This window comes from Myxine glutinosa, chromosome 2 (assembly GCF_964187855.1).
Source record: "Myxine glutinosa chromosome 2, kmMyxGlut1.1, whole genome shotgun sequence".
Classification (NCBI taxonomy): Eukaryota; Metazoa; Chordata; class Myxini; order Myxiniformes; family Myxinidae; genus Myxine; species Myxine glutinosa.
In genome coordinates this window covers 30362684-30506541 of record NC_136262.1, presented here as the reverse complement: position 1 = coordinate 30506541, position 143858 = coordinate 30362684, and the positions used below count along the sequence as shown (strand labels likewise).

General features: G+C 44.8%; 5 protein-coding genes across 13 annotated transcripts; 3 read left to right on the top strand and 2 right to left on the bottom strand.

Moving 5' to 3' along the window:
* Window positions 1-3000: 3000 nt before the first annotated feature.
* Window positions 3001-21333, top strand: DNAJC27 (DnaJ heat shock protein family (Hsp40) member C27). Of its 2 annotated transcripts, none has more exons than XM_068109362.2 (8): window positions 3001-3293; window positions 4496-4599; window positions 6805-6887; window positions 7994-8063; window positions 8420-8584; window positions 11185-11307; window positions 11613-11761; window positions 19542-21333. In XM_068109362.2, the coding sequence occupies exons 2-8, from the start codon at window positions 4537-4539 to the stop codon at window positions 19672-19674; spliced, it is 786 nt and encodes a 261-aa protein (XP_067965463.1). In that variant the 5' UTR covers window positions 3001-3293; window positions 4496-4536; the 3' UTR covers window positions 19675-21333. The 2 variants fall into 2 exon arrangements, with proteins under 2 accessions (XP_067965463.1, XP_067965460.1); XM_068109359.2 differs by having other exon boundaries at window positions 3007-3293; window positions 19539-21329.
* A 13915-nt stretch (window positions 21334-35248) lies between these two features.
* LOC137421929 (F-box only protein 16) lies at window positions 35249-51189 on the bottom strand. Of its 4 annotated transcripts, none has more exons than XM_078773063.1 (10): window positions 50310-51189; window positions 50118-50193; window positions 47007-47203; window positions 46768-46803; window positions 46341-46547; window positions 43114-43278; window positions 42469-42659; window positions 41665-41767; window positions 37127-37316; window positions 35249-35541 (listed from the first exon to the last, which is right to left on the bottom strand). In XM_078773063.1, exons 2-10 carry the CDS (start codon window positions 50125-50127, stop codon window positions 35531-35533), a joined length of 1110 nt encoding a protein of 369 aa, XP_078629189.1. In that variant the 5' UTR covers window positions 50128-50193; window positions 50310-51189; the 3' UTR covers window positions 35249-35530. The 4 variants fall into 4 exon arrangements, with proteins under 4 accessions (XP_078629189.1, XP_067964622.1, XP_067964620.1 ...); XM_068108521.2 differs by having other exon boundaries at window positions 43093-43278; window positions 50310-51174; XM_068108519.2 differs by having other exon boundaries at window positions 37131-37316; window positions 43093-43278; window positions 50310-51174.
* Window positions 51190-51197: 8 nt separating this feature from the next.
* On the top strand, window positions 51198-98249 carry LOC137421928 (frizzled-3-like). 2 transcript variants are annotated; one of them, XM_068108517.2, is made up of 8 exons: window positions 51198-51414; window positions 51874-52489; window positions 85795-85991; window positions 88633-89107; window positions 91230-91796; window positions 92292-92437; window positions 92950-93165; window positions 93281-98249. In XM_068108517.2, the coding sequence occupies exons 2-8, from the start codon at window positions 52304-52306 to the stop codon at window positions 94239-94241; spliced, it is 2748 nt and encodes a 915-aa protein (XP_067964618.2). In that variant the 5' UTR covers window positions 51198-51414; window positions 51874-52303; the 3' UTR covers window positions 94242-98249. The 2 variants fall into 2 exon arrangements, with proteins under 2 accessions (XP_067964618.2, XP_067964619.2); XM_068108518.2 differs by lacking the exon at window positions 51198-51414 and having other exon boundaries at window positions 51659-52489.
* LOC137421930 (putative CENPB DNA-binding domain-containing protein 1) lies at window positions 80448-106587 on the bottom strand. 4 transcript variants are annotated; one of them, XM_068108527.2, is made up of 3 exons: window positions 105373-106587; window positions 97170-97284; window positions 80448-80471 (listed from the first exon to the last, which is right to left on the bottom strand). In XM_068108527.2, the coding sequence occupies exon 1, from the start codon at window positions 106483-106485 to the stop codon at window positions 105487-105489; it is 999 nt and encodes a 332-aa protein (XP_067964628.2). In that variant the 5' UTR covers window positions 106486-106587; the 3' UTR covers window positions 80448-80471; window positions 97170-97284; window positions 105373-105486. The 4 variants fall into 4 exon arrangements, with proteins under 4 accessions (XP_067964628.2, XP_078629190.1, XP_067964625.2 ...); XM_078773064.1 differs by lacking the exon at window positions 80448-80471 and adding an exon at window positions 91944-93129; XM_068108524.2 differs by lacking the exon at window positions 80448-80471 and adding an exon at window positions 91944-93129 and having other exon boundaries at window positions 105388-106587.
* Window positions 106588-109867: 3280 nt separating this feature from the next.
* LOC137421931 (uncharacterized) lies at window positions 109868-140283 on the top strand. Its single transcript, XM_068108528.2, has 5 exons — window positions 109868-109950; window positions 124738-124837; window positions 125291-125608; window positions 133191-133307; window positions 136405-140283. The coding sequence occupies exons 2-5, from the start codon at window positions 124779-124781 to the stop codon at window positions 138959-138961; spliced, it is 3051 nt and encodes a 1016-aa protein (XP_067964629.2). The 5' UTR covers window positions 109868-109950; window positions 124738-124778; the 3' UTR covers window positions 138962-140283.
* The last annotated feature ends 3575 nt before the right edge of the window (window positions 140284-143858 follow it).

The window sequence follows — 143858 nt, the reverse complement described above, 5'->3', positions numbered from 1 at the left end:
GTTTAGTGTGCAGCAATACCTTTGATACAGTGCCCCCTGTAGATTAGAACAGAAATTTGTGATTGGTTCAGGGTGCCGCAATGCCTTTGATGCAGTGCCCCCTGTAGATTAGAACAGAAATTTGTGAGTGGTTCAGGGTGCAGCAATGCCTTTGATGCAGTGCCCCCTGTAGATTAGAGCAGAAATTTGTGAGTGGTTCAGGGTGCAGCAATGCCTTTGATGCAGTGCCCCCTGTAGATTAGAGCAGGAATTTGTGAGTGGTCCTGGGTGCAGCAATGCTTTTGATGCAGTATCCCCTGTAGATTAGAGCAGGAATTTGTGAGTGGTCCTGGGTGCAGCAATGCTTTTGATGCAGTATCCCCTGTAGATTAGAGCAGGAATTTGTGAGTGGTTCAGGGTGCAGCAATGCCTTTGATGCAGTGCCCCCTGTAGATTAGAACAGGAATTTGTTTGTTGGTTCAGGGTGCAGCAACGCCTTTGATGCAGTGCCCCCTCTATATTAGAGCAGAAAGCTGTGAGTGGTTCAGGGTACAGCAATGCCTTTGATGCAGTGCCCCCTGTAGATTAGAGCAGGAATTTGTGTGTTGTTCAGGGTGCAGCAATGCCTTTCATGCAGTGCTCTCTGTAGATTAGAACAGAAATTTGTTCGTGGTGCAGGGTGCAGCAATGCCTTTGATGCAGTGCCACCTGTAGATTAGAACAGAAATTTGTGAGTGCTTCATGGTGCAGCAATGCCTTTGATGCAGTGCCCCCTGTAGATTAGAACAAAAATTTGGGAGTGGTTCAGGGTGCAGCAATGCCTTTGATGCAGTGCCCCCTGTGGATTAGAGCAGGAATTTGTGAGTAGTTCAGGGTGCAGCAATGTCTTTGATGCAGTGCCCCCTGTAGATTAGAACAGAAATTTGTGAGTGGTTCAGGGTGCAGCAATGCCTTTGATGCAGTGCCCCCTTAAGATGAGAACATAAATTTGTGAGTGGTTCAGGGTTCAGGAATGCCTTTGATGCAGTGCCCCCTGTGGATTAGAGCAGGAATTTGTGAGTGGTTCAGGGTGCAGCAATGCCTTTGATGCATTGCCCCCTGTAGATTAGAGCAGGAATTTGTGAGTGGTTCAGAGTGCAGCAATGCCTTGGATGCAGTTCCCCCTGTAGATTAGAGCAGGAATTTGTGAGTGGTTCAGGGTGCAGCAATGCCTTTGATGCAGTGCCCCCTGTAGATTAGAACAGGAATTTGGGTGTTGGTTCAGGGTGCAGCAATGCCTTTGATGCAGTACCCCCTGTAGATTAGAGCAGGAATTTGTGAGTGAATCAGAGTTCAGCAATGCCTTTGATGCAGTGCCCCCTGTAGATTAGAGCAGGAATTTGTGAGTGGTTCAGGGTGCAGCAATGCCTTTGATGCAGTGCCCCCTGTGGATTAGAGCAGGAATTTGTGAGTGGTTCAGGGTGCAGCAATGCCTTTGATGCAGTGCCCCCTGTAGATTAGAGCAGGAATTTGTGGGTGGTTCAGGGTGCAGCAATGCCTTTTATGCAGTGCCCCCTGTATATTAGAGCAGAAAGCTGTGAGTGGTTCAGGGTGCAGCAATGCCTTTGATGCAGTGCCCACAGAAAAATGATGCAACCAGCAGCCGGGTGGCTGCACACGAACCACCACCACCACTTGATTTGGCAAGAGAAGCATAGATCTGCATAGAAGGTGAGTAGTTGCCATATTGCCAGCATCTCCCCTCCATGGGTAAAATGTGTCGATGTACAAGAAGGCAACAATGTCTTCATCTTCACCAAATGCCAGCTGTGTTATGTTTGTACAACCAAATACTCTGCAGTTTCCACGACTATGAGTACACTCAATGTCACGTGCTTCTTGCATGTGCACCTCAAGCTGCTGCAGTCGGTTTGACAGTTGCACCTGTTGACCCGCAGCAACTCATCAGGAGCAGGAGCTACGTCTGTCTGGAGAGGAACAAAGCCCTCGTCGCTCTTCTGCCATCACCATTCTTTTGGAAGGAGACCACTCATGAACTTGAAGGTGCACAGATTGTGGTACCTGCTGCTGATTATGTAGGTGGCATTAAGCTCTGTAGTTGAACGTGAGACGTGCTGGAAGCCATCTTCTCACAGAACCGCTTATGCCACAGAGAGTCTCGCTTTTCGCTGGATTTTTAGTTTGTAGACAAATAGAGGATCACCAAGGCTTTCCCTCCTGCAGCTACAACATAATCAGTAGAAGATGTGCATCAAACACAAGGCTACAGTCCTGGTCAGGTCGCCACTCCGACTCAGGAAGTCAGGGCAGGAATTTGGAAGCTGTTCAGGGTGCCAGCAATAGCTCTCCTACTCTTCACGAAAAACACCATGGAATCTTTAACATTGCCAATGAATACCAGCAGATAGGATTCCAAGTTTAACGTCCATCCAATTGACAACACACACATTAATGAATCACCGTGCCTGAGAAACACCTGGATGACTGTTTATAGTTCAGGTGGGATTCAAACCCAGGCTAGACAGGTTGGAGGCGAGTGTGCGTACCTCTAGCTAGTTGGTTCTTCATTCTGAAAGTGAACTCAAGACTCATCAATATAGCCTATCACATGCATGTCATGAGTTTTCCTTAATCATCAACCTGGAGAAAACACTTCATCTCTAAGAAGTTGTTCACAAGTTTAGTGAACTGGATCCACTGTAAGCAGAAGCAGAAGCAGAAGATGCAAATGCCTGCACTGGCAAGTCTGCAACCACATTCGGTGACCTAACCAAGGGTTAAATGAACACAACTTTAAAATGTAAGTAGAACAGGTTTGCATCCTGAGCACCTTGCTATATAGCAGGGAAACATGGAGCAACAATATGGCTTCCAGGATATGAAACCGAATAGCTTCCATCTCCGCTGCCAATGTGCCACATTCTTGGAATCACTTAGTACAAAGAGGTTCCTAATTCAGTGGTTTTATACGTAAGGCCAATATGTCAAGCATCTACGGTATTCTCAAGCAGCTGTACCTGTTCGTCCACTGGTTATGTCATATATATATACACAGAACGGAGGTCGTCTCGTCTCCCTAAGCATTTACTTTATGGGCACGTGTAGCTGACGAAAGAGACGAATTGGGCGACCCAAGTTGTGATTCAAAAATACCCGCACGAGAGAGGTACACCTGTCGGCATTGAGCGGCTTCACTGTATCGACAACTGCAAAGGAAAGACACTGGAGGTATGAGAAAGCAGAAAGTTCAGTGAAAGTGCCTGTCCCAGACTCCCAGCGCGAAGATAAGGGAACGTGTAGGAAGCAGCATGCCCGTGAGTATCCAATTACAATTTATATCTGTAACACTTGCAAATATAGTTCGTCATTCCAGGTTTGGACTAATAAGCTACTTCCGGGAGATGCAACAGGGCCTAAACAGTCAACTATGGTGCATGACCATATTGTTTTACACACGGGCGGTTGTCGATAGTTAACCAACAAGCTGGACACATTGGAAAGTTTGTCCTCGTTATGGCAAGCAGCCAGAGGCCCCGCAGAGACTGCGGATAGAATTACAGGCTGAGTGAACATGTCAAGAGTAGTTTTGCACTGTATGCTGTCTCCTTCTCCGTATTCATCTTTCCTGTTTCTGTGTTTATCTTTCAAACTCCGTTTCTTAATGATTATTCACCATTGTTCCATGTTGCACCATTGTTCCATCATTGTTCCATTGTTGCACCATTGTTCCATGTTGCACCATTGTTCCATTGTTGCACCATTGTTCCATTGTTGCATGTTACACCATTGTTCCATTGTTGCACCATTGTTCCATTGTTGCATGTTGCACCATGGTTCCATTGTTGCACCATTGTTCCATTGTTGCATGTTGCACCATGGTTCCATTGTTGCACCATTATTCCATTGTTGCATGTAGCACCATTGTTCCATTGTTGCATGTTGCACCATTGTTCCATTGTTGCACCATTGTTCCATTGTTGCATGTTACACCAGTGTTCCATTGTTGCACCATTGTTCCATTGTTGCATGTTGCACCATGGTTCCATTGTTGCACCATTATTCCATTGTTGCATGTTGCACCATTGTTCCATTGTTGCATGTTGCACCATTGTTCCATTGTTGCACCATGGTTCCATTGTTGCACCATGGTTCCATTGTTGCACCATGGTTCCATTGTTGCACCATTGTTCCATTGTTGCATGTTGCACCATTGTTCCATTGTTGCACCATTGTTCCATTATATTCCATTGTTGCATGCACTGCGTCTGTTGCATGCACTGTCTCCCTATACTGGCTCTTAAAAATTTCTGTTTAATAGTCTGGACTTATCTCCGAGCACACCCAAGTTTCTTGTCTTAACTTTTTTAATCTTTCTCTGTAGTTTGTCTGCAAGCTCTGCATTTTTCAGCAGATTTTATCTTAATTAAGAAGCTTGAGAGCAGAAAACTGTCAAGGGTTAGAAAACAATTACTACATATACTCAGTACATACTTGTAGAATCTGTCTCACCCTGCAGCTGTTCATGTATTGAGTGACACCAGGTGAACATTTCTGTCCATGGCTTCAACCCACTCAGTATCGGTGAAGCTTATCAGCCTGGGGAACTCCAGAGTGGGCAAGGTAAGAATGGAAGAACAAGTGGGGGATTGGGGAAAGGAATGAGGGGATGGGGGGAGATATGAATGTACATGCTGATAACCTGAATTATAAACAGAGGAAAGTTAGCAAAATAACAACCCTAGGTATACTGAGGGGTGGACGTGATATTAGAAATTAACGCAAGGAAAAAACTAGAACACCACTCAATGGAGCACATACTCCCGCCGTGGGTGGCCGCTGCTGAGCCATATCTTCCAATGGTAAATAAAATCCTTCAAAAAATTCCTGGATCCGGAATAATATCCTGAGGTTCACCAAAAACTAATCAATTCTTCCTTATCCCAAGGGCAATCATCCCACCAACTTTCATCCAAATCCGTTCAGAACTTTTCCAGATATCTTGTTCACAAACACACGAACACACACACGGACGGACACGATCGAATGCATTACTCCCTAGCGGGAGTAATAAATTAAGGGACAAGTTTTTATTCTTTGAATTTGATAGTGACGATTTACTCCTCTGATAAAATTGTAACCAAACTTTAGGGATGTAAACTGGGAGTGAAGGGAAAAGGGGACATGTATACACTTCCATTTTAAAATGTGTATAACAGTGGGAAAAATTGTTCAGAACAGTTTTCATTCACAGGAAACTTTGTTAAATCACTTAATGTCGGACCCCGACATTCGCGGTCCCAACATTTGCGGACCCTGCATATTTGTGGTTGATAAAATACGACCTGCTTCTACATTTGCAGCCCTGTGCTTCACATATTTGCGGTTTGTCATGTCCGCATTCACGTTTTTTCTGATCTGCTTCTACATTTGTGGCCCTGTGCTTCATGAATTCACGGTTGTCCACGGACATATTCACGTTTTTGTCTGACCTGCTTCTACATTTGTGGCCCTGTGCTTCCCGTATTCGCGGTTTTTCATGGGCATATTCACGTTTTTGTCTGACCTGCTTCTACATTTGTAGCCCTGTGCTTCCCGTATTCGCGGTTTTTCATGGGCATATTCACGTTTTTGTCTGACCTGCTTCTACATTCGTGGCCCTGTGCTTCACATATTCGCGGTTTTTCATGGGCATATTCACGTTTTTGTCTGACCTGCTTCTACATTCGCAGTCCTGTGCTTCGTGTATTCGTGGTTTTTTGCGGCCGTATTCCTGTTTTTTTTCTGGTCTAAATTTACATTCGCAGTCCTGTGCTTCATGTATATTTGTGGTTTTTTGCGGCCATCATCACGTTTTTTCTGATCTACTTCTACATTCGCAGCCCTGTGCTTCATGTATTTGTGGTTTTTTTTTACAGCCATAATCACGTTTTTTCTGATCTACATCTACATTCGCAGCCCTGTGCTTGTATTCATGGTTTTTTGCAGTTGTAATCACGTTTTTTCTGATCTACTTCTACATTCGCAGCCCTGTGCTTCATGTATTTGTGGATTTTTGCGGCCATAATCACGTTTTTTCTGATCTACTTCTACATTCGCAGCCCTGTGCTTCATGTATTTGTGGATTTTTGCGGTCGTAATCACGTTTTTTCTGATTTACCTCTACATTCGCAGCCCTGTGCTTCATGTATTTGTGGTTTTTTGCGGCCATAATCACGTTTTTTTTGATCTACATCTACATTCGCAGCCCTGTGCTTCGTGTATTCATGGTTTTTTGCAGTCGTAATAACGTTTTTTCTGATCTACTTCTACATTCGCGGCCCTGTGCTCCGTGTATTCGTGGTTTTCACGGGCTATTCACGTTTTTTCTGACCTGCTTCGACATTTGCAGCGCTGAGCTGCGTGGTGTTTCGCCGGCATATTCACAGTTTTTCCCAGGATTTTTGATTCTCCCTTATTAATCACGAACTTTTGGGAACCTATCCCCCATGTTCTCATTGAAACAATGCCCCCACATTTGCAGATTCGACATTCACAGCATTTTCCAGGAACCTATCCCCCGCAAATGCCGGGGTCCAACAACATCATATATTTTGTATTGTTAAATGAATTATTTTGTGGATTCCATGTTTTATGTTCCCTCATAGTCCATGATGAGAAGTTTGCTCTGCATTAACTTTTTATTGCAGATTGTTAAAATTGTACATGAGCTCCAGATAGGCTTTCACTGCAGAAACGATTTTACTTTGAATGAGTACATGTTGGTGCTACATGTTGGTGGTATGTGTGTACAGAGCATGAGTACATGTTGGTGGTATGTGTGTACAGAGCAGTTTGATCAAGCGGTACTGTGAGAAGAGATTTCTATCCAAGTACATTGCCACGATTGGCATTGACTACGGCCTGACAAGGTGGGTATTTAATACATTTTTTGAGGTTTCGATGATAGAATTCTTCTGATACACGATAAACCAGGAGTATCAGGCTGCAATTCTGTTAAAAGTCATTCTACATCCAAGCCTAACATTGCCTATCAGCAAACAATATTACACTGAACTTTGGCATGAACTTGCAAACAATTGTTTTTCAGAGACTATTGTGCGTTCCTCTAAATCGAAGTTATCCTGCTAGCCCCCTTTAAAGTAGAATAAGTCAAAATGATGTGAACCCAAACTAATTTTATCTTCGTTCCCTCATTAGCCTCACCAGCATTGGGAGTAAACAAAACATGTCTAGATAGCATGTTAACAAAGACAAACTTTACATGAGTACATGAATTCCCAAGAGCGGTCGATGTCACGCCATCACAAATCCCCACCATTCGCTCCTAAAGCAAAGTTGAAAGATGGCAAAATGTTCCACCAGGAATGACTCTAATTTTGGGAATTAAAAAAAAAATCTTTTTTTTGACCCTTGTGGTTCTAGATCCCCACCCCGGGGCATGAATCGGGGGTCAAATCAAAAACAATCGTTACATATTTAATTCATCCCCCAATATTGATTGCCCAACAATTTTTATTTTAAAAATATTTTAAAATGTGCCCGTAATTGCATTTTCTGTTATTTGACCTTTGACCGCCCCGCTCCAGAGGTCCAGCCGGGGCGGGGCCAAAACCGACGATGCTTTTGCATCTTCTTGCCATGTGGTGATCATAACTACCAAGTTTGGTGAATTTCTGCGCAACCGTCTAGCTGGAGATAGCATGACGGATGGACGGACAGACAGAGCTGATCACAAAATCATCCTGTTTAAAAAAAAAAAAAGTGTGGGGATAATAAATAATTATCAAAGAATCGCTGAAAATTTGTTTGTTCAATTAGATGGCTAGGTAGATCCATGGTAATATGCTTAGCCATAAACTGTTCCAGCCTCAGTTTGATCTTTTTGACAAAATTTATTGATACTTCCTCTTTTGGTGTGATGGATATTGGGTGGCGCTGCATAACAGAATTCACTGCGCAAGTTCTTTCACGGCATTGCTGTTATCTTCTCATCGTTGCAGTATTTTTCATGCAGGGTGCATTTGAAGGATGCGGAACTGAAAGTGAATATTTTTGACACATCTGGAAATCCTCTCTTTTATGAAGTAAGAAAAATAAGCACGAGAATTTGAAAATGACTTTTTAATCACAGTGTTAATTAATTTGTTAATTGATGGATAAAATCCGTTTGAACCTGAGATTGTCATGATCATTGTACCTGACATGTAAATGATATGCCTTTGTTTTATGGTTAGTTTTGGACATACACTAACAGACATATAACCCTTGTAGCAGCAGGATGAGTGAGGTGCTTAATTTCTGATCAAACCATTAATCCAATAAAATGCATCCAAGTTGCACTTCCATTGAGAGAACAAGTGATTAGTCAATTATCCAACTATAACATGCAAATATCAAATGCCACCAGACCCATGAGATTCTGTGTTGGGTGTCTTGACAGATACGGAACGAATTCTACAATGACAACCAGGGAGCCCTGCTAGTGTATGATGCGGGCAGCCGAGATACCTTTGAGGCCCTGGATGACTGGCTCTCTGAGATGAGCCGTTGCCTCATGCCCCGTGGATCACTGAACTCTGTCGTTTGTGCAGTTTGTGCCAATAAGGTAGGTCTGACATTGCTGGCTTGGTGGCAGGATGAACACCTTCTACACTAGCTTTTACTTTATAAAGAAAATATTTTGACACATGGGGGTTCTACTGCAATCAATATTTTTGACATATTTTGTCAATTGTTTTGTCAAATTTGACATATTTTGAAATCAATATTTTCTACTGCAATATTATTTTGAAAATCAAAAATACTTTGACACAAAACACATATAATGCTCCACTGCAATCCTGTAAAGTAGGCATGGGAACCCTCCGGCCTACAGGCCTGCTATGGCCCGCTACGTGTTTTGATCCAGCCCACGTGATGATATTTTGTTCAGTATTTTATGTAGTGATTATGTAGGAAGGCTGGCAGGATAACATGGATGTATGCAGGTCTGCCTGAGCTGTCCAGCCTGGGTTTGAATCTCGTCCCAGCTATAAACTGCCATTTCACATGCAGGATGATTCATCCTCAGATGGATGTTAAATTGGGTGTCCCGTTTGCTAGCTTTGATTATATAGTGGACGTTATAGACACCATGGTGTCCTTCGCATAGAGAAGTTGATCTTCGACACCGGCATCCTGTCCAAATTACAATTTTCTACACTTGCAGTCAAGTGTCATGCATCCGAGGGGAGACCCATCCAGATTGTAACCCCCAGCGGCCTAGCCAATTAAATCATGAAAGTGAACAGCTGTATCTCGGAGCTCGCTGAGACTTTCCGAAAAGAAGTGGGATCAATAATGGGAATACAAAGTATGCAGGGTTGACATAATTTTTTAACTTTGACCTAATTTAAGGTCATGACCTAATTATAGACGTTAAAAAAAAAATTCATCAGAACTCGACTCCGGTTTGTCTGATCAGAATTAAATTGCCCTTTAAATAAATTAAATAGCCTAGAGCAAGGTGCATTTACACTTAATTTCCATCATACCCCTCCAGGTTAAAGGTCAAGGTAAAATGGCGGTCTGAAAAATAACATGTTTTTTTGTTGTCGTTCAATTTTGCCAATGTGAAATCTCACAGGCCGCTTGGCCTTCCAAGATGCATCGTCATAGTGGAACTGCACTGAGGTTGTGCACCTGATATTTGATTTGTGTGCTTGACCTACTTTTTTCACTATTGCAGTTATTGCATTTTTCACTTCACATACATGAAGAGAAGCAGGAAATAGAAATGCAACTTCAAAGTATTTCACAGTAATTTATGTGGAGACAGCCATGTCTTCTCCACGATTGACTGAAACACTTAACCGACATCACGTGCTTTACCACCATGAGCTATGGACAAGAAATGGCTTCCTCCACAAAAATTACTGAGAAATTAATGAAAGTTGTATTTGTTCATTAATGGTGGACATGTTTTACATGCATAATGATACAAATGAAAACTTTGATAGGGATCAGTATCAGTGCTGTCAGTTTTTTGTGTCAGTTTTGTCAGTTTTTTTGTGTCCGTTTTTTGTGTCAGTTTTTTTGTGTCAGTTTTGTCAGTTTTTTGTGTCAGTTTTTTGTGTCAGTTTTGTCAGTTTTTTGTGTCAGTTTTTTGTGTCAGTTTTTTGTGTCAATTTTTTGTCAGTTTTGTCAGTTTTTTTGTGTCAGTTTTGTCAGTTTTTTTGTGTCAGTTTTTTGTGTCAGTTTTTAGTGTCAGTTTTGTCAGTTTTGTCAGTTTTTTGTGTCAGTTTTGTCAGTTTTTTGTGTCAGTTTTTAGTGTCAGTTTTTGTGTGTCCGTTTTTACGTGTCAGTATTAAGTGTCTTTTTGTGTGTCGGTTTTTATGTCAGTTTTGTGTCCGTTTTTATGTGTCAGTATTAAGTGTCAGTTTTTGTGTGTCCGTTTTTATGTGTCAGTTTGTGTGTGTCCGTTTTTATGTGTTTTTGTGTGTCCGTTTTTATGTCAGTTTTTGTGTGTCCGTTTTTATGTGTCAGTTTTTGTGTGTCAGTTTTTAGTGTCAGTTTTTGTGTGTCCGTTTTTATGTGTCAGTATTAAGTGTCAGTTTTTGTGTGTCCGTTTTTATGTCAGTATTAAGTGTCAGTATTTGTGTGTCCGTTTTTATGTGTCAGTATTAAGTGTCAGTTTTTGTGTGCCAGTTTTTAGTGTCATTTTTTCTGTGTCAGTTTTTAGTGTCAGTTTTTCTGTGTCAGTTTTTAGTGTCAGTTTTTCTGTGTCAGTTTTTAGTGTCAGTTTTTCTGTGTCAGTTTTTAGTGTCAGAGTTTGAAATTAGTTTTATGTTTTATTTAAATCCTAAATGCAACCACCCAGGAATGACATTTCAAAGTGCCAAAAAATTACAGAAACCCATTTGTTGGAAATGAAGTCAAATGCCAACCCGGAGGACCTTAATTGGTGCTGTATTTGACTTTCCCTATACACGTTTTGTACCACATTGTTGTCGCAGATCATCAGTGAATTAGTCCTTACTTTACAAAAAACTGTGTGAAACTTCAGGTTGTTGTTATGCAGTCCATATAATGTTTTCTAGGATTTTACCGAATCTGAATCCAGTAACTGCATGACCATACAATACAGACTTTACCTGCACATGAAATATAGCCCCGGATTTCGTGTTTCACTCACCTTGGAACGCATATATCTATCTGGGTGTGCAGGTGGAACCAGGAAGGCTACGAGTAGTAAGTGAGAGTGAGGGCAGGTCGTGGGCTGTGAGTCATGGCTGCCTATACTTTGAGACTTCAGCCCAAACTGGGCAGGGTGTTGTTGATATGTTTGAGGTAAAATAATGGACAGTTTAATTGATTATAAACTGATAACTTGTAGTTGGGTATATTTGTATCCATAAATATGTGAATACATAAATATTGTGAATATGTGAATAAATATGTAGGTGAAACAGCCTGCTTAATGATTACTCCAAAGTAGATCAGGTTCATGTAATCTTCCATTCAATGATGTGAAAGTGAGCGTATGTTAAAATGGATCACCTCATAAATTAATGATTGGGAAAAAGTACTTTGCATTATGTACATTGTGGGAACTCTGAAACCTGAGCTCGGTCGAGGATATGTGATCTCTGCAGTCCTTGCTGGCAGCGATGGTGGGAAGAGGAGAGGGCGATGGGTGTCGGACATCTCGGAGAGGTAGGAAAGACCAAGCCGAGGCAGTGATGAGGATCCGTGGTTGCCGTGACGCCTGGGACACACTGGGTTTGCGACCTGGAACAACCCGGTAAGTTGTACCCCAAGTTGGATATTTCCTGTCCAGTTATTACCTCTGCCACCCAAGGTGAACGAAGGTTTTATGTTTTCATCCTTATCTGCTTGTTACTTACAAAATCGAAGATTTGCAAGTATTTTTTGGTCTGGTCTGTTATTCTGTCTATCTGTCTGTTTGTTTGTATCTCAATCACCTACAGGTCACATTTTATGCTGATCTTCACGAAGCTTCATCACATGGTAGAGGTAGTGACAAGCTGCAAGCCTGTTTTTTTTGAGGGCGATAAATCAAAAGGTCAAATTTCAAGGTCACACAAATCGTCAATTTTCAACCCTATTCACTTGATATTGTCGTGTCCCCGGGGTTAAGACCCCAAGAGGATGAATGGCCGAAACGAGCTTTACTCAGAGGCGTATACCCAACTTGGCAGTAGTGGCATGCGCGGGAAGGTTCGAAGTCTTACCTGATCGGTAACACACGCAGGGGTTAATCCAAACCCATAAACACAAAGACGGGAGAGCAAAATCCACAATACAAGGAAAGTAGAATTCGACAAAAAATGATTTAATGAAAACAAATGCAAGTAACAATGAAAGGTGAGGTAAAAACTAAAATTCCTAATTGAGACGTCTCCACTCAGACTCGTATGCAAACAAGGGGAAAACAAAAGTAAAAGAAAATAAATAATGGCCTTTTGTATAGTGCCGGCACTTATCTCTCTGAACGAGATCGTGGAATGAAATGGCGGTTCAAGGTGGCCTGAAACCTCTCGCGTGGGAAGCGCTCCAACAATGGCGTGCAGTCGCTCTCCGCAGTGCCACGTACGCGAGGCAATCCGGGCGGCACTCCAACTTCGCTCCCCACTCGGTCCGAAGCGCCAAGAGCCCCACAAACTGTCGCTCCCACCTTCTCCTCATGGTCAAAACAGTCAAGAAGGCTAGCACTGCATTCCTCAGCACCAGCGCACCAAACCAGAACAGCCGCAGCCGAGCGACCCGAAGCACAACTCAAACCGTCCGCCACGTAGCCAGAACCAGACGACCGAGAGACCAAGATGGTGAGACGCGTCCCTTTCTCCTTCAGCTCTCGAATCTCCCACGCTGACATCACACTCTCTCTAATCACCGAGCTCTACTCAATCATCCCATCGCGCCGCCATAAATCACGAGGGCCAGGGCGTGGCCTCCTCATTACGAGTATGTTCAGATGACGTCGAAGGCTGTCAGGCGGGGCTTGTATGCCGATTGGCAAATGTGCTGGGTGTTGGTTAGCCCCGGCAGTGTTGTGAGCGAATGAGTCCATTTACAGTGCGATCGTTGTAGTTGTAATGGCGGCCCTTTTTGATGCAATAACAACGAAGGGAAAAATCACAGGGCAATTACACACTGGGGCTTATCCTTAAGCCCTACCTAATTAGCATGGTCCACCCCTCGTATGGAGACACATATACGATCTTACCCAGACATTCAACACTACTTAGATACATCTAGGTGGGTTCTTCTTCTTAGCGACACTCGGAGCATCCTAATTTATACAATTCTATACTTCATTAAGGTATTTCATCCATACCCCAAAAACATAACAATATATTGTAGCGGCTGCCGCTGGGGTTACACAATCGCCTTGCACCTATCAAGGACGCGGAGCGATCACCAGGCCGGGCTCGTCCAGGACGCCCGGGCAGGCCCGCGCTCGACTTGCCAGGCCTCGGTCGGGACGCCCGGGCAGGCTCGCCCTCGGCTTGCCAGGCCGCAGCCGGCCCGCGGGGCCACGCCCCCTGGCGCCAGGCCTGGGCAAACCCCCTGGCGGAATAGATATATATTGCCGACCGTAAAACGTTTTTCCCAGAGTGCCTGAGTGTTTGATTCTAATAAAGCAGCTCAGATGAATTCAAGCTTTTTGTCGCGTCCATTCTTTCGATCGACGTGGGAGCCACAGCTCCCTCATTGGTGACCTACCGACATGGACACGGCAGTCGCCCTTAAACTGCCTACCTTCTGGGAGGCTCACGCGGCGGTTTGGTTCGCACAAGCGGAGTCCCTGTTCGCCCTGCGGGGCATCACGGCGGACGACACCCGCTTCCACCACGTGGTCGCTGCGCTCGGTTCAGCCACCGCAGCCCGCGCCCTGAGCCTCCTCGAGAGCCCGCCAGCCGCGGACAAATACGGCGCGATTAAGAAGCTTCTCCTCGATGCTTTCGCCCTCCCAGCGGCGGAACGCGCACGGCGCCTGCTCGATTTGCCGGAGCTCGGCGACACGCGCCCTTCCGAGCGAATGGACTACATGCTTTCGCTGCTCGGCGAGCACTCTCCGGCATTCCTGTTCCGGGAGCTGTTCCTCCGTCAGCTGCCTAACCCGGTACGCCTCGCCCTGGCAAGCACGACGATCACAGATCCCCGGGCCCTTGCCAGAGAAGCCGACAAAATCTCCGCCGCGGGACAGCGCATCGCAGCGGCGACATGGGACCCGCCGCCGCCTGATGCACCATCCATGGCGCCCGAGCACCCGGCGCGTTCGACGGCCGAACTGCCGACGCAATTGGCGGCCGCTATACCGAGCCGACCACGTTCAGCACGACGTCCGAAGCCTCCACCCGACCAAGCGTGGTGTTCCTATCATGCCAGGTTCGGACAGAAGGCCCGGACATGCCGACCCCCGTGCACCTTCGGCGGGTCGGGAAACGGCCAGGCCGGCGTTCATTACCTGCCATGAGCGCCGGCCACAGTCACACGGGCAACTTACTGTTCATCACGGATAAAGCGTCCGGACGGCGCTTCCTGTGCGACACCGGCGCCCAAGTGAGCGTCATGCCCGCCTCTGACCAGGACAGGCAATCCGCGGTTTGCGGCCCCTCCTTGGTTGCGGCCAACGGATCGACTATCCGCACCTTCGGCCCGCGCAACGTCACCCTCTGCTTCGGCGGCCAACGCTTCGCTTGGACGTTTGTAACCGCCAACGTGCCCATGGCTCTGCTCGGCGCCGACTTCCTCTGCGCACACGGACTGCTGGTGGACGTCCAACGGCGTCGTTTAATCAACGCTGAAACCTTCAGCTCCCTGGTATGCACATTGAGCAGCTCCGCGCCGACCGAGCTGGCATGCACCGTCCCGGCGGCGAACGAGTTTGCTCGCCTGCTCGCGGAGTTCCCGGCCCTCACGCGGCCGACGTTTTCGGCCGTCGCAGTACGGCATGGGATCGAGCACCACATACCAACCACGGGCCCGCCGGTCTACGCCAGGGCCCGCCGCCTCGACCCAGCCAAGCTTGCCGTTGCGAAGGCCGAATTCGACGCGTTGGAGCACCTCGGCATCGTGCGGCGCTCCGATAGCGCGTGGGCCTCGCCACTGCACATCGTGCCAAAGCCGGGGGGTGGATGGCGCCCGTGTGGCGACTACCGCCGTCTTAATGATGCTACAACACCCGACAGGTACCCGATCCCGCATATCCAAGACTTCTCCGCCCGTCTGGCGGGACGGGTCATTTTTTCAAAAATTGATCTCATACGGCGATATCACCAGGTACCTGTCAGGGCGGCCGACGTCCCTAAAACGGCAGTCATCACGCCGTTCGGCTTATTCGAATTCTTGCGGATGCCGTTTGGTCTCAAGAACGCGGCTCAGGCGTTCCAGCGCTTGATGGACGGCGTGCTGCGTGACCTGCCGTTCCTTTTCGTTTACCTGGACGACATCCTCGTCGCCAGCACGTCCCGGGCCGAGCACCTCCTCCACCTCCGAACACTGTTCGGGCGCCTCAGCGAGCACGGCCTCATCGTCAACCCGGCCAAATGCCACTTCGGCACGACGGCCGTTGATTTTTTGGGCCACCACATCACCAAGAACGGGGCTGTGCCGCTGCCAACCAAGGTCGAGGCCATCACCACTTTCCCGCGTCCCCGCACCATAAAGGCCCTGCAGGAATTCCTGGGAATGGTGAATTTTTATCACCGCTTCGTGCCCCGCGCTGCTCAACTCATGCGGCCCCTCTACGAAGCCCTCCGGGGCAAGCCGGCCAAGCACGACATCGCCTGGTCCGCAGCAATGGATGCGGCCTTCCAAAGCTCAAAGCGGGCCCTCGCCGACGCAACACTGCTCGCTCACCCGGTGCTCAACGCTCCCATCGCCCTCACCACGGATGCCTCCGACTACGCGGTGGGCGCCGTACATGAGCAATGGGTGAACGGGGTTTGGCAGCCACTCGCTTTTTTCAGCCGGCAGCTCCGGCCGAACGAGCTCAAATACAGCACGTTTGACCGGGAGCTCCTCGGTCTACACCTGGCCGTCCGCCATTTCCGCCACCTCCTGGAGGGCCGACCTTTCACGGCGTTCGTCGACCACAAGCCGTTGGTTTACGCCATGGCCAAGGTCACAGAGCCATGGTCGGCCCGCCAACAGCACCACCTCTCCGCCGTGTCGGAGTTTACCACGGACATCCGGCACGTCGCCGGCAAAAACAACGCCGTGGCCGACTGTCTTTCCCGGGCCAGCGCGAACGCGGTCCACCTGGGCGTGGATTTTGCGCTCATGGCGGCGGACCAAACCACCGACACCACGGTGCAAGCCCTCCGGGCGGCGGACACGGGCCTCCGCCTGGCCGACATCCCCTGCGCGGACACTGTCCTGCTCTGCGACGTCTCCCAAGGCCGGCCTCGCCCCATCGTGCCCGTCACCTGGCAACGCCGCATCTTCGCCTCCCTCCACGGCCTTTCCCACCCGGGCCGGAAAGCTTCCCAGAAGCTGGTGTCGGCGCGTTTCGTCTGGCACGGCCTTCGTCGGGACGTCCGCGATTGGACCAGCGCCTGCACCGCCTGCCAACGGGCCAAGGTCCACCGACACACCCAGGCCCCGCTGGCACCTTTCACCGTGCCCGAACGACGTTTCGACCACGTCAACGTGGATCTGGTGGGCCCCCTTCCCCCATCACGAGGGTTCACACACCTGCTCACCATGGTGGACAGGACCACCAGGTGGCCGGAGGCCGTTCCCCTCGTCTCCACCACCACCGCCGACGTGGCGCAGGCCTTCATCGCCACCTGGGTCGCCCGCTTCGGCGCACCGGCGGACATCTCGTCAGACCGCGGACCACAGTTCACCTCCGAGCTGTGGGGCGCGGTCGCCCGCAACCTGGGGGTCAAGTTCCACCGTACTACGGCCTACCACCCCCAAGCAAACGGGTTGTGCGAGCGATTCCACCGCTCCATGAAGGCCGCGCTCATGGCCGGCCTTCAAGACGGCGGTTGGGCCGACCGGCTGCCGTGGGTCCTTTTGGGCCTTCGCACGGCCCCCAAGGAGGACCTCCAGGCATCCACCGCCGAGCTGGTCTATGGCCAGGTGCTACGCGTCCCGGGCGAATTCGTGCCCGACGCTACCAGCCCCTGGTCCGCAGCTCGCCAGCGCTCGGACCTCCAGGAGGCCGCCCGACGGTTTGCCCCCGTGCCGACATCCCACCACGGTGACCCCCAGTCCTACGTCCCCCCAGCACTCCGCACCGCGGAGTATGTTTTTGTGCGTCACGACGCACATCGGCGGCCACTCCAGCCGCCGTACGACGGGCCCTTCCGGGTGCTGCGACGGGACGACAAGTCGTTCGTCATCGACATCGGCGGCAGGTCGGACCGGATTGCAGTGGACCGCCTCAAGCCGGCGCACGTGGACGTCGACCACCCACCACGGGTGGCCCTCCCGCCGCGGCGAGGCCGCCCCCCGTCCACGGTGCCCCCCACTCGACCGCCCACCACCTCACCGGACCCCCTCCCACGACCCACCAGGGGTCGCTTCGGCCGGGTCATCAGGACCCCCCTCAAGTTGACCCTGCCGGTGCAAGTCGATTCTGGGGGGACGTGTGTAGCGGCTGCCGCTGGGGTTACACAATCGCCTTGCACCTATCAAGGACGCGGAGCGATCACCAGGCCGGGCTCGTCCAGGACGCCCGGGCAGGCCCGCGCTCGACTTGCCAGGCCTCGGTCGGGACGCCCGGGCAGGCTCGCCCTCGGCTTGCCAGGCCGCAGCCGGCCACGCCCCCTGGCGCCAGGCCTGGGCAAACCCCCTGGCGGAATAGATATATATTGCCGACCGTAAAACGTTTTTCCCAGAGTGCCTGAGTGTTTGATTCTAATAAAGCAGCTCAGATGAATTCAAGCTTTTTGTCGCGTCCATTCTTTCGATCGACGTGGGAGCCACAGCTCCCTCAATATATAATATATACATTATACATGGACTATATATTTATTTATTGAGTCGGCCGGTACTCAACTCTGGTCCAAAATGCATTGAGGGGCTTGTTGGCAATTGCCGCCGGTGTAGCCACTCGTGCGGGAAGCGCTCCAACAATGGCGCCAAAACTCCGTGTTGAAAACGCCCAGGCGCGAAGCAAACAGTCAAACCGCCCTTCCTCGTTTCCACCGCCATGCGCAATGTGACTCCAGCTCTCCCGAAAAGCACCACAGTCCAACAACACCCCCTCCTCCAATGTTGCAAAAGTTCCACAAAGTTCCGAAACGTCTCCTCACAAGCGCACACAAGACGAAAGCGACCGCCCAAGACAAAGGCCAAACCGAGAGAGAGTGACTCTTCTTCCTCCTGCCCGAACCTTCTCGCTCTGACGTCACACTCTGTCCAATGCCCGAGCTTCGTCGAATCACCTCATGTCTCCACGACCAATGACGAAGCTCGGGGCGTGGCCCGCCGGTTACGAACCTTTGGAGGCAGGGTTTAGTTGTCGATCGCGAATGTTCGGGCTTCTGTCGGCAATTATGCCGGTTATGGTTGGTTAATGGACGGTTGTTATTGTTGTTTTTGTACGAGAGTTTTTATGGCCGGCCTTGTTATAATAATTGTAAAAACATAGGGGAAAAACACTGAGGGCAATCACATACTGGGGGAGAACTAATCCTAACCCCTATCTAACTACCATAGCTTCACCCCTCTTGTGAAGACACGTTTACAACTTAAGCTCCAGTTTCCCTACTTAATACATAGAGATGTATTTTTCTTTTTTTTTCCAGGTTCTGCTCTTCTTGGTTAGTCGTATAGCAAAAAGTCCCACGTGAAAGAGAAAAGTCCCACGATGCAAAGAGAAAACGGTGTCCGTGGCAACATTTTCATCCCCATTATAATGAAATGGGACATTTTTGTGATTATATTAGTGTCAAAGCTCAGGAATTTTTCTAAGAATTCAAAGGCCAGCCAAAACATGTAAAACACCTATTAGGCCAAAATTAGAAAATGTACCAACCAAATTTGTTCTGCACAACATTCCATCGTGTAAAACACTTGAAAGGTCAAACTTTCCAATTACCAAATTGCTGTTTCCATGGCAACAATTGTTTGTTTGGATTTCGCAAGTATTGTGCTAAGCACATCTTTCCTGTTTCTCTGTTTGCCTGCCTGTGAGCAGGATGTCTCATAAAGTTATTGACGGATAGGAACTTGGTGGACACTGGACAGATGGGGTGTGTGACAAAGACAAATTAATTCGATTTTGATGAACATCCGGATCCGGATACATTAATTATTTTGAAGTGATTCTTCTCCATTGAAAGATGGGGCCAAAAGCAATATACTGCATAGCATGATATTTCAAAAAGTTGGTGGATGAGTTCGGTAGGTGACAAGAACAAGCTGATTAGATTTTGTTTCAGGTCCGGATGCAGATCCGGCCTATCAGTGATATATAAAATGTAACTGTTCAGTCCTTGCGGAGGTAATGCGCTCTACCGAGTGCCGTTCTAGTTCAAACTTTGTATTAGCTATTCCACCAATCCCTTCCCTTGCATTTCCTGCTGTGTTGGTAGCAGGGAGGAGATCACACGAGCGTATCACCGGCTCGCCATATTACTACACCCGGACAAAAGCTCAGCACCTGGCTGTGAAGAAGCTTTCAAGGCTATCCTGCATGCCCGGAACCAGCTCTTGTACACCACACGCTGAAGCTGCACTCCATTTCACGTTTGCTTGAGATTCACTAAAATGCTCTGTGGACTTTTTTCAGTAATGGAGGGAACGAGCAGAAAGACAGAAGAGATGTATAGAGGTCAGCAATCTTTTCAGGTTTTTGGAAAAAATAAAGACACTCCAAACTCAACATACAGTGGCCACTCTTGAAGGACAATCTGCCTCCCTACCCATGTAATCGTCACGTGTTAAATTGATATGAATACACCAGTAAAAACATAAAAACTTTCTGCTGATTGTAAAGTTTCCCAAATATTTAACTTGTCAATTTTGTTGTCCCATGATTACGTACGTACAAAAATAAAACATTTCAAACAGCAAAATAAGACCTTTATTACAATAAATTGATATACTGTATATATACCGTATATGCATATTGGCAGCAAGTCTTGTGATACCATATGTGTTTTGGACTATTCACCCTAAATAATTCTGAATATGATTCCAACTCTGCACCTCCTCCTACTTTCCTCCACTTTCAGAAACTTTTCTGTTGAATAAAAACGAAATGGACTGACAAGTGACATTTCAACAATGTTGTCATACTCCCCCCCAAACTCCTCCCACAATCACCTTTACTAGACAAAATAAGCATTGTAATGCTGAAAGTTTAATTATTGCCACCTTATTCTACAGGCAATACATTACTCTATCGACATGGTCACAATTCTGTCAATGCACAACCCTCTAATGAATCATCTTTTTATCATACCGGATTGGGAAGCATTCATTCTCAGTGCAATGAAGTTTAGATGAGTTTGTGCCATCGGTTGATACCAATATTTTCCACTTTAATTTCAATCTTGTGTCACATTTGTGTGCCAGAAGTAAAATCGCATTCAGCTCAGTGGAAGTGATTTCCCGGCTCTAAATTCCAAATGAATAAAATACCAACAAAGTTCGAAGGTCCACGTTAAAACGCCACAATATCAGCATTGAACAGAAATTAGGAATTGCTACAGGATTATTCAGGACTGACTTAATTTTGCTGCTTTGAGGTGCAGATTGTTCCCCTATTGCTGGGATAATAAAGAGTCAAGCATATTGAGAGTTGAGAGAATAGAAAAGCATAAAACTTGAAGTTGCAGTGATATTAGACTTTAGAACATGGCTTTTCATTGGATGAAGGCTGACCGGTCTGTAGTTTATAAGGCACCTGTTTTGTGCCCTTTTGTGAATAGGTGTTAATTTTGAAACTTTGCACAAGCAGGGCCAGCAGCCATAATAAGGGACGGATTTTAACATCTAAAAGTTGATCAAAAACTTCCAGTAAAAGGGTTTCTTTGCATGCATTTACACGGATTTAGGCAGCTGAGGAACATGATTTTTACAGTTAAAAAGGTACTGTACTTTGAACTCAAGCTGTAGTGGGCGGAGCCTGTGAAAGACACAGAAGTGACAGAAGCACCCACTGCACGTGTCAGCCTATCACTTGGGAATCAATCCATGGATGTGTTTCTGGCTCAGTGGCTTTAACCCTACGATGCATTTGGGAACGATACCCCTACTCTTCCATTCGGGGGTCCTTTATGCCCTCAGGTTATGCTGTTTTTTTGTTTCGCTATAACTTTGTTATAAAAACGTGTTTACCCATGATCTTTCAAATGTGCTTTGAATAAAGGGTAATACATAGTCCTGTGTGAGTGTTTTGGTTTTTATTTTTAGGGTCAGAGAGAATGTATTGTTAAAATTTTACCCCATTAATGCATTTGGGGGTCTTTTTGGACCGGTTTCGTATTTAGGTTATTGTTGGTAGAAACAAACCAATAAGATGTAAATTTCTTTATTGCTGTTTTATTTTGGATGTATTCTTTTTTAAAAATCATTATTATTTAATTATTACATTCCCACTCCCCATCCCCCTTTTATATAGCATCGCTGGATATGTGTGTGTGATGTGTTCTGATGTATCTTCCACACCCTTTGACCAACAGGGCTCAAACTTGGCATGAAGAATGTTTGCTTCCCCAGAATAGTTTTGCAATTCGACCCCACCCGGCCACCCCTCCGTCTTGAATGTATGGGTGGTGGGGTAGGTAAAGAAACCCCCGAAAACACAGACGTATTTCCAAGACATGCATTTTCAAAAAAATCAATACAAAACATTTTCAACAGTAAATTTATTCTTATTTCTTAGTAATGGCATGGCATTCTTATGGATGGCATTTGTTGCACAAAAGCAGGCTGTGCCCCTTGCACACATGCTGTGAGCATTTTTGGCATGTAGTGGAGATTTTTCTGTCCTGTTTTGGTCAGTAAGTGCACCTTTTCCTTTTTTTGGCACCACCTTTGGACGTCTCGGCTGTTGGGCACCAAATGCCAAAAATCTCCATGGAATATTTGCCGCTGCTTGGAAGTAAAGGGTTGTTATTCAGCCTGTCTTCCATATGAGGCATTACCATTTCCACAACAAGTTCTTTGAGGAACAAGCTGCGTTTATTGGATACCTTTGGATGGAATTCTGGATGTTGTGATGAAAACAGCAGAAACGCATTCAAGCAGGCAACATTCAGGACGTTATACCACAGTGCTATGGGCCACCTCCTGGTTTGTCATTTGCATGAATATGTGCGAACCATTTGGTCCATGGTATCCACGTCGCCTTTGGTGCTGTTATAGTAGCCGATTATTTCGGGCTTTTTTTCCTGCTCGCTCATTCCATGATCGCCTTGTCATGGTGTAGTTTGCTAAGCAAAATTACGGCTTTGTTGGGTCTTGGCACATGCAGTGTATTCAGAAAGTATTCAGACCCCTTCACATTTTCCACATTTTGTTATGTTGCAGCCTATGCTGAAATCGTTTAAATCCATTTTTTCCCTCATCAATCTACACTCAATACCCCATAATGACAAAGAGAAAACAGGATTTTAGAAAGTTTTGCAAATTTATTAAAAAGAAAAAACTGAAATATCACATTGACATAAGTATTCATACCCTTTGCTATGACACTTGAAATTTAGCTCAGGTGCCTCCCATTTCTCTTGATCATCTTTGAGATGTTTCCACACCTTGATTGGAGTCCACCTGTGGTAAATTCAATTGATTGGACATGATTTTGAAAGGCACACACCTGTCTATAAAAGGACTCACAGCTGACAATGCATATCAGAGCAAAAACCAAGCCATGAGGTCGAAGGAACTGCCTGCAGAGCTCAGAGGCAGGATTGTGTCAAGGCACAGGTCTGGGAAAGCCTACAAAAAAAATTCTGCTGCATTGAAGGTTCCCAAAGCACAGTGGCCTCCATAATTCTTAAATGGAAGAAATTTGGAACAACCAGGACTCTTCCTAGAGCTGGCCGCCCGGCCAAACTGAGCAATCGGGGGAGAAGGGCCTTGGTAATAGAGATGACCAAAAACCCGATGGTCACTCTGGCTGAGCTCCAGAGATCCTGTGTGGAGATGGGAGAAACGTCCAGAAGGACAACCATCACTGCAACACTCCACCGATCTGGGCTTTATGGCAGAGTGGCCAGATGGGAAGCCTCTCCTCAGTGAACGACACATGGAAGCCCACAGAATCTTGTTTCTCACAGTCTGAGAGTCCTTTGGGTGCTTTTTTTGCAAATTCCAAGTGGGCTTTCATGTGTCTTTTGAAACAACTCTGCAGGCAGTTCTTTCGACCTCATGGCTTGGTTTTTGCTCTGATATGCATTGTCAGCTATGAGACCTCACATAGACAGGTGTGTGCCTTTCCAAATCATGTCCAATCAATTGAATTTACCACAGGTGGACTCCAATCAAGGTGTAGAAACATCTCAAAGATGATCAAGAGAAATGGGAGGCATCTGAGCTAAATTTCAGGTGTCATAGCAAAGAGTCTGAATACTTATGTCAATGTGATATTTCAGTTTTTTATTTTTAATAAATTTGCAAAACTTTCTAAAATCCTGTTTTCTCTTTGTCATTATGGGGTATTGAGTGTAGATTGATGAGGGAAAAAATGAATTTAAACGATTTCAGCACAAGGCTGCAACATAACAAAATGTGAAAAAAGTGAAGGGGTCTGAATACTTTCTGAATGCACTGTTGCTCACCATAGTTGGATTTTCAGTGGATCCAAATTCGCTGCTGTGACGCACTCTGTCATTTCTGGCTGCCATCAGTGCAGGGATATCGGCCTTATTTTTCTTAAGTGTTCCCACAAGCGTCAGAGGTTTCTCCAGCAGTGTCCGAGCAAGTGGAACACTCGTAAAGAAATTGTCCATGGTGATATTTCGTCCTGAACCCCTCAATGGACCACAAAATGTCTGTACGACATTTGATCCTCGGTTTTTTTGCACGGCTTTCCCAGACTGTCTACCTGTGTATGCCATGCCATCCACAGCATACGAGATCTTTGCATCACAAGCCCAAAATATCTTGATGCCATATTTTGCCGGTTTGCTTGGCATGTATTGGATAAATTTACAACGGCCTCTGAATGGTACCAGTTGCTCACCCACAGTGATGCCACATAACACAATTGTGTCAACTAGTGCCCAATGACACTCGATAGCAGACTAGGCCGACTGAGCTGGTAATATAAATTCAGCACACGAACAATGTTTCAATTGTGTAAAGCATATGTGCAAAATTCCGATGGATAAAACAAGATGAACTGTTGGATTATATTTTTATACTTACAGGCAATGTTTTTGAAGGCTCACAAACATGGATTGCAAGAGATTGACAAGGACTGCAAAATGGCAGGCTAACTTGTCACCACTTCCTGTTAGGTTGCGACTTGTGATATCACAACCTGTTATACACAATGTCAAACTGGTCCAAAAATACCCACGAATGCATTCATGGGGATAAAATTTTAAAAATAAATTCCCCCGAGCCTGAAAGAAAAAACCCCCAAAACACACATACAGGAACATGTATTTATTACCCTTCATTCGAAGCAAATGTGAAAGATCATGGGTAAAAACGTTTTTATAACAAAGTTATAGCGAAACAAAAATCATGCTTGGCCCGGGTCCAAAAAGACCCATGATGCATTCATTCATGGTGGTAAAATATAAAAAAATACATTCTCCCCAACCCTGAGAATAAAAAAACCAAAACACTCACAAAGTAATATGTATTACCCTTTATTCAAAGCACGTATGAAAGATCATGGGTAAAAACGTTTTTATAACAAAGTTATCGCAAAAACAAAATCATTCCCCAAGGCAATATGATGGGATAAAAATTTAAGCAATAAATTTTCCCCCAATCCTGAACAGAAAAAAACACACACCCACAGGGGCATGCACTTACGATTATAAAAGACCCCAACCACCCCAACCACTGACTGTTTCAGCTGCTACCGTCTGGCAAGCGGTATCGCAGCCTCAAGGCCCGAACTAACAGGCTAAGAGTTTTTTTCATCAGGCAACCAGGCTCATGAACAATGAACACTGTCACTGACTGATTGCCGGTGACCTGTTGCCTGTCTGACTGCTACACACTACTTATATTTATATTACTGCCGCTGTTATCACTTTATTATCACTGTTCATCACTTTATTATTACTGCTACTTATTATTATTATTATTGCTGCTATTTACCATTATTATTCTCTACTTACTATTATTATTCTTATGTTATTGTCGCTGTTGTCACTTTATTAATGAAAAACTGCTATTTATTATTATTAGAGCTGCTACTTCTGCTATTAGAGCTGCTGCTGCTATAATATAAAAGCTGCTGCTATTAGAGCTGCTACTCTTTATTCTTATTATATAATATTGTTATTATTGTTGCTATTTTTTATTCTATATTGTTATTTTATTTATTGTTACTGCTAAGTCGAGGAGCCAATACTTAAGAATTTTACTGCCTTATATTTGTATGGGACATGTAATAATAAAGCCTCTTGAATCTTGAACTACCCTTCATTGAAAGCACATGTGAAAGGTCATGCAAATATAAGTTATTATAACAAAGTTATAGCGAAACAAAAATCATGCTTGGCCTGGGTCCAAAAAGACCCACAAATGCATTAATGGGGTTAACATTTTAAAAATACATTCTCCCCAACCCTGAAAAAAAAAAACACGCTCACAGAAATATGTATTACCCCTTATTTGAAGCATATATGAAAGATCATGGGTGTAAACATTTTTATAACGAAGTTATCGCAAAAACAAAATTATGCCGGCACAAAAAGACCCCCGGATGCATCCTAGGGGAATGCATCAGCATGGAGATTATTACCCTCAAGAGTTAGCTGGAAATCTGTACCATATGGCATTACAATCTAATACACTCTCTAAAAAAAAACTTTAAAAAAACTGAACATGCAAAATTGATAATGTAATATTTATCTCCACCACCGAAGGTGTTGCGGAGGTTATGTTTTCACTCCTGTCTGTTCATATGTCTGTCGGTGAAACAGGATATCTCAAAAAGTTGTGGACAGATTCGGACAAAATTCGGCGGAGAGGTTTGGTATGTGACAAGGACAAAATAATTCGATTTTGGTGAAGTTCCAGATCCAGCTACTATAATTTTAAAGTGATTCTTCACCATTGAGCGATAGGGCCAAAAACTATATGTACCGGTAGCAGAATATCTCAGAGTTGTGGATGGATTCAGCCTAAACTTGGTGGACAGATTGGATGTGTGACAAGGAAGAATCGATTCGATTTTGGTGAAGATCCGAATACAGATCCAGATACGAGAAATTTTAAATTTTTTAAAGCAAGTCTTCACCATTGAGTGATTGGGCCGAAAACGATATATAGCATGATATGATACTCCAAAAGGTTGTGGCCAGATTATGACAAAACTAGGTGGATGAGTTGGTTTGGCAACAAGAACAAGCCAATACGTTTTTGGTTCAGATCCGGATCCAGATCTGGCCTACCAATGGGATACAAAGCGTAAACTGTTCAGCGCCATTCCAGTGTCGAAGGATTGTTCTAGCGTTCATTCCAAGTGAGTGTTTCAAATACGGGATGTGCAGAACACCTGATTAGTCAGGTTCACTATGTTAACAAATATAATTTCGTTCAAATTTTTTGGAGATTAGCAAAACTATACATTTTTGGAATATTCAGAGCATGAGGAATCCAAAAATTAATGTTTACATTTGCGTAGACACCTTTGCGAAAATGACACTCAGGACAGTGATGAAGATAGTCAGGTTCACTATGTTAACAAATATAATTTCGTTCAAAATTTTTGGAGATTAGCAAAACGATACATTTTTGGAATCTTCAGAGCATGGAGAATCTGAAAATCAATGTTGGCATTTGCACAGACACCTGCATGGCCGCCATTTTGGATTTTCAAAATGGCCGCCATAAAATACATATTTTGCGCGATCTCGGCTTCTAGTCAACCTAGAAACTTGATTAAATTTGCTAATCCCATGTTTTCTGGGTCAAGGAATCCAATAAAGTCCTCAAAATAGTGCTCAGGATTATAGAAAAGCAACAAACAAAGGTAATTGAAAACCATTGTCTTTATATTTGTGATATAACTGTATTACATAATACATGATATTGCAAGTCCTTTGAAGTTATAGGTTGTTATAGGAAGTTATAGGTAGTATCAGATTGAACTATAAGTCCTATACACAGGATCTACGAGGTCTATACCGTTCAGGAATATGCTTTTACAGATCTTCATCACTGTCCTGAGTGTCATTTTCGCAAAGGTGTCTACGCAAATGTAAACATTAATTTTTGGATTCCTCATGCTCTGAATATTCCAAAAATGTATAGTTTTGCTAATCTCCAAAAAATTTGAACGAAAAAACATAGTGAACCTGACTAGATTGCAAGTTTCCACATAAACTAATTTCCTCATGCTATAATCATTCAGGACGTTATATTGTTTGTTTTGATCCCTCGCCTTGTTATAATGTTTGATTTGATCCCTTGCTTTGTTCCTTTGGTTTTGATCCCTCGCTTTGTTATAATGTTTGATTTTATCCCTTGCTTTGTTATAATGTTTGATTTGATCCCTTGCTTTGTTATAATGTTTGATTTGATCCCTTGCTTTGTTATAATGTTTGATTTGATCCCTTGCTTTGTTATAATGTTTGATTTGATCCCTTGCTTTGTTATAATGTTTGATTTGATCCCTTGCTTTGTTATAATGTTTGATTTGATCCCTCGCTTTGTTATAATGTTTGATTTGATCCCTTGCTTTGTTATAATGTTTGATTTGATCCCTTGCTTTGTTATAATGTTTGATTTGATCCCTTGCTTTGTTATAATGTTTGATTTGATCCCTTGCTTTGTTATAATATTTTATTTGATCCCTTGCTTTGTTATAATGTTTGATTTGATCCCTTACTTTGTTATAATGTTTGATTTGATCCCTTGCTTTGTTATAATGTTTGATTTGATCCCTTGCTTTGTTCCTTTGGTTTTGATCCCTCACTTTGTTATAATGTTTGATTTGATCCCTTGCTTTGTTATAATGTTTGATTTGATCCCTTGCTTTGTTATAATGTTTGATTTGATCCCTTGCTTTGTTATAATGTTTGATTTGATCCCTTGCTTTGTTATAATGTTTGATTTGATCCCTTGCTTTGTTATAATGTTTGATTTGATCCCTTGCTTTGTTATAATGTTTGATTTGATCCCTTGCTTTGTTATAATGTTTGATTTGATCCCTTGCTTTGTTATAATGTTTGATTTGATCCCTTGCTTTGTTATAATGTTTGATTTGATCCCTCGCTTTGTTATAATGTTTGATTTGATCCCTTGCTTTGTTATAATGTTTGATTTGATCCCTTGCTTTGTTATAATGTTTGATTTGATCCCTTGCTTTGTTATAATGTTTGATTTGATCCCTTGCTTTGTTATAATATTTTATTTGATCCCTTGCTTTGTTATAATGTTTGATTTGATCCCTTACTTTGTTATAATGTTTGATTTGATCCCTTGCTTTGTTATAATGTTTGATTTGATCCCTTGCTTTGTTATAATGTTTGATTTGATCCCTTGCTTTGTTATAATGTTTGATTTGATCCCTTACTTTGTTATAATCTTTGTTTTGATCCCTTGCTTTGTTATAATGTTTGTTTTGATCCCTTGCTTTGTTATAATGTTTGATTTGATCCCTTGCTTTGTTATAATGTTTGATTTGATCCCTTACTTTGTTATAATCTTTGTTTTGATCCCTTGCTTTGTTATAATGTTTGTTTTGATCCCTTGCTTTGTTATAATGTTTGTTTTGATCCCTTGCTTTGTTATAATGTTTGTTTTGATCCCTTGCTTTGTTATAATGTTTGTTTTGATCCCTTGCTTTGTTATAATGTTTGATTTGATCCCTTGCTTTGTTATAATGTTTGATTTGATCCCTTGCTTTGTTATAATGTTTGCATTGATCCTTTGCTTTGTTATAATGTTTTATTTGATCCCTTGCTTTGTTATTATGTTTGATTTGATCCCTTGCTTTGTTATAATGTTTTATTTGATCCCTTGCTTTGCTATAATGTTTTATTTGATCCCTTGCTTTGTTAATATGTTTGATTTGATCCCTTGCTTTGTTATAATGTTTGTTTTGATCCCTTGCTTTGTTAAATGTTTGATTTGATCCCTTGCCTTGTTATAATGTTTGATTTTATCCCTTGCTTTGTTATAATGTTTGATTTGATCCCTTACTTTGTTATAATGTTTGTTTTGATCCCTTGCTTTGTTATAATGTTTGATTTGATCCCTTGCTTTGTTATAATGTTTGATTTGATCCCTTACTTTGTTATAATGTTTGATTTGATCCCTTGCTTTGTTATAATGTTTGATTTGATCCCTTACTTTGTTATAATGTTTGATTTGATCCCTTGCTTTGTTATAATGTTTGATTTGATCCCTTGCTTTGTTATAATGTTTGATTTGATCCCTTGCTTTGTTATAATATTTTATTTGATCCCTTGCTTTGTTATAATGTTTGATTTGATCCCTTGCTTTGTTATAATGTTTGATTTGATCCCTTACTTTGTTATAATCTTTGTTTTGATCCCTTGCTTTGTTATAATGTTTGTTTTGATCCCTTGCTTTGTTATAATGTTTGATTTGATCCCTTGCTTTGTTATAATGTTTGATTTGATCCCTTACTTTGTTATAATGTTTGTTTTGATCCCTTGCTTTGTTATAATGTTTGTTTTGATCCCTTGCTTTGTTATAATGTTTGTTTTGATCCCTTGCTTTGTTATAATGTTTGTTTTGATCCCTTGCTTTGTTATAATGTTTGTTTTGATCCCTTGCTTTGTTATAATGTTTGATTTGATCCCTTGCTTTGTTATAATGTTTGATTTGATCCCTTGCTTTGTTATATTATTTTATTTGATCCCTTGCTTTGTTATAATGTTTGATTTGATCCCTTGCTTTGTTATAATGTTTGATTTGATCCCTTGCTTTGTTATAATGTTTGTTTTGATCCCTTGCTTTGTTATAATGTTTGTTTTGATCCCTTGCTTTGTTATAATGTTTGATTTGATCCCTTGCTTTGTTATAATGTTTGATTTGATCCCTTGCTTTGTTATGTTTGATTTGATCCCTTGCTTTGTTATAATGTTTTATTTGATCCCTTCCTTTGTTATAATGTTTGATTTGATCACTTGCTTTGTTATAATGTTTGATTTGATCCCTTGCTTTGTTATAATGTTTTATTTGATCCCTTGCTTTGTTATAATGTTTTATTTGATCCCTTGCTTTGTTATAATGTTTTATTTGATCCCTTGCTTTGTTATAATGTTTTATTTGATCCTTCGCTTTGTTATAATGTTTGATTGATCCCTTGCTTTGTTAGAATGTTTGTTTTGATCCCTTGCTTTATTATAATGTTTTATTTGATCCCTCGCTTTGTTATAATGTTTTATTTGATCCCTCACTTTGTTATAATGTTTTATTTGATCCCTTGCTTTGTTATAATGTTTTATTTGATGCCTTGTTTTGTTATAATGTTGTATTTCATCCCTTGCTTTGTTATAATGTTTTATTTGATCCCTTGCTTTGTTATGTTTTCTTTGATCCCTTGCTTTGTTCTGTTTGATTTGATCCCTTGCTTTGTTGTAATGTTTGATTTGATCCCTTGCTTTGTTATAATGTTTTATTTGATCACTTGCTTTGTTATAATGTTTTATTTGATCCCTTGCTTTGTTACAATGTTTTATTTGATCCCTTGCTTTGTTATAATGTTTTATTTGATCCCTCACTTTGTTATAATGTTTGATTGATCCCTTGCTTTGTTATAATGTTTGTTTTGATCCCTTGCTTTGTTATAATGTTTTATTTGATCCCTCACTTTGTTATAATGTTTGATTGATCCCTTGCTTTGTTATAATGTTTGATTTGATCCCTTGCTTTGTTATAATGTTTGATTTGATCCCTTGCTTTGTTATAATGTTTTATTTGATCCCTTGCTTTGTTAATATGTTTGATTTGATCCCTTGCTTTGTTATAATGTTTGTTTTGATCCCTTGCTTTGTTAAATGTTTGATTTGATCCCTTGCCTTGTTATAATGTTTGATTTTATCCCTTGCTTTGTTATAATGTTTGATTTGATCCCTTACTTTGTTATAATGTTTGTTTTGATCCCTTGCTTTGTTATAATGTTTGATTTGATCCCTTGCTTTGTTATAATGTTTGATTTGATCCCTTACTTTGTTATAATGTTTGATTTGATCCCTTGCTTTGTTATAATGTTTGATTTGATCCCTTACTTTGTTATAATGTTTGATTTGATCCCTTGCTTTGTTATAATGTTTGATTTGATCCCTTGCTTTGTTATAATGTTTGATTTGATCCCTTGCTTTGTTATAATATTTTATTTGATCCCTTGCTTTGTTATAATGTTTGATTTGATCCCTTGCTTTGTTATAATGTTTGATTTGATCCCTTACTTTGTTATAATCTTTGTTTTGATCCCTTGCTTTGTTATAATGTTTGTTTTGATCCCTTGCTTTGTTATAATGTTTGATTTGATCCCTTGCTTTGTTATAATGTTTGATTTGATCCCTTACTTTGTTATAATGTTTGTTTTGATCCCTTGCTTTGTTATAATGTTTGTTTTGATCCCTTGCTTTGTTATAATGTTTGTTTTGATCCCTTGCTTTGTTATAATGTTTGTTTTGATCCCTTGCTTTGTTATAATGTTTGTTTTGATCCCTTGCTTTGTTATAATGTTTGATTTGATCCCTTGCTTTGTTATAATGTTTGATTTGATCCCTTGCTTTGTTATATTATTTTATTTGATCCCTTGCTTTGTTATAATGTTTGATTTGATCCCTTGCTTTGTTATAATGTTTGATTTGATCCCTTGCTTTGTTATAATGTTTGTTTTGATCCCTTGCTTTGTTATAATGTTTGTTTTGATCCCTTGCTTTGTTATAATGTTTGATTTGATCCCTTGCTTTGTTATAATGTTTGATTTGATCCCTTGCTTTGTTATGTTTGATTTGATCCCTTGCTTTGTTATAATGTTTTATTTGATCCCTTCCTTTGTTATAATGTTTGATTTGATCACTTGCTTTGTTATAATGTTTGATTTGATCCCTTGCTTTGTTATAATGTTTTATTTGATCCCTTGCTTTGTTATAATGTTTTATTTGATCCCTTGCTTTGTTATAATGTTTTATTTGATCCCTTGCTTTGTTATAATGTTTTATTTGATCCTTCGCTTTGTTATAATGTTTGATTGATCCCTTGCTTTGTTAGAATGTTTGTTTTGATCCCTTGCTTTATTATAATGTTTTATTTGATCCCTCGCTTTGTTATAATGTTTTATTTGATCCCTCACTTTGTTATAATGTTTTATTTGATCCCTTGCTTTGTTATAATGTTTTATTTGATGCCTTGTTTTGTTATAATGTTGTATTTCATCCCTTGCTTTGTTATAATGTTTTATTTGATCCCTTGCTTTGTTATGTTTTCTTTGATCCCTTGCTTTGTTCTGTTTGATTTGATCCCTTGCTTTGTTGTAATGTTTGATTTGATCCCTTGCTTTGTTATAATGTTTTATTTGATCACTTGCTTTGTTATAATGTTTTATTTGATCCCTTGCTTTGTTACAATGTTTTATTTGATTCCTTGCTTTGTTATAATGTTTTATTTGATCCCTCACTTTGTTATAATGTTTGATTGATCCCTTGCTTTGTTATAATGTTTGTTTTGATCCCTTGCTTTGTTATAATGTTTTATTTGATCCCTCACTTTGTTATAATGTTTGATTGATCCCTTGCTTTGTTATAATGTTTGATTTGATCCCTTGCTTTGTTATAATGTTTGATTTGATCCCTTGCTTTGTTATAATGTTTGATTTGATCCCTTGCTTTGTTATAATGTTTGATTTGATCCCTTGCTTTGTTATAATGTTTGATTTGATCCCTTGCTTTGTTATAATGTTTGATTTGATCCCTTGCTTTGTTATAATGTTTGATTTGATCCCTTGCTTTGTTATAATGTCTGATTTGATCCCTTGCTTTGTTATAATGTTTGATTTTTCTATTTCTTAAAAGGCATTGTCATAAGATGCACAGTGGACCCCAATTATTGTACGACCATGTATTTTGGCCACAAAGGTTAGAATGTGTGTGTTAGGTTGACCACGTGCTCCAGCCTGTGTGTGTTCGTACGACAGTTTGTGTCCACACTTTTCAAAGCGCAAATTGAGTAAACGCACCAGAACTACTTACCACACCGCTGCAAACGGGCTTGTCGAACAGTTGCATCAACAACTTAAGTCTTCACTCAGTGCACGAGCAGACTCGCATTGCTGGATGGAAAACTTACCGGAAGTGCTTTTGGGCATTTGTGCCATGGTGAAAGCTGATCTGGGTTGCAGCTTCGCTGAATTCGTTTTTCCATCAACACTTCGCCTTCCTGGACAATTTGCTGCCCCGACTAATATTCACACCAGTTTGAACCCGAGCAATTATGTGGGCAGACTACGAAGGACAATGAGCGAGTTACATCACACCCCCACTAGAGTTCAACAGAGTTCTACACAACTGCACAAATATATTTAGTCTTGTACCCATGTTTTTGTATGTGACAACACTGCCAGGGCTTCTCTCCAGCCTCCCTACCATAGCTCCTTCCAAATCATTACCAGGAAGGACAAGAACTTCATCCTAGATTTCAATGAAAAGTCCGAAACTGTCAGTTTAGACAAACTCAAGATCTCAAAGTCACATGGATCGAGAGCCTGATACTACTCATACTACTACTACAACTCATACTACTACTACTACTACTACAACTCATCCTACTACTACTACTACTACAACTCATACTACTACTACTACTACTACTACGACAACTCATACTACTACTACTACTACTACTACTACTACTACTACTCATACTACTACTACTACTACTCATACTACTACTACTACTACTACTACTCATACTACTACTACAACTCATACTACTACTACTACTACTACTACAGAACAAACTCCAGCTACATCGACCCCCACTGTTCCCGTGAGCCTACACACAACAGCACTGAGTTCAGCCCAATAGATTTCTGCATTAACCTCTTTGCCACCAACAACTGCATCAACCGTGAGGAAAACCCGTTCCAGCAGACGTGTCCATCAGCCGAAGAAATTTGTGCAAGTATTTTAATTGGAGCTGAGGTCTCCATAATTATTGATCGTTTCTCTTTGGTCATCAATCTAGAGAGGAGCTAGTGTAGCGACGAGTGTAATTTTCTTTACATTTCCTAATATCAGAAATCGGGTCATGATCAAAAAGAGTAAAAAAACACAAAAAAAACACCTTTAGAGGCCATTTTTCCCCGCAAAGCGGGGGTTGGCCTTTTTCGGGGACCGTGGTTGTTGTTGTTTTTCGGTCCCCTTTTTGAAGCAATGTTTTACGGCCGGATGCCCTTCCTGACGCCAACCCTTTTTGCCGCCTTTAACGACAAACAGGGAATTACCAGTGAACTGGTGCTCAATTAGCCGACCTCGGAAGGATGACAGGCTGAGTCAACCCCCCTGGCGTTAATTCAGCGATCGAGAGGATTCAAACCCAGGATCCTAGGATCCTAAGCTGGCACCCTAACCGCTAGCCCAACAACAACATCAAAAAGAGTGTCGTGTGAATATTATTGGTCAATCAGTGGAGTGTTTCCTGGTGTTGGCTGAGCAGTTAGGGTGCTGGCTTGGGATCCTGGGCTCGAATCCCGGTCGATCGCTGAATTAACGCCAGGGGGGTTGACTCAGCCTGTCATCCTTCCGAGGTCGGCAAATTGAGTACCAGTTCACTGGGATGACCCCCGATTTAGAATAGGTACACCGTATCCCTGCGCTTCGTAACAGGCGACTAAAGGTTGGCGTCAGGAAGGGCATCCGGCCATAAAAACATTGCCTCAAACAGGGAACCATGATTGTCGTGGGCCCCGCAAGGCTAACCCCTGCTCTAGCGAGGGAAATGGCCTTAAAACGATCATTCATTCATTCATTCAATCAGTAGCGTGCTTTCAGATAGCCAATGGGTGCCAGGACCTCATGTAATAGACGCTGGGAGCTCGTTTCAGGACACATACAGCTCGAGGTGCTATTTTCTGTCCAATCCTCTCTCATTTACATTTCCCAAGTCACTCAACACGTCAATATTTAATCGTGACTTTTATTCTACACCATCAAAACAAGAGTGATGTGGATTTCCGTTTGCTTGGTTCAACAAGCACGACGACAACGGAGGAGCGCTCTCTTCTTTTTGTATTCGATGCCATGTTAAGGCCGCGGTGGCACCAATGAATCCTTCCCTCTTCACCATTAACAACTGGAGAGACGAGGCGAAGGATTTTTGATCAACCGGACTTCATTTAAAACACGTCGTTGTGCTTTAACCGTGAGTGAGTTTTCTTTTTGTTCTGGTTGAAAGATCATCATCATCACCAACACACTGAAAGGGAACATCACCACACCAGGTTTCATCTCTGACCTTCATTTGTCTGGTTTGTTTTTTAAAATTGTTTTTGGGAATGAACAAAATCATAATCTCCACCAGTAGTGATGTGAAATTCAAGGCAACAATATTTAAAACAAACGGAAATTATATTCTCCCATGCCGACACCCTATATAAGCAAGCACCTTCCCTATCAATTTTTTGGGGAAACCACATTTCCAAGCTGGCCTCCAAAGCCAGTCTCCGACTGGGCATCCTCCGTCGTGCGAAGTCCTTCCTTGGCACACCTGAGCTCCTCACCACATACAAGGCTTTCATCCGCAGCTCAATGGAGTACTGCTCTCCCTTCTGGGCCGGTGCTCCTGCCTCACACCTAGCCCGGCTTCCCGCTGTTGAAACCAAAGCTTTCAGAATCATTGGAATCTCCGGTGATGACGCTATCTCCGAGGGCCTTTCACTCACTCACCGCAGGCAGGTTGGTGGTCTTTCCGTCTTCTACCGACTCCTCTCTGGCCTTGCTCCCCCAGCTCTCTCTGGGCTCTGTCCTCCAAATATTCCTACAGGTTGCACAAGATCTGCCAGTAACCCTCTTCTGGTGAAATTGCCAAAATCCTTCACTCCTTCATTCCTCTTTTCTCCCGTCTCTGGAACAAACTCCCCCACTCCCTTCAATCCCACTCCTCCCTCCAGGTCTTTGAAACAGCTGTTCACCACCATCTCTTATCTTCCCCCATCCAAAACCTTGATCTTTTTTACCCCCATTAATTCACCCCAGATCCACTTTTTTGAAATTCCGACTTCTTTCCTTTCCTCTTTCCTGCCTCCTCCCCCCAAGCCCTCTCCCTCCCACAGATCTCCCGATGTCCCTGCTCTCAAATGTTGTACGTGTGCTTCCCTCTCTCTCCCCCATCTTGTCTCCCACTCCCTTTATCTTATGTTTTATGTGTCAGTTTATCTTTTTGTGATTAATGTTAGCTCTTACACGAGCCTCGATCTTGTATACAAAAAAAAAAATTCCCGCTGTTCCACATTCTCTCTTCTTCTCCATAATAATTGTTATCACTCCAGCAGTATGGATAACTCGAAAGGTTAAGTCAACACATTTTTAATAGTTTTTCTTTGTCTCATAACAACAGATTGCAATTGCACTGTTTTACAACTTAAACCTCGTCTAAAAACAGGACATTATAAACAACTTTAATTTTAAAAGCAATATTTGAATACTTTTGAGAACTAAATTCAAATTCAAATTCAAATAGTTTGAGAACTATTTGAATCCGTTCCTTTACCCCTATCTACTTCCAAACGTATTTCACTCCTCTTCCCACTCATCCCACACTCCCCGAACCATCTCCCTCTCCTCTCTGTCTCCATTCCTTTTCTCAACTTAGCCATCTACCTTGTCGAAATCCTGTCCTTTCTGTTAATTATATCCACCCCAACTCACCGCCCACCCTCACCTATCTCCCTCTATCTCTCCAAATTATTTCCATCTTTGGCAGAATGGTACTGCATTTTATTAAAATCTAATTGTCATGCAATAATTCAATTCTGTCACAGTTGCACAAGCATGAGGCTCACCTGCCTGGCTTTTTCTGGTTGCGGCCACCTTTTGGATGGGTCCAGGGTGGATCCCAGCATTGTTGTCGATGTGAGCCATTGCGGCTGCAGCAGCTTCTTCATTCCAGGCCTGACCATGCTGTCCCGCCCAGCTTGGACGCACATCACCAATCCTCACTGCACCTGGCCTCCCAATGATCGGAGTTCCTGCCTGCTGTCAACATAGCTCTGTTACAACACTGAGTTTATATACTAACCTGATAAATATATACAGAGACAACCGCATATAATAATCTCTTTAAGTCTGTCTATTCTCTTCAGGCAGACCATCTGTGCTGCCAAAGCTGTCTAATAGCAAGGATAATACAATAATATTAGTTACCTTACAATGAATTTCCACACAAGAGGAAGTCATATTGAGCCCATCAAAGCCTGCACTATCAATTCACCTTATGGTTGTTTGTCCATGCTCTATCCTATTCAGGATGCTGCTATTAGGGCATCAATTTGGACTTTGCTCCACGATGCTGCTATAACGACAAGGATTTGGACTTTGCTCCAGGATGCTGCTATAACGACAAGGATTTGGACTTTGCTCCAGGATGCTGCTATTAGGGCATCAATTTGGACTTTGCTCCAGGATGCTGCTATTAGGGCATCAATTTGGACTTTGCTCCACGATGCTGCTATAACGACAAGGATTTGGACTTTGCTCCAGGATGCTGCTATAACGACAAGGATTTGGACTTTGCTCCAGCATGCTGCAATTAGGGCATCAATTTGGACTTTGCTCCAGGATGCTGCTATTAGGGCATCAATTTGGACTTTGCTCCACGATGCTGCTATAACGACAAGGATTTGGACTTTGCTCCAGGATGCTGCTATAACGACAAGGATTTGGACTTTGCTCCAGCATGCTGCAATTAGGGCATCAATTTGGACTTTGCTCCAGGATGCTGCTATTAGGGCATCAATTTGGACTTTGCTCCAGGATGCTGCTATAACGACAAGGATTTGGACTTTGCTCCAGGATGCTGCTATTAGGGCATCAATTTGGAATTTGCTCCAGGATGCTGCTATTAGGGCATCAATTTGGACTTTGCTCCAGGATGCTGCTATAACGACAAGGATTTGGACTTTGCTCCAGGATGCTGCTATAACGACAAGGATTTGGACTTTGCTCCACGATGCTGCTATAACGACAAGGATTTGGACTTTGCTCCAGCATGCTGCTATATTGCTATAACGACAAGGATTTGGACTTTGCTCCAGGATGCTGCTATTAGGGCATCAATTTGGACTTTGCTCCAGGATGCTGCTATAACGACAAGGATTTGGACTTTGCTCCAGGATGCTACTATATTGCTACAACGACAAGGATTTCGACTTTGCTCCAGGATGCTGCTATTAGGGCATCAATTTGGACTTTGCTCCAGGGTGCTGCTATTAGGGCATCAATTTGGACTTTGCTCCAGGGTGCTGCTATTAGGGCATCAATTTGGAATTTGCTCCAGGGTGCTGCTATTTGGGCATCAATTTGGACTTTGCTCCAGGGTGCTGCTATTAGGGCATCAATTTGGAATTTGCTCCAGGATGCTGCTATTAGGGCATCAATTTGGACTTTGCTCCAGGATGCTGCTATTAGGGCATCAATTTGGAATTTGCTCCAGGGTGCTGCTATTAGGGCATCAATTTGGACTTTGCTCCAGGGTGCTGCTATTAGGGCATCAATTTGGACTTTGCTCCGGGATGCTGCTATTAGGGCATCAATTTGGAATTTGCTCCAGGGTGCTGCTATTAGGGCATCAATTTGGCCTTTGCTCCAAGGTGCTGCTATTAGGGCATCAATTTGGAATTTGCTCCAGGATGCTGCTATTAGGGCATCAATTTGGACTTTGCTCCAGGGTGCTGCTATTAGGGCATCAATTTGGACTTTGCTCCAGGATGCTGCTATTAGGGCATCAATTTGGCCTTTGCTCCAAGGTGCTGCTATTAGGGCATCAATTTGGACTTTGCTCCAGGATGCTGCTATTAGGGCATCAATTTGGCCTTTGCTCCAAGGTGCTGCTATTAGGGCATCAATTTGGACTTTGCTCCAGGATGCTGCTATTAGGGCATCAATTTGGAATTTGCTCCAGGATGCTGCTATTAGGGCATCAATTTGGACTTTGCTCCAGGATGCTGCTATTAGGGCATCAATTTGGACTTTGCTCCAGGATGCTGCTATTAGGGCATCAATTTGGCCTTTGCTCCAAGGTGCTGCTATTAGGGCATCAATTTGGACTTTGCTCCAGGATGCTGCTATTAGGGCATCAATTTGGCCTTTGCTCCAAAGTGCTGCTATTAGGGCATCAATTTGGACTTTGCTCCAGGATGCTGCTATTAGGGCATCAATTTGGAATTTGCTCCAGGATGCTGCTATTAGGGCATCAATTTGGACTTTGCTCCAGGATGCTGCTATTAGGGCATCAATTTGGACTTTGCTCCAGGATTCTGCTATTAGGGCATCAATTTGGACTTTGCTCCGGGATGCTGCTATTAGGGCATCAATTTGGACTTTGCTCCAGGATGCTGCTATTAGGGCATCAATTTGGACTTTGCTCCAGGATGCTGCTATTAGGGCATCAATTTGGACTTTGCTCCAGGATTCTGCTATTAGGGCATCAATTTGGACTTTGCTCCAGGATTCTGCTATTAGGGCATCAATTTGGACTTTGCTCCAGGATGCTGCTATTAGGGCATCAATTTGGACTTTGCTCCAGGATTCTGCTATTAGGGCATCAATTTGGACTTTGCTCCAGGATTCTGCTATTAGGGCATCAATTTGGACTTTGCTCCAGGATGCTGCTATTAGGGCATCAATTTGGACTTTGCTCCAGGATGCTGCTATTAGGGCATCAATTTGGAATTTGCTCCAGGATGCTGCTATTAGGGCATCAATTTGGACTTTGCTCCAGGATGCTGCTATTAGGGCATCAATTTGGACTTTGCTCCAGGATTCTGCTATTAGGGCATCAATTTGGCCTTTGCTCCAAGGTGCTGCTTATAATTCGCTTCCTCTTCATCAAAAGGCACTGTGGAATCTTTAACATCTCCTGGCTAATGCTAACAGATGGGATATCCTGATTACTGCACATCAGATGGACAGTGCACTTATGATGTATCACTATGCCTGTGAATCACCAATCTGACAGTATATAGTCAGGCCAAGAATAATACATAGACGAGACAGCTTCAAGGTAAGTGTGCTACTTTTTTGGTACACAAAGTCGAGGCTCATGAAAGAGCTCAAACACAGAATGGATCAGAACACAACGGAAGAAGTATGACATAATGGAAAGGGAGGCATGGGGGACGGACCAGTATCAAGTAGTGCAACACAACAGAGGAAGCCTTTGTGGAAGAATGGGCATGATGAAGAATGAGATCAAGGGGAACGGGAGGAGGACAAACAGAATAAAAAAGCTGTATACAAGCTCAAACACAACTAGATATCTGTGATCACAAAGCTATCACTAAGGCTAAGCCTCCCCTTACCCTTCCACCCCTTCCCGCCACCCCTCTGCGACTTACCTTTGGTCTGTGATCCAATGATGGCCACATCTTTTTTAGGAACACCATATGACTTTGAACTTCAACATTTAGGAATAGACGGTAAATAAAGAAAATGTTTCCCCATCCCCAATTTATCCATAAAACTAAACATCATGAAAATCAGAGGAAAATAATTTAAGTTATGATCAAAAATGTGTTTTTGGTAAATTCAGTCACAATCTGAAAAAATAGGTCAAAAAATAGGTCATGAAGCAAATATCAGGTGCACAACTTCAGTGCAGGTCCATTATTATGATGCAAGAACATCTTGGAAGGCCAAGCGGTCTTTGAGATTCCGCATTGGCAAAATTGAACAATGACCAAAAATGCATTATTGTTTTCAGACTGCCATTTGACCTTTTTACGTGCCTTGTTCTCAGCTATCTGTAGAGGGCAATTTCGTTCTGATCGGACAAACCTTCGTCAAATCTTTGTGAAAAATGTGAAACAAAATGTCCATTATTTGGTCATGAACTTAAAATTAGGTCAAGGTCAAAAAATTAGGTCAACGCGCATACTTTGCATTACCATTGTTGAGGCAAAATTTCATTCCGAAAGTCCTTGGAAAATGGCAGACAAAAGGAGAAAAACCTTCGTGGTGGTTTAATACTCTTAGGGTTTTAATCTTAGGGTTTCATGTGACTAGGTTGAAGTTCAGTTCACAATTCTGCAAAGGCACGGCTTTTGAAATGGCGTCCATTCTCACTCGTTAAAATATCTGGAATGCCATGCTCTGAGAACACCATCCGCAGGATATAAATTACGTCCTTGCTAATGTCGCCTGTTGGAGGTCTTCGAACTATCAGGATTATAGAGTAAACATTGGCAAGTAAGAGGTAGTCAATTTGCCCTACATACAATATACTTACGACTTTACGAGAATATGACCAAAAGCCTCCCCCCCACCTCTACCACCATTCTTGAGTGTTAGAAGATTGTTAAAAAAATTATCCCACAAATTTGACCTTGTGGAGTGGCTGGGTGGCCAGGATCCTCACTGTCGTTTTCTTTAGGTGTAAGGATTGCTTGGGATCGAGGATCACCGATACTGGACCATGCTGCCAATGTCTGCGGCAATGAAATAAACATGGCATACAAAACATAATCAAACCAGGCCCATTGATCACTTCTGCTGTCACTTATAATGGCAGGTGCAATTACTTTAAATCTGGCCACCATATCAACACTGTCTACCTGGAGAAGGTTGTAAACAGGATGCGATTATTTAAACCATCACACCTTTACTGCAGCTCAATCCCATTAAACGAATCAATCAGCAATTACTCGTATAAAACCTTACATTTTTCACCTTAATAACTCCAATTACATAAAGTTCAGAGGGACATTAAGCTGGGTGGCCCATCTCTGACCATTCATGGGTGGACATTAAATTTTTTATGAACTGCCTCAAAGGTAAGCTATTATGTTCCAGTAAACTGGCCAACTTCCTGCCTCAATGTACAAGAGCACTGTATCAACTCTGAAGCTATGCCTTAGTAATTATGCCACCAGCATGCCAAATTCATTAGTAAATTCCAGTAAAACCTGCATTTCTTAGAAGAGGAAGAATAATTATTAATATATAAATTATGATTCATATATGCATAGGATGAAGTTTCTATTTTGGTAGAAAAATGGCTGGAGTACTTCAAATACTCATTCTTGCGCAATTGACATTTGCAGCCAGATGAACAAATCCTTGCTCTTCCATGAGTGTCGCTTTTGTGGAGATGAAAAAAAATTCAAAAGGAGTACTCCTGAACACTTACAAGTCTTTTGGGGGTCCGGTGATGTCGACGTTATCCAGGTAGTTGTAGCGCAGGATATCCATGGGATACTTATCCGAATCTCTCCATGGCGGCTGAATTGTCCGTACTTTTGCAGAACTACACCTTGCGCTTTTGTCCTTCATTCGGTGGCTAAGTGCACACTGTAGCCCCACGCCATCACTCATTGGTGTCTGAACACAACAAGGCAATGTAAGTAAATAAGTAATGCAATATATTCACTACATGACATCATCATTTAAATAATTTAACAGCTGTCACTCAGTTGCCATAGGTAACAATTGTGCTCATTACACATGGTACCCAGTTATTTTGAAAAAAGTACTAAAGGGATTTGTCAATTTTAATGCCATAAATAAATTAATGTATTGAATTAATGGTGTAATAAAGTTACCACTATTCTTTTTTTTTGGAGAAATCTCTTGGATAATTTGCTTTTCCTTCTAGTAGTGTAGCCTGGAGTATGAAGTGTGGAAAGCATTCTGAGAACATTACAGTTATATCATTTGAGTAACGCCATAGCATGGCATTGCTTGGAAAACTCAAATCTGACATATGGCCCAGTCTAGGGTGAGGAAACACTGCACACAGCAATGTAATCATCACATAAGGTGGTGTGAAAAGTACAGTGGGACGTGTGCACTTCAGTTGTGTGACAGTGTGCACGTAGTGTTGCTTCCAGACGCCGCACTCGAAGGGCGATGGGGAGAATGGCAGCATCCAACCAAAGCGTACGCATTTGGGTAACCACAACTGGTCAAGTTCGACAAGCTCTCTCCAATGCCAACTCACCTGGAATGGGAAACAAAATAGGAACCACAATTGACATTCATTCCCTATGATGTTAAAAAAAAAAAAAACTTGTTTATTCGGGTACAAAGCAACTTGACGATGTACAATAGCACATCTTTTCCCCAAATTGCAGAAGGAGATTTATAGAAATTTGATTCTAAATTAAAATTCTGAGAATTTATGCAAGTTAGAGTCAACCCCTGAGGCCAACCTGAGGCCAAGTCAAGGTCCTAAATGTGATGCCAAACAAAAAAAAAAAAACTCTTTTGCATTTCTCGTGAAATCTGATGAATGTATCATAATATATTTCATAAAACAAAATAAGAATCACATCAGATCTCATTGGAGATACAAATTAAACTAGAACAACATTCGGTAGAGTGCATACATCCGCCAGGTTGAACAGGTTACGTTTTTTATATTCCATTGATAGGCCGGATCTGTGTTTCGACTTTAAACAAAATCTAATCGCTTGTTCATGTCACTTAACCAACTCATCCACCAAGTTTTGTCTGAATCCGTCCACAAGTTTTTGAGATATCGTGCTAATGTATATATCGGTTTTAGATTTATCTCTCAATGGTGAAGAATCACTTAAAAATTCTCGTATCCAGATCCGGATCTTCCTAATCAACTCTTCCTTGTCACACACCCAGCCTGTCCACCAAATTTCATCTGAATCCGACCACAAGTTTTTGAGATATCATCCTATATATCGGTTTTAGCCCTATCTCTCAATGGTGAAGAATCACTTAAAAATTATTGTATCCGCATCTACACCAAAATACAATCAACTCTTCCTTGTCACACACCCAGCCTGTCACGAAATTTAATCTGAATCTGACCACAATTTTGTGAGACATCCTGTTCACAAACAGACAGACAAACAAACAGACAGGGGTGAAAACATAACCTCCATCCACCTTTGGTGGTGGAGGTAATGATATAGGATGAAAGCATGCAAGAAAGATTGCTACAGGATGATATACAGGGTGATTCACATACGACGTACTATTTTGTTTTTGAATAACTCTTTGTTGCGTGAACCGATTTACTTGTAATTTGCAGCACTTATAGACAACTGTTCCCCATTTATTATGTGAAAATTTCATTTAAAAATAATTAATTGATACAAATTTAGTTATTGGTCTCGATATGGCGGCCGTCATTTTTGATGATGGGAAACAGCCCGACCTCTTGCCATGACATGAAATGTCGATTAACATGTCGATTAAATTGTTCTTAAACGTTGATAATTATGTAACCAGTCTTAGAGTCAGCTTTAGACTTTTTAGCAGAATAATGTAAAGAAAAAATCAGCAACAATGGCAAGTTACAACAGTCAGGAGCGTGCGAATCCTGCAACCTGGTATGAGGCCACAAAAAGCTTAATCGAAGTGAAACGACGTCTTTGGATGGAGTTTGGTCGAAGCTGGGTGCTGCCAAGCAATGTCCAAAGTGTACACGACTCGACCAAGAGACTTGCTGGAACTCAAGCACCGCATCAGGAACGCCTTCTGGGAGATCACTGATGAAATGCGGCAGAAAACCATGCTCGAATGCAAGCAGAGACTGTTCCGAGTGATCGAAAATGACGGCCGCCATATCGAGACCCATAACTAAATTTGTATCAATTATTTTTTAATGAAATTTTCACATAATAAATGGGGAACATTTGTTTATAAGTGCTGCAAATTACAAGTAAATCGGTTCACGCAACACAGAGTTATTCAAAAACAAAATAGTACGTCGTATGTGAATCACCCTGTAGTTGATTCGTTGATCCAAAATTCGTTGATCCACAACTCGACTCACCTGGCAAAGTTTTACTCTCACCCAATTATTTTGGTTACTTTTTCTCTTGCCTGAGGAATTGGATTTCTTATAGTTGCCATATTCTTTCTCCCTCCAGTCCATTTCCTGTGCAGCCAACCATCTCCAGTAATTGGTTAAGCATATATTTTCCGCTGTTCTTTTCTTTATATTTTATCGATGACAAGTGTTTTTAAAAGGGTAGTCAAAGCTTACAGATTCAAATTAAAGAAGGGATACCGTACATGGTGCGATTGCTCAAATTTGACGGAGTGCGATGGTTGAGAGAAAAGTATGGATTATGGAAAGAATAATCTCCAATACATATGGCTAAAACTGCCACAATCATGATCAATAATTTACACAGAGAGAGAGCATAACTATTAGGAGCATGAAACTCTGACAATTTCTTGCCCATGTTGGGAAAGAGCAGAGATGAATAAAGATAAAAGAAAGCGAGAGGTAATACATGTAAGCAGAAGTCTGATTGGCTTGAGAATACTTGTACAGCAATAACAGGGCAATGATGCATACACAGGATATCAAAATGTTTTTTTTTTAAAGAAAGCAAGACTAATGGAAGAGTTAGATGAGAAAATGCGAGAGACTAATGCACCAACAATAGGTCAGACAGATAAGAGGCACAAACAAACAAGGACAGTTAAACAGGTAGGATAACAAGCATTCTGAGTATTGCGCTGCAATACATGTCACCTACCGGCAGTCTGTCGTCCGGAAAACTGTTGGGGAAATTACCAAAGTTAAAAGTGCCATAACTTTGTTAAAAATGATCGAAACGTCGTGAAGTTCGAACTTGACCTGTAACTTATCATGAGGAAACCATGTACCAAGTTTGAAATCATTAGCATTAAGAGTTCAGAAAAAAAGTCCGGAAAGCTGTTCTTTGCGTGAGGGATGGACAGACTGACAGACTGACAGACTGACGGACGGACAGACTGACACATACGGAGGGACGGAGTGCAAACCTATAGTCCCCTCTGGTGTACACCAGTAGGGGACTAATAAGAGAGTACTGAGATAAGTACAATGATGATGAGATGAGGGGAACACAAACAGGGAGGACAGCAGATTAAAAAAGTTCCAAGTGAACAAAGGTGCAAAGTTACAACTCAGTGCAGTAAGAATTTCATTTTTAATAAACTCCAAACCATAATTTTCAGCCATTAGATTATCCAGTTCTTTCATCTGAAGCTAAGAGGATATAATGAAGCTAAGAGCAAAAAACAGGCCTGAGCAGCACGACAGAGACTGCGGGGATCAAGGAAGGACATGATGTAGAGTGAGAGAAGCCGAGGTAAGCAGCAGGTAAAGTCCAAACAACGCTCAGGTAGATGTGAGCGCAGCACAGCCTCGCAGCGCCTCCACGTTCTTTCACTGCTTCTTGAGAGCAGCTCAAGCAGGACATCCTGCCGCTGTGTCTCCGTCCAACAGTCAAACTTGGGAAAGAGGACGTGGGACAGCTTAATATTAACTCGTGCTAGTTTGTGATCTCAACTACAATGTGGTGATGGCAATAATAGTGGTTGTTCAAAGGTTAATGATGTGCTGGTTATGAAGATGACGATGTTGGTGATATCCTCATAGTTGTGATCATTTGCTGGTGGTGAAGTGATCATTATTGTAATATTGTAATCACTGATGTCACCCTTCACTCACCCATTTTAACAGAAGCTCCTTCCGTTCCAAAAAAACCTTCACATGCGTAAAATATAAAATAAATTACAATGCATCCTCAACGGTAACCTTCGTTTATGATTCGCTCTGAAGGATCAAGGATGTCCTTTAAATCATACGGAATCAAAATGCCATGGCTGACCTTAAACTGTAATTTGTTTCATTATCCTTAAAAAGTTGTGATGCACTTTTCAACATCATCGTGTGGTTGCCAAACCTACATTGCTCACTGTTTGACGCCGAGGACTCTGTCCATGTGAGCGGTGCTGGTTCATCGGTGTCCATGTACGTGAGGTTGTCTGCAGCTCCACGCCATTCATCGGTTTAGCAGCAGCCATGATCTTCCACTGATCGGCTCTTTTAACTTCACCCTTTGACCTCACTTTGACTTTTGACCTTAACACATCACTGCCAGTGCCTGAGTCAACAAAGGGTATGTGTTGGAACCTGCAAATCTCACTCAGGAAGTTGATTCTTGAAAAATGTAAACAAACATGTCACAAACAAATTTTAGGTTAAAATTCACCTTTAATAATTCGAGACATCTCCAGCATTCTTGTAAAGCTTATCTTTTTGAGAAAAAGGTACGTATTTTGAACACTTTTCTCACATATTTACAATCTAATAGAAAATGCCGATACAAAAGATACCAATCATACACACAGTTTGTGATTTGTATAATTACCCTGTCTGTCTGTTTGTTTGTGAACATAACATCTCAAAACGTTGCGGATGGATTCAGACAAATTTTAGTGGAGAGGTTTGGTATGTGACGGAAGAAATTATTAGATTTTGGGGAAGATCCAGATCTGTATCTGAATCCGAGAACGTTTAAGTGATTCTTCACCATTGAGAGACAGGACCAAAAACGAGATATAGCACGACATCTCAAAAAGTTAGGGATGGATTCAGATGAAAATTGGTGGATAGGTTGGGTGTGTGACAATGAAGAATTGATTGAATCATGTTGCAGATTCGAATCCGGATCCAGATGAAATAATTTTTTAAGTGATTCTTCACCATTGAGTGATGGGGCTAAAACCCATATATAGTAGGATATCTCAAAAAGTTATGGACAGATTCGGACAAAACTTGGTGGACAGTTTAGGTCTGTGACAAGGATGAATCGATTCCATTTTGATGAAAATCCGAGTCCAAAATCCGAGTCTGGATTGGGATACGAGAATTTTTAAAGTGATTCTTCACCATTTGAGAGATAGTTCCACGATCGATAATAATATATATATAGCATGATATTTTAAAGAGTTGTGGACAACTTATGACAAAACTTAGTGGATGAGTTGGGTGGATGCGAAGAACAAGCTGATTAGCTTTTGGTTCAGGTCTGGATCCCGATCTGGCCTATCAGTGGGATACAAAATGTAAATTGTTCAGCCGGGCGGACGTGTCCTCCTCACAAGTAGCTCGGCTTCATGCTGTAGAAACCAAGGTTTTCAGAATCATTGATATCTCCCGCGATGAAGCTGATTCTAAGGGCCTTTCACTCTCTCACCCCAGCCAGGTTGGTGGTCTTTCTGTCTTCTACCGACTCCTCTCCGGCCTAGCTCCCCCAGCTCTATCTGCGCTCTGTCCCCCAAGTATTCCTGCAGGAAGCACAAGATCTGCCAGTAACCCTCTTATGGTTAAACTGCTAAAATCAAGAATCTCTGCTCACCTTCACTCTTTCATTCCTCTTTTTTCCCGCCTCTGGAACAAACTACCACACTCCCTTCAATCCCACCCCTCCCTCCAGGTCTTCAAAGCAGCTGTTCACCACCATCTCTTATCGTCCCCATCCAAAACCTTGATAGTTTCTACCCCCGTTAAAACACCCCAAATCCACCTTTTTCAAAATTCAGTTTTTCTTGTCATGAACTTGTGCACATCTGATAATGTCATAAGGAATAGATATCTACAACATGAAAGCTAATTGCTACCAACTCAAATGAAACGATCACAACACTCAACAATTACTTTGGAAGTGTCTTCACAAAGGAGGACCTCAGTCATTTGCCTGCGATGACCCTGCAACACAACGGGCTATGTCTGGTTATTAACGTCACAAGAGCAACAGTTGTTGAGAAGAACCTGAAGAGGCTTAACAACAATAAGTCAGTTGGTCCTGGTGGTCTTCATCCTCGTCTACTGAAAGAAACATTCAGATCTATAGCAGCACCCATAGCAGTGATAGCCATTGGAGGAAGGAGCTCGGTCTGAAGCGTAAAAGACAGCGAATATCACACCAATCTTTAGGAAGAGGAGTCGACAGAAGGATGAAATCTACAGAAGGATCAACTCGAAGCCTCACTTCACTATTTTTAATCCCTTTCACCGGAGGGGACTATAGGTTTGCTCTCCATATGTCTGTCTGTCTGTCCGTACCACCTGTGGTTTTCCAGACTTTCCACCCTTACCCTATAACATATTCAACTGAAATGTGGTACGTGGCTCTATTAGGATACGCAACAGAACAAGTTCGAGTTTCAGGGCATTTTGTCAATTTTTCACAGAGTTATGCCCTTTTTGGGCTCAGAAAATATCACATCGACAGGGGACATGCATTGCAAAGCAATTCTCCCTCGTGCTTATGGTGTATTCCGATTTTCTTTAGATAATTAAACTTTCAGTCTTTTTTCTTCTTTCTTTGATGATATAATCACGTCTAATTTGGCATGCTGTCACACAACTACTTGTGACATGTGCGGTAAATGGTTGAGGAAGAGTATCTCAATCCATTGGTTTAAAATTTATTTCGGTTTTAGACAAACGCTGGTGGGGATGGATGGATCCTTCATGGATGTACATGGTCAAGTTTTGCTGAGGCAGAGACTGGGAAGAGACTGCAGGAAACTACCTCAAATGCTGTAACATGATGATGATGATGATGATGATGATGATGATGATGATGACGACAGATTAGAGTGAGGTTTTCACCTCCGTTTGTTTGTCTGTGAACAGGACATGTCAAAAAGGTATGGACGGATTCGGATGAAATCTGGTGGACATGGTGCGTGTGTGACAAGGAAGAATCGATTCGATTTTGGTGAAGCTCCGAATGTGGATCGGGATCTGAGAATTTTAAAAGTGATTCTTCACCATTGAGTGATGAGTTCAAAAACGATATCTCATATGTAGCATGGTATTTCAAAAAGTTATGGATGGATTATGACAAAACTTGGTGGATGAGTTGGGTAGGTGACAATAATAAGCCAATTAGATTTGGGTTCAGGTGCGAATCCAGATCCGGCCTATCAGTGATCAGCGGGATACAAAAGGTAAACTGTTCACCCTGGTGGAGGCATATGCTCTCCACCAGGTGTCGTTCTACTTACCCTCTATCATCTCACTCTTCTCAGAACCAAGATGTCTGATTTCAAAAAAGGATAAATATCAAGGTTGGCTGTAGTCCTGGAAAGGGCGGAAGGCAAGGAGGGAGAGAATGAAAGGAAGGGGTGAGTGACGTCATACATATTGATATATGGATGCTAAATCGATGGAAATAATGGAGAAAGACAGCACAGTACCTTGGAACAGCATCCACAAGGAGCAAGGGGTAATGATCACGCAGGTGTGTAAGAGTTCACCTCAAAGGAACGATGTAGGGTAGGGGTGAAACGGAAGACTATTGTCGAGGATGTAGGAAGGACAGATCTGGTAATATCGAGCACGATGGAGGAGGAAAGACTCATTTGAATGAAGAAATGCAGAACTGTAGCCGTTTCCATGGGAACGGAACGCGCCACACTCGAGAGAAAGAAAGGTGAGCCAGTGGGAGGGACGGAGAATATGGGAACGAAGAAGAAGAAGAAGATGGAGAAGAGGAAGAAGACGAGCGAGTGAGGTAAAAACTGAGGGATTTCGTGATGAAACTAGAAAAACTGAGCAGATACTGAGCACAACCCTTCATGGAGCTGACAGAGCTCATTAAAATTTCAAGAAGAAGAAGAGAAGCGAAGAGGAAGAAGAGCGAGTGAGGTAAAAACTGAGAGATTTCGTGATGAAAATAGAAAAACTGAGCAGATAATGAGCAGAACCCTTCATAGAGCTGACAGAGTTCATTAAAATTTCAAGGGATAGAAATAAGAGTGGGGGAAGCGAAGAGGGTAATGAAGTGTGGGGAAGGAAAAATAAACAGATGAATGGGAAAAGAATACGAGTCTCTGCAAGTGCGAATAACGGGCGGGATTTAATGAGGTCTACGCTGAGGGGAAGATGGCGAGGGGAGGGAGGGGTCGGGTGAGGAGAATCCCCGGAGAGAAGGAGCAGAACACGAGAGAGCGAGGAAGGAGGAGTGAGTGAGTGTCGAGAGGGAGATATAAATAAAGCGAATACATTGGGTGGGGGATATTAGAGACGGCGGGAAGAAGGGGGTGATGCTGAGGCGATGATGATGATGATGATGATGATGATGCTGAAGAAGAAGAAGCAACAAGGCGCTGAAGGCAAAGACAGTTCGCGCTCTCCTGTCCGTCTCTCGTTCCCGTTGTGTCTGCCATTGTTAAACCGTATGTCCGAGCCTCATTTCGTCGCGCTCTTAGTCTGTCTGTACCGCTCATGTCCGAACCTCGACGTCGCACTGGACCGTCCGAAGAGCCGATAAGAAAGACCCGTTGAATGTTGATCGATCAGGTATCGACGTGTAGATCTCTCTCTCTTTCCGTTTCCTTTCTTTGTTTATTTGAACTCGCTTTTTAACCACGTGTCATCATTATTTTTATCCTCCATCCTCTTACTCACCTTTTTATCGACCTTATGTCTGTGTGTTTTCATGTTTATCCAATTACACGTCTCTGATGGACGGCTGCCGGTTGTTGATTTAAGCTTTTTCACCCCACGTGACCTGCACCGCGCTTTTCTCGAATACTATTAATTTGTCTCCTTCTCTTATTACGTTGAAAAGATCAAATGAATGCCCGACATGCAAGGTGGGGTTGAGGTGAAGGTGATTGTCCACATATTGTCACTGTGTACAACCCTCCAAGTCATAATGGATGGTACAATGTGCCTCGTTATTTACTAAATGTCCCCTGTAGTATGTGAGAGACATATATGTCGGTCTAATAAATGCCTTTCTGTCCTTTCTCACAGGACAATGTGCCGAGGTGCTCACCTGTGTTATACAAGTGAAAGTAGGAAGAGATGGACCTCCTGAAGATCTTTCTGACTTTTTTTTGGAAAAGAACAGCACGTGATGAACTAATAGATACAAATGTGGGTAAAAAGACAGATCTCTCCAAAAAAAACATTGCAATAATTTCCCGAGGGGCCACTGTTCAGGTATGGACAGGTGTGCAGCCATAACATGGCGTGACACCGAGAAAAGGATCTCTTTAGCATTTATAAAGAGCGTAACAAAAGACCATTAGAGACGATGCCTTGGTTAACCTAATGGCCCAGGAAGCCATGAAGAACCCACCGACAGGCCTCCGTGGCTCAGCAAGTCACCGCACACAGCTCGGATGACGGACCTGTCACTTGCAGGTTGAAACGCTCGTTTTGTGGATCTGATTCGTCGACGATGGCACCGCAGTGGTTGCTCCTCGCCTGCTTCGTGTCCATTGCCGGCACGGCTTTCGCTGCTCATAATTTGTTCACGTGTGAGCCGGTGCGGCTACGCATGTGCCAAGACCTGTCCTACAACATGACCTTCATGCCAAACGTGCTGGGACACTACGACCAGGAGACTGCCGCCCGCGCCATGGAGGTAAAGCTGTCATATTACCAGTATCTTTCAGCTTTGACGATGCAGTTGCACATGTTTAGCCAACAGAGGGGAAACCTTATAGCACTTTGTTTTAGATGAGCGCTACGTCATCTCGCCCTTCTGAACAGTGGACTGAGACCATCATAGATTGCATTTTGTCTGCAATGCGGGCACAAGCCTGGTGTTGGCTTAGCGGTTAGGGTGCCGGCTTGGGATCCTAGGATCCTGGGTTTGAATCCCGGTCGATCGCTCAATTAACGCCAGGGGGGTTGACTCAGCCTGTCATCCTTTGGCAAATTGAGTACCAGCTCACTGGTAATTCCCTGTGTGGCGCAAAAGGCGACTAACAGGGTTGGCGGCAGGAAGGGCATCCGGCCGCAAAGCATCGCTACAAGAAGTGGACCACGGTGCCCGAAAAAGGCCAACCCCCGCTTTGCAGGGAAAATGGCCTCTAAAGGTGGTTCTACAATTCGGGCACTACAGGTTTTGCCACAATGGGGTTTCAGACAAAGGCCAAATAGCTCCGTGGTTTGTATATTGTAAACACCAAGCTAAGATTGTATACGATTATCACTGATTGTGAAATGCATTTTGGGTATCGATACAATGCACTAAATGTCGAGTTCATACACCGAGTTCTCGGCGCGTCGGGAGACATTGCGACAGTACACTCCTGCGTTGGTCACCCAATGCAACAATCAATTTTGATATATATTACTGAAAGTTGGTACTATAACACTGAAGCAAATTACTTTAATTATTTAATTTATGTGAAGAACGTGTTGGAAGGTTTAAACTTGACATTGCAATTCTTCTTTTTTTGTATGCAGCACAAGGCTGCAGGGTAGCATCATTGGCTGAGGATGCAACAGTGCCCTTTGCTGGTTAGGGGAGGAATTTGGCCAAGGTGCCGGCGAAGGACACCGTGGGATCTGTAACGTCCACCAATGAATGCTGGCAGGCGAGATGGCCAGTTTAACGTCCATCCGAGGGACGGCACTCACACATTGATGAATAACCCTGCCTGTGAAACACTGTGATGACAGTTTGTAGCTGGGTCAGGATTCAAACCTAGGCTAGATTTTTTTTTTTGTTTTTTTTTGTACACAAGTTCTAGGCTCGTGAAAGAGCTAAAATTAATCGCACAGAAAGACAAACCGACACATAAAACATATAACATGGGGAGCGGCAGGAGATTCCAATGATTCTGAAAGCTTTGGTTTCAACAGCGTGAAGCCGAGCTAGGTGTGAGGCAGGAGCACCGGCCCAGAGGGGAGAGCAGTACTCCATTGAGTTGCGGATGAAAGCCTTGTATGTGGTGAGGAGCTCAGGTGTGCCGAGGAAGGACTTCGCACGACGGAGGATGCCCAGTCGGCGACTGGCTTTGGAGGTCAGCTTGGAAATGTGGTTTTCCCAAGAAAGATTATGGCAGATAGTGAGACCCAAAAGCTTAAGTGACAGAACTTCTTGGAGAGGATTGTTGAGAAAGTGGATGGGAGGGTTGTCTAGTCGATCTTTTCGGAGAGACATCGTAAGAGTGTGAGATTTGTCAGGATTGAAAGACATGTTCCACTTGTTTGACCAGTCTGTGATTTTGTCCAGCTTAGGGATGAGTGTGTGTACCTCTTTGCCACCCTGTCAGCCCGATCTTCCTTCATGAGAAGTTGAAAAACCTCTTTTGTTTAACATGCTTATAGGCACTGGTTGACTGCTGACACTGACAGATGTGCATTTGTATTGACATTAACACCTGAGGGTTATTTACATAAACGACTTCAAAAAGATAATATATTTTTCCTACTCTGGATATGATACTGTTGCGAATATGGAATTTGGCCTCCATATCCGCTTGTAAATATTCCCCTATTTTCTCCAATACTCCCCAACTTTCCCCGATCCCCCATTCCCTAGTCCCATTGCATGTAAATAACAATCAGTAGAGCCGACCTTCCCCTTATTCCCCCATTAAATGTCGTGCCCAGGTCCACCGCACCACACGTAGACAACTTTCGGACATCTTCCTAGTTATTCTTATTCTATGTCAGTTAAGGCCTCGTCTCCATTAATTATGACTCTTCGTTGCACCAGAATGTGATTATATGGCATCAGTAGTGAGTTTAGGACCTTTCCCATACCTCCTTCCATCTTCTTCCCCAACAATTACAACAACAACAGAGGAGATGGCGGCGGAGCGGGGGAGGATGCGTCCTCACACCGGCTCGATTAGCGCCATAGACCATGCGCTCCACGGGGTTACCACGAAGGGGCTCCTTGTCAGCTCCTCGTCAAGGGCGGAGCCTGGTAAACCCCCCGCACGCACCCAATGAGAAGCAACGTGCCGATTCCACGAGGCGGAGCTAACGAGCCGAGGGCGTGTCACTCCCCGCCGGATATACGCGGCCCCGCGCCGGATGTGACGTCAGATGCGCCCCCAGCTGGAGAAAGAACGTTGCCTGCGATCGCGGAGAGGAAGAGAACCCGCCTGTGAAAGAACGTTACCTCCGAGCGCTGAAACCTCCCGCATCTCTGGACCGGACCGGGTCGATTCTAACCTTTGAGCACAGGTGCACCTGGAGCCATCGACAACCGCTTTCCTGCCATCAACCCCCGTGTGAGTCAGCTTTGTCCCGTTTATCTGTCGTCTGTTGGGAATAATATAAGATTGTGTCTAAGTGCCTGTCTTCCTATGATGCACCTCTCGTCCCTGTAATCTAACCTTTCCGTACGAATATAATCTCCTCCGGAGGTCTTGAGAATTGAAACATTGGTGTCGTATTGTGTTATTGTAATCCAGCCGGGTGTCTTCTTTTCCTTATTGAGCCAGCATCGCGCGACTAGTCAACGTTCGGGCACAATCGGGTAACTTGTGCAGACGTGGTCATACCATAAAACCGCTCGGTAAATAACATCCAAGCCACGTCTGTAACAATTGGTAGTCAGGAGGTGGGATTCGAACCTGGGACTAAATTTATTTAGCCCAAATTTTGGACACCAATTGTGTTAGTACAGTAACAATTGGTGTCGAGGAGTGGAATTCGAACCCGGGACTAAATTAGTTAGGCCCAAATTTTGGGAGGGAAAATCGAGCCGGAGCGCGTACGGCGCTCGACCGAATCGATTCGGAGCGCGGTCCCGCGGTTACTGCGCTCGACGAAATTATAACGAAAAAAAAAAAAAATTTGGATTTGTTTTACGAAACTCGAATTTTGCAAGTCGCGCTATGGCGGATCAAGACGGCTGGGGTCCGGTAGGGGAGAGTGAAGCAGGGTCGGTCCAGGACCAAATTGAGGGACATGAGGGACATGAGGAGAGCGAAACAGCGGGGGTAGCAGACGCGCGAAATGGCGCCTCGCACATAGCTACGGCGGCCGCACCCGCTGCACAAGTGGGAGGGATGGCCCAGATGCAGGTCCTCATGGAGCAATTTATGGCGCAAATGCAGGCGTCCCTCAAACTGCAGAGTAACCAATTGGGGAACCGGATGGATGCTCAGAGTGAGCAAATGAGGGTTAATAGTGAGCGATTGGAGGGCCAAATGGGGGTAATGGGAAACCAAATGGGGGTAATGAGGGACGAAGCGAGGGGTACCAGTGAGAAGTTAGACAATAATTTTGAGGGGTTAGACAACGGGATAAAAGAAGTGAAAAATGGGTTAATGGGGGTAGAAAATAGAATGGCTGCCCAGGAGAATCAGATAGAGGGAGTGAAAAATGGGTTAGAGGGGTTAGAAAACAGTATGGAAGGCAAATTGAGGGACATGAGGGACCAAGCGGAAAGGGAAGTTAAACAAATGGAGCAGCAGATAGAGGGGGTCAGAATGGGGGTAGAAACCAAACTGGATGCTCACAGGGAGGAAATGGAGCAGATGAGGGTGGCATCTGGGCAGGAGATGCAAGTGATGGGAGAGGAGATCAGAGGAGGAGTGAGTGAGGAGGTCGGAGGAGTGCGCGAGGAGGTGAGGCACTGTAAGGAGCACATGGAGAAGGAGGTGAGAAAGGGGACTGTAAAGTTACAAGGGGGCATAGAGGACCTGACGCAAGAGGTGGAGCAGCTGACGGTGGGACAGACGGAGTTAGTGGAGCAGGTTCAAAGGAACACTGCGGTATTAGGAGGGTTAAAAGCGACACAAAACGACATAAAAAACGACTTGATAGCGACAAAGAGGGAATGTCAGATGGTACGTGAGGGACTGACAACGAAAATGGACAAGGTGGTAGAGGTAATGGAGGTTAAAGAGCGGGAGGTGCGGGAGCACATAGAAAAAAATAAAGTGGAGTTAGAGGAAGAACTTAAAGGGGCGCACGAAGAGATGAAGGAGATGAAGCACAAATTAGAAGAAGTGGAAGAAGGGGTGAGCGAAATTAAGAAGCGACGGAGAGAGGATAACAAAGAGATAAAGGAGGAAGTAAAAGAATTGGTCCAAAGTCTGTGTTTGGATCGTGATGATGTGCTCATTAACCGGATGAGGGATTCGCAGGTGATGGAGGAGAAGCGAAGAGGAAGAGGACCCGGTGTAAGTGGTGACCAATATGGTCGTGCGTATGATGCGCCAGGGGATTTAAGAAGCTTGGGGATTGGTTTGGATCCGGGTGTTCGTGAAAGGCCGTTGGTGAGGTGTGTGACAGGTCTGGTGTGCGAAAGAGGAGGTGTGCGAGAAAGTCCGACTCTGGGGTGTGTGAGGAAAAAGTGTGTGCCAAGGAGTGAGGGTGCTGGCGAGAGTGAGTCGGTCGTAGCGCGTGTGCGAGGGGGCACATGGAAGCGCGGGGTGGTGAGTGTTACAGAGGGTGTGACGGGAGAGTGTGCGCAAGAGTGTGCGCGAGAAAGGTGTGTGACGGACAGGTGCATGGGGAAAGAGTGCGCTGTCAGAAGTAAGGAAGAGTGTCCACCTGTGGTGAGTGTTACAGAGGGTGTAATGGGAGAGTGTGCGCGAGAAAGGTGTGTGACGGACAGGTGCATGAGGAAAGAGTGCGCTGTCAGAAGTAAGGAAGAGTGTCCACCTGTGGTGAGTGTTACAGAGGGTGTAATGGGAGAGTGTGCGCGAGAAAGGTGTGTGACGGACAGGTGCATGAGGAAAGAGTGCGCTGTCAGAAGTAAGGAAGAGTGTCCACCTGTGGTGAGTGTTACAGAGGGTGTAATGGGAGAGTGTGCGTGAGAAAGGTGTGTGACGGACAGGTGCATGAGGAAAGAGTGCGCTGTCAGAAGTAAGGAAGAGTGTCCACCTGTGGTGAGTGTTACAGAGGGTGTAATGGGAGAGTGTGCGCGAGAAAGGTGTGTGACGGACAGGTGCATGAGGAAAGAGTGCGCTGTCAAGAGTAAGGATGAGTGCGTTGTCAAGAGTGGTGGTGAGAGTATTGAGAGTGACAAGGAGAGTGAGTTAGTTGTGACAGGTGAGCGAGGATGTACACCTGGGATGGAAGGATGCACACCTGGAATGGTAGAGCGTGAGTGGGAATGCACGCTGGAATTAGTGGTGAGGCACGTGGTTGGGTGTGCGAATGAGAGCACACCTGTGATTGTCACAGAGGAGGTGACTGAGGAGGGGGCGCGAAGAGGTGTTTTGGTGAGGTGTGCGACCAACGAATGTGTGCCAAAGTGTTCGGTGGTCAGGTGTGTGACCAAGGCTGTGAGTGGAATGGGTGTACCTGGGTGTGTAAGGAAAGGTACGAGGAGCATGGGCACGGCTGGATGTGTGAGCAAGGAACGGGCTGCGGGGTGTAAGCGTCCAGGTGAAGCATCGACGTTAGATGGGGTAGAGTTGAGAACGACTTATAGCCGAATCGGGCCCTCGGTGCGTGCTGGGCCTCGCTTTGAACGGCCGCGTCCGTGCTCCACTAGGCGGAGCGGGCGGCCCGATAGAAAGGGTCGTCATGGCGACCACGTTTTGTTGAGACGTGCCGGCAGGTCGAGATCGGGACATTGGATGGTTCCACGCCGAGGTGATGCGTGGGATCTCGGCCCGGGTAAGCCCCCGTCCCTGCACCGAGTGCCGGACGCATCCAGCCGCTGGCACAAAACAACCAGCATCCACTGCTTGGCTTTACGAAGCCGGGCTTTGGACAGGGATTGGCGCACCAAGAGGTATTAGTGAGTAGACTGGGTGATGAGGTTAGTGTATTAGACCCAAAATTAGAGAAAAACAAAATTTGATGATTGGCAAAGGATTGGCAGTGATGATTGGTAATGGTACAGTGATTGGCAGGTGATTGGCAAATTTTTAATTTGTTGAAATTTGATGTGCAAAATTGGTAGTGAGAGACCCCCGATGTGGTGGGATGGCAAATCCACCATCCTTCCCATGTGGTGGGGCAAAGGAGCAATAGCTTATGGGGTGTATGGCAGTGAAAACTAGCCCGGGTGGGTTAGGATATTGTGTGTAGGGATCTAGAAGATGACATTAGGTAACGTTAAGATTAGTTAGTGACTGATACCTGTAGTGGGGACGCAGGTAGATTAGTGTGGATGATAATGACGTGGGAGCGCAATAGTTTAAAGGGACGACTGGGAAGCGCAAGTTTCAGAAGGGAGTAGTTAGCTGAGATGATGCCGTGTGTGTGAGGATGGAACAGGTGTGATTGCACAGGTGTGCAATTGGACAGGTGTGTGGAGCAGTGTATGAGTAGTGAGTGTGTGGATCAGCGCGAATGCGCTTGGGGAGAGAAGGGTGCAGGTGGCACCAGGTGTGAGAGCACAGGTGTGCAAGTACAGGTGTGTGGAGAGAGTTGGAGTAAGTGGTACGGAGTGGTGTGCATGGTGCGAAGGTGTGGATGGGGGAAGAGTGGACCCCTCTCACGAGTACCCGGGGCGGGTAGTGTAAGTGTTAGGTAGAGGGTACAGGTAAATTGTGGTTGGATATTGGCATTTGTGGTGCGGTGGCAGAATGGTGTTGTGGATGGGTGCATTAGTGTTGTGGAAATGGCTGGGCGTGTAGCCTGTTAGTGCGTGTGTGAAGAATCAGCTCTTCGTTTGCAAAAGAAGTCCACAAATAGCCTGAAAAATGACGCAGTTTATTAAAAACCAACTTATACAGATCCGGAGGAGGCCAAGACATCTATAGCAAGAGCCAGTCTCATGCCACGTCAAGCCTTCCTGAAAACGCATTGATTCTCATTCACTTATATACGAATACGATTATCAGAAAATCTCCGAGAGAACGAAGCGACTGGCGAGAGTCCCTCCCACCGTTATCATTCGGGGGAGTCAGCCCTTCCTTATCATTTGGACCAATTGTTTCTCTGGGCTCCGAGAAAACAGAAATATAACTCACAAAGAGGAGAGTGTATGCTTAGCCAAACAAACCCATATATTTTATGGGTTTGTGTACATGAGTAATCCAAAGCATGTTTATACAGAGTCATGCGTTGCTGAGATTAAAACAAAATATATATGGTTAACGATCATGTCATTCTACTAGCATTACGCAAAAACAAGCGCATGTGGGCGTGGTTTTACGACCAGCCTCGAAAAAAGCACACGTATACAATTTGTTCAGCATGACCTCAGCGAGCCTTTTCTCATCCAAAACTAAAACGAAGCAAAAACCCTTTATTAACTTTATGAAATAGCATTTTTAAACATCATATAAATCATAACACATTAGCACCCAACGTCTATAACTGAACTTTAGGCAATAACAAATCTACTACTTGACATTCCTTCCTCTTGTCTCGTCGAGACAAAGTATCTTAAGAGACAACGTGCCACATCGGGTTTTATTGAAAAATAATTGTGTAATGCGGGTATTGAAAAAATAATTGTGTAATGCGGGTATCTCCCAAGGGCATATCGTGCGCCCAAAGCGCCTCGCCCGTGCATTTGGCGAACGTGTCGTGTGGTGCGTGCTCGGAGCCTGAGGGCTCAGAACATGAAAGTCCATTAACGTTTCGGATCCACAACGAAGGTGTCTGGTCCAGATGAGGTTCTGCTCCGCCAGAGGGCCCATCACCTCCCCTGCGGAACTTGCTCCCACCCTTTGCAGACCCAGTCCTTGCAGATCTTCGAGGTTAATCAACGATCATGCCCATGAGGTCCCTCACGTGCTGCTGTTCTGGGGAATACATAATATTGTCAGTATCTTGTGTCTCAATTTCCTGGTCAGGGTACAGAGCGTAAAAATCCGATTCACTTGAAGCATTTGAACTTAATACATATGAAGCAAAGAGAGGAACTTCCTTTATGTCAAAGTCTCCCTTGGGCGCCTGGTCGGCTTGCGGGTCTAGGATATCCACGTCGGGTCCCTCGACCGCCAGACCCAGTGTCGCAATCAGATCCATAGTTGGGTCAGAAGGGGGCGTGCAGCTGTCAGCTTGTAATACATAAGCAGCGTTAGCCAGTACACGCAAGGGGTTTATAGCACAAGTATCACAGTCATCACATACACCGTTACAGGCAGCAGCCAGTTCCCACATGGGATCCACACAAGTATCACAGTCATTACAAAATTCAATGCAATTTTCTGGAGCGCCGGTCGCAACTGCCTTGTTGAAGGACCCGTTCAGGTCGACGGCCTCTGTGGTCAGAGCCATAGTTGTTGTCGGCGGCTTCTTCACTTTCCATCCTGTAAAATACTTTCTCATACAGAGGAGGACTAGAGATTTCATTAGTGCCCCCCAAATTACTACCCCGATTATCACAGCCAGTGCGGTCAATAACCACTTCACTATGGTGCCCGTCCATCCCTGGAACCAGTCAGTGAGCCAGCTAAATGTATAAGAATTTTCACGCGCGATCCGATCGATCGTCAGGGCGTGGCTAGTTTCCCTTAGTCTCACTATTGCGGCTGACACTCCTTCAGATGGATCGGGTATGTAAGTGCAACATTTTCCCTCTATAATTCCGCATACCCCTCCTTTCTCTGCCAGGAGCATGTCCAAAGCCACCCGATTCTGCATCACCATTGTACGCATGTGAATTACCGTGTCCAATAGTATGTCATGAGCCGTAGCGGTGTCGTTTGCCACCTTTTCTAGGGCCAAAGCCAATTTGTCTATCCGGAAACTATCCATGACTGTGCCCGCTCCTGGGAAGAAGAAACCAAACACCTTTTCCCATAGACTCCCGTGTAGTTTAGTGGTTCCATCTTCGTTCATGACTGACCTCTTATAACGCCTGTCCAAGGACTTTGGGTCTAGCTCATCCAGTATCTCAACGTCAGGAAGGACTGAACCCAGATAACATGTGCCCCCCCAATTATTTGGTAAATAGGGGTAAGCCTTGTCGCCGCATATAAACATTGTCCCATGGGGTGGGACCAGGTGGGTGGATAAGCACTGGAGTCCCTTTACCACCCCATTAATCCTACTAACCCCCCTAGAGAATGTTATAGCCGTTATGTTGTGGTTGTGTTTATCTTGCAGTACTATTCGTAATGTAATCCCCGAGCTCCCTTGTCCCAGCTTCCCGGGGAGAGTGTAGGCGCATTCTGATTCTCCCATACGCAAGTGGCCGGAACCCTGGAGGCAGACCCTCCCTTTCTGTGGTTTGACCCAGACGGGGGCAGGCCTCTCGGCCACATGGGCAATCATTGACGGGCGATAATTAAATTGTCGATTGCAACTCTTGCCGTTGTCAACCCCTTCTCTTTCCAGCGTGGTGACTAAACATGGGGAATCGATAGGTTGTGAGCAGAGGTCATTGAGGGACAGAGGTAGCACTATCATGTGTATTCCTGTGGTGCCTGCTTGGGGAAAGTGCATGCACGACCAGCAGTGTGTCCTATTTTGAATTGTTGCCACCTCCCTGGCCACTTTCCAATATGTGTTTTCCCCCCTCTTTGGGGCCTTATCCTGGGGTTGTGGCGTGAGTATGTATTCGATGCATGGTATGTAGTTCCTTTCGCCACCGGCCGCGCCAGGGGTCCAGACGCTGCACCGGACCTGCATAGTCATGCCTTTCTCTAGGCGCGTGCGTGTTTGTAGCTTAAAATCAGGGGTTCCCCATTGGTATCCTGGTTGGGCCAAGGTCTTAATGCTAGCTTGCCCGTCTTCCCGGAACTCTCGTTGCTTTTGTAGTACCATGCCAACGCGTCCAGGCCCTGCCGACAGTGCTAGCCAATTTATGTTCACCCAATTTGTGTGCAGGGCTTTCTGTTCGAAACATGGTAGTGATACTCTTTGTCCCCATGTTACGGTGAGGTGTCGGGTTTCGTTTTCGCATCTATTGGAATCGGAGTTTCCCCTAGCTGCTGTCGCCATCAATAGTATTGTACCTATGATTAGGCCCATCCTTACTGTGGTTTCTGTGGTGTAGTGTCTGGTGCTTGTATGGCCAACTTACAGTGCGTGGCGTGGATCCACGAGGTCTTGCCCTCGCAAAAGACTGCCGTTGGTGTAGTCAGCAACGCCTGGACTGGTCCCTTCCACCTTGGTTCCAAGGCGTTCTTGCAGGTGAAGTGCTCCACGAACACCTGGTCTTTTTCCTCTGGTGGAACACCTGGTCCACAAGTCTCCTGGGAACGCCTGGTCCACAGGTCTCCAATTCATAGATTCAATTCATTCAATTCATAGTTTCATAGAACACCTTTTCTCCAATTTCCTAATCCACTTTTTTTCAAGTGGATCCAATTTTATCCAATATTCAATTTTTAAATTCAATCCCATTTAATCCAGTCCAATTCAAATTAAATTCAATCCTTCTCTCAGCATCCCATTACCTGTTTCCAACATCAATAAAAATAAAATTATAAAATTAATAAAAAATCAATCATCTCAACTCTCAAATCGAATCAAAAAATAAAAATAAACGAAAATTACTTCAGCGAGAGTTTCAACTAGAATTAACACAAACAAACCACCATTAACCTCCATTAACACAAACAACCACCATTAACCTCCATTAATACAAACAAACCACCATTAACCTCCATGAACCTCCCCCTATTATTTATTTATTTTCACGAATAAACAAATAATAGAAATAACCTGGTCTACTTCCAATTTCAATTCTGGTCAGTTCTGGTGTCTGGTCACACACAATGTTTTCCTCACCCACTGTGATTCGCTCACAATAGATTCTCACTGTTATGTCTGAAATTAAGCTACCCTACTGGGTATTCGTGAAGGGGGTCCATCTTTCCCAACCCCTTCCTTCACACCAGCCACTTCACGTTGTCCACCATACTCACTGAATTGTCATCAATTCTGAAATTCGTCTCATGAAAACACATCCCAGAGTCTAGTGTAACAGCCAGACAAACACATAGACATGCTGAAGACCCCAGGGTACCCATCAAACTAGCTTGTCCCCAGATCAACAACACAGCGAAACATGTAATTTTACTAAAATAATCACTTACTCATAACTAGCTGGATAACTAGCATAACTAGCTCAACACCTGGAACTCATAACTAATACTCATACCACTAATTACTCATAATAACTCATAATTACTTCTGTAATTACTCATGCCAATACTTACTCAAAATAATGTAATATCCCAATCTTCACCCTTTATGCAAATCGAAGCACCCCGGACAACCCACAACCAATATCAACCACTGTAGCCGCCTTCCCCTCCAGGCAGCCACACGCAGCCACATACATCTCCATCCACGTCACACAAGACAACAGCCAACGAGTGTGTCCACCACACAGAAACCTTTGGCAATGCAACAACCGAACTCCCAGACAACCAACAACAAAACCCAATCCATCTCCATGGCTCATCAAGCAGTTCCAACTTAATCCAGCTTCACATACCGATTTCCCCAAAAACTCGTGAAACTTCACCCCCATTCTGGAAAAACCCTGGACTAAACCCTGACACCCTAAATAACTTCAGACCCATCTCCAATCTACCCTTTCTGTCAAAAGTTTTGGAACGTGCTGTGGCCACTCAACTCAAACATCACCACTCTGCCAATAACCTGTATGAAACATCCCAATCCGGATTCTGCTCCAGCCACAGTACTGAAACTGCTCTCCTCAAAATCACCAGCGACCTTTTCTCTCCTCTGATGCTGGCAACCTCAACATTTTCATCCTCCTCACCTCAACGCCTCCTTTGACATCATCAATCACGCCATCCTCCTCACCCTGTTTAGACCAGCTTGTGCCTATTAAACCCAAATTAGTTCACCCCCAAGCCTACAAGGACCACCTACAGCACTGCAAAGATGTCCTCTACTCCACCTACTACCCTCAAATTATCCACTCTGGCTCCGGAATCCCAAAAGCACTCTTCTCTACAATAAACAAACTAAATAAACAAACTTTACAACGTGAACAAACTCCTCAGCGCCCTGGATACCGCCACCTGTCATTCAGAGTAGACAACAGCATCTCCTTTCTGGCTTTCAGCATCTCCTTTCTCCTTTCTGGCATCCAAATGAAATTCTGGCTTCAAATCAACTTCCTCGAACTTAACTATGATAAATCTAAATTAATCTTCGTTTGCCCACAACCACTCACCAAATTCACCCATAACTTTGCCCCCCAAAAAACAAGTCACATTCTTTGTATATTGCCAACATTGTTCATCGTTTAAGTATCATCCAGAACTAAATTTTTATAAACCATCAACTTGTAGATGCATTTATTTATATCCCATTAACCCAAGAACTCTCAATTGCTTGGTTATATTTTAGTAATGTCATATATCCATATTTCTTTTCCAAATTGTTCCTGATATACACATTAATCCCATCTGTCTTTGTTTCCAGATGAACTCAAATCAGGAAATCAACACAAATCCTTATTACCTCCAATCAATTCAAAATTAAATCAAACAATTCAAAACCAGATCGGATCAGCGATCAAAAATCACTTTTCCAATCAACAATTCATTCAAAGACCAAGCTTAAAAACACAACTCTCATCTTACTGTGACAAATAAGCAACCAACCTACTTCACACTAAACAAATAACTTTTCATCACCCCTTTCTTCTCCACCGCCTCTTACACTTAAACAGATCATAATTACTCACTCATACACTGTTGCCCATCACCCAGTTGCCCCAGACCCAAACACAGGTTTGAAATCCCAGTAGGTTGTTCTTCAATCCCAACCATCATGTGATCCCAACATCTCTCCATTTATTTCGTTCCTCATGGGGTTGGTGTTTTATGGCCTTTACCTCTTACCCAATCACACTGCACATTATTCCCCGTCCTTGATGGATAATTTTACATTTTGTGACTCACAGCTCCTGCCTCCATGGAACAATGACGCCTGAGCACTCAATTAGCCCTCCCAGTACCAAAGACTTACAATCAGACCGACAGACAAACAAATAACAGAGGCCTGTCGCCAGCCCCAGCACAGGACATCACCTTTCCGGGCAGGTACGATATAATCCACAGCATCGAAATGCCAATTTCTATCCGGAGCCTCGCAAAGCCAAAATCCATGCATGCGTGCTCCATCATGCAACCCGATCTGTACTCGGTGCGCCCGGCGCCCCCTATAATCAGTGAGTTATAATAACCACAATATCTCTGGCACCCAACTCGTGATACCACAATTTAATCCACGTTACTTGCATCTCTTCATCCTCCCAAATGTCCTCCATTTAACGTGACTCAAATCCATCTCAAATCCCCACAGCTCGATCGAACACGTCACTGTACTCGACCCGGTTAAATTAAATTCCAAGCGTACTGTACCTGACTGACGCTTCCACAACAACAAAAAACTCGATATTCTCTGTCCACTAATTATGTACATGATTTTGGTTTTACCCACAATATAATGTCCCGATATTCTCCAGATTTAAGTCCTATATATCCTGTCGTTAAAGCAACACCCTGTAGACTGACTCCGCCTGTCGTTCTTCCAAGGTTAGTGAATTACCTCTGACCTTTCTCCCTTACAAATCTCGAACAAAGGTCAACTAAACTTTAAAAAGTCAAACTTCGAATTGGGGTAACCAGCGTTTTATTTTTCCGCAAATAATACAAGTCCGGCGTCATTCCCTGCAAGAACCACATCCAGACAGACAAATGACCCTTATTGAGGCTCTACATCGCAAAATGCTAGCTCCTACGAATCCAACAACCGTCACAATCCGTTCAGGGACTTCCGTACGTGCTCTACAATGCAGCACCTCTCTACCTGGTGCACACCTTTCGCACATCCTTCCTCGTTCGCACAACGCTTCATCAACACACCTCCTCGCGCCCACACCTTGGCACAAGCCACACCACATACCGACAGTTGAAACCTCAACCGTCCTCCTTCCTCGGATCAGCGTTCTGTTGAAAACGTGACATTTCTGTTCAAATTATTGAATTTCCAAATACTCTCCCTGCAGCGCCCGTGAGGCAGCTTGTCCCACATTATCTGCCTCCAGACCCATATGCGTTTTAATAACTTAACCTTATCAGCATACTAAATCTGTGTCCGCATCGATCAACACAAATGCATCGATGCATCTTCCAGCCGCCACTCCGCACTGTACCTTACTGTACGAACAAGACTTCCTGTTGGAACTTGGCTCCGGAAATTAATTACTCTGTCTTGAAATCGTTTATTTTAGCCATCTTAAATAAATCCATCCATCTATCCATCTTATAAATCCATCTTAAATAAAAATCCATCTTATAAGTAACGTATTCGTCCTGTGACATTGCCTGGCATATATGTCGCAGCCGGCCACTATTCCGACATGGCTCGTCTGACATGAACGTCCGACATCCAGCAAAGTCGAAATGACCCACAATGCATTTGGGCACACATCCTCCTCTGAGAGTGGGCGAGTTATCGCCAGCACTCTGAGCAAATCTCATACAGCACACCCGTGACTCGCGGCTCGCTCGGCTCCTGTCTGAACACCCAATATCCCTCTACCCAAACTTCCACGGAGCCGCACGGCGGAAACACAGGTTTGTACCACACTTTAGTTAAACGAACATTGCCAGGATTCTCGGATAGACGTTTAATTTCACAACACACATGACAAAAATCCGATTTAAATTCAGAGATCGCCGATCGACCTGGCACAACCATCTCAACGCGACGACGCCACACCGCCCCCCGTCTTGGCGCGCACCCTCGTGCCTCCACACGAATCCCAACACTCCCTGCACGCCGCTCTATTCGCGTTCGCGGCGGGGTTTACCTCGCGTTGGGACATGCAGTCGGCTGTCATAACAAAGTGCGAAAAGCTGTCATAACAAATCTGCGACCTGACATGTGAGCTGTCAGAACATTGAGCTGTCAGAACTCATCCCTAGCTAACAGGATCTCCGACGCTTGACCTCTCTGACCCAAAATGCACTATATGACACCAATTCCAAAGGTGAGCTGCCTCAGCGATACATCCCACACATACAATACACAATATCTGCCATTGAATGAACTCTTCGATTCAAGTAAAACACACATATTGATTCGAATTCTGCAACCATCTCCAAGAAACCGCTTCATATCAACAGTAGATCGACAAGGGCACTCCGGGTGCTTTCCTGACCCGATTTATATCAATTCGCTTCCCAAACAACTCCCAAACAGATGAAAATCCGGACTCAGTTCAGGACCTCGCCTGTTCTCTCGGATAGACGTTAAAATGGACATTCCCGGCCTGAATTTCCCCCAAGTCGAGCAGATCGCTTACAAAGTTTCACACCGAAACCCTCTGCTTTGCACATGACACACAGACAAACACATTGGCCAGACACACACGTCAATTAACATCCCAATATACATTCATTCCTCATTCATATACGAGTGAGTCTCCCATTCTTCACGCGAAACTCAGATCGACTCAAATCATGCCTTTCTCCAGCCACTCCCAAACAATCTTTGCTCATTCATGTTACGTCTCTCATTCAAGGAAAAGGATTTTTGGGACGGGTTGGACGGGGGTTGGTTGAGGTGAAAAAAAGGGAAGGCAGGGCGGGGTGTTGGGGTGTTGCCTAGAGCCCTGGGACTGAGCTCAGGTCTTGGGGGGGGTGGGGGGTGTTGCCTAGAGCCCCGGGACTGAGCTCAGGTCTTGGGGGGTTGGGGGGTCTTGGTCTGGTATCTGGTCCAGCGGCATCACTCGCTGTTTTACTTGTTTAACTACCTCCTTAATTGTTTTGTCCTGAACTTTGCTTCCTGAACTTGCTTCCTTTGGCTCTGAAGCTTCAAATTCCTACAATGCAGCTCCTGCTTCAATTTTCAATATTTCAAAACCTAACCTGTCCTTCTCACCCTGTGGCCACCTGGCCCATTTCCTGTGAGCTTATTTATTTTCTCTTGTCCACCAGATCCTGGCCTGCTTTATCTGGACCTCTTGTCTAGAACTTAGTCTAGAGCTTCCTGGCTTGACCTCGTAGTTGTCACTACCTTCTTGTCAAACCTACCTGGTACCTACGCATTTCACCCTTCCTGGCCATGTCCCTTTGGCCGTCTAAGTTAACCACAGCCCTCCTTCCCTGGCATGCAATGGCATACCCCATCTTGTCTCTGGGCTGTTCCTTCCTGGAAAGTTCTCGGCCTGGCTCGACCTATATGGCTGTCCGACCTCACTTTCCCCCCTTCCCTTGTACCGAACGTTATCTTCACCGATATCCTGCGCAAATCCTTTTACTGGCCATGTTCCTATGGCCTTCTATGTTCCTATGGCTTTCTATCTAAGTTTAGCCACAGCCCTTCGTTCCCTGGCATGCAATGGCATACCCCATCTTGTCTCTGGGCTGTTCCTTCCTGGAAAAATCTCGGCCTGGCTCGACCTATATGGCTGTCCGACCTCACTTTCCCCCCTTCCCTTGTACTAACTGTAACTTTAAGCTTACTGTTAAGTCCTTACTTGTATCCTTACTTGTTTATCCTGGCTTTAACAAAGCTACGTCATTCTGAGGCCTAAATGAGCCTTTACTTACAATTTCTGTTCGAGTGCAGACAGCGCGGAAGACAAGGAGACTGAACCCGCTCGAAGGAGGAAGGTACGAATTTGGAATAATAGCCCTCTGATATAAAACAACTCCCACCTTTAATCAAATCAACGTGCCGGCGCCGGCCTCAGGTCAGCCTTCCTCCTGTCCCTCGGGCTCCGTTTCCCGTCCTCCGCGTCTGTTGACACCCCACTCCTGGTACCATCTGTGAAGAATCAGCTCTTCGTTTGCAAAAGAAGTCCACAAATAGCCTGAAAAATGACGCAGTTTATTAAAAACCAACTTATACAGATCCGGAGGAGGCCAAGACATCTATAGCAAGAGCCAGTCTCATGCCACGTCAAGCCTTCCTGAAAACGCATTGATTCTCATTCACTTATATACGAATACGATTATCAGAAAATCTCCGAGAGAACGAAGCGACTGGCGAGAGTCCCTCCCACCGTTATCATTCGGGGGAGTCAGCCCTTCCTTATCATTTGGACCAATTGTTTCTCTGGGCTCCGAGAAAACAGAAATATAACTCACAAAGAGGAGAGTGTATGCTTAGCCAAACAAACCCATATATTTTATGGGTTTGTGTACATGAGTAATCCAAAGCATGTTTATACAGAGTCATGCGTTGCTGAGATTAAAACAAAATATATATGGTTAACGATCATGTCATTCTACTAGCATTACGCAAAAACAAGCGCATGTGGGCGTGGTTTTACGACCAGCCTCGAAAAAAGCACACGTATACAATTTGTTCAGCATGACCTCAGCGAGCCTTTTCTCATCCAAAACTAAAACGAAGCAAAAACCCTTTATTAACTTTATGAAATAGCATTTTTAAACATCATATAAATCATAACACATTAGCACCCAACGTCTATAACTGAACTTTAGGCAATAACAAATCTACTACTTGACACGTGTAGTTGGTTGGGCACTCCACCACTGTGAGGATGTCGGCCAGGTGAGGCCGCAGGTGGGCTCTGGGAGCCGGTAGAGTTGTGGATGGGGCCCGAGGATCCGGAGGATGGACCCGGGTAGCCCAGTGCCAGAGAGGGCACCGAGTGGGGAGAGTGCCAGAGGGCCTTCCCCTGGTAGTTAGGTTAGGGTAAGGAGCAGGTAAGCTCGGAGGCAACTGCAGTGGTGGAGGTGTGCAGGTGGGTAGACCCACTGGGAGAGGTACACGTCGCAGCCCAGAAATTGTACGAGGGCACCGGGAGATGAATCGGGGGAGTGAGACCCCAAATTGAAGAGCACCACAGTTTGGCCAATGGGAATTGGTTTTTAGAACCCATAGTGTAAGAGGGCCAATGGTTTGGCCGGAGAAAGACCCCGGGTAGTGTAAAGTTGTTAAAGTCATTTAGGAGATAGTTAGGATTGATGAACCTGTCGCACCATACGCAGCCACTTACCTGTGGTGATGATGATGACTCCACACCTGTGTTTTCTTTGGTTGTGTTGCAGAAATGAGAATTGCTGTGAGGATTTGTGAGACGCATCACGACGTGGATGAGACATTGGGGTGATTCCATCTCTCCCTCCCTAGGAGGGACTGATGATGAATTGGTAATGGCAAATTTTGATGTTGAGTTGAAAATGGCAAATTTTGATGAGAGTTGAAAATGGCAAATTTGATTGGTTAGGAGGGAGAGAAGACGAATTTGGTTTATGGGAGGAACGGGGAAGACAGTAGGGATGTTTGTCGATTTGTAAAGTAGATGTTTATGGGTAGTGTTGTGTTTTGTGGATACAGTAAGGGGTAAGGGAGGGGCCATGTAGGTTACCTGGTGGGGGGGGGGGCGTACGATAGGAACGTACCTGTCTCACCTGGTTCCCATGTGCCCCCAGTGTGCATCATCTTGTATTGCGTGCACTTTTGCGCCCTTACCACCTTACTCACTTGTCTGCTTCTTTTGTCTCCCACCTCCGAGGATCTGGCTTTGGGGTAGAGAGAGAGGAGAGAGAGGTGCTGGCTGCGCAGTTGTGGGCCTGCACTTTCGCTGTTTGCTGCCGGGATCGATACACCATATGGACCGCCATGTTTGTGGCCACCCACAATGGACCGCAGTTCGTTTGCGGCCAAGCACCACCCGGGGATGGACCTATGGGTCAACGTGGCACCTATGCCATAAAGGTGAACCACTGTTAATTAACACCACTGAAGGCCACACGAAGAGCAAGAGACACCTGCAGGGTTAGGGGTTGTCGAATTTATTTTTATTCCAATGAACAATGGTGACTGCACCGATTGGTGGTGGGGTGGTGCTTTTGATGCTGGGAAAGGGTGCTCTGTATGTTATTAAAGGCCGTCGGCCACAGAGCACTCGTGGGTTGGTGTATCGATGCTGGCAAGCGCGCTCTCTCTATGCATAACATCTGCATGTGTTCCTCCAAAAACAGGTCCTGGATCGTAGTGTAGATATCAGCGTAATCTTGTAAATAATGCTCCCTACCGGCTGTATGTTTAGTTTGAGAATTCTTTCCGGATTCGGTTATCCTGTGGGTGTGTTTCTGTGAGGAGAAGGGTGCAACGTCGCAGGGGGACATATTTACTCATTTGTGAATATCTGTAAAACTGTCGCACTCAGGGTAGAGTTAATAGTAGAGGGAACTACATTGCGTGCCACACTAAAGTAGGTAAAAATTTATCGGGTCGGGACGCCCCGAGGGTAGAGAAGGGTGCAATGTTGCGAATATGGAATTTGGCCTCCATATCCGCTTGTAAATATTCCCCTATTTTCTCCAATACTCCCCAACTTTCCCCGATCCCCCATTCCCTAGTCCCATTGCATGTAAATAACAATCAGTAGAGCCGACCTTCCCCTTATTCCCCCATTAAATGTCGTGCCCAGGTCCACCGCACCACACGTAGACAACTTTCGGACATCTTCCTAGTTATTCTTATTCTATGTCAGTTAAGGCCTCGTCTCCATTAATTATGACTCTTCGTTGCACCAGAATGTGATTATATGGCATCAGTAGTGAGTTTAGGACCTTTCCCATACCTCCTTCCATCTTCTTCCCCAACAATTACAACAACAACAGAGGAGATGGCGGCGGAGCGGGGGAGGATGCGTCCTCACACCGGCTCGATTAGCGCCATAGACCATGCGCTCCACGGGGTTACCACGAAGGGGCTCCTTGTCAGCTCCTCGTCAAGGGCGGAGCCTGGTAAACCCCCCGCACGCACCCAATGAGAAGCAACGTGCCGATTCCACGAGGCGGAGCTAACGAGCCGAGGGCGTGTCACTCCCCGCCGGATATACGCGGCCCCGCGCCGGATGTGACGTCAGATGCGCCCCCAGCTGGAGAAAGAACGTTGCCTGCGATCGCGGAGAGGAAGAGAACCCGCCTGTGAAAGAACGTTACCTCCGAGCGCTGAAACCTCCCGCATCTCTGGACCGGACCGGGTCGATTCTAACCTTTGAGCACAGGTGCACCTGGAGCCATCGACAACCGCTTTCCTGCCATCAACCCCCGTGTGAGTCAGCTTTGTCCCGTTTATCTGTCGTCTGTTGGGAATAATATAAGATTGTGTCTAAGTGCCTGTCTTCCTATGATGCACCTCTCGTCCCTGTAATCTAACCTTTCCGTACGAATATAATCTCCTCCGGAGGTCTTGAGAATTGAAACATTGGTGTCGTATTGTGTTATTGTAATCCAGCCGGGTGTCTTCTTTTCCTTATTGAGCCAGCATCGCGCGACTAGTCAACGTTCGGGCACAATCGGGTAACTTGTGCAGACGTGGTCATACCATAAAACCGCTCGGTAAATAACATCCAAGCCACGTCTGTAACAATACTTTCACGAATATATATATAGTCCATGAATAAGGAATCCAAGAGGAGATGCTTTAAAAGTAAAAAAAATAATCAACAGGGATAGATAAATTTTAGAGAAGAGTGAAACTCTGGAACCATTTAGTTTGTTTCAATGAGAAAAAAAGTTAGTATGACAAGTACAGGTGGATTAATCATTTTTTTCTATCACCACCTTGATAACAATTATAATTTCACGGATTATCGTCTTTCCTTCTTTTCTCACCCTGTATATCTCATTCCCAACTAAATCAACTTTAACAAACTAATCGACAACTTTAACTTTAACCTGTATCGTATTACTAATTAATTGTTTATACTCTTGTAAATACACTTGGTCTACCTTTTCCACCTGCTTATTGACGTCAGAAAAGACGTGTTCTCTGGAGAATGGCCGGGACTGTGAGGATCTCATCAACTGGTTGAAAAAGTCTTCATATGAAAGTGGAGAGTAGGTGCAAGTTGCGTTGATATATTTACAGACAGGATGTATGAGACAAGACGTCCCACTTCCAGGATACCAACAGTCCACAAGATGATGACGTTTAGAAGACCTGGTCAGTTTGTCAATTCTATACAATGTGGTCAATGTCTCCATTTATGGTACCTTGGAAAAATTTGAAAAAGTAGGCCATTGTGTGGCAATACCCTGACCAAATTCTAAATTCCTGCTCTACTCTAGGCCAGGAGTGATGCCAACCAGCAATGAAATGTTTTTGTTTTTTTTGTATACAGAATCGAGGCTCGTGAAAGAGCTAACATTTATTTCACAAACAAAACAAACAGACAAACAAAATATATAAAAAGAGGGAGCGGTAGACAAGATGGGGAGAGAAGGGGAAGCACACAAACACAACATTTGAGAGCATGGACATCGGCAGATGTGTGGGAGGGAGAGGGCTTGGGGGGAGGAGGCGTGGAAGGGGGGCAGGGGAGGGTGGGAGAAGTATAAAACACAAGGACACCAAGGACTTCCAGGACAGAAGTTGGTATTTCAAAAAAGTGGATTTGGGGTGAAATTAACGGGGGTAGAAAAGATCAAGGTTTTGGATGGGGGAAGATAAGAGATGGTGGTGAACAGCTGTTTTAAAGACCTGGAGGGTGGAGTGGGATTGAAGAGAGTGAGGGAGTTTGTGAGTGAGTGAGTTGTGGCCTACATACACTATACATCCCTCCCCGTCCTTCAAACAAAGTTTATTTACGAGTACAATCGACTTAAATTGTACATTATTCTACCCACTCTGCTTTTATAATGGAATTTAAGACGCAGCAGAAGATGAAAGAGTTAAATGCAAAGAAGGAAGGAATCACATTTTAGCCTATCGGACATTCAGACTTTGCCGGGACTGCCTACCAAATATATTTTTGGTCCATTTATAGATTTATTCCAAAACTAGCGGATATACCTTACCTGGCAAGGATGGGTGATGGGATGAAATAGCATTTGATAGGACAAAGGGCTGCAGAATAACAACAACAATCCCGTGAAAAAAACAACAACAATCTACTTGAGAAAAGTCTACTTTCAACTAGACTGAATGGAATAAAAAAAATTAAATAAAATCAGATGTGTAAGCATAATTGTAAAAGGATTATTTATGCTCACAAAGTTTGGTGACGATGCACAAAGCGGCGAGAGAGGAAACAGCAAACCAGACAGACAAACGGACAGACACAGTCATACTATTCACATCGATACAATCAAGTAGTTGACTCAATAAATTTGCGGTGCAAGCTCAATTATTTTTGGTCTTTGCAGATAATACTTGGCACTGAAATCCTGATATGCGGTACAAAGTAATCCAAGTTATCCAAATTCATGCATTGTGTGACCTGAAGGTGAATGTTGTAACGTCTTGGTCTCCCTAACGGGCGACACGAGACTGCCGGAGATGAACTTCCAAGACGTCGAGTGGTGGTGCTCCACATACGTGGCAACTTGTGATCATACTCGTGATACTCGTGATGCTGTGTGGCTGGGATTAATTTATTTGGCCATGCGGCGTTTTCAGCACGCGCGTATGGTTTTAAGGGGAATTTGGTTACGCTGGAGGGTGATTCCATGGCTCCAAATCCACAGAGAATTTAAAAAAAAAAAAAACAGATTTAATAAATAACGAGGATGTGGACGAAGTGAGAAAACAAAGATTGAGTGTGATATGGAAACCCGCTAACACATGAGACAGTAATGGGTTCCTCGCCTAAGCCTTGAAATAAACCGATCAATAGGCGAACTTGTTCGGGAACACAAGACAACGAATGGATAGACAGGATGGATGGAGTAGAGGTGGGTTTGTGGTCTTTCCTTCTGTTGGGATATCAGGAGGTGCAACGTGGTCACGTGGGTCAAGCTCACGTTTGTGTGGGATGCTTCAGGTGTGGTACCTGTGTGCGGCTGTGCACTGGCTCGCCTTTTCTCCTCCCGACTCTGAAAACTATTCTCAGTCCGTCGCCTTTGCTAGGCAGATCAGCTGACGGCCACAGCAGCTCGGCAGACAGCAGGTCACGGCCCTCAGCTCACACCTCTTCACTGAGCTCTCTCCCTGTCGCTTCACTGCCGCTGTGTGTGAGTGCGGATATAGCCAAAACCTCCTTGGGAGAGTTCCCCTCCGCCTTGGGAGAGTCATGTGTTACGGATTTATGTGAATTGATGTGAATTACTATTCAGGTCTTTGCTTATTAATGTGTAGTCGATTAAAGGTTGTTGTGATTAAAGGGTCAGGAGCCCTTCTGGGAAAAAGGAGACCGGAAACGGAAGAAAAAAAAGACACAAGGTCCGGGAGAAGCAGCGATCTTCCTCTTCCTCGCCGAGCTCCGACGTGAGCGGGATCGATATTGAGCAGCGTGGGGGGACGCTGCGTTTGAAAGCCCGTCTGGCGAAAGGAGTTACCTGCGCGGGGTAATTACCCCTTTACACGTCAAGTTGCCGTGGGTTCGTGCACGGAACCAAGCGTCCGGCACAGTTCGCCTCACCGTCTACAAGGACGCGTACGGGTCGCACCTTGGGCCTCGGGCGCTGGGCAAGCCGCGCGTTGCTTTGCCCGCTTTGCTTGGCAAGGAGGTGTGCGCTGCAGCCGTTGTTCCCGGTACGTGACGTGCACGTTTGGGAGCACGTCAGCCAGGAGTCGTTCAACCGCCCGTGTGCGGAGAAGCCGACCTACACCTTGGTCTGGAGGGGCCCAGAGACATTGTGAGGGACAGTGACCAAAAGGGGTCGTGAGTGGGGAAAGGGGACACATATGTAAGATGGCCATCTTTGTAATATTGATTGTTGATTGTTGATGGTTGTGGATTCCTTGGGGGAATATATTATTGATTACTCCGGATCCTTGGTGTGGGGTTTCTTATTGACTGGAATTCATATTGATTGCGTTACGAAAGCGTATAAATCATAGATCTTTCTGGCGGAGTTCCTCTCATGGTCCGGGGGTCACCGATACCAGGTAGTCACCAGGAGGACCACGTAACAGAATTGGGGGCTCGTCCAAATTATGATTTGCGGATTCGCAATTGGGTCTACGTCCGGGATCTAAAATTGTATAAAATAATAAAATAATATTTTTATTAATTAAAATTTATTAATTAAGTATTAATTGGTAAATTTTTGGGAAATTGGGGGTAAAGTCTTGGGTGAAGGTTAACAGGTGTTAACGATAGGCACCATGGCGTTTGTGGCACAGAACTTTGCGGTAACCCCGAGTGAGGCACAGTTTCGAGCGTTACTAAAGTCGGACCTCTTGAAATTGGCCAAACATTTTAACTTGGAGGTCCGAACTAATTTGAGGAAGGCAGAGTTGCAGACCACGGTGATACAATCTATGGTGGGATTAGGAACATGGGACGAGTTAGCCTGGGAGTGGCTACCCGAAGAACCAGAAGACGTTGAGCTCCGGAAACTGGAGTTGCAATTACGGAGCCAGGAACGGATCAAAGAAGAAGAAAGGAAAGCAGAAAAGGAAAGAGCAGAAGAGGAAAGGAAAGCAGAAGAGAGGAGAGAAGAGAAACAAGCAGAGGAAAGGAGAGTGGAACGAGAACTCCAGGAAAGGTTAGAAGGGAGAAAAGCAGAGGAGAGGAGAGCTGCCAGGGAACTCGAAGCAGAGGAGAGAAAAGCCGAAAGGGAGTTGAAGGAACGTGATCTGGCGCTTCAGCAAGAAATTAAATTCAAGGAGCTGGATTTAATGAGAGAACGGGGAGAGGTACCACCCTTGCTGACGGGGTCGACACCTAGCCAGAACACCGGGGAGGTGGGCAGACATGTGAGGCTGGTTCCACCCTTCAGTGAAAAGGAAGTCACTCAATTTTTTCCACACTTTGAGAAAGTGGCTCGACAGTTAAACTGGCCGGAGGAGGCCTGGACCATACTAGTGCAAAGTGTGCTGGTGGGTAAAGCTCAAGAGATTTATTCGGCGCTACCAATGGACCAATGTGCAGATTATGAGGTATTGAAGAAGCACATCCTCAAAGCCTATGAGTTGGTTCCGGAAGCTTACCGGCAAAAATTCAGGAATGCCAGGAAGAGGGAGAGTGAAACCCATGTGGAGTTTGCCAGAGTGAAAGAAAACATGTTTGATCGGTGGTGTGAGTCGAAAGGAGTCGGGAACGACTTCGAAGCATTGCGTGACCTGATGCTGGTGGAGGAATTTCAACAGTGTGTCCACGAGGACATCAAAGTGTACCTGCAGGAAAAGAAAGTACTGAAGTTGTGGGACGCAGCCACCATGGCAGATGATTATGCCTTAACACACCGGATAGGGGTCCACGAACCTAACTCCTCGCCTAGATCTCCGCAGGGGAGGTGTGGAACAGCAGGTGCGGAGAACGACAATACATGGCGGCGGCCTCGAGATGATTATGGGGACAATGCTGATACCCAAACTGTTCGAAATCAGGGGGCTACGGGCCCAAGACAAACTTATTTTTCGGGGGGCCCGAGGCAGACCACGAGTTTTTCCTCCGGGCCTACTTGTGCGTTTTGCAAGAAACCTGGACACTTGATGTCCAGTTGTTACCTCATGAAAAGGGAAAACCCAGAGCGGAGTCCGACTATTACCACTCCGAATGCGATGGCAAGCGTAAGAAATCGCCCACAGAAGAGTTACCAACCATTTATTTATGAGGGGTTGGTCTCACTCAAGGGAGACTTGACTAACCCAAGACCGGTTAGGGTTTTGAGGGACACAGGAGCCCATCAATCCTTAATGCTTGAAGGCATTTTGCCATTGTCAAAGAGTACCGCAACTGGTGATAGTGTTCGGTTACAAGGGATCGGTGGCTGTGTTAGTGCCCCACTTCATGTCATCCATTTGGAATCCGATTTGGTGTCAGGACCGGTCACCGTCGGTTTACAAGCCACGCTTCCTGTAGAGGGAGTATCTGTGATTATCGGGAATGATTTGGCCGGGGGGCAAATTGATGGTAACCCAAGGGTGGGTAAAGAGCCCCGCAGGGGAAATAACACCACCCCCGCTCGGGATGGCGACAAAAGTTCCAAGTTATTTGTAGGGGGACTGAACTTCAACACAGAGGAAGAAGTTCTGACCTCTGTCTTCAACAGATATGGGCCGCTGGTGGAAGTGCGGGTGGTAAAAGACAGGGAAACGCAACGGTCAAGAGGGTTCGGCTTTGTCACGTTTGCAAGCACAAGAGACGCCAGAGAGGCAGAGAAGAATTGGAATGGTAAGGATTTGGAGGGTCGGACCATAACAGTAGGGAAGGCATTTCGTAGGCGTCGAGAGGTCTACAGAAGAGGACAACTTGGCAGTAGTTTTGGGGTTGGCAGCAGCCGATATTACTATGGAGGCTCCCAGTTACGGCACCTCCCGAAAGAATGAACGTCAGAGCACTGGCCGAGAAGGAGACCGCCAGTCAGGTAACGGCTGGGACCAGGGGTCCCACCGTAACTGTTAGGACTCTGGAGAAGTTGAAGCACTATATACGGGGGAGCCGCCGAGCCGGGGCTCCTACACAGACTAATCGTGAACGCCACGTTCTTAAAGGCGTCCAGGTAGTGAACTTTCCTGCACGGACTAACCGTGAACTCCACGTTCTTAAAGGCGTCCATGTAATGAACTTTCCTCCCCGGACTAACCGTGAACTCCACATTCCTTAAGGCGTCCATGTAGGGAATACTCAGCTGGGCCTCCCGAAAAAGTGCTATCGAGAGGTTTAAATTTGGGGGCTTTGGTCACCACCTCTTAACCGTCATTCAAGAGAAACTAGAAATGGTTGACGCTTGGTCCAGAGGGAATTAATCTAGGGGATTGTGTAAAATTTTGTTGCTTTATTTTTAAGTGATAACTGTGCCCGGGGGGAACTGATGATTTGGGGGGGTGGGGGGGGGTGAGTTATCTGGTTTGTTTATCCAAGTTGGCCGGCAAAGAAAGTTTTCGCTGGGTTCAAACTTTCTTTCTTGAAGGGGGGGGAGTGTTACGGATTTATGTGAATTGATGTGAATTACTATTCAGGTCTTTGCTTATTAATGTGTAGTCGATTAAAGGTTGTTGTGATTAAAGGGTCAGGAGCCCTTCTGGGAAAAAGGAGACCGGAAACGGAAGAAAAAAAGACACGAGGTCCGGGAGAAGCAGCGATCTTCCTCTTCCTCGCCGAGCTCCGACGTGAGCGGGATCGATATTGAGCAGCGTGGGGGGGACGCTGCGTTTGAAAGCCCGTCTGGCGAAAGGAGTTACCTGCGCGGGGTAATTACCCCTTTACACGTCAAGTTGCCGTGGGTTCGTGCACGGAACCAAGCGTCCGGCACAGTTCGCCTCACCGTCTACAAGGACGTGTACGGGTCGCACCTTGGGCCTCGCGCGCTGGGCAAGCCGCGCGTTGCTTTGCCCGCTTTGCTTGGCAAGGAGGTGTGCGCTGCAGCCGTTGTTCCCGGTACGTGACGTGCACGTTTGGGAGCACGTCAGCCAGGGGTCGTTCAACCGCCCGTGTGCGGAGAAGCCGACCTACACCTTGGTCTGGAGGGGCCCAGAGACATTGTGAGGGACAGTGACCAAAAGGGGTCGTGAGTGGGGAAAGGGGACACATATGGAAGATGGCCATCTTTGTAATATTGATTGTTTATTGTTGATGGTTGTGGATTCCTTGGGGGAATATATTATTGATTACTCCGGATCCTTGGTGTGGGGTTTCTTATTGACTGGAATTCATATTGATTGCGTTACAAAAGCGTATAAATCATAGATCTTTCTGGCGGAGTTCCTCTCACGGTCCGGGGGTCACCGAGACCAGGTAGTCACCGGGAGGACCACGTAACACATGCACGTGCCCCTATGGCGACGAAGTTGCTCACATATTGTCACCATTTCATCGGAGCATGTGCGGGGGTCGCACACGTGGACTCGCCATCTTCCTGCGAAACATGTGGGAGGTGATAAAGAACAATGAAAGATCAAGTATGCTAACCGCAGAGGGAAAATATGGAACCAACATGCGGTGCGATGGTGACGAAGAGCGTCCTAGACATCTGATCCCAGCTGTTGCTAACTGGGGTTACAAAACGCTTCCGCCAACATTCATTAAGAGATAACTAATTAATAATTAACCCCTAAGTTATTTTTGTAGCTTAGCGGTCATCTAGTGCTAAGCCACATCGACAAAGAAGGGCAAACTTTGTGTAAACTTGCTGTATATGAAGCAGAACAGAGGTTGTTTATCAATCAATATAATTTTTTGTGTCAAAACATATTAATATTTTACTTACCTTGTGTATTTGATTCTTGAAGGAACAGGACATAATTACAAACAGCCAAGTGATGTGCAGACAAACCTGATTATTATGTACCATGAAATCCCGACATTCGCGGATTCGACACTTGCGGACCCCGCGTATTCGCCGTTCATAAAATGTGACCCGCTTCTACATTCTTGGCCCTGTGCTTCACGTATTCGCGGTTTTTGCGGTCACAAAATCCATCTCCCACCCACGGACCCCCAACATCGTTGGTATTTTCTGTTCTATATATTGCTGCATAACAACCAAAATGTAACATACGCAAACTAGAACGGCACTCGGTAGAGAGCATGTACCTCCGCTAGGCTGAACAGTTTATGTTTTGGATCCCACTGATAGGACAGATCTGGATTCGGACCTGAACCCAAAATCTAATCGGCTTGTTCTCGTCACCAAACCAACTCATCCACCTAGTTTAGTCATAACTCGTCCATAACTTTTTCAAATATCATGTTATTTATCGCTTTTCGCCCAATCTCTCAATGGTAAAGAATTACTTTAAAATTAAATAATTATCGTTTCCGAATCCATACTCAGATATTCACCAAAATCGAATTGATTCGTCCTTCTAACACACCCAACCAGTCCACCAAGTTTCGTCCAAATCCGTCCACAACTTTTTGAGATATCCTGCTATATGTCGTTTTTGGCCCCATCTCGCAAGTGAAGCCATGTGAGATGAAGCCATCTCATGCAAGTGAAGCCATCTCGCAAGAGAGACATGAAGATATGAAGAATCACTTTAAAAATTATACTTGCTGGATCCGAATCTGCATCTTCACCTAAATCTAATAATTTCATCCTCGTCACATACACTACCTCTTTCCAAATTTCGTCCTAATCCATCCACAAGTTTTTGAGATATCTTGTTCACAGACAGACAGACAAACAAACAAACAAGACTACATCATGCAGAGCACGATACTTGCAAAATTCACCCCCCCCCCCCCCTCCACCAAAAGGTTGTCAATGATGCATCAAATTGTCCATTTCATCAAGATTAAAACTGATGATCTTGAACAAAGCTCAGGTTAATAGGATGAAAAGTGACGATTTTTCAGATGAAAATTGATGGTTTTGGAAGTTTGACCTTGAGTTGACCTTTTGACCTCGAAAATAGTTGGTTTCCCTATTTAGTGACTCAATGTGCAAATGCTGTTAAATTCTCAAGTCAATTGGATGAAAAATGGAGATTTTAGAAATTAGACCTCCAGATAACCTTTGACCTCAACATCAATAGTCTTCTCTATTGTGACGACCTCTAAAACTCAGTGAAGTTTCATGACGATCGGTTTAGAATTGTGACCTGTAGGCAAGCGACAAACAAACAAACAAACTACCAACTTCGATTTTGCAAGTAACAGACAGGGATGAAAACAACCTCCATCCACCTTCGGTGGTGGAGGTAATTAAGCAATAGATTTCATCAACTGATAGTGAATGAGTGTATTTACCACTGTGAGAAGTGAGGTGTGATTGACATTTCAAACGTTAGCCCTTCATCAGAGTAAAATAACTGAGCTATGAGAAGAACCCACAATCAAAATGTCAGCCGTATCTCACAACCCAAAATGTCAGCAAGTAACATTATTTTCGGCTTCAGTTGATAAAACCGTTGTTTAATTTTGCCAACACAAAGACTGTATTGCAGAATGTGCGCGTTTTGAAGATGTAGGTGCTCAAACCATTTTAATTATGGATGAGGTTCAAGCTGGTGCCTTCCTGGCTCGGTGTGTGTGTTGATTGTAAACAGGGATTCAAGAGGCTGTGCTAAAGAAGAAACCACATCAAAAACGTTGTGATTTTTATATCCTAACTGTACATGTTAATCCACACCCTTAATAATGTGATATCCACACCCACCTAGTAGCCACAACCATATTAGGTGCAACACCTCAGATGAACAAGATAGTCTCAGTAACCCAAGATATACCAACTTTTTATTTATCAATATACTATAATGAGTCATCAAAAAAGCTTATTTGTATAAATTTGCACCTTTTGTTGCACCTCATTTGCACCTTTTTGTTTGTGTCTCTTGGATGGGTCTAGACTTTAGAGTATCTCATTCGTACAACTTTTTGAATGCTCCATGTATAATCGGTCACAAGCTTCAACACTATCAATTGTAAGGGCCATAAGGATCTGGTCCTATCGTTTTGATCCCATCGATCTCCACCTCCATTCACTACTATTTGTAGCTGTGATGGAGGTGCTGGCTCAGAACGTAAAGGAGGGTTTACCGTGGGAGTTGTTGTATGCAGATGATCTGGTGTTGATTGCGGAAAGTATGGATGGACTGAAGGCAAAGATGAACAAGAGGAAGGAATGTATGGAGACAAAAGGTCTGAAGGTGAATATAGGAAAGACGAAGGTTATGGCAAGTGGTAAAGCACGTGGTGAGGTGGAAAGAACTGGGAAGTGGCCATGTGCTGTGCGCAGGAAGGGTGTCGGAGTGAACTCCATTCAATGTACAATGTGCGCTGAGTGGGTTCATCAAAAATGCAGTGGTCTGAGAGGGTCATTAACCAGTGTGGCAGCTACATTCAAATGTAAGGTGTGCACAGAGGGAGCTGCAGATGGAGGAAATGTTGAGTTGGATCCTGGAGACGGCGTGAAGCTGGAAGGTGTGAAAACATTTTGCTACCTCGGAGACATGCTGAATGGAGAAGGTGGATCAGACTCGGCAACGGTTGCTAGAGTGAGATGTGCATGGAAGAAGTTTCGGGAACTGAGTGGCGTGCTGATGAGGACGGGAGTGTCGTTGAAGCTGAAGGGAAAGGTGTATGCTGCATGTGTGAGAAGTGTTATGATTTATGGGAGCGAGACATGCGTCATGAATGTAGAGCAGCAACGAAGGCTGGAAAGGGTGGAAATGCGAATGGTTGGGTGGATGTGTGGAGTATCGTTGAGAGAGAGGAAGACAAATGATGAATTGCGAAAGATGATGGGAATAGAGCCTGTGATGGATGCTGTGAAGAGGAACAGGTTGAGATGGTTTGGTCATGTGTTGAGGAAGGATGAAAGTGACTGGTTGAGAAGAGTGATGGAAATGAATGTAGAAGGAAGTAGAGGACGGGGAAGACCGAGAAAGACTTGGCTAAAGATGGTGGAAGAAGAAATGTGGGCAAGGGGGTTAACAAGGAGAGATGCAGAAAATAGGGCAAAATGGAGAAGATCGTCATGGTGACCGCAAGGCTAACCCACGCTCGAGCAGGGAAAATGGCCTTAAAATGCATGTTGTTGTTTGTTGATCTCCACCTCCATTCCCATCGTTTTGAGTCCCAATGGAAGTTATTAAAAACCATATCCAATTTTTAAGGATTTGGTTTGTAATAACCTCCCATGAGACTTAAAAGGTCATATTGTCTGTGATGAGGCAAAAGGCAATCGGTTATCCTTCCATAAGGCAATCGGTGGTGGAAAGTAGTGAGTAAAGGGAGGGTGGGTTATGGAGTGAGATTGTCAGATAAAGGGCAGGGGGCAGAGGGCAATTATTGCCAAGCAACTGTCTAGTGCAGGGATTGACAGGCTTTTGTTTGCTTTTGGTGTATTGCGGAGAGAATCAGGGAAAGTAGGGTGGGAGAAAGAGAATGAGAGAATAAAGTAAAGCAAGTAGAGAAACATGGACAAATCATTTGCATCAAATGCATTCTCTTGAGGGTGAAGTTAAACGAGGACAATAACCCCCCCCCCCCCCCCCGCCCCCCAAAGCACTCGATGGTAAAATGAGAGATAGCTGAAACTGATGGAAAAATGTTGGAATTTTAGAGATGGTAATGCTAATTTGGGAATATAAATGATTTCTGATGGTATCACAAACCCATCTTTCTCTCAGACAGTACTACACTGTCTGCAATAATTTTTTTCATCACTCCTCATCATCCTTCCATTCAAATTGGAGTTGTTTCGCCCTTGGCAAGAGTTGTCACCTTTGGCAGAACTTGTGTGCTGCTCTCTGTCTACAGCATCTTTTCATCCTTGGTGCTCTCTGTCTCCAAGCCCTCCTTTCTAGATGTACTCAAAGCAGATTCTGGTGAAATAGATTGTAGTAATGTCTACTGGCATCCCAAATTTCTGTAATTCATAATTTATGAAGAGACCAACTAAGTGTCTTCAGGACACCATTTTATTCTAATTGTTCAGGCTTGTACCAATGTATTGCAGACATTGATTTTGAACTAAAATCTGCAGTCTTAACGTTTGCATCCAACTGTGCATGGAATGCGGATAATTGGGAAATGATTTGCTTCGGTTATCTCTTAAGCCTGGTGTTAGCTTAGCGGTTAGGGTGCCGGCTTGGGATCCTAGGATCCTGGGTTCGAATCCTGGTCAAACGATTAACGCCAGGAGGGTTGACTCCACCTGTCATACTTCTGAGGTCGGCAAATTGAGTACCAGCTCACTGGTAATTCCCTGTGTGTCGCAAGAGGCTACTAACAGGGTTGGCGGCAGGAAGGGCATCCGGCCATAAAACATTGCCTCAAAAATGGGACCATGGTGCCCAAAAAAGGCCAACCCCTGCTCTGCGGGGAACAATGGCCTCTAAAGGTGGTTCTTAGGTTTTCTCTTGAATTAGTAATGGTTTTTTGCATATGATCCTGAAAGCAAAATCACCGATTCAGGCTTCATGATCGACACATTCACAGAGTGTTTGGTATTTTGGAGGGTGTGAGGATGGGTGGGGGGATTATGTTGGAAGGAAGGGTCAGGTGTTTATTTGAAACCATTCATAGTGACATAATGAGGTCGTCTCGGTAAAATGTATGATACAGAATGTGTGCACCCCTGCAACCCACGCCGACTCTGGAATGAGGACGTTAGATTATGAAGTGTCGATTTAGGAATTTTAACGTGCTTGTCTTGCTCTTTCGACTTTTTAGTGCATCCAACATTGAATGTCCCTAAACGTTCTTTTTCTTTATTCTGTTTGTTTCTTCAGGCTTTCCATCCCCTGGTGAACCTGGGCTGCCATGCAGATCTGCGTCTGTTCCTGTGTGCCATGTTCACTCCACCATGCCATGGTGTGGCTGTAGTGGCACGACCATGCCGCGCAGTGTGCTATCGTGCTCGCCATGCCTGCAGCCACCTTGCAGAAATATTCGGTGTCACCTGGCCTGGAGATATGGACTGCCAGGAGTACGAGTCACTTATGTCTAAGGCTCATAATATATTTATATTTAGGACCAGCTTTAGTGTTAATTTTATGGTTGTTATGGGGCCAAAACCAAGGGGTTATTTTAATGTTAAGGTTAGACTATGGCTTTAATAAGACAATTAGAGTTTAATTTATTGTGAATATCAAGGTCAATATCAATTTTCTTTCCTGGGAAAACCACATTTCAAATCTGGCCTCCAAAGCCAGTCGCCGACTGGGCATCCTCCGTCGTGCAAAGTCCTTCCTTGGCACACCTGAGCTCCTCACCACATACAAGGCTTTCATCCGCAGCTCAATGGAATACTGCTCTCCCCTCTGGGCTGGTGCACCTGCCTCACACCTAGCTCGTCTTCACGCTGTTGAAACCAAAGCGTTCAGAAGCATTGGAATCTCCCGTGATGAAGCTAACTCCGAGGGCTTTTCACTTACTCACTGCAGGCAGGTTGGTGGTCTCTGTCTTCTACCGACTCCTCTCCGGCCTTGCTCCCCCAGCTCTCTCTTGGCTCTGTCCCCCAAATATTCCTACAGGTTGCACAAGATCTGCCAGCAACCCTCTTCTGGTGAACTGCCAAAATCAAGACACTCTCATCACCTTCACTCTCCTTCCTATTTTCTCCCACCTCTGGAACAAACTCCCTCACTCTCTTCAATCCCACTCCACCCTCCAGGTCTTTAAAACAGCTGTTCACCACCATCTCTTATCTTCCCCCATCCAAAACCTTGATCTTTTCTACCCCTGCTAATTTCACCCCAAATCCACTTTTGAAATACCAACTTCTTTCCTGGAAGTCCTTGGTGTCCTTGTGTTTTATACTTCTCCCCCCCCCCCCCCACCCCCTTCCCATGCCGCCTCCCCCGAAGCCCTCTCCCTCCCACACATTCCCGATGTTCCTGTTCTCAAATGTTGTGTTTATGTGCTTCCCCTTCTCTCCCCATCTTGTCTACCGCTCCCCTTTTTATATACTTTGTTTGTTTGTCTGTTTGACTTGTTTGTGTGATAAATGTTAGCTCTTTCACGAGCCTCGATTATGTATACCAAAAAATAATAATAATAAAAAGTCAGAGTTAGGACAACTACCTTCCTTTTAAGTCACATTTAAGAATAATGTGAATTTAGAGTTAGGTTAGTTAACCTTAAGGATGGATATGGGGTTCGATAAAAAGAGAATTAAGATTAGTGAACAATACACTCCAGGGTAAAAAAAGATCCAAGTCAAAAAAAACAAAAACCACCAAACCACCAGAACATGCAGAAATAACAGTACAAATCAGTATGGAATAGCTTGTCCCTTAGCTTTCTTTAAATAATCCAGTCTTTTGGTCAAACTTACACAAAGCTTATTGCACTGAGAAATGTCAATATTGTCCCATTCATTTTTGACAGCTTCCCAAAGTTGATCAGAATTTGCAAATTTCCTTTCAACAACTTTGTGCTGAATATAAGCCCAAAGATTCTCGATGGGGTTCAAATTGGGACTGACCAGGCCAGAACATAAGTTTCAGGGACTTTTTCTCCAACCACTTTTTGGTGGTTTTTGCCATGTGAGTAGGGACATTATGTTGTTGAAAAAATGACTTCTTTCCTTTTCTCTCCAGGGAATAACTTTTGGAGGCTGGGAAGTAATCCTTTAATATTTTCTGGTATTCCTTGGCAGTAATTGACTGTTCACACCTTAAAGCTCACCAACACCAGCAGACGAAAATGCACCCCAGACCATGATTCCACCTCCATGCTGCACATTTGTTGAAATTCACTCAGGGTTGAATCTTTCACCAAATCTGCGAAGGCAACGTTCTGGGGGCATCACTGCAAAGCTGATATCTTGATTCATCGCTCCACAACAAAACTCTCTGAAACTAATCAGTCTGAATTACATTCCCAAATTCGGCCAAAAAGTGCAATCTGTCCTGAATGTTTTTCTTAGATAATAGAGGCTTTTTAGCAAATCTTGAAGCAAAACCAGCATCAGTCAACCTTCTTATGATGGTCCTTCTAGAAACAGTCTTGTTTTCATCAGTTGTTTGATGTTTCATCACTTGATGATGTTTCATCAGTTTCATCACTTGTTTTCATCATTTCACTCCTCTGACAGTTTCCACAGGCTTTTCTTTCTTTCCTGAAGAACTAAGAATTTCAGTTGCCTGTCATCTTTACTTGTAGTGGCTCTAGGCCTGCCCAGATCCCTTCCTCCTTGTAGTAGAACCAGTTTTCTGGAACTGTAGACCTATTCTCCTTATGGTAGGCAGAGAAATAGGGATGTTCTCCTTCTTCATGAGCTTGTGGATTTCAGATTGTCTTGCCTGCTTCACGAAGACAAGCAATTCGATTTTTAATATCCCCATCAGCATGGAATTTCTCTCTCTTTGGAGGCATTTCTAAATTGAAACACAAAAAACATGATCTACACTAATCATACAAGTCAAAAATTAGTTTGTTTTTTTGAAGCAGTAGTTTGTTGAAGTACAGCTCAAAGTTTATGCTCCTGTGATTATGGCGCAATACTTCATGAGCATGCAAGACTATACATTAAATTGAGTAAATTTTAAAAAGTTAAATTTTAAAAAGAAAAATATGGATTATGAGCATCTTGTTTAAAACTTTTTTTTTTTCTCTCTCCCTAGCTTTGCAGATTGTGAAGGAGTATACGAGACATCAGAACAGATCTTAGGCCACAAGCCAGAGATCAAATCCTCAAATGGACAGGCTGGTGAGAGCCAGTCAGCACCTCGAGATCTAGGCTTCTGGTGCCCACGTGAGCTCCGCATGGTCCAGGGCTTAGGGTACCGCTTCCTGGGCGCAGTCGACTGCTCCCCACCCTGCCGTCCACACATGTTCTTCTCTCGCGCAGAGCTCACACTTTCTCGCTATTTTATCGGTGCCATGGCGGTTGTCTGTCTGAGTGCCACACTATTTGCTGTGCTCACCTTTCTCATCGATGTGCGCCGATTTCGTTACCCAGAGCGTCCTATCGTCTTCTACTCACTTTGCTATCTGGCCGTGGCTCTTGCTTACCTCGTGGGGGCCCTCATTGGACCTGATGCAGCCGCTTGCAATATGCCAGGTCACGATCATGGTACTTTGGCCACTATCACACAGGTATGGACTTGTCTGAGTGCCAGGGTCAGCATGTAGGCCATTGTGCGCAATAGCTCTTTGTGAAGGTAATGGTTACTTTTTTATATATGTAAGGTTTAAGGCTCATGGAAGAGTTGATGACAGAGCATAAGTGATCAAATATTCACAATATTATGATGATCACATTGACAGATATAGAGGATGGATACAGGAAAAACAGACCATGAAGGGTGCATCGTTGCAGGCATATGGAGAAGTTGTGGTGTGAGGGCAGACGGAAAAGTTAAGACAATCCTTGACACAGCTGTAGAGTTATCATGAGAGTGGAATAAAGTACCCAGAAGGCTGTTTTTAAAAGCAAATTAAGGATAAAAACTCATCCTCATACTTTGGTCTTACTGGAAACCAGATTTTTACCAAACAATCCTTTCCTTTCCCTGAGCCTCGCTCCTTAAAAGAAAAAACATTATTTTCTTTAGTTTCAGAAGCATTTCCTTCAACTCATTTGTCGTTCTTATCTATATTTGGATTTTTTAAATTTGAATCAGTGCAACTTTAATTTAACTTTGGCCTCAAATAAAATGTATGTTGGCTTTGAGGTTTTCTTGTTGTGTTCAAACACACGTGTACTTAGTTTCATTGCCATTTATAATGGAAGGGCGGTTTCCCGACGTCCGGTTACCAATTGATGACATTAGTATGTTGGTGGACTTCTCTTCAATTGTGAGGAGTCACACCAGCACTTAACAAGGGCACCACGTGAAGGTAGTCATCTTGCCCCCCTGGTGTATTATAAACGCTGGTATCAACACGAGTTTCATTTTCTCCCTTGAATCTTATTTGTTCAGTCAGACATGCTTTGGTACCATTTGGAGTCTCAAGATATCATTAACTTGTCTAAAGATAATTTCTAGCAGCAAATGGATCCATATTCTTAACTAGTATGACACTCAGTAGAGAGCATACCTCTGCCAGGTGAACAATTTACGTTTTGTATCCCAGAGTAGACCAGAAAAATCACAATACAGAATCACATTTAATCAAAATCATCCATCCACAACTTTTTGAGATATCCTGCTTTGTATCGTTTTTGGCCCTATCTCCAGATGGTGAAGAATCACTTTTAAAAAATTCCACTAGCCGGATCCGACTCCGGATCTTCACCAAAATCTAGTAATTTCGTCCTCGTCATATACGCTACATCTCTGCCAAATTTCGTCCGAATCCAGACAACGTTTTGAGATATCTTGTTCACAAACAAACAAACACAGACAGACAGGGGTGAAAACATAACCTTCATCCACCTTTGGTGGCGGAGGTAAAAATAAAAACTTTAATCTTTTTTCCTATTTCAAATTTTTTAGTGTCAGTTGGTCAGAATTTTTTCTTTGTTGTAAAAACCAACATCTTGATGACTGCGCATGAACATGCAGGGTAAATGTTATTAGATTTTAATAAAACCAGAAACACCTGCTCCCTATGGGAGCATTGGCAAGTTTTCTTCCCTCCAGCCACCCCTCACTCCTGTCTCAGAGGTTGTGCCCATGACCTGACCCTGGGGACTACCAACACGTATGCAAAAATTGGTGGAGATCGGCCCAGCCATGTTTACGTTTTCCTACGACTTTCAGACACGCACGCACACCTTATTTAATATGGTAGGATGTAGACTGCCCATAATTTATTGTAAATGATCGTTTCTATACACCACTTCACCAATTTGTATTCTTCATAGCTATAAATAATGCCATTCTTTGCTCTTTTTACACTGTAATGGTGTGAATGATGCATCTGGAGGAGAGGGAGGGGTGGGGAATGTGTGGGTGGGTTGAACTCCAACATGTCCACAGCATGTTGACATCACAATGTTGTATTATCACTCATGACCTTTGGATATGTAAAAATGTTTAGCGTCACAATTTTCAGGTCAATGAAAAGTGAGGAACTCGATTATTGATTTTAACTACCATTCATTCATATTTTTGAAGTTATTTTCTTTGCAGAAATCCATTATAGGCCCCGCACATATTCACAAGTCAAACCTATACTATAGGGAACACAAGTGACAATGTGAAAGTATGTGTGCGAGATGAAATTGATTACTGTCAATCTCCATATCCCCCTCAATCTCTACACACCTCAGGGTTCCCACAGGCGACCGTGCACCCTTCTCTTTGCACTGCTCTACTTCTTCACACTGGCTGGTGCAGCATGGTGGGTTGTTCTCACCATCACGTGGTTCCTTGCTGCTGGGCTCAAATGGGGCTCTGAAGCCATCGGGGCACGTGCCCCACTTTTCCATGGTGCTGCCTGGGGATTGCCTGGTGCACAGACGGCCCTGTTGCTGGCGCTAGGTGCTCCAGAGGGTGATCCACTTAGCGGAGTCTGCTTCGTGGGTATCCAAGATGCTTCGGCACTGCGTTGGTACCTGCTCGCGCCACTGGGTGCTTGTGTTGCCACAGGCCTTGGACTTTTGGCTGCAGGCTTCGTATCGGTGAACCGTGTACGCCTGGTTATTCAACACGATGCCCGGAACCAGGAGAAGCTTGTCAAGTTCATGATCCGTGTCGGAGTCTTCAGCGCTTTGTACTTGCTGCCACTCGGCGCGCTGCTGGGCTGCTACCTGTATGAGCAGGCATTTCGTGAAGCCTGGGAGCGTGGCTGGCTTCTCGCACATTGCCGACACTTCCACATACCATGTCCTCCAGCTGTAAGCTGCTTATTACACTTTGCACTCACTCTCATTCTTCAATTGCTTTTCTCTTTCTTTGTCTGCTTATCCTTTAATTGGAATTCTGGAGAAATTAAAGGACTATGCAGAAAAAAACCTGAAATATAGAAATCTGGACAAAACAAAGAAAAAGAAACCTCTTATTATTCACATGATTAATTCAGGGCAATCTATTATTACATATGCATGAGGGGAAAATGGGATCAAAGGTTGTAAGTAAACAGGAAAAACATTATCCTGTCTTACTAGTGTTGTCATGATCATATAATCTGACTTCTCATCCATGAACTCTCCCTATTCAAAAGTTCATAATGGGTTATCTACAGATTATTTATGCAAAATGATGCATTCCCATGTCCCATGGACTAAACCTGACACCATTGTGGCCACAAGTTGCCAAGGACACCGGACAACCACAAAGGTAGGAACTCACCCTAGTACCATTGGTGAATTGACTTCGTTACCATTGTGCAGGTCGAATGGGCTGGACAGCCAGATATTACAATTGTGCTGCTCAAGTACCTGATGACACTGCTGGTGGGAATTCCTTCTGTATTCTGGGTGGGAAGCCGCAAGACGTGTTCGGAGTGGGCAAGTTTTCTTCACCGCGGCAAGCGGAAGTAAGTCCCACACTGCCACAGACTGAAAACCAATAACCATAAACTCGTAACCTTGGGCAGCGTTTTTAGGCCATTTTTTTTTTTACATGGCTTGTACAAGCATTAAGTAAATTCCCAAGACATGGGTAGACTATGAACAAATGGATAGTGTATGGTATTTGACCCTGAGATGCCAGCCACCTGCTTAGATGTCAAACCATGCCCTTCCTTCCATATACTCTTACTAAAGTCATTTGAAATTGCCAAATGCTGTTATTTCAACAAACATCGCTATAACTATATTGTAAAACCACAGCACATCTTGGAGCAGTGGTTCTCAAGTAGTGGCCCAATCAGCACAACGATACATTTTTAAAAATATATACCGTGTGTATATATATATATATATATATATATATATATATATATATATCAACTTTATGAGCCTCATAAAAGGACATGAAACCCCATGTAACCTCAAATCCACCATCTTTCACTCTGTTTTCCTCTTTATCTTGTCGGCCACATTTCAGCTTGGCATTTGGCTCACAGGCTGCACTGGATGACACAGGTCGTCTTTCTGCTTCGGTGGGAGGCCGGATCCCTGCCCGAGCTACACCAACACCGTCGCGCGGCACAGCAGCACGTGCATCTCGTGGTACTTCCACCCAGGGCTCCAGCGCAGCTCTTGAGGTGCGCAGTCGCACCGGGAGCTATGGAGGCAGTTTGCACCGTCAGCACGATGGCAGGTAAGTCAGGAGGCATGTTCAGTTATGTTGTAATGTACTACATTATTCAATTTCATTTACGTAATTTAATAATGCTGTTGTAATTTAAATAAAGTACAATATGCTTTGTTTGCAGACGCACTCCAGGAGGTTCATACTTGCTGGATGACTGTCTTGTCTACTGTAGCCTGCCCCGTGCCCCAGGCCACACAGCTTGGTCGGCTGGTGTCAGCCAAGCACAAGAGCGTCCTGTCCCTAATTCTTTCTCTGGGAGTTTGATGGCGGTGTACGCCGACCCATGCAACCAGGCATCTCCAGCTGAGAGGCCGACCACTCGGGCACATGGTGAGGTCGGAGTACATTCCAGACAGGGAAGCACAGCACGTCTCAACTCTTGTGCCACACATTGGCTGGCAAACAATTCACAAAGAGGCAGCATGGAGCAGCTGGAACGCTCATCTAAGCTTGGAAGTTTGAGTGGGCTTAACTCCGGATGTGTGCGGGGCAGCACAGAACGGCTGAACTCTGGATCGCAGCATGGTAGTATGGTGCGGCTACATGCAGGATCCAGACAGGGCAGCATCACACATTTGAATGCGCAGTTAAGACAAAGAAGTGCAGAACAGCTCAACTCTGCATGTCGGGATGGCAGTAGAGTGCGGCTGGTTAGTGCACCTCAACACGGAAATGCAGAGCAATTGGACAGAGTAATCTGCAGCAAAGTTGGCATCCCGAAACAATTTGAGACGAGCTCACGGCAGGAGAATTCAGCACTCAGAGACAGAGTCTTACAACAGAGAAGCACTGAACAGGTAGAATGCATGCCAAGGCACAACAGCGCGACACGGCTTGTCCCCATGTCTCGATATGGGAGTACTGGCCGTCTAGACACCAGGTCTCGGCAGGGAAGCATGAAGCGGCTTGACACTGCCTCAAGGCAGGGAAGCTTAGTTCGGCTGGACACCGGATCAAAACAGGGCAGCATGGCACGGCTGGACATCAGATCAAGGCAGGGAAGCACGAGAGACATGTTAGAAGGAAACGCTTCACTTAGTCATGGTAATAGTTGGAACAGAGTGTTGGATGAGGAACGGTAGAGGTTTAGCCATTGTATTATTTTAACACAGCGCTATGGAATGCTTTGGAATCATTGATCGCTTCCCCCTCACCCTTTGTACTGATCAGCATTAACTTGGTGAGAAAAAGGCAAGCAATCTTTGACCGTTTTCTTTCTTTCCTACCAGAAATTATCTGACCTTTCTTTAGCACCCTCGCCACGCACAGCATGATGACATCACAGTGGTGTGCCGCACAATGACATCACACCAGTGCTTCATGTATTATGGTGGGGTGGAGGAGGAAGCTTATCGTAAGTGTTGCTCTGAAAACCAAGTTGGGTTGGAGAGTATAAATATTTGTGGAAGTGGATAGTGGACGTTAAATGTATATCACTGATCATTTCTCATTACAATTCCAGTGTTCATTACTTGCGGAAACCTGCTGTTTGGTGCAGGACCAGGTGATTACCTCTCAGACTAAAAAAGAAACCCGATTGAAGCGTTTGCTTTCACACCATGGGACTGTATGCCTGATCAGGATTTTAAAAAGAGTAACTTGGCTTTAAATAGACATGGATAAACTGAAGGCGTCAACCACAAAAGCGCTTATCCTGGACCATGTGATGAGCCTGGAAAAAGGGCCTTTCAAACTCTGGGATTGAAGGTTTGAAATTTACAATGGGATGCACACATCAATCTTTTTAAACATTTGGAGTGGCCGATATCTGAGAAACAGATACAAAGCACAATGCTTATGGTTGAAATTTGCACGAATATTGCAATCTGTCCAACATAGCACATCCAGTAGATTGTTGAGATGAGTGATCAGAAATAGAGATTGTGGGCTTGGCTTGAGAGGATGAAGAGAGGTGATGTACCTTCAGATGCCACACAGGTTGTGCCGAGCATTTTTGAACTATGACCGATTACGCTAATGTACTCCAGAAGTATTACTTTTGGGTATGACGTAGTATTAAAGCCACGCTATTTCACCTTTGGCATTACTCAGGGTAAGGCTGGATTGAACCAGGTGAATGTTGCTTACAATGGACCCTGGATGGCAAAAACAAAACCCCCCCCACACATAAATCCTTTGCTAACAGGGTACCTTTTCTGTGAAGCACAAATGCACGATTGGGCTTTACCACATACGTGTTGCTGATGTATTTAAACCAATCATGTTCTGCAGTCTCGATAGACTTGATGCATGCTTGGGTCTAATCGGTCTGATGTTCGGGGTGGGAGGGGAGTCCGGGGGGGGGGGGGGGGAGGGAGGAAGGAAGTTCACAAGGTTACGTGCCTGCATGAAAAATAAATAAATAAAAACACCATATCTTTCCTACAATCAGCGGGGTTGTCGATAATCGCAGTGAAATGATGCCCTTGGATTTGATGCATCGTGGATAAGCCGAATATAGTGAGAGGATCATAATATGGGACCTTTAATCCATCACGACACCCAAATAAAATATGGTATTGAAGTGTTTCCTTTGAAGTGTTGCACCAAATCGGTGGGATTTCGATGGCCGGGCTTAACCTCAAGGCCTTAAATCCCTTGTGCAGTCAATCGTGACTTTGTAGGAAGAGGCTTGGTGAAATTTATTGCACTTTGGAAAAGCTGTGCGTCTTCAAAGTGTTTGCGGATGACGTTGTTGGGTGGTTGGTGGGGCTTAGCATAGATCTCTCAACTTTGAATTTGGAAAGCCTTTGTAAGAGTTCTGTATTACCTACCTGATTCTCCCTGACAGTCTTGTGGGGAAGATTCTGCACATTATTTTCTTTATTGCAAGTCAACTAGGGAAGGGTATTAACTCTGGGGTATCTAGTTTAAAATGGTGTACATATGGGAAAAGGAAATTCTGCCCATTCAACATGCAATGCAACCCACCTCAGTACCTCACAAGTTCAGAAACAATGACGGTTAACGTTTCTAACCTTTGGGATGATGTAGGTAAGGAGGAATAGGTTAGTGACTCGGGACCAGGTGTTCGTTTATATGTGTAATGGGAGACTTGTCACAGTTGGGAAATGAGGCTGGAGAAACAGAAGGAAGCAGACGCGGAAACACACAAACACACACACACATTCTGTCTGTGGATACTTGTGTAATTTCTTTTTACATTCATCCACTGTCTTATCTTCCTCGTAGGCTCTTCCATATACGATTTACCCTTTGATTAAAGATCCCAGTCTCATTTATGTTGGTTTGTTTTCCTACCCCGAGTCTGTGCCTTCTATCCTGTCAACTTATTCCATAGCAAATATCTGACTTCTTGTTATCTTTGCCTTCATTATTCCAAACGTGTACCACATCCCGACATGAGAGGCGGATAAATGGATGAAACTATACAAAGTATCATTTCAATGAAGAGTAGATTTGTCGATATTTACGGCATTGTCGGAGCTTACAAGACGGTGATGATTTTGGGGAGATTAATAATGGTGACCGGTTGTCTTTGTAGTAATATAGGACAAACTACCACTTCCATTTCTCTGCTGATTGCTGCTTTAAGTTCATGGTACTGAAACAGGACTCTTATGTCACGTGTGTGCTTGCGTGACCGCGGGCTTGGTGAAATTTGGCATCCACCCCCAAGTATGCTCCATGTCATTTACATTTATTTATCTCCTCCCAAACCTTTTCACTTTTTTAACCACATTCTCCATATTCTCCTTTGTTTCTCCTATCATCCTTCACGCTCTACCTTCTCAATATAATATATATATTTTTTAACAAGGGTTTTTCTACCATGTAGATAATAAATATACTGTACGACACAATCCCCTCCTCCCTTCCCTCTCCCTCTCATCCCCTACAACATAATACTATGACTACTATTATCTCTTCTTGTGGGGTCAGCCGGGGAATGTTTTGAGCCCAAGTCTTTTATGAAACGGCTAACCAGGCTTGACGTTCGAATGAAGGCAGCAGGAATTTGCAATTTCAGAATGCCGGCGATAACTCACCTACTTTTCATGAGAAACCGAAGAATCTTTAACGTCCACCAATGATCAGTGTTGGCAGACTGGTTGACCGGCTTACGGTCCATCCGATGGATGCAACACATAATGATGTATAGCCCTGCATGCGAAACACCAGGGTGGCAGTTTATAGTTGGGGTTGAGAATCGAACCTAGGCTAAACAGAAAGGTGAGTGCACAAATCTGTAAGCTATCCTGCCAGCCCCCACATTGTAATACTACAGTAAACTTGTGAGGCTTCAAAATGCAGGCCAAAAGAGATGTCTATCCTTGTTCTGTCACCACATTCCACACACACTGACAAGTCTCATAGGACTTTACATAAATCATTCATGCACACTTTTCTCACCAAAAGACTTTTGAGTGAACTGGACCATTAAGATGTTCTATACATGTTTGGGGGATTTGGAAGTTCACAGTTAGTCCAAAAGTAGAATATAAAAGTCAACTATTTGGAAAGATGAATGTTTGTCTCATCACAGTTTAATAGCAGTTTTTTTCTGGGGGAGGGAATAAGGGGACATCTACATATTGTGTATGCTTAGGTAGGGGGGGGATAGGAAAGAGAAAAATGGTGGAATGGAGAGAGAGGGAAAGAGAGAGGAAAGGAGGATGGGAGATGTAAGGGGACATGAGAGGAAGGTAAAGACAAATATGGAGCAAACAGAGAAAAGGAGTGGGAATAATAAATTTTCACCTTCTTGCATATGTAATAGATTGATGGGTGCCATTTATAGACCACATCCTTTTTGTTGCATGAAATTCATTTAGCTGAGACAACAGGTGACAATTCGTACAATTTTTAAAAACATTATTTGTGGGAAAGCCAAACTAGATTTTTTTTTTTATGTTCAGTAATTTTCAGGTTGCTGAAGGTGGATCCCTTGGTTTGTGATACGAGTTCCGAAGGCCCGACTTTCCAGTTGCCCTTTCTAGTGTGCTCTGTATTTCATGTTCATGTACCGTGTGTGGGTATTTGCTGCTTGAGCTTACGATGTGATGTTTGCAGAACATACTTACCTGTATCCCGTGATAATAAATCTGTCTTTTCCACCATGCAGTCAATCCACTGTCTTGTCTTTGGTTTATACATAACCACCAAGATACCTGTTTTGAATGGTTTGTTCTTTTTATAACCTAGCATTTTTTGAAATGCTAGCAATAGACTGGATATGTCACCCCCCTCACTCCTAGGTCTGACATGCTTCTTACATGGAGAGTTATTACACGTGTCTCTATATCTAAGGGTTTTCAAATCACACACATGCGCACACTTTTCCAGGGAATAACCATTATTCAAAGAAAGATGTAGGGATTGTTTCACATGATCATTTCTTATGATCATCCCTACCTTGTTTCCTTACTTTTTGGAGTAACATCCCTACATCCTTTTGTATATATATACATATATATTTATTTATTATTATTATTTTTATTTCTTTTTTTTCGAAGTATATATAGATGTTCTACTACGGATTTACAAATGTTGTAGTGCAAACTTTATACACGTGCTCACATTGTAATGATATTGTACATACATTTTAGACGATCTAACATTCTAAATAGTACGTATGGGCAAATGTGTCTAGCGGCCCCCGCCCCATCAGGCTGATTGACAGTCGTCCGTCGTTGACAGTGATTGGCAGTCACGCCCACCCCTCTGTTCCCTTCCTATTCCTTTACAAAGGAATGCAGTTTTGCGCAATTTTCAGGGAATCCTTTCAAACTATTAAAATTACAATAGCAAAGGATGCTGCACCAGGTAAAACTTTGTTGGATGGTACCAGAGTCATTGCCATTGAGAGACGCAGCTCGGAAATACACAGTCTGATGATTATTGTTACGTTTATGGGGGGAGGTTAGAGAATACCGTAGGAAAGGTAGGATTGCATAGGAATAGTATGGACCGTGTGACGTGTAGTGGCATCTCGATGTGCATAAGCAGGCAAAATGTAGCTTAAGGTTGTGTTTAAATGTGCACGATACGAGGGTCGTGGTTGTGATAAGATAGAGCAGGATTAAAGTTAAGGAAATGTGTGTAAAACCTCATGTAAACTTCCACCTGGCATGCCAGGTTACATTTTTCCAGGCAGGAAGTGGGGGCGGGCTGCTAAAATTGTTCCCTGGACGGGGGTGGAGCTCAACGGCTGGAGGAGGGGCAAGCGTTGTCAAGAGAGACGAGGGAGGAGCCAGGACGGGTGGGAACAGAGACGGTGAAGCTCGCTGTGGAGTGGAGAGGCTGAAGAGAAGGAGAGAGGAATGAGAGAGTTCTGTGAGGAGGATCGAGTCAGTTCGGTGACTAAAAAGAGCAGGTGGTGTTCGGACAGGATTGTGCCACCTGTGAGGAGAACTAAAGGAGTGGAGAGGAGCTCTGGGAGGCTGAGGAGAGACTGAAGTATTAAGGAGGTCGTCCTGCCTGCCTGCCTTAGCCCTGAGCCTGTGTTTATCTGCCTGCTGCCTGATCATCATCATCATGCTAGTCTCCTCATCGTCTCTTGCTCATCACCTCACCCATCTCAACACCAGCTTCATGCCCCATCTTCCCGCTCCCCCGTTGCCACAGATAAGTCGCCCGGTTTCGTGTCCCTTTTCCCCGTCTGTGACCATGACAGAGTGGGGCACCTACGTTTTAATATAATTTGTTTTACCTCATTATTTTACCTCATTGTATATATTGATTATTGATTTTATTTTCCCTTGTTTGTTTCGAAATACACCTGTGTTTTGCGAGAGTAAGTGCTTCATGGTTCTTCGTTCCCACACGCATCAGAACTGCCATATAGTCAGGTTCACTATGTCAATAAATTATATTTCGTTCAAAATCATGGTAGATTAGCAAATCTATACATTTTTGGAAAGGTTATAGCATAAGGAAACTAAAAATCAATGTTTACATTTGGAGAGATACCTGTATGGCGGCCATTTTGGATTTTCAAAATGGCCACTGTAAAATACATATTTTGTTCTATTTCTGCCTCTAATTACCCTAAAAACTTTTTAAAATATACTAAACCTATATTTTCAGGGACAAGGAATCCAATGAAAGTATCAAATTAGTGCTATGGGGAATGGTAAGACACGAATCAAAGGTTTTGAATTGCAAAATACTGTCTTTATATTCGCGATAAGTTGCATAATCAAATACATGTTATCATTTTGTACAGGCAGTTAATAACATCAAAATGTGTCAATAATTCATATCACCAAACATACACAGGCAGTCAGCAAAATCATATATACACATGCAGTCAGTATAACTTCACATCTACACAGGCAGTCAATGACAAAATATACACAGGCAGTCAATGGCATCAAACATACACGATTACAGAATATGCCATTTAGAGTTCGTCATCACTGTCCTGTGTGTCGTATCCGACAATATAGTCCGCATCGTTTTCACAGTCCGTTCCACACAAGCAAAGGTCGGTCAAATTGATTGGCAAATCGAATTGGTCGAATTGTCGATCGAATCGAATTCGATGAATCGAATCGAATCGATCGAATTGGTCGATCGAAGCGATTGGTCGAATTGGTCGAATGGAATTGGTCGATTGGTCGAATTGGTCGAATTGGTCGAATCGAATTGGTCGGAATTGGCAAATGTAAACATTGATTTTCAGATTTTCCATGTAATAACGTTTCCAAAAATGTATAGGTTTGCTAATCTACCATGATTTTGAACGAAAAAAACATAGTGAACCTGACTAATAATTGGATATTGCCTTGGGGGTTAAAGCTTGTTTGACTCATCCATCCACGGCTCAGTGGTAACCAGCTGTGGACAGGACATTATAATCATTATTATTATTATTATTATTATGAACAGGAAGATGATTTCCAGATTCTGACTGATCTCGGTTTTTTGCTTTTGCCATGGTCTGGAGTTGGCAAAAGTGCTTTGACGCGTGGTCCTCTCGTCGACCGATCCCACCAAAGTGCTCGTCGAGGCCGGACCTGAGTATCAGGCAAACACACCTCACGACATTTTGTTACTTTCATTATTTTATCATCCCCTTGTGTTGTATATGAGTCCGTGGGGAGGGTCCCTCAATTTAGGAATTTAGTGTTACCTTTTCATTGTCCTGCATTTATTTTTATTAAACCATTATTGTTGCATTTTAATTCCTCGCCCTGTCCCGTTTATCTGTCGGTGATTCGGAAGGCCACCCGTGCCGCGTATGCCATGCATGTATGCCTCGTCACTCTCCACTACTCCTCGCACGTATAAAGAAGGTCTTCCAAAGTTGATTGAACGCTTCGGAGGTAAGCTCGATCGGCTATTTGTCCCCAGGGGTGTTCACCCCCCCGGGAACACGACGATGTTTTCTAAAAATAAGTTGAAATTGACAAAAGTATTTGGTCTCCACAATTCTTTATTTCACTGTTAATATTACAGAACCTTTGTTTTTGATTGAGAACTTCATATATCCTTTAAAATCAGAAAATAAAAAGAAATGGCATTGACAAAATTATTGACACTCCAGACTTAATATTTGGTAGCACAGCCTTTGGACAAAATAACTGCAGTCAAGCACTTCCTATAGCCATGAATGAGCTTCCTGCACCATCTACTGGCAGTTTTGCCCACTCTTCTTGTGCAAACTGCTCCAGTTCTCCCAGATTTGAAGGTTGCCTTCTCCCAACTGCTGTTTTCAGATCTCCCCACAGATGTTCAATGGGATTTAGATCTGGACTCATTGCTGGCCACTTCAGAACAGTCCAGCACTTTGGCTTGAACCATTCCTGGGTGCTTTTTGAAGTGCTTTTGGGGTCATTGCCCTGCTGCAAGACCCTTGACCTTCGACGGAGACCCAGCTTTCTGACACTGGGTTCAACATTGTGCTACAGCATTGCCTTAGTAATCTCCTGATTTCATGATGCCGTGCACACATTCAAGGCACCCAGTGCCAGAGGCAGCACAGCAACCCCAAAACATCACTGAACCTCCTCCATGTTTGACTGTAGGGGAAGGTGTTCTTTTCATTGAAAGCTTCATTTTGTTTTCTGTAAACAAAGAGATGATGTGCTTTACCGAAAAGCTCTAATTTGGTCTCATCTGTCCACAGGACATTCTCCCAGAAGGATTTTGGCTTGTTCAGGTGTGTTTTGGCAAACTCCAGTCGGGCTTTCTTAGCAGTGGGGTCCTCCTGGGTCTCCCACCATAGAACCTCCTTTCATCGAGTTAGCGACGGATGGTGCAAGTTGAAACTGTCGTACCTTGTGTCCGAAGGTCAGCTTGAATATGTTTGGCAGTTGATTGAGGTGCTTTCTCCACCATTCGAACAATCCTTCGCTGCAACCTTCGATTGAGTTTTCTCTTGCTGTCACGTCCAGGAAGGTTGGCAACAGTGCCATGGGCCTTAAACTTCCAGATAACATTGCGTACGGTAGACACAGGAACATCAAGGTCTCTGGAGATGGACTTGTAGCCTTGAGATTGTCCATGCTTGGCTGCAATCCTGTGTCTGACCTCCTCAGACAATTCTCTAGTTTTCTTTCTTTTCTCCGTGTTCATTGCGGTACACACAGTGACACAAAACAGCAGAATGACTCCTTTTCTCCATTCAAACTGATTGAATGAGTGATTTTTATATTGCAGGCACCTGCAACTCACCACAGGTAAGTTCAATTCCAAAGTAAAGGAGAATCACCTGCTTGAAATCTAATTTCTAACAACTTCTTAGAGGTGCCAATAATATTGTCTGGGCCATTTTACGATTTCTCTGTGGAATAAGCTAAGATTTTGTAATTTTTTTAGCTTTTTTTGTTTTGCTCCACTACAAACCAAAGATATACAAATACAAATGTGGATACCAAAATTTTTTTTTATTTTAACAATTTTCTGGAAGAAATGGTGCATTATTTGAAAAGTGCAAGGGTGCCACGACACACATACATACATACATACATACATACATATATATGTAATCCAAAACAAAGCCCTTCTGACCCAAGCAATCCATACTCGTCTATTTTAAGGGCTGAGGATTTTAAGGTCACAAATAAAGGACAGTGGAGCAGCCGACCATGGTATCCGCCCTTATTATGGGCTCATCTGGACGACGTACCACACAATCATTATTATATTTGTGACCATGCCAACCTAGTCGGTTTAATATTGTATTAAACCTCATAGCTTGATGAAGCAGTGAGGCACAGATCGCATCCCATAACAGCCAAAGCTGCGTGATCTGTGAGCAATGGCCGTCTTCCAAACGAACAAATCGATTCTGCCTCCTCAATAAACGATGCTCAGGAAGCTGCTCCAGCAGCTCTGGCACTCTGCAGAATTAATTTCTGGTACATTAGAGAGAAAGTGCTGGAGAGAGATGACTGCCAAAGTTCAAACGACCAACCTCTCAGACTCAAATCAGATATTAAATTAACCACTCCGCCACAGATTACTTACTATAATTCATCAAATGTCTGTCCGTCTGTTCCCAGGTAACGCAAAAACGGCTGAAACGATCGCAACGATATTTTGGGTGGTTAATCCTGGGACCCCCATGAGTAAAATAGGCTATAATGTTTTTCCAAATTTTCCAGTTTTTCCAAACACGATGGAATAATATTTACCGATATGAACAGTGATGTGACTTTTATTGAAATTCTACAAATACTGTTTAGATTTTGATGATTTGCGTGTGATATGATTCAACGGATGTTTATATGAATCGTTTAAAATAAAAAAAAGCCTTCAATTTCTGATATTTTGCCTTTTCATTTGGGCCTCCCAATTGAAGCCCCGCCCGTAGAGCAGGTACCATTGCTAGTATTTACAATTTGCCGAATTTCTTTTTTTTTTGTTTTTTTTTTGAAATTTTGCATAACCGAGGTTTATTTGAGCATTTTTTTTTTTTTATGCCTCCGCTGACGAAGTCGCCAGAGGCATTACGTTTTCAGGTTGTCCGTCCGTCCATCCGTGATAGGTTTTCGTTAACGCGATAACTTGAGAACGGCTAAAGGGATCTTAGTCAAACTTGGTACAGGTATGTATAATGACGTAAAGATGAGCCGATTCGATTTTGGGGTCGAAAGGTCAAAGTCTGTAATAGGTATATAACTTGAGAACTGCTGCATTGATCCAATTCAAACTTGGTACAGGTATGTATAATGATGTAAACATTAACCGATTAGATTTTGGGGTCAAGAGGTCAAAGGTCATGTCAGGTAAAAATGTGATAACTTGAGAACAAATGAATGGATTTACATCAAACTTGGTACAAGTATTATAATGATGTAATAATGTAGGCGGAGGCATATCAGTCGACGTCGCGACGTCTAAGAGTGTCGTTCTAGTTTAATCTATCCTCATATTCAGGATTATTTACCCATGAAAAAGGTTAACGGAATATGCTCTTTCTCAACTTGAACCCCACGAACACTGTCCATCGAATGGTGTGCTTGGAGCTAGCCGTTTTCACAGACATGTAAATAAAAACCTGCTTCAGTCATTTCATTTTGTACACATTCATGGTTTATGGAACTCCGAGTCTTTAACCAGCTTTTGTCCCCTCCATATCATTTTCGCCAATTGACGATGGATTTTTTTTTCCATCAGTGTGCGAAGTGTGATCTTAAATCGACGTTCAATCGACATTTACCGATTAAAAAGTGAAAATTGAATCGTGCCAAGTCTAACCGGGAACTATTGAGGAATGTAAAAATCTTGTGTGCCCCCGCCCCACCCGGCCATCAGCCCGTTTGAGGCTAGTAGTAGCATTTTTGGTGCTGTCTGTCTGTCTGTCTGTCTGTCTGTCTCTCCTCGAAAAATACTGCACGGATTTCTTTCATATTCGGCACATGTATGCAATAACATCTGGGCATAAGGCAAGTCAAATTATTTAGGAACGGAGCCAAAACTCATTGGACACGATTTTATTTTTTGAATTTCGGCAATCATTTAAACAATTTTATGGGAGAGAATAAATAGTACAGGATTGTGCAGCGCGGACGATAAGTGCTCCTGATCGATTTACGAAACAACAATTTTGCGCAGAGCTGGGGCTCACAAAGCAATGTCAATGAGGATACGTGGACCGGACGAGCTAATTCTGGGGTGGACGCGCTACCTCCGGGGACAGGAGAATGAATTGTGTATGTATTAAAACCGCAATAACCGGAAAACAATAATATACACTATTAAACAAATAAATGTTAGTAAATAAAATTAAAACGTGCATACATTTTGTACATTTACCAATGAGGCGTCTTGGAGCTAGCGTTTTGCCCACCGACTGCCTTCGCTCTGTAGACGCTCATGGCGTATAATCCTCCGGCAGTGGTGGGGTCGGAGGACCTAATGCCTGCGAGAGGCCGCAGGAGGTGGGTCATCAGGAGCTTTGTCCCTCCGCGACGGACCTGGCCGTGCCTCCTGAGAAGACCTCTTCAAAAAGTCATCGATGGTGAGCTGCCCCCCGTTCTTCCTCTCACGGAGGATTTCCTGATAGCAGGAGATGTCATGAAGGACCATCCTCCTGACGGTGCTGCTGCGCTCCCAATCATCGTCGTGCTGCCGCAGAAGGTCCAGTCCCACGTTAAAGTGCTCCATGACCTCATGCAGGACCTCAGTGGTGAGGATCCTCTCTCCCGGAGCCTCTTCGACAGCGGTTCCGACCTCCCGCCCTTGCAGCTCCTGCTCCTTCACTTTCTCTACCTTGAAGCCAGCAGCATGCCGATGGCGATGGCGCTCTTCCTTGCAAATGAAGGTCCGCGACGGAATCCTCTTCCAAAAAAGACCCGTTTCTTCCACGTTAAAAAGTACCTGGGCGGGGTAGTTTCCATGTTCCGCAAGAGCCTTAAATTTAGACGGGAATTCAGCCTCCGCCACCGCCTGCTCGTCTCCGCTCAAAGCTTCACTACTTATGCGGATGTTGTGCAGATTGCTCCGGCGCTTAAAGCGATCGAACCAGCCCCGACTGGCCGTGAACGTCTCCTTCACGGACCCCTCGCCTTCCTGCTCTTTTAATTCATCGTATAAACTCAGCGCCTTCGCCATGATTATCGCCTGGCTTAACGGTATCATTCGCCGATTCATATCCTCGATCCACGAGGATAAAAGCCTCTCCATCTTCTCCATGACGCTGCTCCGAGATCGCATTAATTTCCTCGCACTCACGGGGGTCGTGGTCTCACTGGAAGCCTTCACTTTCTCTTCGTTCTTCACGATCGTCCTCACAGACGACTCCCTCAAACCGAATTCGCGGCCGACGGCGGTCGCGCCCACACCGGACTCCATCCGCCTCAGCACCTTCAATTTCAGCTCCATGCTGATGCTCCTTCTTGGCACTTTGGCCATAAGGGCACTGGAATAAGCACTTAATACACTTCAAAAAAAATGTTATAATAATAATTACCGAGGCGACGGAGTCAATATGGCGACGCACGGAGCAGGAAGACAACAACGTTACATATGCAACGCGCGCGCTGATTGGTTGAGAGGAGACGCGCTCAGAGATACGATCTGATTGGCTGCCGGCGATGGCAACGCTGATTGGTTGAGAGGAGATGTGTTCAGGGGCGCGCTCTGATTGGCTGCCGGGAATGTCAACACTCGCGTCTACGGTCGACGCGGGCCGTTTAAACTCGGAATTTTTGACTCCTTGATGGTTTAAAAAGTATTTTTTTACGTAATGAAATCTGGAATAATTTTTAAATCGCGCTAAAGCTAATCCGCTTAAAGCGGGGTCAGGCAGTGTCGGGGTATGACCATATGCTTTCGGGAGCCATTGTTTATTTATTACGTCTGGTGTTGGCTTAACGGTATAAGGTGGCTGCCTTGAAATATTACTATTACTATTTAAGGGTCTTCAGTTTGAGGCACTGTTGGCCCTTTGAACTAACACCAAGTGGGTTCATTCTGATTGTCATCCTTCTGACTTTGGCAAAATGAGTACCAGCTTACTGGTAACAGGGACACTGCATCAGCGGCACAGCGGCTCCTCACAATGATGCAACCAGCCGGTACAAGCTGCATGTGAAACAGCATTTATTTCTTTATACACACCTTACCATCACCACTACCTATTTATTTATTTATACACATTACTGTCACCACTACCTGTATATTTATTTATACACACCTTATCATCAACACTACCTATTTATTTATTTATACACACCTTATCATCAACACAACCTATTTATTTATTTATACACACCTTACCATCACCACTACCTATTTATTTATTTTTACACACCTTACCATCAACATTACCTATATATTTATTTATTTATACACACCTTACCATCACCACTACCTATTTATTTATACACACCTTACCATCACCACTACCTATTTATTTATTTATACACATTACTGTCACCACTACCTGTATATTTATTTATACACACCTTACCATCACCACTACCTATTTATTTATTTATACACACCTTATCATCAACACGACCTATTTATTTATTTTTACACACCTTATCATCAACACTACCTATTTATTTATTTATATTTATTTATACCATCACCACTACCTATTTATTTATTTATACACACATTACTGTCACCACTACCTATATATTTATTTATTCACACCTTATCATCAACACTACCTATTTATTTATTTATACACACCTTACCATCACCAACCACTTCCTCTATATTTATGTATTTATACTTGACGATGCAAAACTGCACCTGTACAGATTTTTTTTTTTTTTTTTTTTGTATACTGAATCGAGGCTCGTGAAAGAGCTGACATTTACTTCACAAACAAATCAACCAGACAAACAAAATATATAAAAAGAGGGAGCGGAAAACAAGAGAATGGGAAGCACACAAACACTTGAGAGCACACAACATTTGAGAGCAGGGAGATGTGTGGGAGGGAGAGGGCTCGGGGGGAGGAGGCGTGGGAAGGGGTGGGGGCGTGGGGGGTGGGAGAAGTATAAAACACAAGGACACCAAGGACTTCCAGGTCAGAAGTTGGTATTTCAAAAAGTGGAATTGGGGTGAAATTATCGGGGATAGAAAAGATCAAGGTTTTGGATGGGGGAAGATAAGAGATGGAAGATAAGAGAGAGGTCAGTATTCAAGAAGTTAGTGAGGTAACACACTATACCACAACTACTGCTACTACCACCACTACTATCGCCACTACTACGATTCGAACCCACACCAGACAGGTCAGAAGCAAGTCCACGCTGTGTCCTGCCAGCCCGAGAAAGAAGATTAAAGCAGTTTTTTTACTATTGGGCACAATCCTGGATAAAAAACACCACTCCGACGAAAGATACCTGAATGGATCATTCATCCCAGTAAGCTGGAACTCATTGCGCCGACCTCGGAAGGATGACAGGCTGAGTCAATCCCACCTGGTGTTAATTCAACATAATGACAAAAGCTCAAGCTCAGGACCCGAGAATGCCAAGCCAGCACCCGAACCGTTAAACCAACACCAGGCTTTGTTACCAATCAGCTGGTACTCATTTTGCTGACCTCGGATTGGATGACAGGCTCAGTCAACCCACCTAGTTTTATTTAACGGCACGACAAGGGCTCAAATTCAAGATCCTGGGATCTTAAGCCTTAAGTGTTCAACCAAAACCAGGCTTTCTGAATGCACTTGTGAGGGCGGGGGGGGGGGGTGAGGGGAGTCGGGAATAGGAGCGGGGAGGGGGAGGATAAAGCAGGCAGGGATGTTTGCTGCAGGAGGTTGGATATTATATGCGTTATAGTTACCTCCGCCACCAAAGGTGGATGGAGGTTATGCTTTCACCCCTGTCTGCTTGTCTTTCTGTTTGTTTGTGAACAAAATATCTCAAAAAGTTGTGAACGGATTCGGACGAAATTTGGCAGAGACGTAGCGTATGTGACAAGGACAAAATTATTAGATTTTGGTGAAGATCCGGATTCGGATCCGGCTACTAGAATTTTTAAAGTGATTCTTCACCATTGGGAGATGGGGTCAAAAATGATACATAGCAGGATATCTCAAAAATTTGTGGACGGATTTCGACGAAACTTGGTGGACAGGTTGGGTGTCTGACAAGGACAAATAGATTCGATTTTGGTGAAGATCTGAATATGAATTTGGATATGAGAATTATTTAATTTTGTAAGTGAATCTTCACCATTGAGTGATATGACCAACCAGGTGGAGGTAGGTATGCTCTCTACTGAGTGCCGTTCCAGTTTTATATGTTTCCCCATTGATGAAGTCATGGGAAATGTTCCATTCACGGTATTATATAAAGTTGCTCCTTTTGTCCTACATGATGAAAAGGGAAGAAATACTAAATGGTATATAAATAATAGCCAATGTCTGCATTTGTCTATCACTTTTCAAAGCATCCTCACAAGGCTGCACTTGGATTGGACAGTGAACGGATATGGTGTGCACTGTGCGCTACACACACTACAAGCAATTAGGGAATGGAGAAATTTGTAAACACCACCTCACCAGTTCCCCCTTTCCACCCCTCTACTCTCCCAACCCCCACTCGCTGCCTCCCAAAACGCACCATCACCATACCACGCCCACAACTGCAAAACCACGCCCACAACTGCGAGACCACACCCACAACTGCGATACCACGCTCACAACTGCGATACCACACCCACCGTCACGATACCCCGCCCACCAGCACTCAATTCCAACCCGAGCTGCAGTTGTGAATCCAGGTCGTGCCATTCCTGCCCAACTCGTCCACTCCAGTGCCCCCAACCCCTCCCCTGTTCCCCCATCCCCGTTTTAACTCCTCTTTCCCTTCTTCTGCCCGGTACATTTGCATCCCCGCTGCCGATAAGGTGAGGGCGTCCGTGGCGCAGAATGGCTGGCCCGTGATTCATCACGAGTATCGGAGCTTTCCGCGTGCTGAACATCAGCTTGATACTATGGATTCATCTTTAGATTCCTTTCGGAGGCTTTCCTAATCACGAGAGTTAAATTCGTCTCTCGGCCGGGTAACTGCAATCTTTGCCCATCACCCCCCTTTGCCCATCACCGACCGGGTTACTGCAATCTTTGCCCATCACCCCCCTTTGCCCATCACCGACCGGGTTACTGCAATCTTTGCCCATCACCGACCGGGTTACTGCAATCTTTGCCCATCACCCCCCTTTGCCCATCTTTGCCCATCACCGACCGGGTTACTGCAATCTTTTCCCATCACCCCCCTTTGCCCATCGCCGACCGGGTTACTGCAATCTTTGCCCCCCCCCCCCCCCCACATCTTCACCCCAAATACCCCCACTCCCTCCTCGTTTTCGCCACCCTCTCCATTTCTATGAATGAAAGGAACCCAACATGATCACGTTTCGCCTAGTAATGTTCAATCCGAAGTACTCCAGGTATGTATACATAGTACGTACTAATTAGCGGCATTTCACCAATTCCAAAATCATTGTTGTTTTGGCGGGAGGAATCCGAAACGTGGAGGGAACAAGGACAGCGCGAACAGATCGATTCCCCCATTTAGTTCATGCCCGTTTCTATAGGGACAGGCGGCCTTGTCGCGGAGGGAAACCGAACAACGCGGGTCCGTTGCCAACACCGAATTTCCTCGTCCTGCCGTGAGATCCACCGTGTTACCTCCACCAATTCCAAATCCGAACCGAACAGTCTGTACATTCAATGCAAGCCTACCGGTTTCACCTTCCTTACCCGATTCACTTTTTTTTAGGGAGATGCTATACCTGGTTACCTCCGCCATATCTGCGATTGATGGAGGTTGTTTTCACCCACATATGTTTGTTTACGAACAGGATAGCTCAAAAAGTTATGAATGGGTTATGACAAAACTTTGTAGATGAGTTGGTTAGGTGACGAGAACAAGCCAATTCGATTTTGGTTCAGGTCGGAATCCAGATCCGGCCTATCAATGGGATACAAAATGTAAACTGTTCAGGCAGGTGGAGGTATGAGTGCAGCTCGTTTCGTTTTTTGTATACAAAATATATGCTCGTGCAAAAGTGGATATATTTTGTATATAAATGGGGATACATATATATACACTATATGGCCAAAAGTATGTGGACACCCGAACCTCACACCCATATATGCTCGTCGAACATCTGATTCCAAAATCATGGGCATTGTTACGGATTCGTCACTTCCGTTGTTGTGGTTTTCATCCACTGAAAACATTTTTGATTCCATGTACTATTATTGTTGTCGTAAGGGAAATAGAAATTACTATTTTCAAAAGGTAAAAAAGTTAATGTTTTAAATGAAACCGGAACCGGACGACGAAGAAGAGGAAGAGGAGGAAAAAAAGGCGGAGCGAGTGAGTCGGAGAAGAAGCCTAGCTGCTTCGAGGTCTGGAGCGAACGATTGACGAACGAGAGTCACGAGTGAACTTTGGGTTTCCCAGGAAAGGGATTCCTGCAACAGAGTTGTTATCGCTGTGACAGATCAACCTGCATGTCAGGTTTTGCGGTTGATTCCAAGGAGAATCATCGTAGTGCCGTTACGCCTCGAGAACGGGCCGTCGGCCATTTTGACTCAAGCGCTTCGCGCTTCGCTCAAGGTTTTTCACCGCTTCAACCATTTTCGCCGCATTCAGACGTTAATCTGGTGTGTGTGTGTGTGTGTGTGTGTGTGTCTGTGTGTGTGTGTGTGTGTGTGTGTGTGTGTGTGTGTGTGTGTGTGTGTGTGTGTAACGTGACTTTTGGAGTGGGAAATCTGCGGTTCGCCGATTGAGAGCCGTCAAACGTCCATACCTAAAGGTGTGATTTCCCCGTCGCTTCTCGAGGACACCTTCGCCCATCTTTGGCAGTGTAACTGTCAACCCAACGGGATTCTGGTCTCGATACGACATCGTACGGACGATCACTGGAGTGGATCGACTTTGGCTTGATGCCGGAATACGACTTTGGCTTGATGCCGGAATACGACTTTGGGTTGATGCCAGAATAGAGACATTGGGGAATGTTCTTCTTTTCGCTCACTTGGAGCACAGTGAGTTATATTGTACGAACCTGATGGTACCATCATAGGAAATATATTGTTGCGGATCTGCCGCCGGCCTTCTGACCTTACCAAGGGGCGATTAGTCCCCTTGTCTTTGACTGACCAGGCGCGACCCAAGACCTATGACGTCCCTTCTGGACAGCGTGAAATAGGGTATCAGGACCAAATTCGCTATTACCTAAATACTCACGCTGCCCTGAAGCGAGGAGATAAGCCTCGCACGAACCACGTGTGTTGATACGCCGAGCGGTTGCGAACACGTGATCCGCGCCGTTATCACTTACTAGACCCCGATTCAAGCGATTCTTATTCGTACCACGCTTAGTCAATGGAGAAATCACAAAGGCGATCGAATTGGAAAGCAAAGGAATAACAGGTTTAATTATTATTACACGTATGTACAGTTCAGGATGAAGAGACACAGCGCAGCTTATACAGTCTTATTCTTAATCCCAAGGACACGGGCCCGTCTCACACACACACTCACACGGGGATTGCAGATGGCAGGACGGTGTTCACCAGCGCGTCCAGGGATGGCTTCCGTGCAGCTCTCTCTCCGGTCCCCGGCACGTCCCTTGGAGATGGAAGTAGGTGAAGGCAGGAGCTCGCCGCGTGTCATTTGAACGGAGCGGGTTATCACGGGGAGAATTGGTAGGGAGCGGACTTTGACGCGGCTGGCAGTTATTCACTCGCGGCTATTACCGCATTTACTCGAGTGGGTGAAAAGCGCAATATGCGGTCCCTGTGCGTCTGACTGCGCCTGTGTATGTGTACCGCCAACGCTTCTCCTTCTTCCCCTGGGCGTGCACGTTATACTGTGAGGTTACAGTTCACAATGGCGTCTCCACTGAACAAGTCCTTCAAATCCTCTCGCATCAAAGTCCTGCTGATAAGTCCTATCGCACCACTGGTGGAAGTAAAGTCCTCTTACCACGCTGTAAGTCCTCTAAGTCCTTACGAGGGCTTTGCGCAGCGCGTTATATAGGCACGCCCTGCGAACCTTCTCGAACTCACCAGATGCGCCTCACCACGCCCTCTCACGCCATGCCGCTAGAGCCCTGATTAGCTGGTGGCTCTTACCGTCATCGCCTCCGCCGCTCCCGATCTCAACGCCGCTCACCCCGACCCCGCGCTCCTCCTTCTCAGGCCTACCTCATGTTACTCGACTAGTGGTCAGCCGAATGGGGCGCGGGAACAATTACGCCCATAGAGGTAGAATTGGAGGTGGGACGCAAAATGAATGGAGGACCTATTCTCATGTCTTTACACAACGCAGGCACTAAGAGAGGAAATGGCCTATTCTTACACATACTAAGACATAACTATACTACAAATGGGCCTTTATGTTGCTTGTGTGACTAACTATGGGGGGCAACCCTTTAACCTTTAATGACTTCAATGTGCCAATCTCAAAACCGCAGCAATATATTGGTTGTACAATTGATTACTATTGTTTTTGTGTTGTTATTCTTGTGTGACCTTAATACAATATTTGTTTGTTGGTAACAATTGGTGTGGTTTCACCGTTGATCTTTGACACAGAATAACACATCTTTCTGCCGTGACTCCTCTCGGGGCTCGGAGGTACACCGTGACCAGGGTTTGGGGAGGAGCACGTAACAGAAATTGGGGGCTCGTCCGGGATATTGGGGGCTCGTCTTTGCTGATTAAATTCCCAAACATCCTCGTCTGGGATTAAATTCCCCCAACACTCGTCCAGGATAGAATTCCCTAACTTTCCCAAAATTCCCAAATTTGGAATTTTTCTAGCATTCCCAAATTTTTCAAAAAAAAAAAATTGATATTTTTGTGTGAAGGTTAACAGGTGCTAACTAATAGTCACCATGGTGTTTGACACAGAAAAGTTTGCGGCGTCCCCAAATGAGGCACAGTTCCAAGCGTTAAAAAGATCGGAACTCTTGATATTGGCCAAATATTTTAACTTGGAGGTCCGAGTTAATATGAAGAAAGCAGAGATGCAGACGTTGGTGGTAGAATATCTGGTGGGACAAGGAACATGGAAAGAGGTAGCCTTGGAATGGTTACCCGAGGAAAAAGAAAATGTGGAGCTCCAGAAAATGGAGATGCAACTGCAGAGCCAGGAAAGGTTAAAAGCAGAGGAAAGGAGAGCTGAAAAAGAACTCGAGGAAAGAAGAGCATAGGAAAGGATAGCTGAAAAAGAACTCGAGGAGAGAAGGGCAGAGGAAAGGAGAGCTGAAAAAGAACTCGAGGAAAGAAGAGCAGAGGAAAGAGCAGAGGAAAGGAGAGCTGAGGAAGAAAGGAGAGCAGAGGAAAGAGCAGAGGAAAGGAGAGCCGAAAGGGAGTTCAAGGAACGTGACATGGAGTATCAGAAGGAACCTAAACTCAGGGAGCTGGAATTAATGGGAGAACGGAGAGATGTAGTATCCATGCCGGCTAGTTCGACAACTAGTCAGAACACTTGGGATGTTCGTAGGCATGTGAGGCTAGTTCCACCCTTCAATGGAAAGGAGGTAGCCAAGTTTTTTTTACACTTTGAGAAAGTGGCTCAAATGCCAAAATGGCCTGTAAGGTCCTGGACTATGTTAGTGCAAAGTGTTCTGGTGGGTAAAGCTCAAGATATCTATTCGGCTTTACCGATTGACCAATGTGCAGATTATGAGATAGTGAAGAAAACCATTCTCAAAGCCGATGAATTGGTCCCTGAAGCCTACCGGCAAAAATTCAGGAATGCCAGGAAGAGGGAGAGTGAGACCCATGTGGAGTTTGCCAGAATGAAGGAAACCATGTTTGATCGGTGGTGTGACTCGAAGGGGATTGGGAAAGACTTCAACCTGTTGCGACAATTGATCTTGGTGGAGGAATTCAAACAGTGTGTCCACGCAGACATTAAAGTACATCTGGATGAAAAGAAAGTACCAGAGTTGTATGAGGCAGCAACCGTGGCAGATGATTATGCCTTGACACACAGGATGGGGTTCCACAAACCGAGCTTCCCGCCTAGAGTTAGCCAGGGGAGTAATGGTAAATCAGGTGCGGAGAACAAATATTCATGGAGGCGGCCTAGAGATGACGATGGGGACAAATCTGATACCGCGATTTTTAGGGATCAGAAGACTACAGTTCCAAGACAGACATATCTTCCGGGGGGCCCGAGGCAGACCACGAGTTTTTCCTCCGGACCTACTTGCGCTTTTTGCAAGAAACCTGGGCATTTGATGTCCCAATGTTACGCCCTGAAAAGGAAAAATCAGGAGCGGAGTCAAACTCGTGCAACTCCGAATGCATTGGCAAATGCGAGAAATCGTCCTTGGAGGACAGTGCCTTGTGAAGTTTCCCATGCCAAAGTTACGGCATCACAGAACGACCTTGTTCAAGAGGGTTACAAACCTTTTATTTCAGAGGGGTTTGTGTCACTGGATGGAGACTTAACGAACCAGAGACCTGTTAGGGTATTGAGGGACACAGGAGCACATCAATCTTTGATGCTTGAGGGCATTTTGCCATTGTCAGAGAAGACGGCAACTGGTGTTAGTGTTCTTTTACTGGGGGTTGGTGGCTATGTTAAAGCTCCACTTCATGTCATCCATTTAAAGTCTGATTTGGTGTCAGGACCGGTCACCGTAGGTTTACAAGCCACTCTTCCTGTAGAGGGAATCTCTTTTGTTATCGGGAATGATTTGGCCGGTGGTCGAGTTTCTGGTAATCCGATGTTTGTTGAAAAGCCTAGTAGGGAACATAACACCGCACAGTTAGAGCAGGAGATTCCGGGTATCTTTCCATCCAGTGCAGCGACTCGTGCTATGAGTAGGAAGCGCTCTGAAGAGGAGAAGGTACTGACGTCACGCTTTGCACAGTCACTTCTTGTCGAGTACCCTGAAACTAAGTGTCAGCACACACAAGTCATGGATGGAGGCAATGTTGGAAAGCTCTTTGTAGGTGGACTGATCTTTGACACAAGAGAAGATGTTCTGGACTCTATCTTTGGCAAATATGGACCACTCTTGGAAGTGCTGCTGATAAAAGACAGGGAGACGCAAAAGTCGAGAGGGCTTGGCTTTGTCACGTTTGAAAACACAAAGGACGCCAAAGATGCAGAAAAGGATTTGAATGGCAAGGATTTGGATGGTCGGACCATAACAGTAGAGAAGGCAGGCCATGGGCATCGAGGGGGCTACTGAGGAGGAAATCGTGGAGGTAGTTTCAGGGGTGGCTATGACTCCTGGGGTGGGAGTAGTAGTTTTGGTGGCGGCCGCAGTCGTGATTACTACGAAGGCTCCCAGCAGCAGCAGCGCAGTTTTGGCAACTCTCGATGGGATGACTATTACGGTGGTAGCCGAGATGGGGACCACTACTCACGTGACTACAGCACCCGACTCTACAACCGTGATTATGATTTTTATGATCAAGAGAAGAGTTGGAAGCACTGAGTGCTCAGGAGCAGCCGAGCCAAGATTCCTACACAGATTAACCCGTGAACTCCACGTTCCTAAAGGCGTCCATGCAGTGAATACTTCCAGGCCTCACCACCCACCACCATGAAACCTTGCTCTCAGCTCGGCCTCCTTCAAAAAGTGCTATAAATTTGCTTTGCTTTGGATTTTTGATCACAACTCCTTAACCTTCATTCAAAAGATGAAAAATAAAAACCAGAGGTTGATGAGATGGAGTTTGGCTTTGCAGGAGTTCAACTTGGAAATTGAGCATGTAAAGGGCAGGGACAATGTCGTTGCTGATGCTTTGTCCAGAGTGAACTAACTTTGGAAATTTCTGTAAGTTGTTTGAAAGTTTTGTTGCTTTATTTTGGGGAATATTAATTATTGTTGCTCACATGAATTGATAATTTGGGTGTGAGTTTTACTTTTGTTTGTTAAAAGAGTTTTTGCCTGCAAAGAAAGTTTTCACGATGTTCAAACTTTCTTTCTTGAGGGGGGGAAGTGTTACGGATTTGTCACTTCCGTTGTTGTGGTTTTCATCCACTGTAAACATTTTTGATTCCATGTACTATTATTGTTGTCGTTAGGGAAATAGAAATTACTATTTTCAAAAGGTAAAAAAGTTAATGTTTTAAATGAAACCAGAACCGGACGACGAAGAAGAGGAAGAGGAGGAAAAAAGGCGGAGCGAGTGAGTCGGAGAAGAAGCCTAGCTGCTTCGAGGTCTGGAGTGAATGATTGGCGAGCGAGAGTCACGAGTGAACTTTGGGTTTCCCAGGAAAGGGATTCCTGCAGCAGAGTTGTTATCGCTGTGACAGATCAACCTGCGTGTCAGGTTTTGCGGTTGATTCCGAGGAGAATCATCGTAGTGCCGTTACGCCTCGAGAATGGGCCGTCGGCCATTTTGACTCACGCGCTTTGCGCTTCGCTCAAGGTTTTTCACCGCTTTAACCATTTTCACCGCATTCAGACGTTAATCTGGTGTGTGTGTGTGTGTAACGTGGCTTTTGGAGTTGGAAATCTGCGGTTCGCCGATTGAGAGCCGTCAAACGTCCATACCTAAAGGTGTAATTTCCTCGTCGCTTCTCGAGGACACCTTCGCCCATCTTTGGCAGTGTAATTGTCAACTCAACGGGATTCTTGTCTCGATACGACATCGTACGGACGATCACTGGAGTGGATCGACTTTGGCTTGATGCCGGAATACGACTTTGGCTTGATGCCGGAATAGAGACATTGGGGAATGTTCTTCTTTTCGCTCACTTGGAGCACAGTGAGGTATATTGTACGAACCTGATGGTACAATCATAGGAAATATATATTGGTTGTACAATTGATTACTATTGTTTTTGTGTTGTTATTGTTGTGTGACCTTAATACAATATTTGTTTGTTGGTAACGATTGGTGTGGTTTCACCATTGATCTTTGACACAGAATAACACATCTTTCTGCCGTGACTCCTCTCGGGACTCGGAGGTACACCGTGACGGGGGTTTGGGGAGGAGCACGTAACAGCATTAATATAGAGTTGGTCCCCCCCCCCCCCCCCCCCCCATTGCTGTTATAACAGCCTCCACTCTTCTGGGAAGGCTTTCCACAAGAAGACTAGATGTTGGAACATTGCTGTGGGGATTTGCTTCCATTCAGCCACAAGAGCATTAATGAAGTCAGGCATTGATGTTGGCCAATTAGGCCTGGCTTGCAGTCAGCGTTCCAATTCATTCCAAAGGTGTTCAATGGGGTTGAGGTCAGGGCTCTGTGCAGGCCAGTCAAGTTCTTCCACACCGACCTTGAAAAACCATTTCTGTATGGACTTTGCTTTGTGCACGGGGGCATTGTCATGCTGAAACAGGAAAGGGCCTTCCCCAAACTGTTGCCACAAAGTTGGAAGCACACAATCATTTAGAATATCATTGTATGCTGTAGTGTTAAGATTTCCCTTCACTGGAACTAAGGGGCCGAACCCAGACCATGAAAAACAGCCTCAGACCATTATTCCTTCTCCACCAAACTTTACAGTTGGCACTATGCATTCGGGCAGGTAGCGTTCTCCTGGCATCCACCAAACCCAGATTCGCCCGTCGGACTGCCAGATGGTGAAGCGTGATTCATCACTCCAGGGAACACGTTTCCACTGTTCCAGAGTCCAATGGCGGCGAACTTTACACCACTCCAGCCGAAGCTTTGCATTGCGCATGGTGATCTCAGGCTTGTGTGCGGCCATGGAAACCCATTTCATGAAGCTCCCGACGAACAGTTGTTGTGCCGACATTGCTTCCAGAGGCAGTTTGAAACTCAGTAGTGAGTGTTGCAACCGAGTACAGGCGATTTTTACGCGCTACGTGATTCAGCACTCAGCGTTCCCGTTCTGTGAGCTTGTGTGGCCTCCCACTGCGCGGCTGAACTGTTGTTACTCCTAGACGTTTCCACTTCACAAAAACACCACTTACAGTTGACCGGGGCAGCTCGAGGAGAACAGCAATTTGACGAACTGACTTGTTGGAAAGGTGGCATCCTATGACGGTGTCACGTTGAAAGCCACTGTGCTCTTCAGTACGGCCCATTCTACTGCCAATGTTTGTCTATGGAGATTGCATGGCTGTGTGCTTGATTATATATATATACCTGTCAACAATGGGTGTGGCTGAAACAGTCAAATCCACTAATTAGAAGGGGTGTCCCCATACTTTTGGCCATGTAGTGTGTGTGTATATATATATATATATATATATATATATATATATATATATATATATATGCGCAAAGGGTAAAAAGGCAAAGTACTAAGAGTGGCGCAACAGGTAGATGAAACAAGCAAGGGAAAGAAAACAGGGAAGAAGAGAGAGTGGGAAGAGAGTCAGTCACCTGCAAGTAAGAAGGTTGAATTATGAGGACACCGAAGAGAGAGGGAGATGGCATGGAGGGGATAGTGGGAATGAGCAGGCTCAGGAAGGCAATTCCAGGAGCGGGAGAAAAGAAGTACAAGAGAGTGGAGGTGTGCATGGAGCCTGGATTTTAGGATCTGGCCTCTCAATCAGGAGGTAACCAGGAGGATGTTGGTGGAAGAACGCATGCATCCTGGAGGAGCTAGGGAGGACCAGAAGGCTCAGACCAGAGGGAACCTCAGACTGGAGGAGCTAGGGAGGGTCAGAGAACAGAGGGAGCCTCATACTTGAGGAGTTAGGGAGGACCAGAGGGCTTGGAGACCAGAGGGTGCCTCATACTGGAGGAGTCAGGGAGGGCCAAAGGGCTCAGAGACCAGAGGGACCCTCAGACTGGAGGAGAGGTGGTGAGAAAACAGAGAGGTCACCAACCTGTTTGTAATCTGAGAGCTCCAAGCCTTGTGCATCCACCTAATCACGTGAGATGCCAATAATGCTGAGAGCTCGAGATTCTACTAAATCTGAGAGAGAGAAAAGAGACAAAGGCCTTTTAGGCTGTCAGTATATCTGAGTTTTTCAAGGAATGTCTAAGAACGTCAGGGGATGCCCAGTGTGCCCGGGACAGAACAGAACAAAATGAACAGTAAAAAGAGAAGGGGAAAACACATCAAAAGCAGTGTTGAGGGACAAAATCACTCTTTTCACTCTCCTTGCACTGCCCTCTTTCCATCCCACCCAGCAGGAGTACCTCTGGCTATGGCTTCCTCTCCGCTCCCACCTTTTGTTCATATGTGTTTTGTACCATCCTCCAAACAGTGATGACCCCATTTACATTTCGCTGTCTGACAACAGGGACAAACTTCTATCCACTCATTCCAACTCTCTCTTCCTCATCGGTGGCAACTTAAACTGGCATCATGCCAGCTGGCTGGGTGTGGGTACCTCTCACACCAGCCATGGCACCACAACAAAGGACTTCTGCGATTCACTGTGACTGACACAATCTGTCAATTTCCCGACCCGAATCTCAGTCAATGGAGTATCTTCTCTTCTGGACTTGGTTATGAGCTATGACAAACTTCCCTGCAAATGTCTGCTGTTCTTCTTCTGCTTCAATCGGTTAATCTGATCATTTGCTTGTTAAAGTGGACATCTCTCTGGCCATTCTCAGAGAACCTCCTCAGTGACGACGAGTCTGGCATTTCACTCAAGTCGACTGACATGGTCTTCAAGCAGCCATCAATCATCTGGACTGGTCTCCCATCTCAACCCTTCCTGGGAATTCTTCCAAAGTAAATGTGTGTCTCTGTGTGTCTCTGTGTGTCTCTGTCTCTCTCTCTCTCTGTCTCTCTCTCTCTGTCTCTCTCTCTGTCTCTCTCTCTGTCTCTCTCTCTCTCTCTCTCTCTCTCTCTCTCTCTCTCTCTCTCTCTCTCTCACACACACAGATTTATCGCATCTCGTCTTCAGTTGTCATACCCTGCCTCCCGTCCATGGTACACTGAATCTTGTGGTGAGGCAGTTGCCCTGAAACAACTTGCCTTTGCCTCTTAAGCCGCTGTCACACCCTGATGTTTTAGCCAGCGTATGCCGACGTATGAAAAATTTGGCTACGTTAAGAGCACGCTGAAGCACGCTGGCATACGTCGTAGTACGCCGAGCTCGTCGACAAATTTTGTGCATGCACAAAATTTGTCGACGTATGCCAGCGTATGACTCACACCAGCACTCAATTTTGATACGTCGGCATACGCTGGCTAAATCGTCAATGTGTGACAGGGGCTTAAGAAGGCTAATCCAACTGAAGGCAATCTCAGTTCCTTTCACGAAGCTCGGAACAAGTGTGTCTACCCTCAGGAGAGCCATGAAGCACTATCTCTCTACTCTCAATTCTGAACTCTCAAACCTGCCTCCTTCCTCCAAATCCTGGTGGCATCTGGTCAAATCTGTTTCTGGTGTTTGTTCCCCCTCCATCCCCTCCCTTACCTCAAATGGCTACACAGCTGACACCACACGTGACAAAGCCGAATGCCTAAACTCTGTTTGCCTCAAAATATTGTGTCTCAAACCCATCTCTCTCTGAACCTACCTTATCCAGTCGAACCCAACTGCTCCTGGACTCTGTGTCCTTCTCTCCTGACAAGGTGGAGAGGTTTCTGTCAAACCTCGACTCTGATTCTGCAACTGGACCAGACGGCATCAGCCTACGGGTCCTAAAATCCTGCTCTGCTGCTCTTTCACATCTTCTCTGTATTCTCTTCACCCTCTCTTTTGCTCAAGATCATCTGCCATCAGTTTGGAAATCAGCCAACATCACCGCTTTACACAAAAAACGTGCAAAAACGGATCCTTGCAACGACAGACCAATCAGCCTGCTCCAAATTATCAGCAAAGTCATGGAATTCATCATTGCTTCGGATATGAAATCTTTCCTCTTCTCCAATGGCTTGATCTCTGATCATCAATTTGGATTCAGACCAGGTCATTATACTCTGGACATGCTGCTTCTGCAGTCTCAATAAATGGATGGAAGTCCTCAATGCCAAACAGGAAATCAGAGCCGTCTCCCTTGACATATTACGTGCCTTCGATATGGTCTGGTGCCCCGCTCTACTCACCAAACTCTCCTCCTATGGTATCCATGGAAATCTCCATGCATGGCTTGTGGACTTCCTCTCCGGTCATCGTCAACGTGTGACCCTGAATGTAATTCTCTCATCTCCCCCCTCCTGTTCAGGCTGGAGTTCCCCAAGGCCGTGTTCTGGGCCCTGTGCTCTTTCTGGTCTTCATTCATGATCTCTGACTCTCTGGAAAATCCTCTCTATCTCTTTGCTGATGACTCCACTCTCTGCTGCTCCATACCTCAATCCTGAGATTGGCAGTCTGCAGCCTCCTCACTCTCTGTAGACCAGGACAAAATCAGACTGGTCAAACAAGTGGAACATGTCTTTCAATCCTGACAAATCTCACACTCTTACTATGTCTCTCCGAAAAGACCGACTGAACAACCCTCCCATCTTCTTTGTCAACAATCCTCTCCAAGAAGTTCTATCACTCAAGCTTTTGGGTCTCACTATCTGCCATGATATTTCCTGGGAAAACCACATTTCCAAGCTGGCCTCCAAAGCCAGTCACCGACTGGGCAGTGGGCATCCTCCATCGTGCAAAGTCCTTCCTTGGCACACCTGAGCTCCTCACCACATACAAGGCTTTCATCCGCAGCTCAATGGAATACTGCTCTTCCCTCTGGGCTGGTGTTCCTGCCTCACACCTAGCTCGGCTTCATGCTGTTGAAACCAAAGCTTTCAGGAAACAGGGAGGGGTAGAAAGGATCATGGTTTTGGATGGGGGGTTGTTGTTGTATAGCCCTGGACCATTCTCTTGAACAAGCCCGCAGCACGGAGACAACCGATCAATCTCCCAAGAGCGACCCAGAGATCCCCCACTTGAGAGAAAGAGAGAAAGAGAAAGAGGACAGAGACAAGAGGGAAAGGGCTGCTGGTCCATGGAGACCAATCGGCACTCTAACCGGACTACGCTGCCCTGACAAATCCGGGCACCAGGGAAGATTCGGCCCCCGACTTGCTTTGGGGAGTACAACCACCACAAAGAGGCAGCCCTGATGGTTGTGGATGGGGGTGGGGGGGTGGGGAGAGGGTTATCTGAGATGGCAGTAAACAGCTGTCTTGAAGACCTGGAGGGAGAAATGAGTTTGAAGATTATGTGGAAGTTGGTTCCACAGCTGAGAATAAACAGGAACGAATGAGTGGAGGTGAGCAGTGATTCTGAATTTCGGTAGTTTCACCAAAAGTGGGTTGCTGGTGGACCACGTGCATCCTGCAGAAACCTGGGAGGGGGTGATTGGGCAAAGCATTGAAAGAGCAGAGGGTGCAAGACTAGAAAGGAGGTGGTAGAAGATAGAGAGTCCACTGACCTGTCTGCGATGTGAAAAATGATAGGCCCGTAGACAGCTTTACCGCGGGAGATTCCAAATGATCTTAAAGGCCTTGGTTTCCACAGCGTCAAACTAAACAAGGTGTGAGGCCAGAGGCATGCCATCCCAGAAGGGAGAGCAGCACTCCATCAAGCTGCGGATGAAGACCTTGTAGGTGGACAGATAAGGTAACACATCGTCAAGACCTTGTAGGTGGACATAAGAGTTCAGGTGTGCCTAGAAAGGACTTTACACGATGGAGGATGCCCAGTTGTCAGCTAGCTTTGGTGACTCAGACAGTGGTGGCAGACATGCCTGCCACCACTGTTGAGTGGACATGAATGATCCCACGGTCTTTCATGAAGTCAGCTATTTATACCTGGCACCCAGAACAAATTACAAGTTCCTGCATCATCCAGTGACACCTGGCCAGTCGATTCATCAAGGAGTTTGAACAAAAATACTCCGTAGTCGACTCCACAAGAAGGTGGAAATAATTGGGATCGATTTATAACGGATACTGTGTAAACGGCCAATGGTGTGTGTGCAGGTAAACCATATGTGATACAGTACTGTATATGAAAACAAATCTTCAATTTTAAACTATATACTGTAAAAAAAAAAAAAAAATATTTTTTTAATTGTCTCCCGCCTCTCTGACAAGGTCGGAGACCGGGGAAATTGAAGTGAGCTTCATCCGACTCACCGACTGATCATCCCTCCATGTGTATTTGTGTATGCGATATTTCAAAAACCGTTGAACATTTCGCTTCCATATTGCAGAGAGCTATTCCTCATGACATTATCTCAACACGATTAGATCACAGCCACAATTGGCTGAATTGTTTCCATGGCAACCATAATCGGTAACTTGGCTTGTGTATGCAATATTTCAAAAAACGTTGAACGTTTAGTGTTACCGCACACAGTAAGGTGGCAAATAGGCCCGAATCCCTGCCGAGAGCACCTGTATCAGTTGGCCGGCCCGACCGCTTTGACGATTCATCGGGATTCAGACTGGGCAACTGGGGACGATTCCGGCGACGACAGCAATATTCTGATGTACCAAACTCTGTTGCAGAGGATCGGTGCTGCCGAAGCAGTTTCTTGGCAAGGATTATACTGGGTCGTTTGCCATCGCTTCGGCAGTAGTAGTTATGGCAGGAATATGGAATTTGTTCATGGGGTCGGCGATAGCGCATGAAGGACACGGTTTAACATCCATCGGAGAGAAGGCGCACACACATTGATGAATCACCCTGCATGTGAGACACTGGCGATGACCGTTTAAACCTCGGTCAGGATTACAAACCCAGGCTAGACAGCTTGGAGGTGAGTGTGTGTACCTCTAGGCCATCCTGTCAGCCCCTTCTCTCCCTTTAATGTTTGGGCAGACGGCTATCGGAATGCCAACATCACCTGCTTCTTACCTTCCATGGCCGGATCCCCTCTGCCGCCCCAGCCAGACACCGACTGTGGGAGCACACCATCTCGGTAAGAGTTTGTTCACTTTCTCCCATCAAAACGTTTCTCTCTGGTGTTGCATATCATGTTTTCTACACCAACAGAACTCGACACTGGAAGCACATGCGCATGTTCATGAGGCCTAAGCCACAAGTTTCATTTGATGCTGTGTAACCATTCCATCTGAGACTATGAATGCTGAATTTAAATATTAACTACCATACCAATGTCGACGACCCAAATAACTTTGTGATGGTCGTTGGGAAGTTGGACTGGCATTTCAAAATGCAAATTGGCCGAAGTGGTGCCGTTCTCAATCCGGAACAGCTGGGTTTCTGAGTCGGAACGGTAGTTGAACCCTCACATGTAAGGAATTCAACAAGGCTTTACTCACGCCAAGCTGCTCACTTCACTGATGACATCATTACTTATTATAAGAAAAGATGTTTTAAAAATAATCCGATTGGTTTTTTTCTTCCTCAGCTCCCACAACATCGCCCGTCCAAACCTCTCTTCCATCTTTACCTCTGCTCCAGCCTTACTTCCACCCTGGGGAACAGCTCCTTCCATCTACCGTAGCCAATCTGCTTCCCAAAGTCCTCGCACCCATCGCTTCTCTGGTAGTTCCACCTCACCAGGACCTCGATCAGCTCGTCTGCCTAACTCCGTCACGTCAGCCGGCACGCATCCCATCCACCCTTCATCTCACGCAAGTCTCGGAGAAGTTGGGGATGCTTCTGGGAGTTCTAAAGTTGCATCTCCAGCACGTTGGTCAGGCAGGACGGGACCTGGGAAGGCTAGGTAAGTGAGGATGTTGAGAAAACTCATGAGTGCTTAAATATTCACAAATAACTGGTTGTGATTGGGATGATTCATATTCAAAAAGAAAGCACAACTGCCTAGCAAGGCAAGGGTCAGGTCAAACGTTTCGATCACCGTGATCTTCATCCAGTCTGTGCAACGGTTCTCTGCCAGGTGTTAAATACCTCCCATATTTGCAGTCATATGATGCCTCCCTGCCCCCCACCCCCTTCCACAAACCCTTTTCGAGCACATGATGCTTGCAAAGTGCCGGATGAAGACCACTCAGGTGTCAAAATTTCGGACCACTTTGGCCTTGCCTTGCTGGACAGCTGTGATAGCTAATATGGCACTTACAAAATGACGTCAAAATGTAGGACCACTTTGGCCTTGCCTTGCTGGAGAGATGTGATAGCTAATATGGCACTTACAAAATGACATCAAAATGTAGGACCAACCTGGTCTTGCCTTGCTGGACAGTTGTGATAGCTAATATGGCATTTACAAAATAACGTCAAAATGTAGGACCACTTTGGCCTTGCCTTGCTGGAGAGATGTGATAGCTAATATGGCACTTACAAAATGACATCAAAATGTAGGACCAACCTGGTCTTGCCTTGCTGGACAGTTGTGATAGCTAATATGGCATTTACAAAATAACGTCAAAATGTAGGACTGATTTGGCCTTGCCTTGCTGGAGAGATGTGATAGCTAATATGGCATTTACAAAATAACGTCAAAATGTAGGACCAATTTGGCCTTGCCTTGCTGGAGAGATGTAACAGCTAATATGGCACTTACAAAATGTAGGACCAATTTGGCCTTGCCTTGCTGGAGAGATGTGATAGCTAATATGGCACTTACAAAATGACGTCAAAATGTAGGACCAATTTGGCCTTGCCTTTCTGGACAGCTGTGGTAGCTAATATGGCACTTACAAAATGTAGGACCAATTTGGCCTTGCCTTGCTGGAGAGATGTGACAGCTAATATGGCACTTACAAAATGTAGGACCACTTTGGCCTTGCCTTGCTGGACAGCTGTGGTAGCTGATATGGCACTTACAAAATGTAGGACCAATTTGGCCTTGCCTTGCTGGAGAGATGTGATAGCTAATATGGCATTTACAAAATGACGTCAAAATGTAGGACCAATTTGGCCTTGCCTTGCTGGAGAGATGTGATAGCTAATATGACATTTACAAAATGACGTCAAAATGTAGGACCAATTTGGCCTTGCCTTGCTGGAGAGATGTGATAGCTAATATGGCATTTACAAAATGACGTCAAAATGTAGGACCAATTTGGCCTTGCCTTGCTGGAGAGATGTGATATAGCTAATATGGCACTTAAAAAATGACGTCAAAATGTAGGACCAATTTGGCCTTGCCTTGCTGGAGAGATGTGATAGCTAATATGGCATTTACAAAATGACCTCAAAATGTAGGACCAATTTGGCCTTGCCTTGCTGGACAGCTGTTAATAGCTAATATGGCATTTACAAAATGACGTAATCCACCACAGATTGTTTGGAGTGCATGTGCACAAACCCTTAGTAACGAAATCTATCGATCAGCCTGGACATATTTAATGCTGGCCAGTTAAGGATGAGAAAATTTAAAAAAATAAAAAAAAACTTTTCAAGAAGCTGAAAATACTTGTAAACATACATGCGAGAAAGGGGTACACCCCAACACAACAAAACAGTTGGAGAACTTCCTGATCAACTCGTCCAAAGAGGTGATATGTTACAGTCCGTATCATATGGTATTGTAGAATCAAATGTTATCTCTGGAATTTGCCACGAATCTTTACCATGGTCATGGACCCAATCTAACCTGGCTCCGTCATCCAGGACGCCCAATAATAATAATAATAATTCATTTATTTTGTATAGCGCTTTTCATGAAGCCCAAAGGCGCTTTGACAGAGTGAAAAACATAATGCATAACAAAACATGAAAACAACAATTGCAAAAAGACAAGAATCAATAGGGAAATATTGTTACGGATCGCGGTTAGATGTTATTTCGACCGAGCGGTGGTGTATTACCGCGACCTAACAGTTATTCCCCGACTAGACCCCGATTCCACCCAGACGTTGACCAAATCGCGCTATGCTAAATCAATGATGGAAAGGACACAACGACTGGGATAGATGAAACGACGCAAGGGGTACAGTTCTCAAGACCTCCGGAGGAGGATATAATTACAGTGGGGGATAAAAGGGGTAGATTACAAGGTAGTGAGGTAAAGGCACAGAAGAGATAGGCACTTAAATACAATCTTATTTTTTCCCAGACAGACCACAGACAAACGGGACAAGGCTGACTTACACAGGGATTGATGGCAGGAAGGGACAGGTAGTCGATAGCACAAGGTGCACCTTGGCTCGGGGACAGGATCAAGCACGGTCCAAGAGATGCAGGGAGGTCTCACTGCGCTCGGAAGGGACGTCTCTCTTGCTTCAAGCTCAGCGCGCATCTGACGTCACCTCCCTCTTCCTGCGCATGCTCAGCGGGGAGTGACACGCCCTCGGCTGGTTGGCTCCGCCCCAGATGGGACCGGTCCGCCGCTTCCATTGGGTGCGGGGGTTACCGGGCTCCGCCCTTGACGAGGAGCTGACAGGGAGCCCCTATTTGGTAACCCCGTCGAGCACATGTTCGATGGCGGCTCGCTGGGAAGGCCTCATGCCCTCCCAACACCCCCTACCAACCAAGCCGGAGTGAGGACGCGCACTCCCTGTGCACGCCGCCGCCGTTGCTGTTGATGTTGTTGTTGCTGAACCGTGAGGAAGAGCTGCGGGGAGGCATTGGGAGGTCCTAAACTTCCTAACGGTGCCATACAATCACATTCTGGTGCAACGAAGGGTCAGAATTAATGGAAACGAATCCTTAACTGACATAGACTAAGAATAACTAGCAAGATGTCCTATAGTTGTCTACGTGAGATGCGGTGAACCTGGGCACGACATTTAATGGGGGAAATAGGGGGAGGTCGGGTCTACAGAGTGTTGTTTACAGAAAATGGGACTAGGGAATGGGGGATTGGGGATAGTTGGGAAGTATTGAGGAAATAGGGGAATATTTACAAGCGGATATGGATGGATGCAAATCCCATATCCGCAACAATATTTACAGCAAAAGGAGGGAGAAGGAGAAGTGATAGTCAGGGGTTAAATGCTGTGGGTTGAATGTTGAATGCAGTGCTGAACAGGTGGGTCTTTAGTGATGTTTTGAATGTGGTGAGTGAGGAGGAGTCTCTGATGGTGTGAGGTAGTGAGTTCCAGAGGGTGGGAGCAGCGATGGAGAAGGCCCTGTCCCCCCAGGATCTGAATTTGGTCCGGATGGGGGGGGCCAGGAGGTTGGTACCAGCAGAGCGGAGGTTGCGGGTGGGAGTGTGTCTGGAGAGGAGGTCAGCCAGGTAGGATGGGGCCAGGTTATGGAGGGCTTTGTAGGTCAAGAGGAGGATTTTGTACTGGATTCTCTGGGAGATGGGGAGCCAGTGAAGCTTGTAAAGGACGGGGGTGATGTGGTCACGGGTCCGGGAATGGGTGAGTAGACGGGCAGCGGAGTTCTGAATGTATTGGAGTTTATTGGTGATTGTTGAGGGTGAACCATAGAGGAGGCTATTGCAGTAGTCCAGACGGGAGGTGATGAAGGCGTGGATGAGGGTTTCTGCAGCCGTGGAGGAGAGGGATGAGCGGAGACGGGTGATGTTTTTCAGGTGAAAGAAGGCTGTCTTTGTGATCTGTTTAGTGTATTTGTCGAAGGAGAGGGTTGGTCAAAGATGACGCCAAGATTCCGGATGAGAGGGGAGGTGGATACTGGGATACCGTCGATGTTGAGGGCAAAGTTATGGGTGGATTTTGTGAGCGTTTTTTGGGCCAATGATGATTATTTCAGATTTATCACAGTTACGTTTGAGGAAGTTGATTTGAAGCCAGGATTTTATTTCAGAGATGCAGTTTGTCAGGATAGAGTGGGTGTCGGTGGAGACGGACTTGGTGGAGATGAAAAGCTGGATGTCATCGGCGAAGCAGTGGAATTGGAGACCATGACGGTGGATTAAGTGACCGAGGGGGGACAGGTAAAGGATGAAGAGGAGGGGGCCAAGAACTGAACCTTGGGGGACACCTTGGGGGAGGGGAACAGTGGGGGATTTGCAGTTATTGATGGAGATGAACTGGCGTCTGTCAGAGAGGTATGATTTAATCCAAGAGAGGGCAGTGCCGGTAACGTTAAAGGTGGATTCAAGTCGGGTGAGGAGGATGGTGTGATCGATGGTGTCAAAGGCAGCGCTGAGGTCGAGGAGGACGAGAATGTTGAGGTTGCCAGCGTCAGAGGAGAGGAGAAGGTCGTTGGTGATTTTGAGGAGAGCAGTTTCAGTACTGTGGTTGGAGCGGAAGCCGGATTGGAATATTTCATACAGGTTATTGGCAGAGAGGTGATGTTTGAGTTGAGCGGCTACAGCGCGTTCCAAAACTTTTGACCGAAAGGGTAGGTTGGAGATGGGTCTGAAGTTATTTAGGGTGTCAGGGTTGAGTCCAGGTTTTTTCAGAATGGGGGTAACAGCAGCAATTTTGAGGGATGGTGGGAGGAGTTTGATTAGCCTGTAGCCTGTAGACAGGGAGGAGTTTATTGTTGCAATGATAAGTGGAGAGAGAGCAGGGAGGGAGGCCTTGACAAAGCTGGAGGGGATGGGGTCAAGAGTGCAGGTGGCAGTTTTCATTCCTATGAGGAGTTCAGAGAGGTCAGTAGGGGAGACCGGGGAGAATTGAGACAGGGGAAGGCAGGATAATGGGGGGCAGGTGGTTGGAGGGGGAGCGGGTGCGGCGGTGGTCAAGCTGTTGTAGATGTTGTCAATTTTGCGTTGGAAGAAAGAAAGGAAGGAGATGCAGTTGTCTACTGTGAATGACTGGGTGGTGGTGTCCAGGGGGCGGAGGAGTTTGTTTATTGTCGAGAAGAGTGCTTTTGGGTTTCCGGAGCCAGAGTGGATAATTTGATAGTAGTAGGCGGAGCGGGCGTGGGAGAGGGCATCTTTGTAGTGTTGTAGGTGGTCCTTGTAGGCTTGGGAGTGAACTGTGAGACCTGTTTTATTGCGGAGTCTTTCAAGTTGGCGAGCACGAGTTTTCATCAGGCGGAGTTCAGGAGTAAACCAGGGAGCAGAATGGGTGAAAGAAACTGTTTTGGTTTTTACAGGCGCAAGCTGGTCAAGGCAGGAGGAGAGAGTGTGGTTGTAGTAGTCAGTGAGGTCGGAAGGGGTGTGGAGGTCAATGAAGGGAGAAGTGGACATTTTTTCAGAGAGGGTGGATGAGAATGAGGTAGGTGAAAGAGCGTTTAGCTTACGGAAGTTGATAGTGCGATAATGTCTTGGTGTTGGGGTGGGGATGTTGATGGTCATAGTGATGGCTAAGTGGTCAGAGAGGGTGAGGTCAGAGCCAGAGAGATGGTGCAAATTTAATCCAGTGGAGTAGACAAGGTCCAAAATGTGACCACGGATATGCGTAGGAAAGTTGACATGTTGAGTGAGGTTAAAGCAGGTGAGTAAATCAGTGAAGTCAGTGGTTATTGTGGAGTCAGTGGAGTCCATGTGGATATTGAAATCACCAAGGAGGAGGATTGAGGGGGAGAGGGAACATAGCTGGGTCAGAAAGTAGGAGAAGTCAGACAGGAATAATGGGTGTGGTTTGGGAGGGCGGTAGACGACAGCCATGACTGACTGCGTGCGACCAGAGAGTTTAAAAGCCAGGTGTTCAAAGGATGAGGATGAGGCGATGGGGATGAGGCTGGTCCTGATGTCTTGACGGTGGATAACGGCAATTCCACCACCTCGGCCCTCCGAGCGTGGTTTATTGATGTAGGAATATCCATTGGGTGTGGTGAGGTTGAGTGTGTAGTAGTCCAGAGGTTGTTGCCAGGTTTCGGTGAGACAGAGAAAGTCCAGTTTGTTATCCAGGATGTATTCGTTCAGGATGAGGCATTTGTTGTTGAGGGACCAGGTGTTGAACAGGGTGAGCTTGATGTTGTTTTGAACAGCAGGGATGAATTCAGGTGATTTAGCCAGGGTTCGCAGGCAGGAGGTACGATTTTGTGCGTTGCCGTGACGAGGTGCGCTGGGACGATGAGTGGGAGTGCGCTGAGCCGACCAGAGGACGGGGATGGAGTGACCTGATTGTACATATACAAACTTACGACCGGAGCCACGGTGAATGTACCTGGGTCGTCGGAGGAGTCCATTTGATTTGATGGCAGAGATGCATGATGGGGTGGAGCGGGTATTGAGCAGAAGGAGCCTTGCGGCGGAGTACTGCAGAGCCATGCCAGGCAGGAGCGGAGAGACGAGATGGGGCCAAGGTTGAGGAGGTGAAACAATGGTCCCAACCCAAGGGAGCAGGCCCAAGGAAACGAAGGAGACGAAGGTATGACCATGGAAAGGGTTAATGCAGTGACCAAGACCGACTCATATCCCATCCCGAGGATTGATGACTGTATTGATAGAATAGGCCCAGCTAAATTTGTAACTAAATTTGACTTGCTGAAAGGGTATTGGCAGATCCCTCTTACTGATAGAGCCAAGGAAATCTCGGCTTTAGTCACACCAAATGGGTTTTATCAGTACAAGGTTCTTCCCTTTGGATTGAAAAACGGGCCTGCTACATTTTAACGGCTGATTAATAAGCTTATTGCAGACCTTGAGGGGGTGGAGGCTTATCTGGATGATGCCATCATCCACACTATGACCATGGAAGATCATATTAAACAAATTCATGCATTTTTCAAGAAACTGACCGAGGCAGGGTTGACCATCAACTTATCGAAGAGTGAGTTTGTAAAGGCACAGGTGGTGTTCCGAGGCCATGTAGTAGGTCAGGGTCAGGTGCAACCGGTGACAGCCAAGATAGAAGATGGGAGACTCTTGGTTATGCCAGTGTGCCAATGACCTTGGCCTTAGGCCCCACCTGAATGTTGGCACAAGGTGGAAGACTGACAGCTACGTCCCTGAGTCAGGCATACGGATTAGCAGTAGTATTGTAAAAACTCCTGACCATATGGTCCCATGAAAGGCCAAAGGTTCATAGACAAGGGCGTTCCTCGCAAACCTTCGTGCTTCTTAACACTAATGGGAAGGTCATACCTGGGGTTTGGCGATGGCCGCCGCTATAGATAGCTACCTGTCTCATATCATCCACGGATATTCCTGGTATATCCTATATTCTCGTGAGTCCGATTTGCAGAACAATTATGGTTAAACAGAATCGACGAACAGAACAAATATGGTTAAAGATTTTGAAATTACCACTCTTTCATCTAAATTCTGAACATTGTTTGACTAATTGAATCATGGATTTCGCGCCATCAACGGCAGGTTAAAAGTGCCCGGTCGGCCAAACGTAGTCACTGAAAATGCAAACACGGCGCATGCACAAAAGGACTCATTATATGACTCGGAGTCTGTTGTCGATTTGTGCAAGTTGGCTGGAGAGAAAAAAAAAAAAAAAAAAAAAAAAACTTTCTGGACTCGTGCGCATTGCTTCCAACCTTGCCCAGTAAATATAATATTCCATGCTCCTTTCGTTGTACAGCCCACAAGCACGTGGAAAGGGAAGTGCTTGCATACAGAGAAGTGAGCCTGGGAAGGAAGACACCTTGAAGACGCTTCATGAACGACTTCGGCAGCTGGAAGTCCTTGCTGACAGCAGGTGAGCGAGTCGTAATGATGTGAGGATTAACAAGCATAGATTACGATTTGAAATAAAATATGGAGTAGATAGATCACGTGAATGGTCGAGGATGGAGAGCTCCTTTCCAATTGAACATGAATGTTCAATGTTGCCGGAGTGTCAGTAGGGAAGGAATAATGACAAGACAGAGAATTGCTTTGCGATACATGAAGTCCAAAAAAAAAAAAAAGACATAACTCTGGAAAAATTGACGAAATGCACTGAAATTCGAACTTGTTCTGTAACGAAACATAATAAAGTCATGTACCAAATTTCAGTTGAATATGTTATAGGTTGAGGGGGAAAAGTCTGAAAAACCACAGGTGGGATGGTTAGACAGGCTGCGAGCAAACCTATAGTCCCCTCCGGTGAAACTGGTATGGGACTAATAAAAAAGCAGCACATTCGTGATAGTATTTTTTTCTTTATCAGCTCTATGAGTGAAGTCTTTGGAGATCAAAAAGGCAAAAAGTCCATCTTTATTAGGTACATGAGAGTATGTGATATTGACAAGACAATTTCGGAAAAGTCGTGTATTGTTCTGCTTAGCATTCACATACGAGTCCATAAGCGCATTATGTTGGGATCCCAAGCTCATATCATGCATGCCATATTCATTTCTTCATTGGCATTGAAATTGATGTTAAAGTGCATCAATGCACTTAAGACCCAGAACAAGCTGGAATGCCCTTAAAAAATTACAATCACTTGAAAAATTCTCACATCTTCACCAGAATCGAATCGTCCTTGTCACACCCCTGTGTCCACAAAGTTCCGTCTGAATCAGTCCATAATCTAATCTATTCTACCTCTACCAGATAGTAGTTTCATAAAGATCGGAGTAAAAATGGACATACAATTAAAATAATACCGTTTATTGTCCCGTATCCAGGGAAATTCCTCTTTTCAAAAACACAATGACAGAATAACAGACCAGACAAACCAATATACAGACTTGGCATTTAATATGGAATATTTTTTTTGTGGGGGTGAACTTACTTTTCAAGATGTCTTAGAACCAAAAGTTCATTGGAATTATGTTGAAATTATTCTAGATTTTGTTAATGTGACGTTTAAAAGAAACAAAAACCACATTTGACATTTCGAAACAAGTAAATTGATCCTTGAAAGTGATGTAAACTGATATCGAACTCAATTCATGGACAGTACTGTGTTAAACTTCTGTACGTTTTCCAGAAGTATCTCTTTATTTTGCACATTAGCCAAAAATGTTTTTTACAAAAACAAAAGTTAAATTACGACTGGGATTACGGACAGTAAAATTACAGTTCAGTACTTCGTGTAACCCCCACGAGCATTCAGGAGAGCACGTACACGTTGAGGCATGCTGTTCACGAGATTTGCCAAGGTTTGGACAGGAATCGCTTGCCATGCAGTGACAATAGCCTGCTGCAATTCACGCACAGAGGTCGGCTGCTGGTCCAAGTGGTCGATTTGACGCGTTAATTCTGCCCACAAGTTCTCTATCGGATTCATATCCGGGGACATGGCAGGCCACTCCATATGCTCTACACCACGGTCAGCAAGAAAGTGTTGGATCATGCGAGCACGATGAGGCCGTGCATTGTCATCTTGGAAGACAAAGTTTCCTCGAAAGGCTGCACGAGCAAATGGAAGCAATGTTTCTTCCAGAATGGCCCTGTACTTGAACTGGTTCAGGTTTCCATTCAGAACAACCAGGTCAGTTTTGCCCCCTGCATGAAAAGCAGCCCAAACGGTCACCCCACCACCTCCAGCTTGGACTCTTGGCACTATACAATCTTTGTTGTAGGCTTCATGCACTTGTCTGCGCACTCGGACGTGGCCATCTTGACGATAGACCAGAAATCTAGACTCGTCACTGAAGATCACGTGATTCCAGTGTCCTGGCTGCCATTGACGGTGCTCTCTGGCCCACTGCAATCGGCGCTGGCGGTGTTGTCTGGTCAGGCGTGGCTTTCTCAGGGGACGCCTGGCATGATAGCCTGCTTGAACCAGTCGTTGGTTGACTAGCCTTCTGGATACAGGCACATTTGTCAGTTGCTGCCACTCAGCCCTAAGCCGATTAGCTGACTTGGTACGGCCATTGCGGACTAACCGGTGCAGCTGGCGATCATCCCTCCTTGTGGTTCTGTGGGGACGTCCTGGCCTCAGTATTGGCGTAGGGACACCCCACTGAGCATTTCGTTTCAGGATCTTTGACACCTGACCTTGAGTGATGGCATACTGCCGAGCAATAGCACGCTGTTTCATGCCGTAATTTCGTAAAGCCACCACTCCATGACAAACAGCATTGTCGAGTTGACGGACCATCTCCAGAGGAAGCGGCAATAACTTTTGGAGACGTGCAGCAGTTGTTTTCCACTAATACAGAACGCAACAACCCTTGTATACCCGACTGTGAAGCCAATCATCAAATGCACCTGTCCGTACATTTTGCCACGCCACCTGTGATATAATCCTGTTGTTGACTTCTTGCTGCGACACACAATCAGTGACATGGTTCTTTTAACAAATAAATCACCAAAGTGTAAAAGAAACTCACCAGATTGATATACTGAGTTAAGAAAGTAAACCCAAGTCAAGGAAAAAAAAAAATTCCATATTAAATGCCAAGTCTGTACTTGCGAATGTTCAATTTCACAAGTAACGAACAGACAGACAGGAGAGAAAACAACCTCAGTCCTCCTTTGATGGCGGAGGTAAAGAGGAAGGGAAAGTTCCAGGCAGTAAATATAGGATCAACCACTTGTAGCATCTAGGCTAACTCCATACATTTGGGAGGGAGGCTTGCGGACCAGGCATGAGACAGTATGCATGTTAGAAAATGGTAATCTTACATGTCCCATGTTTTAAGATATCTGCAGCGTAACCTTTGTGATCCTTTCATGTATCCAGAATAATGAAGACATCCTTTTTAACCTGTAGCTGTAAACCTAATACACATATTGCTCTTTATAAATCTGCTTTTTCACATCATCTGCTGCTTTTCTTTAAACCACAAATTTGGATAGCAATTCAGTCACCTGACAATACTTTTTCATGAAATGAAAAAATGAAATGTCACCTTCAACAGAGCACGGGAGGCAGCTGGTCTACGAGCAAAGCTGAATGAGCTGCGACATGGTTGGCTGGAAGAGGAAGGTTACCGCCTAGAGACCCAGCATTCCCTGAGTGCGGCTCAAAGTGAGATTCACCATTTGCGTAGTATGTTGTATGCACAGCGGTCTCACCAATATCCCGAGCGCTCAGGCTCCTGTCTCCAGCAGGTACTCACATCCCCCAAAAACCGTGAAGGCACGAGTAGGCGAAGGAGCTCACATACAGGGAGCAGTGCAAGCCAAGATGAAAAGAAAGGAGAGAAATTCAGTAAAAGAGACGAGTCACAAGAGGGACTGAAAGAAAAGGAAAAGACAACTATCAAAGAAGAGGCAAGAGGAGAGAATGAAGCACAGAGCATCGCTTGTAGTGAAAGAAAAGACATCAAAACACAAGATCTGCAAAGCGAAGCTAAAATGAAGAACTATGTGGAACAAGACTGGAGACGGGTCAAAGGGTGCGCTCAAGGAGGAAAGTCCTTGTCCACTAACGTGCTGACAAATAGCCAGACAATCTTCCCGACGACAGTGGCAGTAACGGGTCAAGGGTTTGCCGATAATGTTAATTCACAAGCAGCAGGAACCTGTGTGGAAAGCCATCGTATGTTCACAGAATCGCTTGTCGAAAACAAGGTTGGAGTCGGTCCATTATGGAGTAGGCAAACCACAAATATGACGTCCGCTCGGCTGCGTAATGCAAGGAGAATAAGGCCTGTGACAAGAAAGGCCGCTGCAGCCATGGCAGCTCTTCGTTACGGAACCCCTTCCCCATTCCTTGGGAGTGGCCGAGGCTTGGGATGGCCTTGGGAACAAGGCAGTGCAAAAAGTGACGTCGTGGAAGCCACACACACACGGTGCCGGGATCTAGGAACACAGACCGAGGACATACCGGGTCAGTTTTGGGGAGTTGTAGCACCTTGGTCTTCTTTGAAGGTTGCACCCACCACCCAGGACAAGACCTGCAATGCAAACTTCATTGGTATTTCCAGTGCCAATTGTAACCTCAACCCCAGCTCCAGCCCTACTCCCAGCGCCAGCACAAGTTCCAGCTTATTGACGGGTCCTGTTTGCCACTGCAGTCTCATGGGATTGTCAAGACAAACCGAGAAGAATGTATTGAGCCAGAGATCTATGGAAGACCTCAGCCTTGACCATTTGTATCCCACGACAGCAACGATTGTCTCAGCCTCACCAACAACCTCCGAGTCATTGTGCAACAGTGAGAGCTACGATTTTGAAACACGAGGCAAGTTGATAAACCACTCAGGTGACTGTACCACCGATTCTGTCTCGATTATTTCAAGCGACTCATTCACAACTTGCAAACAGGATAGTTTGCTGACACAGTCTTTCGACCTGACCACTCTCGCAGAGCCAATGGTGGAGCAGTGCGTGGATTTCCAGCTACTTGGTGAGACTTTGCCGAGTGAACCAGAGAGCCTCAGAAAGAGTGATGACAATCATGCCTTGAAGCAGAATCCAGAGAAACTGTTGAAGAATGTAGAACGCTGCAGATCTAATCAAAGCACAATCTCAGACCTTCTGGCAAAAAAAGATACAAAGGTAACTTCCACTCTGATTCGTATGGAAGATGCCCATGAAATTTCAGAATCGGTGCCGGATACCAATCCACCAGAACATATCCAGGACACACCTGGACACATGTTGGTGGGTGCTAGAATAAAGCGAGTTCAAAGCTTTCATCAAGTTCCACAAGCCTCAACTCCAGCCGACTCACAAAATGTATCCTCTGCTGAACCACAAACCTCGGTCGTATCTTCAACATTAGATCTTGTTTCAACTCTAGACACAAATGTATCTTTGTCACAAACCCACATCCTTTCCCAGGTTCAGGCCCCATCTACATGTCCAGTCTCAGATTTTGAAGTTTTAACCCCAACCCTACACCCAAACCACAGTCCCTCCAAATCAGGGGATCCAGAATTAACATGTCTTCCAGGTTTGGACTCATCCCAGTCCTCAGAATTTCTCCCAACACCAAATCTAAGCCACACCAATTTTCAAATTTCTGACATTTCACCAGCAGAACAGCGAGTCTCAAGACCAGCATCTTCGTGTTCCACGAGTTCTGAAACCCTGGATCAGGGAATGATGGTCCCGGTCGGCACGTGTGCTGGTTCTTCAGAAACACGGCACACCCGTTCCTCCTTCTGGGTTGAATGGCTGGCGCTGGTGCTTCCTGCACTACCTAGTGTGGCTTGGCTAGCCCTACGACACCATGGCAGCTCACCCGAGCCACTGTACAACTTTGGGACATTGCTACGTGGTTGCTGTGCACTGGGTTTGCACAGATTGAGAGATGCAGGGGATAGAGAGGAAACGGAACTATCAGCACATCAGAATGAGAGCACGGAAGAGGGGGTTTGTCACAGAAGCGAGCCAGGAAACAGAATTGCAAATGGTGGACACACAGATAAGACAATCGAGGGTGTGTGTGAAAAGGGGAGAGGAAATGAAACCAAAGGTGAGGAACATGGTGGAGCAGATACTGATGAAGAAGATAGAAAATGGTGATTAGGTGGAGTGTAAAACAGCATCTTTAGATCGATTGATTTTTGTTCACATGATGTGATTATAGGAAGGAAGCCTCCTATGGGGTAGAGCAGAATGAGGATGCTGACCAACAGGTCAAGAAATACAGCACCATAAATCTTATAGTCACAATGAATAGCAGAAAAATGGCTCCTTTGAGGAGTCAATTGACCTTTGACTTGAAGCTGGGAAAGCTTTGCTCCTTTTTACAGCACTTTTCCATATTTACCCAGTTCAACCACACTGAAGCCTGGCATTGGCTTAACGGTTAAGTTGGCTGGCTTAAGATTGTAGGGTCTTGAGTTTGAGCCCGTCGTGCCATAAAATCAACACCAGGTGGGTTGACTCAGCCTGTCATCCTTCTGAGATTGGCAAAATGAGTACCAGCTTACTGGGAAGAACGACCCATTTGAATATCCTACGTTGGAATGGTGACCTGTCCAAGATTGTGCCCAATAGCCGAGGAAACTGCTTTGGCAGGCCTATGTATCTAAAGATGCAAAATGAGTGGTATTCTTCTTCTTCTTCTTCCACACTGGCCGTTGCAATTCCCAGACTTTTGGTTGCACCTGTATCTGCAACTTAAACACAGCTTACTTTTTACTATGCTGCTATTACAGGCATTATCACTAAATTGTTGTTTTTTTTTATCTTTGCTGACCAAGAATATATTTATCTCAAAGTTCTAGAACTATTTAACCATACAGAAGTTTATGAAATGCTCTCAAGATTTCCCATCACAGTGAAGACCTACATGAACCAATTTCTCATGGGTAAGAAAGGTCTTTGAACACAAGGAATTTTGAAGACATACCATACATTGATTAAAGATACCTCCCTGTTATACTGACACCAATTGTGTAATGTAAAGAGGTTCATGCAAGATGTGAGATGAGAAAAACTTTTGGCCTTAAAGTTCTGCTTCAGCCAAGTGAATATTACTTGGCTTTGTTTTCATCATGATGTGAATGCAAGCTGTACATTTTGTGCATTTCTATTGAGACTAAAAATGAACGATGCATGTTTTGATCAATCATCCGCCAAAGACTTGACGCAGAATAATTTTGGTGTTGTAGTCTCACAACCAACACCCATGATCAATTTGAGTATTTGTAATGCTATTGCACTGTATATCGATTATTACGTTTCGTTGAATCTTCCCACCTTGTGGTTACAAATGCATACCTTTCTGAAATGTTCACAGCCAAGCTGGATGTGATGCTTTGTGATCAAGTTAACTTTCCTTCATGGCTGCTTATCTTGCCTTTTCATGCTTATCATGTTGTGTCTGATATTACAGAAACATGAAACCAAGGTGTCTGCCCTCATTGGTATCATCTCTGGAACAGAGTATTGAAACGATCACATGCGTGCGTCAAGTCAGATGATAAAACTTATTTACATGTCCAACTAGAACGGCACTCGGTAGAGCGCAAACCTCCGCCAGGCTGAACAGTTTATGGTTTGTATCCCAATGATAGGCCAGATCTGTTCTTGTCACCTAAACAAATAATCCACCGAATTTTGTCATGTCATCCATAACTTATTGAAATATCATGTTAAATATCCTTTTCACCAGATCCCTCGATGGTGAAGCATCACTTAAAAATTAAATAATTCTCGTATCCGAATCCATATTCAGATCTTCACCAAAATCGAATCGATTAGTCCTTGTCACACCCACACCCAGTCACACCGTACCCCTGCGTGTCGTAAGAGGCGACTAAAAGGGTTGGCGTCAGGAAGGGCATCCGGCCATAAAAACATTGCCTCAAAAAGACAGAGATCTGTAATCTGGTGGTGAAAGAAGGCCGCATTCCAGTGGATTGGGAACTGAGCACCCTCGTCCCTCTATACAAGGGGAAAGGTGACCCTCTGGTCTGTGGCTCGTATCGAACGATAAAGTTATTGGAGCATGGAATGAAGGTATTGGAAAGGGTGTTGGAGAGGAGGACAAGGAAGAAAGTGAAGATTGACGAAATGCAGTTTGGATTTATGCCAGGAAGAGGAACGACAGACGAGCTTTTTATTGTGAGGCAGTTGCAGGAGAAGTACATGGAGAAGAGGAAGAAGTTGTTTCTTGGGTTTGTTGATCTGGAGAAAGCATTCGATAGGGTTCCACGTGAAGTAGTGACATGGGCAATGAGGAAGTTAGAAGTGGAGGAATGGTTGATCAGAGTAGTGATGGCAATGTACAAAAGAGCGCGCACAGCTGTTAGGACGAAGGACGGGAACAGTGGTGAGTTTGAGGTGAAGGTGGGAGTGCATCAGGGGTCAGGACAAAGTCCACTACTATTTGTAGCTGTGATGGAGGTGCTGGCTCGGAACGTAAAGGAGGGTTTACCGTGGGAGTTGTTGTATGCAGATCATCTGGTGTTCAATGCAGAAAGTATGGATGGACTGAAGGAGAAGATGAACAAGTGGAAGGAATGTATTCAGACAAAAGGTCTGAAGGTGAATATCGGAAAAACGAAGGTGATAGCAAGTGGTAAAGCATGTGGTGAGGTGAAAAGAACTGGGAAGTGGCCGTGTGCTGGAAGGGTGACGGATTGAACTCCATTCAATGTACAATGTGCGCTGAGTGGGTTCATCAAAAATGTAGTGGTTTGAGAGGGTCATTAACCAGTGGCAGCTACATTCAAATGTAAGGTGTGCACAGAGGGAGCTGCAGATGGAGGAAATGTTGAGTTGGATCTTGGAGACGGCGTGAAGCTGGAAGGTGTGAAAACATTTTGTTGCCTAGGAGACATGCTGAATGGAGAAGGTGGATCAGACTCGGCAACAGTTGCGAGAGTGAGATGTGCATGGAAGAAGTTTCGGGAACTGAGTGGCGTGCTGACGAGGAGGGGTGTCGTTGAAGCTGAAGGGAAAGGTGTGTGCTGCATGTGTGAGAAGTGTTATGATTTATGGGAGCAAGACATGGATAATGAACGTAGAGCAGCAACGAAGGCTGGAAAGGGTGGAAATGCGAATGGTTCGGTGGATGTGTGGAGTATCGTTGAGAGAGAGGAAGACAAATGATGAATTGCGAAAGATGATGGGAATAGAGCCTGTGATGGATGCTGTGAAGAAACAGGTTGAGATGGTTTGGTCATGTGTTGAGGAAGGATGAAAGTGACTGGTTGAGAATAGTGATGGCAATTAATGTAGAAGGAAGTAGAGGATGGGGAAGACCGAGAAAGACTTGGCTAAAGATGGTCGAAGAAGAAATGCGGGCAAGGGGGTTAACAAGGGGAGATGCAGAAAATAGGGCAAAATTGAGAAGATTGTCATGGGGACCGCAAGGCTAACCCCTGCTCTTGCAGGGAAAATGGCCTTAAAATGCCTGTTGTTGTTGTTGTTGTTGTTGTGTACACACCCAACCTCTCAACCATGTTTCGTCCAAATCCATCTATAACGTTTTGAGATATTCTGCTATATATCGTTTTTGGCCCTATCTTCCAATGGTGAAGAATCACCTTAAAAATTCTAATAGCCGAATCCGAATCTTCACCAAAATCCAATCATTTCGTCCTAGTCAGATGCACTACCTCTCTGCGAAATTTAATCCGAATCCATCCACAACCTTTGGAGATATCTTGTTCACAGATAGGTTTCACAGACAGACAGGGGTGAAAATATAACCTCCATCCACCTTTGATGGTGGGGGTAACAAACCAGAAAACATGGTAAACGAGCGTTACGCCTAGGTCCCCCATCGGTGAAGTGATGCGAGTTGACAAAGTGGAAGACGCAAGGTGGCCATCTTGGATTTTGATGTGGCGGCCCAATTTTCAATAGCGTTCTCCCTTATGCGTAGATACACCCACACACCAGATTAGAAGTTAGTAGTTTGTTTATTTTTCAAGATATTTCGCTCACAAGGTTCAGACATATAAACAATATATATATATGGTGGCGGCCATCTTGGATTTTGACGTGGCGACCCAATTTTCAATAGCGTTCGTCCTTATGCATAGATACACCCACACACCAGATTAGAAGTTGGTACTTCGCTTATTTTTCAAGATATTCCGCTCACAAGGTTCAGACATACATGGTGGCGGCCATCTTGGATTTTGACGTGGGTTGCACCCACACACCAAATTAGAATTCGGTCCTTCCCTTACGCACGCACGCACGGACGGACGGAGGGGAAAACCATAGTCCCCCTTTCGCTCCGCAGTACGATGGGAGACAACTAGAACGACTCTACCTCGGCCCGGCTGCAGTTTACACTTTGTATCCACAGATAGGCCGAATCTGGATTCGGACCTGAACCAAAAATCTAATCAGCTTATTGTCACCTAACCACTCATTCATCTGGTTGTCATCAGTCATCGTCAACGTTTCCGATGCAAGGCTGTAGATAAAGTTAAATTATTCATCACAGTACCTCATGAGAAAGTCCAAATTTAGTATTACACTTGGAAGAGTACCCAAGGGGAATGGGAAAAAGTAAAAGTATCCGTTCTCAATTTGTGTAATTAAAAAAAAAAAAAAAAAAGCGAAACAGCGCTTGTGAAATTTTCTTTGCCATCAACGTTATTCATGCCTGTTCTCTAGTCATTTCAAAAGTGAATGTTGAGCTTTTCAAATTCAGCACAGGAAGCAGCCGCCGTAACACGAGACAGACACCACGGTTCACAATATACAATATATAACTTCCCTTCCAAGGAACTTCAACAGAGATCATTCGGCCCATCAAACCTGCACAACGGTTGCCAACCTATGACAGCTTTTTGTATAGAGTTAAGGAATGTGAGCTAGAGCAATGAACAGATCATGACAGCAGGACATGAAGAACAGAAGTGAGATAGGGTGGAGAGGACACCAACAGCGGTGTTCAAGGACAAAATAGAGGGAGCCGAGAACAATGGGGTGTGGGGAAGGATACAGG

What these genes read in the sequence shown, in the direction of transcription:
- DNAJC27 (XM_068109359.2), top strand. Translation starts at nt 4,537, where the DNA reads ATGGCTTCAACCCACTCAGTATCGGTGAAGCTTATCAGCCTGGGGAAC. An exon ending in GAAATCCTCTCTTTTATGAA is followed by an intron (nt 8,064 to 8,419) that starts GTAAGAAAAATA and finishes GTGTCTTGACAG; the next exon opens with ATACGGAACGAATTCTACAA. An exon ending in TTGCGACCTGGAACAACCCG is followed by an intron (nt 11,762 to 19,538) that starts GTAAGTTGTACC and finishes CTGTGTTGGTAG; the next exon opens with CAGGGAGGAGATCACACGAG.
- LOC137421929 (XM_068108519.2), bottom strand. An exon ending in GGCGTCAAACAGTGAGCAAT is followed by an intron (nt 46,804 to 47,006) that starts GTAGGTTTGGCA and finishes ACGCATGTGAAG; the next exon opens with GTTTTTTTGGAACGGAAGGA. An exon ending in ACCGGACCCCCAAAAGACTT is followed by an intron (nt 41,768 to 42,468) that starts GTAAGTGTTCAG and finishes TCATTGCCGCAG; the next exon opens with ACATTGGCAGCATGGTCCAG.
- LOC137421928 (XM_068108517.2), top strand. Translation starts at nt 52,304, where the DNA reads ATGGCACCGCAGTGGTTGCTCCTCGCCTGCTTCGTGTCCATTGCCGGC. An exon ending in GGAGATATGGACTGCCAGGA is followed by an intron (nt 85,992 to 88,632) that starts GTACGAGTCACT and finishes CTCTCTCCCTAG; the next exon opens with CTTTGCAGATTGTGAAGGAG. An exon ending in ACATACCATGTCCTCCAGCT is followed by an intron (nt 91,797 to 92,291) that starts GTAAGCTGCTTA and finishes ACCATTGTGCAG; the next exon opens with GTCGAATGGGCTGGACAGCC.
- LOC137421930 (XM_068108527.2), bottom strand. Translation starts at nt 106,485, where the DNA reads ATGGCCAAAGTGCCAAGAAGGAGCATCAGCATGGAGCTGAAATTGAAG.
- LOC137421931 (XM_068108528.2), top strand. Translation starts at nt 124,779, where the DNA reads ATGGCCGGATCCCCTCTGCCGCCCCAGCCAGACACCGACTGTGGGAGC. An exon ending in TGTGGGAGCACACCATCTCG is followed by an intron (nt 124,838 to 125,290) that starts GTAAGAGTTTGT and finishes TTTCTTCCTCAG; the next exon opens with CTCCCACAACATCGCCCGTC. An exon ending in GAAGTCCTTGCTGACAGCAG is followed by an intron (nt 133,308 to 136,404) that starts GTGAGCGAGTCG and finishes CACCTTCAACAG; the next exon opens with AGCACGGGAGGCAGCTGGTC.